Source organism: Bubalus kerabau, chromosome 13, assembly GCF_029407905.1.
Source record: "Bubalus kerabau isolate K-KA32 ecotype Philippines breed swamp buffalo chromosome 13, PCC_UOA_SB_1v2, whole genome shotgun sequence".
NCBI classification, from domain to species: domain Eukaryota; kingdom Metazoa; phylum Chordata; class Mammalia; order Artiodactyla; family Bovidae; genus Bubalus; species Bubalus kerabau.
The window spans coordinates 54,124,057-54,226,874 of NC_073636.1; the positions used below are offsets into that span (position 1 = coordinate 54,124,057).

At 43.8% G+C, this 102,818-nt stretch overlaps 3 protein-coding genes, 1 long non-coding RNA gene and 1 other non-coding gene across 9 annotated transcripts; 2 read left to right on the top strand and 3 right to left on the bottom strand.

Moving 5' to 3' along the window:
• The first annotated feature begins 34,454 nt into the window (after window positions 1–34,454).
• Window positions 34,455–49,725, top strand: LOC129625709 (DNA replication complex GINS protein PSF1). 3 transcript variants are annotated; one of them, XM_055544394.1, is made up of 8 exons: window positions 34,506–34,645; window positions 35,160–35,301; window positions 38,868–38,932; window positions 41,356–41,454; window positions 42,010–42,100; window positions 45,308–45,424; window positions 46,248–46,322; window positions 47,986–49,725. In XM_055544394.1, exons 3-8 carry the CDS (start codon window positions 38,898–38,900, stop codon window positions 48,052–48,054), a joined length of 486 nt encoding a protein of 161 aa, XP_055400369.1. In that variant the 5' UTR covers window positions 34,506–34,645; window positions 35,160–35,301; window positions 38,868–38,897; the 3' UTR covers window positions 48,055–49,725. The 3 variants fall into 3 exon arrangements, with proteins under 3 accessions (XP_055400367.1, XP_055400368.1, XP_055400369.1); XM_055544392.1 differs by lacking the exon at window positions 35,160–35,301 and having other exon boundaries at window positions 34,455–34,645; XM_055544393.1 differs by lacking the exons at window positions 35,160–35,301; window positions 47,986–49,725 and having other exon boundaries at window positions 34,455–34,645; window positions 46,235–46,322.
• On the bottom strand, window positions 41,103–41,175 carry TRNAE-UUC (transfer RNA glutamic acid (anticodon UUC)). The gene has a single exon. It is a non-coding gene; the product is annotated as a tRNA-Glu (tRNA).
• On the bottom strand, window positions 46,914–68,381 carry LOC129625710 (uncharacterized). Its single transcript, XR_008701587.1, has 3 exons — window positions 68,305–68,381; window positions 66,563–66,775; window positions 46,914–47,535 (listed from the first exon to the last, which is right to left on the bottom strand). It is a non-coding gene; the product is annotated as an uncharacterized LOC129625710 (long non-coding RNA).
• Window positions 68,382–73,491: 5,110 nt separating this feature from the next.
• Window positions 73,492–91,996, bottom strand: PCMTD2 (protein-L-isoaspartate (D-aspartate) O-methyltransferase domain containing 2). 3 transcript variants are annotated; one of them, XM_055544389.1, is made up of 6 exons: window positions 91,869–91,995; window positions 87,139–87,477; window positions 83,097–83,199; window positions 82,107–82,278; window positions 78,357–78,480; window positions 73,492–76,249 (listed from the first exon to the last, which is right to left on the bottom strand). In XM_055544389.1, exons 2-6 carry the CDS (start codon window positions 87,443–87,445, stop codon window positions 75,870–75,872), a joined length of 1,086 nt encoding a protein of 361 aa, XP_055400364.1. In that variant the 5' UTR covers window positions 87,446–87,477; window positions 91,869–91,995; the 3' UTR covers window positions 73,492–75,869. The 3 variants fall into 3 exon arrangements, with proteins under 3 accessions (XP_055400364.1, XP_055400365.1, XP_055400366.1); XM_055544390.1 differs by lacking the exon at window positions 91,869–91,995 and adding an exon at window positions 89,011–91,130; XM_055544391.1 differs by having other exon boundaries at window positions 76,122–76,249; window positions 78,362–78,480; window positions 91,869–91,996.
• Window positions 91,645–94,150, top strand: LOC129625195 (serine/arginine repetitive matrix protein 1-like). The gene is made up of 2 exons (XM_055543313.1): window positions 91,645–92,215; window positions 93,266–94,150. The coding sequence occupies exon 1, from the start codon at window positions 91,645–91,647 to the stop codon at window positions 92,191–92,193; it is 549 nt and encodes a 182-aa protein (XP_055399288.1). The 3' UTR covers window positions 92,194–92,215; window positions 93,266–94,150.
• Window positions 94,151–102,818: the final 8,668 nt, after the last annotated feature.

Below are 102,818 nucleotides of genomic sequence, written 5' to 3' on the forward strand. Positions count from 1 at the left end.
CAGAGGTGTATTTATACTGTCCTGTCTGTGGTTTCAGGGGCCTTCATCTTACCTGTGGGAGAAGGCAATAGCACCCCACTCCAGTACTCTTGCCTGGAGAATCCCATGGACGGAGGAGCCTGGTGGGCTGCAGTCCATGGTGTCTCGAAGGGTCGGACACGACTGAGCGACTTCACTTTCACTTTTCACTTTCATGCATTGGAGAAGGAAATGGCAACCCGCTCCAGTGTTCTTGCCTGGAGAATCCCAGGGACGGGGGAGCCTGGTGGGCTGCCATCTATGGGGTCGCACAGAGTCGGGCACGACTGCAGCGACTTAGCAGCAGCAGCAGCATCTTACCTGTAAAGATCAGACTACTAGATTTTTGCCCTGCTCTGTGTTTGGCCTGGGCTGAGCACCGACCATCTTTCTCTGCTTCTGTTCTCTGTTTATGAGCATTGTTGAGAGTGAGCAGGAGGGACCCGGCACCCTCATGCCTAAAGAGTGTTGATTTGGTCTCCTCTAAGCTCTACTCTCCGCTTTCCTGGGGGAGTAGCACAGACACAGCTACTTTTAAACTTAAACTGTAGTTTGTTTTCTATTTCTGTGACTCTACTTCTATTTTGTAAGTAAGTTCATTTGCACCCATTTTTTTAGATTCCATGCATAAGCAATATCATATATTTGTCCAAATATTTGAATCCCATGACTTGAAGAAACTTTTATTACACAACTGCTTTTAAGATTTACTTATTTATTTTATTTTTATTTTGTTTTTGTCCATACCACGCAGCATATGGGACCTTAGTTTCCTCATCAGGGATTGAACCCACAGCCCCTGCAGTGGAAGTGCAGTATCTCAACGATTGGAATGTCAGGGAATCCCCTAAGATTTATTTTTACTTATACTCAAGGTTCCTAATATTTTTATGCCTGTAAATTTTGCTTTACCTTTTTAAAATTGAGCTATAGGTACCAGAAAATTCATGATTTTGAAATATACAATTCAGTGGGTTTTTGTTTGTTTTTGTTTGGCATCTTCACGAAGTTGCCCAGCCAACACCACTATCTAATTCCAGGACATTTTTATCACTTCATCCCCATTAGCAGTCACTCCTCGTTTGCTACTTCCCTCAGTCTCTAACAACTGCTAATCTACTTTCTATCTCTATGTGACAGTAAAAAATATGCTCATCGAGGCTGTGTTTAACTTTTGGATCACAAAACCCTCCATTTTCTGACTTTCTCATGTTTCAAATGCTAAAACAAACAAACAAAACCAATAGCTGTAGGTGAAAATGTAAACTGAACCAGCCAACTCTATAGAAAACAAAGTGGAGGATCCTTAAAAAACTAAAAATAGAGTGACAGTATGATCCAGCAATCTCACTCCTGCCTGGGCATATATCTGGAAAAGATGAAAACTCTAATTTGAAAATATACACTCACCCTAGTGTTCATAGCAACACTATTTACAATAGTAAAAACATGGAAACAATCCAAGTGCCCAACAACAGATGACTGGCTTAAGAAGATGTTTATATACAACAGAATATCACTCAGCCATCAAAAGGAACAAAATATTATCATTTGCAGAATGTGACTAGACCTAGAGATCATCATACTAAGTGAAGTCAGTCGGTAAGAGAGAGACAAATATTATAAGATATTTCATAAATGTAGAATCTAAAAAATAATACAAATGACTCTACAAAACAGAAACAGATTCACAAACAAAAAAACAAACTTATGGTTACCAAAGCATAAAGGGAGCAGGGAGGGATAAATTAGGAGTATGAGATTAACAGATACAGATACTATATACAGATACAGATACTGTTTACAGATACAGATACTGATACTGGATACAGATATAGATACAGATACTGTATACAGATACAGATCAACAGATACAGATACAGATTAACAGATACTAAAAATCCCATGGATGGAGGAGCCTGTTAGGCTGCAATCCGAGGGGTCGCTAAGAGTCGGACACGACTGAGCGACTTCACTTTCACTTTTCACTTTCATGCATTGGAGAAGGAAATGGCAGCCCACTCCAGTGTTCTTGCCTGGAGAATCCCAGGGACGGGGGAGCCTGGTGGGCTGCCGTCTATGGGGTCGCACAGAGTCGGACACGACTGAAGTGACTTAGCATAGCATAGCATAGCATTATACCTAAAATGGATAAGCAACATGGATTTACTATGTAGCACATCAAACGATCTTCAATATCTTATAATGACCTATACTGGAAAATAATCTGAAAAAATATATAATTGAATCACTTTGCTGTACACCTGAAACTAATACAATATTACAAACTAACTATACTTCAAAAAATAAACAAAAAGCAACAACAAAAACCCAACTATAAATTCTTCTGTATTAAAATTCGGTATAAAAGTGGTAAAGTAAGAACAATCAAAACAATGAAACACAAACCTCTTCCTCTTACTCTCTTGAATTTCAAGATCTTATGAATAGAGAGTGAGTTATTTTGTTTTCTGAACACTTCAGTGCAAGGAACAGATCAAGATACTTTTTTTGTGTGTGGTTTTTAAAAAGACCTTGAAGAAGGAAATGGCAACCCACTCTGGTACTCTTGTCTGGAAAATCCCATGGACGGAGAAGCCTGGTAGGCTACAGTCGATGGGGTCACAAAGAGTCGGACACGACTGAGTGACTTCACTTTCACTCACTTTTTTAAAAAGAACATTCTTTCTTTGCTCTCTGCTGAAATCTCTTTTGGAAACTTAGGGTAAAATTTTGCTTCTCTAAGTCCATTTTCCTATGGTTAGTTGACAATTGTAGCAACTGAGTCAAATTAAGCATAAAAAGCAGTTTTCTGAGGGTAGAAAAACAAAAGATCCATGTTGTTCCCAGTTCTTCTGGTTAAAGGACCAGATATGATGAATTAAAGCCCTCCATGGTATACAAACAAAATCTCTCTATATTTTTGGTTGAAAAAAATCAGCCTTAGCACTTTGGAGTTATACTATTTTCTTCAATCATAGAATTAAGTGCCCTTAACTTTCCTCACCTCCTCTCGTTACCTTTGCCTGTTTAGCACCTGAGTCCTATGTTCTGAGTGTTGTGTTTCTCGGTGAGGAGGGACAGTACTCTGATGACATTGCAGGGCGGGGACTATGCCACTGAGTTGTCTCACACCAGGACAGATGCTCTCAGACTAGAGCTTCTCAACCTTTGCTGTGCATCTGAATCACCCAGGCAATGCTGATGCTGCTGGCCCCTGGACTATACTGAGTAGGGAGGAAAGTGATCGAATCATTTGCAGACATAGATGGAGAAGCTGTGCTAGGAGAGCCAGCCAGATGTGGAGTTCACTCTGTTGATGTGGAAAAGGAGCACCCCATTCTCAAAGGCCCAGTGGATAGGATGCCCCAGTTGCTGGACTGGGTGTGTGACCAGTGTCGGTCACATAGGGGGTTGCCCAGAAGCATAACTCAGGCATCATTCCTGTTGTGTGGCCTCTAAGCTCAATGTTCTGACCTCCCCAGAGAGGTTGTGAGCCACCCAATATCATTTAGTAAATTTCTCTTCTGTTTAAATTAGCCAGAGTGGGTTTTGTTACTTATAACCAAGAATCTGACCCACTCTTGCAATCCAATCGGGGTCATTAGGTATTGACTACCTGGAGGGCTGGGTAGTGAATAATCCACGGCTTCAATCCACTTGGAAAAAGAGTTCTGGGATATATTAGTGATGAAGACCCTGATGCTGGGAAAGACTGAAGGCAAAAGAAGAGGGTGGCAGAGGATGAGATGGTTAAATAGCATCACTGACTCAGAGGACATGAATCTGAGCAAATTCCAGGAGATGGTGAAAACAGAGAAGCCTGGCATGGTGCAGTCCATAGGGTCGCAAGGAGTCGGACATGACTCGGCGACTGAACAACCAGAGCTGATACAGGAATGGAAGCCCGCACACTGTGCCTCTGACATCCCTGTATCACAGTCTGTATGAGCTTCCTTTTCCTGCCCTAACAAGTCACCCCAAACTCAGCAGCTTAAAATATCAGAAATGTATTCTCTCCTAGTTCTGGATCAAAAATCCAAAAGAGGTTGGCAGGGCTGCATTCCTTCTGGAGGTGACAGGAGAAAAAGCTGTTTTCTTGCATGCCCCAGCTTCTAGAGGCCACCTGCATGTCCTGACTCATAGCCCCTTCCCCCTGTTTCAAAGCCCACCTTGTCATGTCTTTAAATCTCCCTCTGACTCTGACCTCTGTCATTACATCTCCTTTTGTAACTCCTGACACTACTGCTTCCTTCACTACAGGAACCCCTGTGATTACACTGGGTCCAACAGGGTAATCTAGGATCACTTCCCATCTCTAGACCCATAAGCTTTTTTTCTTTTAAGTTTTTTATTTATTTAATATCTTATTTTATTAAAACATTTTTATTGGAGTATAGTTGATTTAAAATGTTGTTAGTTTCTGCTGTATAGTAAAGTGAATCAGTTATACAAATACATATAGCTACTCTTTTTTTTAGATTATTTTCCCAGATAGGTCATTACAGAGTATTGAGTAGAGTTCCCTGTGCTATACAGTAGGTCCTTATTAGTTATTTATTTAAATATAGTAGTATATCGGAGAAGGCAATGGCACCCCACTCCAGTACTCTTGCCTGGAAAATCCCATGGACGGAGGAGCCTGGTAGGCTGCAGTCCATGCTAAGGGTCAGACACGACTGAGCGACTTCACTTTCACTTTTCACTTTCATGCATTGGAGAAGGAAATGGCAACCCACTCCAGTATTCTTGCCTGGAGAATCCCAGGGACGGGGGAGCCTGGTGGGCTGCCGCCTATGGGGTCGCACAGAGTTGGACACGACTGAAGCGACTTAGCAGCAGCAGCAGCAGAAGTGTGTATATGTCAATCCCAATTTTTCAATTTATCCCTCCCTGCCTTTCCCTCTTGGTAACCATCTGTTGTTGTTCAGTTGCTAAGTCGTGTCCCGGTCTTTAACCTCATCCCTGCATTTCTCTCAGCCAGAAGTCCAAACTTGGGGACAGATCACCCACTGTGGTAGCTCCATGCTGCTTCCCATGGGGACAGGTGCCAGGCTCTTGTGCCCGGAGCCTCTGAAAGATAACCCTCTTGTGATGGGGGGGAGGTGAACTTCCTCCCCTGCCCTTGGTCAGAATCCTCCAGAGACTGTACATCCACCCTCTGGGGTTAAACTGAGAGTCAGAGCTTCAGGTATCTGTGGGTGGAGTAGGGGGGCACCTGAGGAGGGGGAGAAGGCTCTGGAGGTGTCAGATCATCAGTCCTTCATCTGCCACACGGACACTCCCAGACTAGGCAGTGCTTGTCTCCCACTTTAAGGAAGACCCTCACTGAGAATGGTGTCCAGCTCTGAGTGAATTCCACTCGAGGGTGTGGTCTGACTGCTTTCATCAGCTTCTACCCGGTTCTGCAGGGTTGCCGGGGGAGATGAGGGGAACATCCTGTTCTCTCTTCTTCTCTAGAATAGGAGTTTCCTACAGAACCCAGTGGCAGGCTGGGTTCTCCAGGTTGGAGGTGGGCGGGCAAGAACTTTTCTGGAGGAGTGCTTGACTGTGTGGGGAGGAGGAAGCAGGATGGGGTGGAGGGGAGAGTTGAACTTGCCATCGCAATGTGGTCCTCAGCCAGTCCTGCAGCAGCCCAGAGCTGGAAGGGCTGGCAGAGCTGGACTGACCTGGGAGTTTGCACCCCAGCATCCAACGATCGTCTGTGTGGGATTCCCCTGCCCACACAGCCTCATGCAGATGTCCCTCTTCAGCTAATGACCAGTGAGTCTCAGAGAAGGACTCGGCTGCTTGCTTTTGGCCCCCAGCTCTCCCCACAGCTGAGGAAGGCTCTTTCGACCCTGGTGGGGGAGGGGGACTGTGGGTCACGCCTGCCCATTCATCACAACCCAGTCTGTATCTATACAGTGCAAGTGCCCAAGAGCACACCATAATCTGCCTCCTTCTGTCAGGTCCGCCTAAGGAGGATTCAAGTTCTAAAACCAGACAAGAAGACAAACCCCAGAGACATACTCCCACCAGAAGAGGACAGAAACCAACAGAAGGAAGGGAAGATTCATGTCTTTCAGCTCATGGGCATCTGGCTTATACTTACTGACAGCTGTACAGGCTAGAATCTCCATCACTATTAGATGGCTTCTCTTTCTCTCTGTAGAACATTCCAGAACACATGGAGTTGTGTTTGCATGTGTCAAATGTGCTTGCTCTGTGACTCCAACACAGTAGCAATAACTTTTTAAAAAATTTATTTGGCCACTCTGCATGGCATGTGGGATCTTAGTTCCCTGATTGGGGATCAAACCCATTCCCCCTGTATTGGGAACATGATCTTAACCACTGGACCTCCAGAGAAGTCCCCAACAATACTTTTTGGTAATATCACCCTGCCCGGGACACACTTCTTGTCCATATTCTCTGCGTGCTGTGCTCTTGAGGAGCCCAGAAGTGGTGTATGTGGCAGAACACATAATATACAAAACAGAGTGTGCCAAGTGCTGTAAAAATGTAATAGTTGAGACCAGGTTGCTGTGCTGTGCTCAGCTGTGTCCGACTCCATGACCTGGTGGTCTGTAGCCCACCAGGCTCTTCTGTCCATGAAAGTTTTCAGGCAAGAATACTGGAGTGGGTTGCCATTTCCTCCTCCAAGGGCTCCTCCCCACCCAGAGATCAAACTCCCATCTCCAGCACTGGCAGGCAGATTCTTTACTGCTGTGCCACCTGGTAAGCCCCTGAGACTGGGTTAGAGGAATTAATTTTGACCATTTGAGCTGGTTCCTCTGTGACTTTGGTCGGTTTTCCTCTGAGAAAAGATTTTGTAATTGTCAGGCACACCCACCTAAGTTTTACTGAGTAAGATACAAGAGTCACCACAGGTAGAATCCTTCAGAGTCCTACGAGGTTGACCATGAAGGTTTTCCTGTTTCACTGAATTCATAATTTCAAGGAACATTGGTTGACAAAAACAGATGTTGATCTCACATAAAATGGAGTGGGAAAGAGGAGCTTAAGTGCTTGAAGGACAGTTAGGGTGACTGTTCTGCCACCAGAACCTTTCTCCCTAAAGCAGAGGGAGAATAATAGCTCTCTGATGTGATCTAAACCATGGCAACATGAATGTTTTCTTTGCTACAAATGGCTTTTTTTTTTTTAAGTCAAGGCTTTTATGGAAACATTCTTTTCAAAGAAAAAAAAAAGACTGGGTTCCTGTCGATGATGAATAGTCTAGGTGTTCCCTCAGATGTGCCCACGCTTCTCTGAGAATTGAGATTTGCCCGGTGGGGAGCACTCAGGTGACAGCTATAACATGACAGGCTTGACTTCATGTCCAAGTGGGTGCGTTCCACGTGAGCACGTGATGCCCAAGAGCAACTGTGAAGGCTGCGTGCGTGCAGGTCTGGCTTGCAGTCCTGTCCTTGAGATGTTGTCTCCGGTTAGCAGCTGCAGAATGTTAGCTCCCAACCTCTGTTTTCCTCGTGCTTCTCCAATCATCTACTTTCATTGGCTTTCTTTCTTTTGGGGATCAGTGATGTGTTTTGCTGGGTAACACAGCACAAGCGGATGTGATGAAATGCCCAGTGCTATGCATTCAATCACATTCCTAAAGGGAGAAAGTACATTTCTGGCAGGTTTTCCAGAAGTCAAAGTGTTAAAAGACTATGTAAAGTTTGCCTCCAGCAGGATCTTTTATCGTAGATAAATTTATGGTTGAGTTTAAGGACATCTGACCTCTTTATAATATTGAGATTTCCATTCTAAAAGAATATGCTTCACCATCTTAATACTTCTTAATAAAACTGACATTTTCTACATATTCATTAAAATTTTCTCTTCATATTATATATTTGCTGCTGATGCTGCTGGGGTAAATGGGGGTATTTTCCTCCGTTTATTTCCTGTACTAAGTTAACTCCACCTCAGGTTCTCTGACAATGCAGCCAAACTGTTGAAAGTCAGAATCCTGAAATGACCTAAACCCAACTCCAAGCTGGTTTGAGCAAAGCTGCTTTGCTGCAACCAGTTTCCAGGGACTTCTTACCATAAAGTGGCTCCGACTCTCACGGCAGCCTGTCACTCAGAGAGGCAGACAGGGAGCCAGGATTCTTTATCATGAAATGGGGCCCATAACCCCTCCCTCTCAGGTTGTTAGAGATAATGTTAAGCACCAAGCACAATGTTTGACATGTTGTTGATAATAAATCGATGGTTAAAAGTGCACATTCTGGGTTCAGGTCATATAGGTTCAAATTCCTGCAATCAGATGTTTCCTAGCTGTGTGTCCTTAGGCAAGTGACTCCACCTTGCTGAACCTCAAGCCATTTGATCTGTGGAATGAAGATGACAATAGTATGGACTTTGGAGCAGCTGTGGGAGTGACATGAGAATCCTTGCACAGGACTTATCGAGGCCCCAGTGTGTGCCGAGTGCCAGGTGAATAAGCTTCCCTTCCTTGGCCACTCCTGAGCCCCAAGGGCGCTGAATGAGTGGCCTGGAATGAATGAAAGAACAAGGGAGTGAAAATATTAAACTGGAGGAATGCAATGGTTTCTGCATAAAACCTGAATCCATAGTTGCCAGTTTTGAGTCTCTGTTACAAAATTCTAAAAGAAAATTAAGACCAGTGGTTCTTAACTGGAGTCTCTTTTGCACCCAGGGGACATTTATCAGTGACTGGAGATACTTTCAGTGTCACAACTAGGTGAGTGTGTTATTGGCATTGAGGGGGCAGAGTCCAGGGAAGCTGCTAAACATCCCACAATACACAGGACAGCCCCCACCGCAGAGAATCATCCAGCTCCAGATTCCGGTCATGCTCAGGTTGACAAACTCAGGTCTAGGCATGAATTTATTTCTAGTCCCTTATGGTTTATTAGATCATCAGATCATCTGGTTTTGGAGAAGATCATCTGATCCAGAAATTTCTGGTAATAACTAGCAACTTCTCAAGCTATAAAGCAGGTGCTTGATTAGTTGTTCAGTCATGTCTGACTCTGTTCGACTTCATAGAATGCAGACCGTCATTCCTCTCTGTCCGTGGGATTCTCCAGGCAAGAATATTGGAGTGGGCTGTCATTTCCTCCTCCAGGGGGTCTTCCTGACCCAGCAATCAAACTTGTGCCTCCTGCATCTCCTGCATTCGCAGGCAGATTCTTTACCACTGAACCACCTGTTGTTGTTCAGTCACTAAGTCATGTCCAACTCCTTGCAACCCCATGGACTGCAGCACACCAGGCTTCCCTTCATCATCTACTGGAGCTTGCTGAAACTCATGTCCATTGAGTTGGTGATGACCATCTCATCCTCTGTCGCCCCCTTCTCCTCCTGCCCTCAATCTTTTCCCAGTATCAGGGTCTTTTCCAATGAGTTGGCTGTTCGTATCACATGGCCAGAGCACCACCTGGGAATTCCTATAAAGCAGGTAACAGATGCCTAATAGGACCCCAAAGATGCCATGTTTCCTCTTTGACTTGCTAATTTTCTAGATGCCCTGGTGGTAATGTACTGATTCAACTTCTTGGATCAAATATTCCTCAGGTCTAGGATTTGCTGTAATTAAACCTTGAGGAAATTGAAGCTTTTCCCTTTGAGAAAAAGCTCATGAGATGAGTGATTCACACTTTCCAATGAACCGTGGCCTCCCTGTGATTTTTCTTGCTGCTTCTGCTAACTTTGCTATTCCCTTTTATTCACTGATTCTTGTGTTTCCCAGTCTCCAACAGATAGCTAAATTGTTCAAGAGCAGCAGGCAAGGCTCCTTGCAGCCCTGAGAATCTTTCCAGCTGGGAAACTTCAAGAGGACTTGGCTGCTGAAGTAGCCAATGAGTGACACCATGAACAAAGCTTCTTATACCCAGGGATTGGGGAGGGAATGGAATGTGAGAAGTCACCATCAAATTTTAAATGATTCTCAGAATGCAGGGACTAAAGTGATGAGCATGTTTTAATTCATCAAATACTTTCTTGACAATCATCTAAGTTCAAACAGACACACGATTGCAGAGACTGCTGGTTTGCCTTCCTCAATATCTACTCTCTACCATGCCATAATAATAAAAAGATTACACATGGTGAGCCAGAGCAAATATTCTGTTTTCAGTCCTCCTTGCAGCTAGGTATGTCCTGTGGCTAAATTCTGGCCAGTAGGATGGGAATGGAAGCTTTGTGTGGTAGCTTCCAACAACACTCCCTGGTGAATGCCCTTTGTTTTTTGCTTCCATCCTACTTTCTGAAGATAACTGTGATGGCTGGAGCGCCAGCCAACATCTTGGACCATGAGTACTAGTGCTGTACTTCAGGGACAAGAATCTGAAAAGAAATTGGATTCCTAAGGACTCATTGGCACAGAGCCACCTTACCTGGCCACCTCTGGACTTTTACCTGAGAGCAAGAACTGTTCTATTTGTTCAAAGCCATCATTAATCAGCCTCAATGTCACCTTGATACCAAGAGCAGAAACTGAAGCTATAGCTCTCGTCTTGATTTCTGTGCCCGAGAATGTGTTTTCATTCATGAAAAGTCTTCTGACTTTATGAAGTGGGTTTCAGAGGCTTAGGAATGTTGTCCATTGAAAGTTCCTGTGAGATGGCGGAAAATGGGGAGGTTTTACACTCCACAGTAGAGGCTCAAAAGAAACGTTAATTCAATGGATGATGTAGGATGATGAAGCTAAACATTTATGAGCTGGAAATCTGCTAGGCTCAGGCAGGGCCAGAATCTGAAAAGCTCTTGTTCCTCTCAACTTATTAACAATGACTTGAACAAAGGAAGGATGAGTTGGCCAAATGTGCCATGACTTGCTTTGGTATTTGTCAAGTTTTCCTTGAAATAAACACCCCCATACATTTGCCTGCCTGCTTGAAGGACATTTAATTTTTTTCTCTTTGTAAACTTAATTATATTCATTGTAGAAAACAATACAGAAAAGTTTAAGAAAGAAATAAAATAAGTGGTAGTACTGCTACCTTCTTTATGATATTTTCATTTTAGTCTTGATTTTATGAAAAACAAGATATGTTTGTGACTAGAATTTACACCCCCTCCCTAAGTTTTTCTCCTGCTTTCCCTACATTAAAGTATGTACAGGGCCCTGATCTTCTGTGACTGGGGAAGGGCCCTGTGCCGGGACAGGGAGGCTGGCTAAGTTGCCTACGAGACCCTTCCTTTGCTGTCTTTATTTCCACAGCAGTGCTCATTGATGGAAGAAAAGAGGGACTTCTTCAGACTAGTGATGATTAACCTGGGGTTCCCAGAATGACCCCAACCTGAGCTCTACCTGGGCTGTACCAGGCAGGTATGGTAAGGCCTCTTGTTAGTTGCTCAGTTGTTTTTGACTCTTTGTGACCCCATGGCCTGTAGCCTACCAGGCTCCCCTGTCCATGGAATTCTCCAAGCAAGAATAAGAATATTAGAGTGGGTTGCCATTCCCTTCTCCAGGGAATCTTCCCCACCCAGGGATCGAACCTGTATCTCCTGCACTACGGGCAGAGTCTTTACTATCTGAGCCATGGGGAAGCCCTAAGGCCCGAAACATAATATGTGCATGAATCACTTAAGAATCTGGTTGAAATCTGATCCCGTGGTACCCAAGTGATGCTCATGCTGCTGGTTCAGACCACACCTGGACTGGTGGGCCCTACGGGGTGTCAAGGTTGCTTTCGAGAATTTTGGCATAAGTGTCACCCAGACTTGTAACCTTTTCTGGTCAGAAAGACCGGAGCACCTGACCTGGCATAAAAACAGGGCCTTAGCGAGGGCATTTTGGGATAATGCTGTGCACACATGAGCAAAGACCATAGGGTTCTGGGTGAAAACCTTGACTAAACCCTAGATGGCAGGTGGAGGAAGGGCTGAGCCCAACCAAAGCCAAATTTCTTAAGGTCTTTGCAGGACTAGGGCTTAGAGGTAAAATTAAGTTGATTTATAACAAATAAGACCTTTGAGAACTAACACCCATAAAAGATGTCCTTTTCATTATAGGGGACTGGAATACAAAACTAGGATGTCAAGAAACACCTGGAGTAGCAGGCAAATTTAGCCTTGGAGTAAAGAAGAAGCAGGGCAAAGGCTAATAGACTTTTGCCAAGAAAACGCAGTGGTCATAGCAAACACCCTCTTCCAACAACACGAGAGAAGACTCTACACATGGACATCACCAGATGGTCAACAACGAAATCAGATTGATTATATTCTTTGCAGCCAAAGATGGAGAAGCTCTATACAGTCAGCAAAACAAGACTGGAAGCTGACTGTGGCTCAGATCATGAATTCCTTATTGCCAAATTCAGACTTAAATTGAAGAAAGTAGGGAAAATCACTAGACCATTCAGGTATGACCTAAATCAAATCCCTTACGATTGTATAGTGGAAATGAGAAATAGATTTAAGGGACTAGATCTGATAGACAGAGTGTCTGAAGAACTATGGACGGAGGTTCGTAACATCGTTCAGGAGGTCAGGGATCAAGACCATCGCCAAGAAAAAGTAATGTAATAAAGCAAAATGGCTGTCTGAGGAGGCCTTACAAATAGCTGTGAAAAGAAGAGAAGCCAAAAGCAAATGAGAAAAGGAAAGATATTCCCATTTGAATGCAGAGTTCCAAAGAATAGCAAGGAGAGATAAGAAAGCCTTCCTCAGTGATCAGTGCAAAGAAATAGAGGAAAACAATAGAATGGGAAAGACTATAGAGATCTCTTCAAGAAAATTAGAGCTATCAAGGGAATATTTCATGCAAAGATGGGCACAATAAAAGACAGAAATGGTATGGACCTAACAGAAGCAGAAGATATTAAGAAGAGGTGGCAAGAAAACACAGAAGAACTATACAAAAAAGATATTCATGATGTAGATAATCAAAATGGTATGATCACTCACCTAGAGCCAGACATCCTGGAATGCAGTGTCAAGTGGGCCTTAAGCAGCATCACTACAAACAAAGCTAGTGATGGAATTCTAGTTGAGCTATTTCAAATGCTAAAAGATGATGCTGTGAAAGTGCTGCACTAAATACACCAGGAAATTTGGAAAACTCAGCAGTGGCCACAGGACTGGAAAAGGTCAGTTTTCATTCCAATCCCAAAGAAAGGCAATGCCAAAGAATGCTCAAACTACCGCACAGTTTCACTCATCTCACATGCTAGTAAAGTAATGCTCAAAATTCTCCAAGCCAGGCTTCAACAGTACGTGAACTATGAACTTCCAGATGTTCAAGTTGGATTTAGAAAAGGCAGAAGAACCAGAGATCAAATTGCCAACATGCACTGAATCATTAATAAAGCAAGAGACTTCCAGAAAAACATCTATTTCTGCTTTATTGACTATGCCAAAGCCTTAGACTGTGTGGATCACAATAAACTGTGGAAAATTCTGAAAGAGATGGGAATCCCAGACCACCTGACCTGCCTCTTGAGAAATTTGTACGCAGGTCAGGAAGCAACAGTTAGAACTGGACATGGAACAACAGACTGGTTCCAAATAGGAAAAGGAGTATGTCAAGGCTGTATATTGTCACCCTGCTTATTTAACTAATATGCAGAGTACATCATGAGAAATGCTGGGCTGGAAGAAGCACAGACTGGAATCAAGATTGCTGGGAGAAATACCAATAACCTCAGATATGTGGATGACACCACTCTTATGGCAGAAAGTGAAGAACTGAAGAGCCTCTTGATGAAAGTGAAAGAGGAGAGTGAAAAAGTTGTCTTAAAACTCAACATTCAGAAAACTAAGATCATGGCATCTGGTCCCATCACTTCATGGGAAATAGATGGGTAAACAGTGGAATCAGTGTCAGACTATTTTTTTGGGTCCAAAATCACTGCAGATGGTGATTGCAACCATGAAATTAAAAGATACTTACTCCTTGGAAGGAAAGTTATGACCAACCTAGACAGCATATTAAAAAACAGAGACATTATTTTGCCAACAAAGGTCCATCTAGTCAAAACTATGGTCTTTCCTATAATCATGTATGAATGTGAGAGTTGGACTATAAAGAAAGCTGAGCGCTGAAGTATTGAAGCTTTTGAACTGTGGTGTTAGAGAAGACTGTTGAGAGTCCCTTGGACTGCAAGGAGATCCAACCAGTCCATCCTAAAGGAGATCAGCCCTGAATATTCACTGGAAGGACTAATGCTGAAGCTGAAACTCCAATACTTTGGCCACATGATGGGAAGAACTAACTAATTTGAAAAGACCCTGATGCTGGGAAAGATTGAAGGCGGGAGGAGAAAGGGATGACAGAGGATGAGATGGTTGGTGGCATCACTGACTCAATGGACATGAGTTTGAGTAAACTCTGGGATTTGGTGATGGACAGGGAGGCCTGGTGTGCTGCAGTCCATGGGGTCGCAAAGAGTTGGACACGACTGAGTGACTGAACTGAATTGATGAAAAATAAAGAAGTGTTCACATTTTTACAAACATGAATTTGGGGACTGAAACATTTCATACTCTATCATGATGTACATTAAATAAGTTTGCAGCATGCTGCATAAACATTTTAAAAATCTTGTTTTGCTTCTGATTATGATATTATGAGGGCTTCCCTGGTGGCTCAGCAATAAAGAATCTGCCTGCAATGCAGGAGCCCTGGGTTAGATCCCTGAGTCGGGAAGATCCTCTGGAGGAGGGCATAGCAACCCACTCCAGTACTCTTGCCTAGAGAATTCCATGGACAGAGGAGCTTGGCAGGCTACAGTCCATGGGGTCACACAGAGTCGGACACTATGAAGTGACTAAGCAGCAGCAGCATGATATAATGAATGTTTTCCCAACTCTGAAAATAACACACCTTTAACAATTCCATTCTAGGACAGTGAGGACCTGGTCCATTGTGTTCAGCACTGTGTTTTCAATACTCAGCACAGTGCCTGGCATAGGGTGGAGGCTCATGAATTATTTGTTCATTCACTCAAGTGCAGACATGCCCTGATGGATGATCTCTCTGCGGTTGGCCACTTAGGTTGTTTACAGGTTTATAAATCATGCTCTGGTAGGCGTTCTTGGTGGAAACTTTTGTCCACACACTTGACTGTTTCCTTAGATATCAGCAGAAGTCAGTGAATTCACTGGTCAGTGAATATGCAGAACTGAAGGTGAATTTAGTTCATCTTTCAGTTTCTCATAAAACCCTTGCTTGGTGGTTGAGTCGCTAAGTCGTGTCCAACTCTTGAGTCCCAATGGACTGTAACCCTTGCTTATTGCTCTGCAAAAACCCACATAATACAGACATAAACTCAATTTAGTATGATGCAGATTCTTCTTAAAATTTACTCCAAGGGTTAATCCACTGAAAGACTTGAATTACAGAGCTTAAGTTCGTGTTAAGTTTAGCCCAGTTTAATAAGAACTTAGATATCAATGAAGAGAAAGGCGGGTTTGTTTGGTTTTTTTTTCTCTATGACGTGGCGCCATCTAGTGGTTCCTGCAGAGACTACAAGAACAAAAAACGGGGGGATTAAAATGAATGGAGCTCATTTAACTTTCCTTCACTTCAATGGACCACAAGCGGAGAAATAGCTCCAGAAGGCATGAAAACCAAGCAGAAACAATGCCCAGCTGTGGATGTGTCTGGTGGTGAAAGTAAAGTCTGATGCTGTAAAGAACAACAATGCATAGGAACCTGGAACATTAGGTCCACGAATCAAGGTAAATTGGAAGTGATCAAACAGGAGATGGCAGGAGTGAACATCAACATTTGAGGAATCAGTTAACTAAAATGGATAGGAATGGGTGAATTTAATTCAGATGACCATTAGATCTACTACTGTGGGCAAGAATCCTTTAGAAGAAATGGAGTAGCCCTCATAGTCAACAAAAGAGTCAAAAATGCAGTACTTGGGTGCAATCTCAAAAATGACATGATCTCGGCTTGTTTCCAAGGCAAACCATTCAGTATCACAGTAACCCAAGTATATGCACCAATCATTAATGCCAAAGAAGCTGAAGTTGAATATCAAGACCTTCTAGAACTAACACCAAAAAAAAAGATGTCCTTTTCATCATAGGGGACTGGAATGTAAAAGTAGGAAGTCAAGAGATACCTGGAGTAACAGGCAAGTTTGGCCTTGGAGTACAAAATGAAGCAGGACAAAGGCTAACAGAATTTTACCAAGAGAACACACAATCACACCGAACACCCTCTTCCAACGCAACAGATAACTCTAGACATGCATCTCACCAGATGTTCAATACCAAAATCAGATTGATTATATTCTTTGCAGCCAAAGATGGAGAAGCTCTATACAGTCAACAAAAACAAGACCTGGAACTGACTGTGGCTCAGATCATGAACTCCTTATTGCCAAATTCAGACTTAAATTGAAGAAAGTGGGGAAAACCACTAGGCCATTCAGGTATGACCTAAATCAAATCCCTCATTATTATACAGTGGAAGTGACAAATAGATTCAAGGGATTAGATCTGATAAACAGAGTGCCTGAAGAACTATGGACAGAGGTTTGTAACATTGGATAGGAGACAGTGATCAAAACCATCCCCAAGAAAAAGAAATGCAAAAAGGCAAAAATGGTTGTCTGAGGAGGCCTTACAAATAGCTGAGAAAAGAAGAGAAGCTAAAGGCAAAGGAGAAAAGGAAAGATATAGCTATCTGAATGCAGAGTTCCAAAGAATAGCAAGGAGAGATACCAAAGCCTTCCTCAGTGAGCAGTGCCAAGAACTAGAGAAAACCAACAGAAATAGAGGAAAGACTAGAGACATCATCAAGAAAATTAGGGATACCAAGGGAACACTTCATGCAAAGATGAGCACAATAAAGGACAGAAATGGTATGAAACTAACAGAAGCAGAAGATATTAAGAAGAGGTGGTAAGAATACACAGAGGAACTACACAAAAAAAGATCTTAATGACCTGGATAACTACAATGGTACAAACATTCACCAAGAGTGAGGCATTCTGGGGTGCGAAGTCAAGTTCAACACTATGAACAAAGCAAGTGGAGGTGATGGAATTCCAGTTGAGTTAATTCAAGACCTAAAAGATGATGCTGTTAAAGTGCTACACTCAATATGTTGACAAACTTGGAACCCCCAGCACTGGCCACAGGACTGGAAAAGGTCAATTTTCGTTCCAATCTCAAAAAAGAGCAATGCCAAAGAATGTTCAAACTACCACACAATTGCACTTATCTCACACGCTATCAAAGTAATTCTCAAAATTCTCCAAGCCAGGCTTCAATAGTATGTAAACTGTGAACTTTCAGATGTTCAAGCTGGGTTTAGAAAAGGCAGAGGAACCAGAGATCAAATTGCCAACATCTGTTGGATCATCAAAAAAGCAAAAGAGTTTCAGAAAAACATCTACTCCTGCTTCATTGACTATGCCAAAGCCTTTGACTATGTGTATCACAACAAACTGTGGGAAATTCTGAAAGAGATGGGAATACCAGGCCACCTTACCTGCCTCATAAGAAACTTGTGTGCAGGTCAAGAAACAATGGTCAGAACTGGACATGGAACAACAGATTGGTTCCAAATTGGGAAAGCAGTACGTCAAAGCTGTATACTGTCACCCTGTTTATTTAACTTACATGCAGAGTATATCATGGGAAGTGCCAGGCTGGATGAAGCACAAGCTGGAGTCAAGATTGTGGAGAGAAACATCAATAACCCCAGATATACAGATGAGTCACTGTCATTCATGGAGAGATGTTAACTTGTGTGTCTCGTTTCTTCTACTTTTTAATTTTCTAGTATTACTGATTTTCATTCGCTCAATTTCTATTACATACTCTGTATTCCATAAGAACTTTACCAATAATTTTTTCAACATACAGATATATTATTAAGAAAATCTATATATAACTTATTTTACACTTATTATACTTTACATTTTTGGGGGGGCTCCAAAATCACTGCAGATGGTGACTGCAGCCATGAAATTTAAAGATTCTTACTCCTTGGAAGGAAAGTTATGATCAACCTAGATAGCATATTCAAAAGCAGAGACATTACTTTGCCAACAAAGGTCCATCTAGTCAAGGCTGTGGTTTTTCCAGTGGTCATGCATGGATGTGAGAGTTGGACCGTGAAGAAAGCTGAGCACCGAAGAATTGATGCTTTTGAACTGTGGTGTTGGAGAAGACTCTTTAGAGTCCCTTGGACTGCAAAGAGATCCAACCAGTCCATCCTAAAGGAGATCAGCCCTGGGATTTCTTTGGAAGGAATGATGCTGAAGCTGAAACTCTAATACTTTGGCCACCTCATGCGAAGAGTTGACTCATTGGAAAAGACTCTGATGCTGGGAGGGATTGGGGGCAGGAGGAGAAGGGGATGACAGAGGATGAGATGGCTGGATGGCATCACCGACTCGATGGACGTGAGTCTGAGTGAATTCCGGGAGTTGGTGATGGACAGGGAGGCCTGGTGTGCTGCAGTTCATGGGGTCGCAAAGAGTTGGACACGACTGAGCGACTGAACTGAACTGAACTGATGCCTTACAATACTCTGTGTTCTAGAGACCATGGTTTTAAAAACACTTTTAATGAATGCTATTACTTTAATTAACGTTACAAACCTAGACAAAATTAAAAAGCAAAGACCTCACTTTGTCAACAAAGGTCTGTACAGCCAAAGCCATGGTTTTTTCAGTAGTGACACACGGATGTGAGAGTTGGACCATAAAGAAGGCTGAGCGCAGAACTGATGCTTTCAAAGAGTGCTGCTGGAAAAGACACCTGAGAGTCCCTTGGACAGCAAAGAGATCAAAGCAGTCGATCCTGAGGGAAATCAACCCAGAATGCTCATTGGAAGGACTGATGCTGAAACTAAAGCTTCAATACTTTGGGCACCTGATGTGAAAAGCCGACTCACTGGAAAAGACCCTGATGCTGGGAAAGATTGAGGGCAGGAGGAGAAGGGGACAACAGAGGATAAGATGGTTGGATGGCACTGCTGATTCAATGGACATGAACTCGGGCAAACTCCGAGAGATGGTGAGGCACAGGGAGGCCTAGCGTGCTGCAGTCCATGGGGTCACAAAGAGTTGGACCTGACTTAGCAACTGAACATCACCAACAGCAATAACTACTTTAATTACAATGAGACAGTCTTTCCTCGAATCATCAGTATCTTCAGAACTAATTTTTTAGGCCTTGGATAAACATCATAAACCTATATAAGAAATGATAGCTTGTGGGTGACTAATTGTTTCCATGTGAAAATGGGATAAGTCTAGGACTGGATCCAAAGAGCAGAGTGCCATGAGGAAAGAATGAATACAACACAAAAATATTCACTTTAAAAAATAGGAATTGTCAGGTCTAAATTTCTTAAGAGAAGTCAAAGAAACAAGAAATGTAAAGTGAAACTTTAAACTCGGTGTCAACACAAGGGCCCCTTTATCATTTCACATCCAACCATGTCAATGATTTAAAATGGTTGTTCTAAAGTGTGCCCTGAGAATCCCTGAAGTCCAGAGATCCACTGGGCCAGAGGGTCCAAGAGGTCAAAACTATTTTCACAACAACCCTGAACGTCACTTCCGCTATCATTCTGTTCTGAGTGCACAGTGGAGTTCTTCAGAGACCGGATATGTGATATCAGAACTCTAATGACTAATGGAATTAGCCATTATGATTGTGTGTGCTTGTTATTTTACATTTTTTAGTTTTATTTTCTAAGAGTCTCTGGTGGAGGGGAGGGTCACCTGCAGAGGTGGCCTGCTGCAGGTTCAGGGGCACTGCGTGCAGCAGTGCGTGCAGGGGACCTTTTGAAGGAGGTCACCATTATCTTCATTACCTCCACCATAGTTTGGCCTCAGGCCAAACAACAGGGAGGGAACCCAGCCCATCCACAGAAAATTGGATTATAGATTTATTGAGCACAGCCCACCCATCAGAACAAGACTCAGTTTCCCCCCCAGTCAGTCTCTCTCATCAGGAAGCTTCCACAAGCCTCTTATCCTTCTCAATCAGAGGGCAGACAGAATGAAAACCACAATCACAGAAAACTAACCAATCTGATCACATGGACCACAGCCTTGTCTCAGTTCAGTTCAGTCGCTCAGTCGTGTCCGACTCTTTGCAACCCCATGAACCGCAGCACACCAGGCCTCCCTGTCCATCACCACCTGCTGGAGTTTACCCAAACTCATGTCCATTGAGTCAGTGATGCCATGCAACCATCTCATCCTCTGTCATCCCCTTCTCCTCCTGCCCTCAATCTTTCCCAGCATCAGGGTCTTTTCAAATGAATCAGCTCTTCGCATCAGGTAGCCAAAGTACTGGAGTTTCAGCTTGAACATCAGTCCTTCCAATGCACACCCAGGAGTGATCTCCTTTAGGATGGACTGGTTGGGTGGTCTTGCAGTCCAAAGGACTCTCAAGAATGTTCTCCAACACCACAGTTCAAAAGCATCAATTCTTCAGTGCTCAGCTTTCTTTATGGTCCAACTCTCACATCCATACATGACTACCGGAAAAACCATGAAAGTGAAAATCGCTCAGTCATATCCTACTCTTTGCAACCCCATCGACTATACAGTCCATGGAATTCTCCAGGCCAGGATACTGGAGTGGGTAGCCATTCCCTTCTCCAGGGCATCTTCCCAATGCAGGGATTGAACCCAGGTCTCCCACATTGCAGGCAGATGCTTTACCCTCTGAGCCACCAGGGAAGCCTTGACTAGATGGACTAATGTTAGCAAAGTAATGTCTCTGCTTTTTAATATGCTGTCTAGGTTGGTCATAACTTTCCTTCCAAGGAGCAAGCATCTTTTAATTTCATGGCTGCAATCACCATCTGCAGTGATTTTGGAGCCCAGAAAAATAAAGTCAGCCACTCTTTCCACTGTTTCCCCATCTATTTGCCATGAAGTGATGGGACCAGATGCCATGATCTTCGTTTTCTGAATGTTGAGCTTTAAGCCAACTTTTTCACTCTCCTCTTTCACTTTCATCAAGAGCCTCTTTAGTTCTTCTTCACTTTCTGCCATAAGGGTGGTGTCATCTGCATATCTGAAGTTATTGATATTTCTCCCAGAAATTTTGATTTCAGCTTATGCTTCTTCCAAACCAGCTTCTCATGATATGCTCTGCATATAAGTTAAATAAGCAGGGTGACAATATACAGCCTTGACGTACTTTTTTGTCTAACTCAATGAAATTATGAGCCATGCTGTGAAGGGCCACCCAAGACGGATGGGTCATGGTGGAACGTTCTGACAAAACGTGGTCCACTGGAGAAGGGAATGGCAAACCACTTCAGTATTCTTGCCCTGAGAACCCATGAACAATAAGAAAAGGCAAAAGATAGGACACTGAAAGATGAACTACCCAGGTTGGTAGATGCCCAATATGCTACTGGAGATCAGTGGAGAAATAACTCCAGAAAGAATGAACAGATGGAGCCAAATTGAAAAAACACCTAGTCGTGGATTTGACTGGTGACGGAAGTCAAGTCCGAGGCTGTAAAGAGCAATACTGCATAGGAACCTGGAATGTTAGGTCCATGAATCAAGGCAGATTGGATGTGGTCAAACAGGGGATGGCAAGAGTGAACTTTGACATTTTAGGAATCAGTGAACTAAAATGGACTGATTTGTGGTTTAGCCCCTAAGTCGTGTCTGACTCTTGTGACACCATGGACTGCAGCTCCCCAGACTCCTCTGGCCATAGGATTTCTGATCAAGAATGCTGGAGTGGGTTGCCATTTCCTTCTCCAGGAGATCTTCCTGGCCCAAGCATTGAACCCAAGTCTCCTGCACTGCTGGCAGATTCTTTACCAACTGAGCTACAAGGGAAGCCCCCAAATGGAATGGAATGGAATTATATCTACTACTGTGAGGAAGAATCCCTTAGAAGAAATGGTGTAGCCATCACAGTCAACAAAAGTCCAAAATGCAGTACTTGCATGAAATCTCAAAAATGACAGAATGATCTCTCTTCGTTTCCAAGGCAAACCATTCAATATCACAGTAATCCAAGTCTATGCCCCGACCAGTAACACTAAAGAAGCTGAAGTTGAATGGTTCTGTGAAGACCTATCAGGCCTTTTAGAATCAACACCCCAAAAAGATCTTCTTTTCAGTATAGGGGACTGGAATGCAAAACTAGGAAGTCACGAGATACCTGGAGTAACAGGCAAATTTGGCCTTGGAGTACAAAATGAAGCACAGCAAAGGCTAATAGACTTTTGCCCCCCCCCCCCCAAAAAAACGCACTGGTCATAGCAAACACCCTCTTCCAACAACACGAGAGAAGACTATACACATGAACATCACCAGGTGGTCAACACTGAAATCAGATTGATTACATTCTTTGCAGCCAAAGATGGAGAAGCTCTATACAGTCAGCAAAAATAAGACCTGGAACTAACTGTGGCCAAATTTATTGGCCACAGGAACTCTTTATTGTGAAATTCAGACTTAAATCAAAGAAAGTAGGGAAAGCCAGTAGACCATTCAGGTATGACCCAAATCAAATGCCTTACGATTATACAGTGGAAGTGAGAAATAGATTCAAGGGATTAGATTTGATAGACAGAGTGCCTGAAGAACTATGGACGGAGGTCCGTGACATTGTACAAGAGGCAGTGATCAAGACCATTCCCAAGAAAAGGAAATGCAAAAAGGCAAAATGGTTGTCTGAGGAGCCCTTACAAATAGCTGTGAAAAGAAGACAAGCGAAGGCAAAGGTGAAAAGGAAAGATACACCCATTTGAATGCAGAGTTCCAAAGAATAGCAAGGAGAGATTTAAAAAAAAAAAAAAAAAGCCTTCCTCAGTTACCAATGCAAAGACATAGGATACCAAAGGAACATTTCATGCATAATGGGCTCAATAAAGGACAGAAATGCTATGCACCTAACAGAAGAAGAAGACATTAAGAAGAAGGGCCAAGAATACACAGAAGAACTATAAAAGATCTTCACAACCCAGATAATCACGATGGTGTGATCACTCACCTAGAGCCAGACATCCTGGAATGTGAAGTCAAGTGGGCCTTAGGAAGCATCACTATGAACAAAGCTAGTGGAGGTGATTGAATTCCAGTTAAGCTATTTCAAATGCTAAAAGATGATGCTGTGAAAGTGCTGCACTCAATACGCCACCAAATTTGGAAAACTCAGCAGTGGCCACAGGACTGGAAAAGGTCAGTTTTCATTCCAATCCCAAAGAAAGGCAATACCAAAGAATGTTCAAATTACCGCACAATTGCACTCATCTCACATGCTAGCAAAATGATGCTCAAAATTCTCCAAGCCAGGCTTCAACAGTACGTGAACTGTAAACTTCCAGATGTTCAAGCTGGATTTAGAAAAGACAGAGGAACCAGAGATCAAATTGCCAACATCTGTTGGATCATCAAAAAAGCAAGAGAGTTCCAGAAAAACATCTACTTCTGCTTTAATGATAGTCAAAGACCAAAGCCTTTAACTGTGTGGATCACAACAAACTGGAAAATTCTTAAAGAGATGCGAATACCAGATCATCTGACCTGCCTCCTGAGAAATCTGTATGCAGGTCAAGAAGCAATAGTTAGAACTGGACGTGGAACAACAGACTGGTTCCAAATTGGGAAAGAAGTACATCAAGGCTGTATATTGTCACCCTGCTTATTTAATTTATATGCAGAGTACATCATGAGAAATGCTGGATTGGATGAAGCACAAGCTGGAACCAAGATTGCCAGGAGAAAGATTAACAACCTCAGATATGCAGATGACACCACCCTTATGGCAGAAAGTGAAGAAGAACTAAAGAGCCTCTTGATGAAAGTGAAAGAGGAGAGTGAAAAAGTTGGCTTAAAGCTCAACATTCAGAAAACGAAGATCATGGCATCTGGTCCCATCACTTCATGGCAAATAGATGGGGAAACACTGGAAACAGTGAGAGACTTTATTCTGGGGGGCTCCAAAATCACTGTAGATGGTGACTGAGCCATGAAATTAAAAGACGCTTGCTCCTTGGAAGAAAAGTTACGACCAACCTAGACAGCATATTAAAAAGCAGAGACATTACTTTGCCAACAAAGGTCCATCCAGTCAAAGCTATGGTTTTTCCAGTAGTCATGTATGGATGTGAGAGTTGGACTATAAAGAAAGGTGAGCGCTGAAGAATTGATGCTTTTGAACCGTGGTGTTGGAGAAGACTCTTGAGAGTTCCTTAGACTGCAAGGAGATCCAACCAGTCCATCCTAAGGGAAATCAGTCCTGAATATCCATTGGAAGGACTGATGCTGAAGCTGAAACGCCAATACTTTGGCTACCTGATGAGAAGTACTGACTCATTTGAAAAGACCCTGATGCTGGGAAAGATTGAGGACAGGAGGAGACGACAGAGGATGAGATGATTGGATAGCATCACCGACTCAGTGGACATGAGTTTGGGTAAACTCTGGGAGTTGGTAATGGTCAGGGAAGCCTGGCATGCTGCAGTCCATGGGGTCACAAGGAATCAGACACGACTGAGTAACTGAACCGAACTGAACTGAACTGAGGTGTTGCCTCTGACCCACCCAAGAGTGCCTTCCACATTTCAGGGAACTGCCAAACAGTGAGTCGCCAGGTTGCTCCCGGGAATCTTGTGTCTTTCTCTGCCTGGGTCACATGGTGCCTCAGCCGCAGGCTTCTCAGGGATCACCTCTCACTGTCGGACAGGACTGTTGAGTCGGTTGGCAATTGTGCCTTTATTTGCAAGGAGAGATCACTGGGGAAAAAGGTCGCCTTTCTGTCAGCCGGTGACTCTCAGTACCCCCATTCTATGGCAGGTAGGCTAAGAGTGGGTTCTGGTATATCCCAGGAAATTCTCTCAGACACACCCTTTGGCTACATTCTCAGAAACTGGAAAATTAAGACCCTGCAAAAGGCCTGGCCCCAATAGAAACTGGGGGAACAAAAAAAAGGCCTCTGAATGGCACACTAGCTTTTGCCAAAAACAGGGAAAGGACTCAATTTCCTTATGTTCAGTCCTTCATGGCCCTCCATCAGAATCCGGATTTGCGGGACTCATGCCACATGTGTCTTTCTGTTGCCTCCCTATCTCCTGTCCCCCTCTGTCTCTCTCCATCAGATTCCCTAGATGACCCCTACTTGATCTTTCATAGCCACATGATCTCTAGGAAAGGATTCTGAGGTTCCCTTTGGTCCAGGTCTTTCTCCTATATTCAAAAAAAGTTTCTGAAGCATCAGAAATTCTCCTAACATTCTAAAGAATCCCCTTCTAACTATGCTTATCTCTCAGGTGAGGAGGGAACCAAGCTCCCCCTACTCCTGAACATCCTAAAGAATTCCTTTTAACTACTGCTGTTTCTCAGGGAGGGTAAGGACCAAGCTTTCCAGACTCCTGCAAATTCCCTTAACCCTTCAGATTCTTCTGATGGGACAAAGACCTCCCTTCCCATCAAAGGGACAATCCAAGATTTTTATCAGCTGATCTGCGCCTGATATCAGAGTCAATTTGAGCACTATTTGGTCTATATTTTAGCTATAGAACTATGACTACAGAAAGGAAAGAAGACTTTTTGACACAGGAATACCATGATATTCTTTAGACTCAGAATAAAACTGGTTAAAATGAAACTTTTTATTGGAAACTGCAAAACTGTTTCTTTTTGCATATGCAATTAAAAACAACTAGCTTGTTAAAAAGCCTGCCTAGGGAAAAGTTCAGAGAAGGCAATGGAACCCCACTCCAGTACTCTTGCCTGGAAACTCCCATGGACAGAGGAGCCTGGTAGGCTGCAGCCCATGGGGTCTCAAAGAGTTGGACACGACTGAGCGACTTCACTTTCACTTTTCACTTTCATGCATTGGAGAAGGAAATGGCAACCCACTCCAGTGTTCTTGCCTGGAGAATCCCAGGGACGGGGGAGCCTGGTGGGCTGCCATCTATGGGGTCACACAGAGTCGGACACAACTGAAGCGACTTAGCAGCAGCAGCAGCAGCAAAGAAAAGTAAGTGCTTATCAGACAATTGTAAATACAAGAGAAATTAACCTAAATGAATTTCAGATTCATGTGAATAATTCAATATTAAATATCTAGTATTAATATTTGTTTGCTAATCTAATATAGACATGTCTATAAAGCCTCTTGATGAAAGTGAAAGAGGGGAGTGAAAAAGTTGGCTTAAAGCTCAACATTCAGAAAACGAAGATCATGGCATCTGGTCCCATCACTTCATGGGAAATAGACGGGGAAACAGTGGAAACAGTGGCTGACTTTATTTTTCTGGGCTCCAAAATCACTGCAGATGGTGATTGCAGCCATGAAATTAAAAGACGCTTACTCCTTGAAAGAAAGTTATGACCAACATATTAAAAAGCAGAGATATTACTTTGCCAACAAAGGTCTGTCTAGTCAAGGCTATGGTTTTTCCAGTGGTCATGTATGGATGTGAGAGTTGGACTGTGAAGAAAGCTGATCGCCAAAGAATTGATGCTTTTGAACCGTGGTGTTGGAGAAGACTCTTGAGAGTGGAGATCCAACCAGTCCATCCTAAAGGAGACCAGTCCTGGATGTTCATTGGAAGGACTCATGCTGAGGCTGAAACTCCAATACTTTGGCCACCTCATGGGAAGAGTTGACTCATTGGAAAAGACCCTGATGCTGGGAGGGACTCGGGGCAGGAGGAGAAGGGGACGACAGAGGATAAGATGGTTGGATGGCATCACCGACTCAATGCACATGAGTTTGGGTGAACTCCGGGAGTTGCTGATGGACAAGGAGGCCTGGTGTGCTGCGATTCATGGGGTCTCAAAGAGTCAGACACAACTGAGCGACTGAACTAAACTGAACTGAACTGAGGTTTATTATAAGTTAAATATTGTTATATTGTTATATCTGTTACAAATTTGTCAGCAAGGCGAGTACCTCGAGTGAAGAAACTTCCAAAAAAAAATGTAAATGAGATGTGAGCTTTTAGATAAACTCTGTTAAGAATAATTATACTTTAGAAATGTCTGTCTAAAACAATCTCTGAAGAACTGGGGTAACTTGAGTTTCTAGGGTTGTACTAAACTAAGTAATAAAAATTTATTAAATAGCTAGGTCATTTCCAAATGAAATAAGATTTTGAAACATTAATTACTGAACACTAACTTCCTCTAACAGAGAAACTAAAGGGATTGTGGACTACTAATAAATATGTGTGGTGCCATCCTGAGATGTTCTTTATAAGAAAACAAATGTTTTTAGAAATTAAAGCTGGTATCGATGTTCACCAATCTACAGAATGCCAATATAAAGGACAGTTCACGATTGCTTAAGGAAAATAAGATGTATGTTTTTAGTAAAAAAGGTATGGACATGAAATTGCAGTTTATTAAGAAAAAAGAGAGTAAGTCTGACTTACAGGTGGCTATTTCTAAATAAACAAAATGACTTTAAAGAAAAGAGAGAGAGAAGTTTAATGGAAAGCGGACCCCAAGAAAAGACTTTTGTACATAATACAAGTTTTCTTGAGATGTTGAACTGCCTTTGATAATGGATTTTAAGTTTCTTTATCTCTGAAATGATCTGTTCTATATTTATCATTGAAACCTTTTGTTAATTTTGGCTAAGCCAGTAACTGTTGTTTCACAATGATCTATATGATGCTATCTGACTGTTATGGACCCTACTGGTATTTTTGGCAAAACTTCCTAAAATTAAATTCTAATGCAGTTCTTTTGACTTTTAGCTTTTTGACTTTGAGATGCTTCATAGGGACCCTGAGACATCGCAAAGAGAGGTATTAAAATGCAAAACTTCCTAAAATTAAATTCTAATGCAGCTCTTTTGACTTTTAGCTTTTTGACTTTGGGATGCTTCACAGGGACCCTGAGACATCCCAAAGAGAGGTATTAAAATGCATGGGTTCATTTGACATGCTAAATTACATGGGACATATTTTTGGAGAAGTGATACATCTTGTCAGGTTACTGTATGGTTGATGTTACTAATATAGATATCCTAAAATTATGTGGAATTCATAAAGATCTGATATGTCCTGATAAAATATTGTCAATTATAATTCTAGTTATCATATTAAAGTGCTACATGTCACAGCAATGACCAGGTTGCTTTGTCAATTGCAATGCAGAAGATTTTAAACATGCCTTCTATGATTTCACTCTGATGCCTTTGGAAGAATACTGCTAGTTCTTCAAGATTTATGGAAAAAACTTTTCTAAGATTAACCAGATAAACAAATTTTGTTATTAACAGTAAACTGGTGCCAGACTGGAATTTGGTTTTCTGTCTCTGTTAAGACAACAAAGGTTTCTTAGAATGCGGCTCTTGATGACAGATTGTGAATTTCTTTGCCTTTAAGTGAGATTTGTTTTTAAAATTTTTTGTTACTTTGGCAAAGTAAATAAGTATTATTTCACAATGATCTATGAAGATTATGGTACCTGTAGAGAAAGGTCATCCTGCTTCTACAAAATTAACCCCTCACTGTCAAACTATTGCTATCCTGATGTCCTTAAAATATGACAATAGTCTACTCCTAAATTGGGGAAATTAAACTGGGTAAGCAGTAGCTGTAAATCAAACAGTCGGGGCTATGGGAAGTCCAAGATGGCTGTTTGACTTTTCCTGGCTTCCTGATGAAAGACATTTTTATTTGATGGGATAAAGCCTTCCCTGGCTGCATGGTAAATGCTCTCACAAAGAAAAATGTTTACGTTTCACTGAACTTTGCATTCTAGTTTTGTTATTCACTTCCTTGTTGTTATGTTGTATTGTTAAGATTTTCATCAAGTTGTTAAAAGGACACTCTAACTTTGTTTCTAAAGTTTATATCTGTAGTCAATCTCTGAAAGGTCAAATGCTCCATGATGTACAACCAGGAAATTCACACCTGGCTATAATCATTTAACTAAGTCAGATGGCCTGGGGTATACCTAATGGAAATTCTTGACTTAAATTCTAGCTTGTGACCTAACTAATAACTGCTGGCTATATTAATTTCTATGTTGCCTATATCAGAAAATTGTTGTCTGTTACATATCAGTGACTGAGCCACTGATAAACTGATGATAATATATACTGCCATATGAGACCAATGATTGTAATAATGTAACTCTAGATACGGGAAGAAGCAACAGGAAGGAATATTTTCCTGGACCAAGAGGCTATTAAGACACGTATGGGCCAGAGACTTTTGCTATTCATAGGACCTAGTTCAATAACAGCATGCTGAGTGCCTATCAATGGAATCTTTGCTAGACCTGGAAATGAGCCTTTCCAGCCCCATGGGACACAATGGCCATGAAATGCCCCCAAAGCATAGTCAAATCTGTGGCTATGAAAGGGCCCTGTAGACTGAAAACTGGCACTCGCAGACTGCCTGTGCAAAGATTAAATCATGGCCACTACAACTGCTGAACTTCAACACCCCTTGAAAAGAATTCAGGGTGGCTCTCAGAAATGAGGCACTCAATCTGTGCTCTGGGAAAAATGGACAAAACAGGCCTTCATATAGTCAGATGTTTTCAGGTAAAGATGTGCTCTTTTTTTATGAGTCCAAATTCTTGCATCTTCTCATACCTACGGAAGCTCCAACACCATGTGCCAATGTCTGGTTCCGATTCTCCTGTCTAGCCTTTCTCCTAGGCACCCCGACAGCTCTTCTCTACTTTTATGTATCTTTAGCCCTCTTGTTGGATGAGATGGCTGGATGGCATCACCAACTCGATAAACTCCAGGAGTTGGTGATGGACAGGGAGGCCTGGCGTGCTGCGATTCATGGGGTCGCAAAGAGTCGGACACGACTGAGCGACTTCATTTTCACTTTTCACTTTCATGCATTGGAGAAGGAAATGGCAACCCACTCCAGTGTTCTTGCCTGGAGAATCCCAAGGACGGGGGAGCCTGGTGGGCTGCCATCTATGGGGTCGCACAGAGTCAGACACGACTGAAGCGACTTAGCAGCAACAGCAGCAGCCCTCTTGTTAAGTTTGTTTCTTTGAGAATGCAGCAAATGGATCTCTGAATGGTAACACAAAAATATCACCTGGCCAACAGCCAAGTGTTCACCTGCCCTGCTGTTGGCCAACAGAAGCATAAAATCATACACTCTTGCAAAGGTAAATTATCTAGACTTTAATAACTGGACCCTTGTACTGACAGAATGTGGCAAGACTACAGGACTGCTGTATGGACCAACTTCTCAACTTTGAGAACTCTGTTTATTGGAACACTCCATCAATTACTGTGAATGGACTGTTTCCACTAAAACCTACAATATGTTCTACATTGTTATAGAGTTAATAAGACTGCTTGTGTTATTTTGCCTTGTTCCAGTGGTCTTCAGCCTAAACAATCCTGGGGTGGACTGTTGGGGAGCTGTACAAAAATAGTCTTGTTTAGACTTCACAGACAAAGCAGAACAGCCTCTGACCTTGCTTCTAACCTGCCTGGACACTGCCCTGACTGGGAGTGACTGGGAGTGACTGCCTGCTGTGAGTGCAAGACTTGCAGCACCATAGATAAAATGGGGGATAAATCTTGAGATTGTTGAGCCCCTGGAGGGGCCTGGCCAACCAAGCCCCAGGCTTAGTCACATTCCAAGTTTTACAGACAAAAACAAACAGCATTAACGGGAAGCCAGACTTGCAGTCTGGTCACAGATTGATGATGGTATCAGTCTGCCTTCATCTGGTGGCTCAGACGGTAAAGCATCTGTCTACAATGCGGGAGACCCGGATTTGGTCCCTGGGTTGGGAAGATCCCCTGGAGAAGGAAATGGCAATCCACTCGAGTACTATTGCCTGGAAAATCCCATGGACAGAGATGCCTGGTAGGCTACAGTCCATCGGACATGACTGAGCAACAGGGCTATAGGGCTGGGATTATAAACAGGAACCCCAAATAGCAATCTCTGAAGTCCCACCCACATAGTGGACTGCCTGGGACCCTTTCCAAATTGGGACTCCAAATGTGCTGTGACACAAATGGACTTCCCAGCGCTGATTAAGTCTGGATGTTGGTTAAAAACCCAATTTGGTGATGTATTCTCTGCTCTATTTCTCTTTTCTTTTAATGTTAGTATGTTCAAAGTAAGCTAGATAATTCTCTAATAAATATATTATTTATTTGTATATAACGAGTGGCTTGTTTTGTTAACAAACCTGAGACGAAGGTGAAAACTTTCAGCAAAAGGGCAAGTAACAGACCTAACGAGTGAAGTGTACTGTTTCCACTGCTTGTTTTCATCAGGTGAGCCCGTAGTGGGTTAAAGCGAGAACAGACAGTTTGCAAATTCAGCAGGAGCAGCAGTGACTTCCTGAACTTTGAAGTTTGCTGAGAACTCGTGCTGCAGAAGGCAGCTTGGTAGGTTAGAGGGTTCTGGAGTTGAAGACTAGTTAGAGCCAAGCATGGTAGCTGACACAGCAGAGAATTTGGGCTGAACAACAAACTTTAGAGGATCCTGTGACTGGGTGAAGAATAAGACACAAGAGTACTGGCTGCTGGAGGAAAGAGGAGGTATTCAGAGCTCAGCCTGGAGAGAAGTCTGCCTGCAACATAAGATTTCATCCTTGACTTTGCTAGGTAGTGTTTTCATCAGTTAGTTGGGCGTAGAAATCAGTAGCGTGTTGTTGAGGTTTGTGGAGCACACTGAACAGCAGGAACACTTTGCAGTGACTGTCTTTGAGGATGAACGAGGAACTGGTGTGCAAGAGGTCTGCAGTAAATGTAAGGGAAATGGAAAGTCCTGAACTCAGGTTCCCAAGTCATTCATTTGTTCATGCAACAGATATGCACTCAACAGTTATGAGCTGATAAATGGCTCTGGTATTTCGACTGTAAGCAGAATCAAGAGGTTTGCCCCTGTGGCCCTCACAGTGTCATGCAGAAGGCAGATGTTAAATGCAGGTAAACCAGGTCGGACTACCTGCCATGAAGGAAAACACCACATTCGGAGAGAGAATCATGTCCTAAAAATATTAGTAGATTGAGGAATGAGGGAAATTCTCTCCAAGGAAGAGGCATTTCAGCTGGAGCCTGAAGAAGCAGGTTTTAGCAAGGAAGTAATTGTGGGCAGAGAGCATTCTAGTTGGAGGAAAAAGCATGTGCAAAGGCCCTGAGTCATGAAAGAGGGTGGGATGCTCAGGGACCTGATCATTACCAAAGGCCAGTGTGGCTGAAACTTAGTGAGCAGGCAAAGGGCGACACCAGGTGAGATTTTTAAGCATGTGGGGGAGGTGGTGGCATGTCTGTGTTCTAACGATCACCCTGGCCGCTATGAATGCAGCACCCTGAAAGCATCCCCGTATGGGGCTGGCCTACTGCGTGCTGTGACATATGTGTCATCTGCAGTCATAAATACTCCTTCAGTCAACAAATGCATTCTGAGCTTATCCTGTGTGTCAGGTGCTGGGCAACAAGCAATAGACATAGTCCTTTCCCTGATGGCCTTCAGGCAAGTGTGGAAGCCAAGTATAGATACACAATCACAGAAATGTCATAAAATGACACATTGTGATAATATTGCAAAGGGAAAGTCCACAGTGCTGTGCGGGAGCAGGGGTCATCCTGTTGACCTGGGGAAAGACCGCTCTGTGAGGTCCCCTTGAGGCTGCAATGCGAAGGATGCCTTGGAGGTGGCAAGGTGAAGAACAGTACTGGGATGTCCCAAGCAGAGGGTCCAGCAAGTGCAAAGGCTCTGGGACAGGCAGGACTGTTGAAGGTTGGAACAGAAGAAGATGGGACAGGTAGGAGGTGGGGCTGAGAAGAAGGGGAGACAGGTAGGACCATGAGGAAGGTGGAAGCAGAGGAGAAGGTAGGAACAGAAGAAGGAGGACAGATAGGCCGTGGGACCAGGCAGAAGGGGGGGTCGTCTTAAGCACAGGGAGGAGTGGCCTGAGGAACCTGGAGAAGTAAGTAAGTTCCATGTAGTCCCTGCCTAGAAAGTCATATTGAGGTTTTAGACTCTGATCTTTCTGGTTGGGAAGCAGTTAAGGGTTCTAACCAGGATTGGCTGTACCCAAATGATGTGGTGAAAAAAGAGATTACTCCATTGGCAGTGGAATGGAATGGCTGGGCCAAAACTAAAGAGAGAAAATGGGTAGGAGGCTGTTGCCTATTGCCTCGGTCTTAAGGGGTGAAGACGAAGATGGAGAGAAGGATACCATTTTGTGTAACATTTTTGATGGAACATTGAGAGACTTTTGGTAGTAGACTGGCTGTGGGCGATAAGGGGTGACTTCAAGGCTCTGCATGAGAAGCTGGAGAGGTGGCGGTCCCTAAAATGGGACAGGAGGTGGCAGGAGGAGTAGATTTTCTGGGAAACCAACATGCTCCCCAAGAGCTCAATTCAGATGCTGAGGCAGGGACACAGGGCGAGCATGCCAGGTTCTCACGGATCCTCTGTAAGGCAGGTGGGTGGTCCACTATAGAATTATGTATTTAATAAAAACACTTAAATTATCTATTACTGTAGAGCTGGGAAAGAAATGTCACTGCACCTAAAGATAAGATTCAGAGGCCCTGTGAGCCATTTCCTGGCTCATCTCTCAGATCACGCATCTACTATGTCTATATTTGCCAAAAAGGAACAAATTTTCTAGGGTTAGATAGAATGAATCCAAGTAACATTGCTTTAAAAAAAAAAAGTCACAGTGGTCCAGAGGTTAGGACTCTGCACTTCCACTGCAGGGGGCAGAGGTGAGAAACTAAGCTGCCATTAAGCCTTGCAGCGGAGCCAAAAAAAAAGCCAAATAATATGAATTCTTTCTATAGTAGTAAATCCCACCTTTGATTCTATGTGGATATGCAAATTTCCATAATCATGCAGGTGAGAATATGGCTATGTGTATTCATATTAATCCATGGCAATAATCCCCTCTCCCACCTTGTGAGTTAATTTACACGTATTTAAATGACAGGTTTAATATCAAAGGTGATGCTGTAGAGTGGAAGACTGAAATACAGGGTCTGTCCCTTTATGAACTGTGTGACCCTGGGCAAGTTATCTAACTTCCATTTCCTACTCAGCGCCAAGAATCTTCACCACCACGTTAGGGCTAACCATGAGAATTACATGAAGAATGTCACAGTCTAGGCCTAGCACACAAGAGCTACCGAATAAAAGTTGTTTTCCCTTTGTTAAAACACAAAAAACCCACACTGCAAAACCGAACAGAACGCAACGCTGGGTCCCAACATCAATGCCCACCTTTTCCGGGCCTGCCTTCTAGACCTCAAGGTACGCACACTGTCAACCAAAATGAGAATGACTGAATCCAACGGACGATCGAGCGTGCGCCCATCCCGAGTTGGGCTGCGTGAGAGCTGTCCTGCCGCTCAGCCTGAGCTTGGACCGAGGCCTGGACAGCTGCGTGGGGCCGAAGCCGGACTGAGGCCCGCAACCGCCCCAGGGAGACGCTCTGCCGCACTGCGGCTGCACCGCGGAGGCAAATGTCCCCTGGCGGCCACCGTAGCCCGGAGGCCGGCAGTGTTCTCCTATTAGTCGCTGTTTTGGCGCCAAAATGGGGCGGAGGTGGGGTCGGTACTGCGCGCGCCTGGGAACAATAGGAGCCGAAGCAGTAGGAAATAGTGAGGTGGCACTTCGGCTGAGAGCCTGGGGTCCAAAGGGCCCGGTGCCTGGGCCATGTTCTGCGAGAAGGCCATGGAGCTGGTCCGGGAGCTGCACCGCGCGGCCGAGGGAAGGCTGCCTGCTTTCAACGTGAGGGCGGGGTCCTCCCCAGGGCGCTTCTCTGGGGCTGCACAACCCAGAGCGAGATGGCGGGTGTGCCTGTGGTTCCCCTCCATGGTTGTGGGAAGGTCGTGGGCAGGTCGGTTTTGGTGGCTTCCAGCGAGCGCAGGGGGTTACCGCCACTCTCCTCGCGCCCCCGACCCCCGCCCTGGTCTCCCGCCGCCGCCGGCGTCCTCGTAGCTGCGGTGCGCGCGGGCTGGGCGGTGGGCGTCTCGCCCCGGTGAGGCGCAGAGAGATCGGGAAACGGGGTGCTAGAGTTCAGGTGTGAGTTACACCGGGAAGGTGTGGACCGGCGTAGCCCGGGCGTTAGGGCCGCGCCCTGAGGGCTGCGGTGAGTGTAGCCCCACCGGGGAGCCGGCCGTGCAAATACCCTCCCCTCCCCGCCGGCGAAGGGCGGGCAGCAAGGGGGCTCCGGGGCCGGGAGGTTTGCTTGTCACTACAAGGCATTTCAGAGGAGCGACGGGATTACTCTGTGTTTTGATAGCTGTCGCAGCACTTTGGGGAATGGACCGGATAGAAGAAAGACTGGTTCTGAGTGGGTTATAAATAGACCACAGAAGAAAATGGATGTGGTCCACAGCCCGGTCGGGGGGCCCTGAACACCGTGTCCTAAGACGACAGGACTGGTAGGTACGAGGACAGGGGTGGAGGTGAGAGGAGTAGCCGGGGAGTGGAGAGACCGGAGTCTCTGGAGGCTTCACTCAGGTAGCAGAGTAAACATCTGGCGGTCAGCAGAAGAGCGTCTGGGTAAGGTGAGTTTTGAATAATCAAGAGCAGTTAGTCTGACCTTGGGTTATTTAACAAATAGGAAAACTGAGCTGCTGGAATTAAGGATCAAGTTAAAGGGCTTGTCTGAACTTGGGGCGTGTTGGAAGCGGAGCCTCAACTTGAACAGTTTTCTTGAACAGATTTCCAGTCTGTTATTCTTGCAACTTCAGGCAGTTACCTTATCTAAAAAGGAGACCACAGCGGGAGGTTCACTGGAGACACAGAACGCAGAGGGGTTGTTGTTGCTGCTGTTCAGTCCGTAAGTCATGCCCCAGTATTTGTGACCCCATGGACTGCAGCAGGCCAGGCTTCCCTGTCCTTCACTGTCTCCCTGACTTTGCTCAAATTCATGTCCATTGGGTCAGTTATGTCATCCAACCATTTCACCCCCTGTAGCCCCCTTCTCTTTTGTCCTACCCTCAATCTTTCCCAGCATCAGGGTCTTTTCCAATGAATCAGCTCTTTACATCAGGTGGCCAAAGTATTGGAGCTTCAGCATCGGCATTATTCCTTCCAAGGAATATTCAGGGTTGATTTCCTTTAGGATTGACTAGTTTGATTTCCTTGCTGCCCAAGGGACTCTCAAGAGTCTTCTTTAGCACCAAAATTGAAAAGCATCAGTTCTTGGGTGCTCAGCCTCCTTTATGGTCCAACTCTCATATCCGTACATGACTACTGGAAAAACCATAGCTTTGACTATAGGGCCCTTTGTCTGCAAAGTGGTACCTCTGCTTTTTAAAATGCTCTCTAGGCTTGTCATTGCTTTTCTTCCAAGGAGCAAGCGTCTTTTAATTTCATGGCTGCAGTCACCATCTGCAGTGACTTAGGAGCCCAAGAAGATAAATTCTGCCCCTGATTCCATTTTTTCCCCATCTGTTTGCCATGAAGTGATGAGACCGGGTACCATGATCTTAGTTTTATGAATGCTGAGTTTTAAGCCAGATGTTTGAGAGAGGTGGAGGCTTTCCTATATGGCCCCACTAGAGTGGGAAGACATAGGAAGGAACCAGCCCAAAGGCACAGAGACTTCCCACAGGTGCTGGCTTTTCAGACTGATAGTCCAGCTGTCTTTCGCTTAGATTTTAAGTGTTGGTTTCTTAGAAGTGTAAAATCCTGGCTTTTCTGGGTCTTAGACTGCACCTTTTCTTGCAGTTGTGCCTGCCTTTGGGGGCTGGCCACTGGGACAGCTTAGCTGGGTTAGACTAAGAATTGATCTTGATCTGATTGACCCCTAACACCCTTGACCAATACATGCTTTCGAGAATCATTCCTCCCCAGCAGATAGTAGCTGGTTTAGAGCAGGGACTCTGCCTTGTTTATCCCAGAATCCCTCATGGTTAGGTGCTGTGTTTGACAAACTGGAATGATGCACTTTGGATATGCAGAACTGATAATCATTTGAGACTTTAGGAAAATTATCTTGAGTTCCCAGGGGCTCACAGCTGGAGGTGGGAGCACAAAATGATGCAACTCCCAGTGTAAATTTTAAAAATCTAAGTCTTAAAGAAAGAAATAAAATTTTAAATCTGAGGACTTGGTTGTATCTTTACAAGTTTATTTCATGCTTGTCTTTTGTATACCTGCCGATCTCCTAATTGTGCAAGAGTTTCAGCTGTTCCTTCAAATAATATTTGTGATAAAAGGAATATTTAACTGAATTCTAGTAAATCAGACTTTTCCATGATATCTTTTTAACCAGTTGATGAAAGAAAAAGTAGAAGTCATGCTTTCATTTTTCATTAGAAATGATTTCTTACATTCAAGCAGGGTTAAGGAGTGTAATTTTGTAATTATACCAGTAGTGCTAAAACATTTTTGCTAATGCATATATTTTGGCTCTAAAAGTAGATGGGTTGCTTATCGTTGTTTTGTATGGAGGTTTTGTGTGTGTGTGTGTGTGTGTGTGTTTGGTTGTCATTGTTATAGAATTATTGGGTTTTGTGTGTGTGTGTGTGTAAAAATTTTAATTGAAATATAGTTTATTTACAGTGTTTCAGGTGTAGGGGTTGCTTTTTGACAGACATTGTATAACATTTATGAATTTTATAATTCTAATGTTTTTATCCTTCCAAGGGAAGTTTTTTAGAAATTTGCCCAAGTAGATAGCAGAAAAACTCCTTTGACCTTTCTGTTTTCTATCCTAGCAGTGTGTAGGTTTTTTGGGGGTTTTTTGGGTAATAACCTTTTAAGATTCTTTTCCAATAAATAATAAGTTATTTACATGCTTTTGTCATGTGTTATTACTTCTGTAGACTATTGGTTTTTTGTCATTAGTTTTACTGAGGTATAATTTATATACAATACAGTACACATTTTAATAGACCTTTGAGTTTTGACAAATGTATACAATCCTTGTAACCAGCAACCCAACCAAGATTTCTGCTATCCCAAGGATTCCCTTTTCTCTTTTGTGGCACTAGCTACCTCCCATCTGCAGCCCTAGGCAACCAAGGATTTTCCTTCCCCTACAGATTATATTTGTCTTTTTTATTGTATTTTTGGAGTCAGCATGCCAGGAATTGCAAACTTTTCTGTACCGGGCCAGTTAGAAGCATACAGTATGTACTCCTTTCTGTCTGACTTCTCAGCCCAGTCTGTTGACTGTGTATTTTGTTGGCAATTCATTCCTTTTTTTTTTTTTTTTAATTGTGGTAAACGATACATAACTTAAACTTTGCCATTTCTAACCATTTTTCTGTGTACATTTCAGTGGCATTAATTATGTTATTAATTACGTTTCCAAAGCTATCACCCCTATTTCCAAAGCTTTTTCATAACCCCAAATAAACTCTATAGCCTTTAAGCAGTAACTCCCCACTCCTTCCCCCTCAGCCTGGTAACCTCTAATCTACTTTGTTTCTATGAGTTTGCCTATTCTAGACATTTCAGATAAGTGGAATCATACAGTATTTGTCCTTTTCTGTCTGGCTTATTTCACTAAGCAGTGTTTTCGAAGTTCATGTTGTTGTATGTATCAGCACTTCTTTTTTTGACTGAGTAATATTCCATTGAATGGACATACCGTTTTGGCTTATCTGTTCATCAATTGGACATTTGGATTGTTTCCACTTTTTGGCTGTTATGAATAATGCTGCTCTGCATATTTGTGCATAAGTTTTTGTATGAACTTAGGTTTGCAGTTTTCTTGAGTGTATACCTAGAAGAGGAATTGCTGGATAATGTGGTAATTCTAAATTTAACTTTTTGTGGACCCACACAGCTGTTTTCTATAGGGCTGTACCATTTTGCATTCCAACCTGCATTGTAGAAGGGTTCCAGTTTCTCCCCATCCTCTCCAACACTTGTTATTATAGCCATCTTAGTAGGTGTGGAAGGACTATTGGTTTTTCATAAGGTACATAAGCATAAAGTATTGCTACAAACTTGGTGGGGGAATTAATGAGTGTAATTTTATATGTTCCAGGAAGATGGACTGAGGCAAGTTCTGGAGGAGATGAAAGCTTTATACGAGCAAAACCAATCTGATGTGTAAGTTGGTAAGCTTGATATTTTAAAAGAATTTAAGAAATACAATATTGAAGTCAGATCATCTTAATATTCATATCTAAAAAGATATGATTTGGTTTTTTTAATTCTCTGTGACCCTGATCATTCCCTAGCTATACAGAAGTAGGATTTGTGTTAATGATTGTTATGTCTGTAGGGACCAAATAGAGCTTGGCACATGGTAGGTGTTTGATAAATAGTTACTGTTTGACTGGTGTGACTTGAAAGGATTTAGGGTGGATCCAAAAGAGATGAGACAGGAGCAAGTAACAGACCTAACGAGTGAAGTGTGTTGTTTCCATCAGGTGAGGCCTTACTGGTTTAAAGGGAAAACAGGCAGTTTGCAAATTTAGCAGGAGCAGCAGTGACTTCCAAAAGCTTGAGTGAAATTCCCTGGGAATTCGTGCTGCAGAACGTTACAGCTTGGTATGTTAAAGGGTTCTGGAGTTGCAGACTATTTAGAGCCAACCATGGTAGTTGGCACAGTGGAGAATCTGGGCTGAACAACAGACTTCAGAGGATCCTGTGACTGGGTGAAGAATAAGACACAAGAGCACTGACTGCTGGAGGAAAAATGAGGTATTGAGAGCTCAACCTGGAGAGAAGTCTGTCTGCAACATGAGATTTCATCCTTGGCCTTGTTAGGTAGTGTTTTCATCAGTTAGTTAGACATAGAAATGAGTAGCGTGTTGTTAAGGTTTGTGGATTACACAGAAGAGTAGAAACACTTTGCAGTGACTGTGTTTAATGATAGATACCGATGAACGAGGAACTGGTGTGCAAGAGGTCTGCAGTAAATGTAAGGGAAATGGAAAGTCCTGAACTCAGGTTCCCAAGTCATTCATTTGTTCATGCAACAGATATGCACTCAACAGTTATGAGCTGATAAAGGGCTCTGGTGTTTCAACTGTAAACAGCAGAAATCAAGAGGGTAAACCCAAAATTTTCTCCCCGTGTGAAGGACCCTAAAGTGCAAACATAGTTGAAGATCAAAAACTATTTCTTGGATGGGTGGAGGAGCATTTGACTTTAGAGTCCTTATCTCATTTTATGAGAATGAGGATTTGGAAGGATTTGATACCATAGAAAGAGGTAAACCAGGTGGGACTACCAGCTGTGAAGGAAAATGCTGTGAAGAGAGTAATGCACTGAAAATATTAGTAGATTGAGAAATCCTGGAAATTGTCTCCAAGGAAGAGACACTTCAGCTGGAGCCTGAATAAGTAGGTTTTAGTGAGGAAGTAATTGTGGGCACAGAGCATTTCTAGGTGGAAGAAACAGCATGTGCAAAGGCCCTGAGTCATGAAAGAGGGTGGGATGCTCAGAGACCTGATCATTACCAAAGGCCAGTGTGGCTGAAACTTAGTGAGCAGGCAAAGGGCGACACCAGGTGAGATTTTTAAGCATGTGGGGGAGGTGGTGGCATGTTTGTGTTCTAACAATCACCCTGGCCGCCATGTGGACAGTGGATGGTGGGACTGAGAGGGAAAATGGTGGTCATGCAGGTGATAGGAAGGGTGAGCCAGACTAGGGAAAAAGAGAACAGTTTACAGACCTATTTAGGAGGTAACTGAACAGGCCTTGGTCCAGTAAGGGAATGACTTTCCTGTATTCATACCATTGGGAAATTCATGATCCCCAAAAATTCTGTGCCCTATCCTCCTAGTTTGGTTCTGGGCAGGACAGTCACTATTATCAGTTTCTGGTTAAAATTCTTTGTCAGAAGAAATCTATTCCTATTTAATTGCTCACATGGAAATGTGAATTTTTTAAGGAAGTTCTTGTGTATTTAATCAAATACTTTGATGTTAATTGGGTGTATTTTATTTGTGCTATTTCATTATAATCAAGAGCACACTATAAGCAACATGGAGAATAAATCTAACGTAGGATGAGAACACGATGTGAGGCCATAACCTTATGCCCCATGATACTTGATCTCCTGTCCCAGCATGAAAAAGGGATTCTAAAAAGTGAGGCAAAAAGTTGTCTTTTGGAGACGATGGAAATTAATCCGTGTGCAAAACACAATGTGCCACATGGCTAAACAAAACAATGGGAGTATGATCCTAGGCAAATTAGTTAGGTATTTTTAATTTTTTTTTTTTTTTTAAAGAATTTAAGTTTGTCCACACAGCTTGCAGGGCCTTAGTTCCCTGACCAGGGACTGAACCTGTGCCCTCAGCAGTGAAAGTGCGGTGTCTTAACCACTGGACCACCAGGGAATTCCCTGGCTCTTTTCTATTTTATTCTGTTAGCAAAAGCTCCAATGTGGAGGCAGGTACTATTTAGGTAGGTTAACTACTGACATAAATGGCTAAAAACAAGTATGGAGTTAGTTGTTAGCTGACTTTGAAAATTTAACCTGTATTCAGTAGACAGTCTTTCCTTAAATGTTTTACCAGGAATGAAGCAAAGTCAAGTGGACGAGGTGATTTGATACCAACCATCAAGTTTCGACACTGCTCTTTGCTAAGAAATCAGCGCTGCACTGTAGCCTACCTGTGAGCGTCTCTGTGTTTGCGGGGGTGGCAGGGAGCAGTGGCGGGTTCCCATCCAAGTGGGTGTCAGAAATTCTTAGAGTTGTCTCTCTTTTATGACATTCTGAATTTTCTCTTTCCACTTAAACGTTTTTTATTATGGAAAATTACAGTATTCGTAAAACTAGGGAATAATATTACAACCCCCCATGGAGCCATCATATAGGTCACAGTTCTTAACATTTTGCCATAATTGCTTCATCTTTTTTTATGTGTCTATGCTAAACATTAGACATTTTACCACTGAATGGTTTCGTATGCATCTTTAAGAAATAAGGGCCTTTGGGGCCTTTTCTCACATGACCTCTGTATAGTTCTCACACATAGAGCAGTGAACATACCTTCACAGCATCCATCCAGTCTATTCTTATTTTCCACGTTGTCCCGAAGGTGTCCTCTTACAGTGGTTTGTTTGCCTCTGGAATCAAATCAAAGTCCACATGTTACCTTCTGGTGGTTGAGTCTTAAGCCTCTCCTGATCAAGACAGCCTCTGATCCAATACCGTATTAATGTTCTAGGTATGACCGGCTGCTTCGGATTAGAGCACTCAGGTGGGAATATGGCAGTGTCTTGCCAAGTGCTTTACGATTTCACATGTCTGCTGAAGAAGTAAGTTAGTGTTCTTATTCAAATTTGTAAATTCAGAAACTGGCTGAGCTTCTGGCATTGTTTGTGGTGGTTTAGTCGCTAAGTCGTGTCCGACTCTTATGATCCCATGGACTGTAGCCCGCCAGCCTCCTCTGTCCATGAGGATTCTCTAGGCAAGAATACTGAAGTGGGTTGCCAGTTCCTTCTCCAGGGGATCTTCCCAACCCAGGGATTGAACCTGGGTCTCCTGCATTGCAGGCAGATTCTTTACCAACTGAGCTATAAGGGAAGCCCCCTGGCATGGTTTGGTAATAGTATTTATAGTATTTGTCTTTTTGTTTTAACATTTGCTTTTCAGTAGTTTTTGGTCTGTTTGAGAATGGTAGGAGTGATTCTAAATGCTGCATGGAAAACTACTATTACTTAACAAAGGGTCCCGTTATATTAGCTGCTAGTGATCCATCAGTAGGATTCAAAACTGGCATTATTATTTAGAGGTTTTTCATAAAATATGTGTGTGTACATACTTTGCTTGGGGCTTCCCAGGTGGCGCTTGTGGTAAAGAACTTGCCTGCCAGTGCAGGAGACGTAAGTGATGTGAGTTCTATCCTTGGGTCGGGAAGATCCCCTGGAGGAGGGCTTGGCAACCCACTCCAGTATTCTTGCCTGGATAATCCCACAGATGGAGGACCTTGGCAGGCTACAGTCCATAGGGTCACAGAGAATTGGACACGACTGAAGAGACTCCGCACGCACACACGTACTTTGCTTATCTTTGTGAATGTGTGATGAATTCTTGATTTATCCAGTCACTGAGGCACAATATTTAAGGACACAAGATTGAAGGCAAGCAAACTCGTGTAGAAACCTTGGCTCTATTTCTGTGAGATCCTAGGCAGGTGACTCCATCCCTCCCTGTGCCTAAATTCCATCATTTACAAAGTGAAGGTCATAGCATCTGCTTCAGTGACTTCGGACACTAACTACCTAGTTAGACCAAACTTCATAGGTTAAGACTGCCCTCACTTCAGACGCCAGCCATGGTTTGGGGGTTCCCAGGGACACTCTCCCTTCTGACCAACTGGCTACAAATTCAGAGGTTCCCATTCTCCCTTCAGGTTTGAGGCTTTTAGCCTCTAGAAGGCAATGGCACCCCACTCCAGTACTCTTGCCTGGAAAATCCCATGGATGGAGGAGCCTGGTAGGCTGCAGTCCATGGGGTCACTAAGAGTCGGACACGACTGAGCAACTTCACTTTCACTTTTCTCTTTCATGCATTGGAGAAGGAAATGGCAACCCACTCCAGTATTCTTGCCTGGAGAATCCCAGGGACGGCGGAGCCTGGTGGGCTGCCGTCTATGGGGTCGCACAGAGTCAGACACAACTGAAGCGACTTAGCATAGCATAGCATATCATTGCAGAGAGGAGAGGGGAGCTAGAAGGAGGGCTCCATCACCTGTGATTCATTGCATCATGGTTTGATCAATCAATGCAGCCTATGTCATGACACTCCAGAGTTGTGTAAGCTTCCCTGGTTGACACAATATCGTGTGCATTGTTCCACATCAGTGTGCCCAGAGGGTGGTGTGTCCTGATCCCTCAGGGTGCTGCTGCTGCTAAGTCACCTCAGTCGTGTCCGACTCTGTGTGACCCCATAGACGGCAGCCCACTAGGCTCCTCTGTCCCTGGGATTCTCCAGGCAAGAATACTGGAGTGGGTTGCCATTTCCTTCTCCAATGCATGAAAGTGAAAAGTGAAAGTAAAGTCGCTCAGTCTTGCCCTTGGCGACCCCATGGACTGCAGCCTACCAGGCTCCTCCGTCCATGGGATTTTCCAAGCAACAGTACTGGAGTGGGTTGCATCAAAGCTTCACATTTGGGACTCTCCCATACCTCACCCTGGGTGTCTCTTCCTTTGGCTGGTTCTAATTTGTATTCCTTTCACTACAGTACAACAGTGAATGTCAGGACAGTGCTTTCCTGGGTCCTGAGATTCGTTCTGGCAAAGTATTAAACCTGAGGGAGGGGTGTACGTGTGTATGTATGCACGCACATACTTTACTAGTGAAGGTTATGAGGATGTTTTTCTGTACAGTCTTTTTGGAGTTATCTTGTTTTATCTTTCACAAAGATCTACAGTACTGGAATAGATTTTTGTGAATAATGTATGAGCCAAGTTGCATGTCTGTTGGGGGGCTTTCTTTTGTCTTAGTCTATTTGTCCTTGTACTGATTTGATACTGCTTAAATGATTGTAAGTTTGTAATACTTCTTAAGTAAGTTTTCCCATTTTGTTCTTCTTTTTTCAAGTGTCTTGACTATTTTTGGCTTTTTGCATTTCCATGCAAATTTCAGACTCCTTTGTCAAGTCCGATTTTTTTAAAACAATTGGAGTTTTGATTGAGAATGACTTGGATCTATAGATCAGTTAACATTATTATAATACTGAATTGTCCAGTCCTTCAAAGTGGTATATCATTCTGCATTTTTAGGTACCAATATGCAGAATGACCATGAAAGGTTGTTGTTGAATCAAGTGAATACACCGGGATTCTTGGCTCCCGGAGGAGAATTCAATCCAGGGCCAGAGACGAGGCTTGATCGCTCAGAGCTTTTGTGTAATAAAGTTTTATTAAAGTATAAAGGAGATAGAGAAAGCTTCTGACATAGGCATCAGAAGGGGGCAGAAAGAGTACCCGCTTGCTAGTGTTAACAATGAAGTTATATAATCCAAAGAATATCTGGAGGTTGTAAAGACCTCATCAGACCTACTCCCATAATTTACATTTTAAGATAACACTGTCCTCAGGCAAGATACATCCTTGTAAAGACCAGGTCTACTCCCATAATTAACATTGTAAGATAACAGAAGGTTGAATCCAAAGACTGTCCTTAGGCAGGATACATTATTGTTATATAATCCTAAGGAATGTGGAGAAATAAAAAAGTTTGTCCTTTCTTCCTCCTTGAGAATTCCAGACCCCTCTCTCCTTGGGGACCCCTAGACTCCCTATCAACCTGCCTAGGAACTGACTCTCTCAACCAATACCTACTGTTCTAGGTACCAGTGCCTGGTTCATAATAGGCAATCAATAATATTTGTAGTTTGAATGAATGGTCATAGTAAAGATGCATGTGGGCATGTGTGCTGTTTTTGAAAGGTTTAGTGTACAGTTTCTGCAAATTTATTTTCTTACAGCTTTGTCAAATGTTCATCTTTATGTTTCCAGATGGACTGGTTCAATCGTTATAAAAAGTCCCTTGCTACCTACATGAGGTCTTTGGGAGGAGACGAAGGTTTGGACATCACACAGGATATGAAACCTCCAAAAAGCCTATATATAGAAGTAAGTACACCTTTTTAAAAAATGAGTGTTTTTTTGATGCATAGAATGTGTTGACTTTTGTCCAAGGGAGGGGGGTATATGAATATATACTACTGTATATACGCATACCTCGGAGACACCATAGGTTTGGTTTCTAACTCACAATAAAGCGAATATTCACTAAAACATGTCACACAAATCTTTTGGTTTCCCAGTGCATGTAAAAGTTATGCTTGCACTCGTCTATTGAGTATGTGTTAGCATTATATACATATTTTATTGCTAAAAAATCCTGCTATCTGACAATGCAGGGTTGACACAAATCTTCAGTTTGTAAAAAAAAAAAAAAAAAAAAAATCAATATTAGAGAAGCGCAAAAAACAAATGGGAGGAAACGTAAACCCAAGCCAAAACTTTTACTTGTAGGTGGTGGTGGGAACGGGATTGAACAGCTAAAAATTTTTGGCTGTACCTGTTTTAAAAGTTTTAACTTTAGAACCATGTAAGTACTTTACATATTATTAAAACAAAATGAAATCAAAGTGAAAAACCAACCCAAAACTCTCTTTGGCAGCTCCTTCAGTTTCCTTGCTGTCAGTGCTGACCTACACATATATTCAGAGATTTGCCAGTTTTCTTCCTCCCCATCAGTGGACATTGGAACTAGTGGACACTGGAACCACTAGTATGCCTCAGTAAGGAATACTAAGCCTAACTACACAGAGAAGAAGCACACAGAGCCTAAGACTTCCCTGTAGGTACATGTACAGTGCCCAGCTACTTGATGGTTACTTCATAACAAAAAATAATTTAGGTATTATAATACATCAGGTTTTCTTTTCAGGTGCGGTGTCTAAAAGACTACGGAGAATTTGAAGTTGAGGATGGTACTTCAGTGCTATTAAAAAAAAATAGCCAGGTATTTACTGTCTTAGTATACTTTAAATTTCGTAAGAGTGTTGAATGATGGAAATGTTGGAGTCAGTAGCTAAATATCACCTTGCCATGATCATTTGTGTCATAGGCATTAAGTTTATCATAATACATCCTTTTATCCTTTTTCTAAAGACTTGAAGCAAACGTCACATATAGTAAGAAAGGGTTAATACCGTTGACCCTTAAACATCATGTAGGGATTCTGGGTGCAGTCAGACTGCCTGGTCCCTGCAGGCTCTAGGTGCACGGGCTTCTGCGGTGGCAGCACGCAGGTTTGGTAGTTGTGGCGTGTGGGCCCTAGGGTTTGTGGGCAGAAGCCTTCCTCTTGATGAGACTTTGTCTCTCAGTGTCACTCTAAAACTGGGGTAACTTAAAAGCATCAGCTACTGTAGTGGACATTAAGAGGCTTCTAACATGTCTGAGCACATCAGAAATAAGTTTTCTATAAAATCTGTGTTATAGATCACCCACATAATGTGAAATATTAATAGGGAAACATTTTCCTACCATATAGTCCTTTATTCTTGACTCTATGGGGCATGTTTCCCATTGCCCAGAAATGAGAACAAATGTCTTAGTAGACATTGGAATAACTGTTTAATGAACAACTCCATTGGTTTTTTTGTGTGTGTGTGTTTTTTCTTCTTTTTTTTTACATTTCATAGTTGTAAGACTTAAAAAATTCAGTTAAGTTAGACATCAGTCCTCAGCCCATGGGTCTTCATGACTGGTTGGCAGGAGTTTCTTTGGTCATGGGTCCCACATGAGGCCTTGAGTTTGTGAAGAACTGTCAGGCACACGGTGCTGCTGAAGTAGTGTCCGCTTCCTTGAGTACTTGCCATACTCTCTCCTTCAGTTCACCTTCTAGAGTTCTCTATGCTGCACTTTCTAATGCACTGTTTTTCATTTTTACTCAAGTATCTATGTCTGTCTAGTCTTTGAGGTTTCTTTGGCCACCTGTGAGCTTGAAAAGTCTTCCGGCCTCACTCCCTGCACCTCCCTGCTCCAGAATTTAGTAAATGTTCCCTTCTGTGTTAAGCCTTGCTGTTTGGGAGGGAATGAGACCAGGAGATGCCGTTCCACCTCAGAATGAGATCAGTGTGCTCTCTGGAGACATGGAGGATGAGCTTTAGCTGGGCACCATCTTCCTCACACACAGCGTGTGGCCAGCATCCGTGGGTTACAAAGACTTCATCCTTGAAAAATATGGGAGAAGAGTTGCACTGTTAGTAGAGGAATGACTGTTCAGACATAGATCCTCAAGAGGTTTAATGGAGAAGACACTCCTTCCGTTTGCCTTCTTAGTGAACTGTTGCCACATCCCTTGTAGTCTGTGGCCCAGATCACCTACCTGGCTTTCCTGTGCATAAATCTAAAAATGTAAACACTAAGGAAAATACCTACTAGAATCCAGAAGTCTTTAGTTTAAATTTAACTTAAAGTATGAATTTGTTTATAAAATTCAGATTTTAGTATAGCTCTAAGTAACATCAATTTCAGTTGATGAAAATAGCAAATATAAGCTTAGCTTTGTACTACTTCTCTGGTGCAGTTTGAAATATTCAGCATGCATTGCTGCTTTTTAATGACACGACATGTAATTTAAAATAATGCTCTTCATTCCTCTTCCTCCCCCCACCCCTCAGCACTTTTTACCTCGGTGGAAGTGTGAGCAGCTGATTAGACAAGGCATTCTGGAGCACGTGCTGTCATGACCCCTGGCCGGATGGCTGTAAGACTCCCTCCTGGTGTGAGACTGCACCCAACCAAAGTCACTTCTCCACCTCCCCAAGGCCCACTGCTTTTTGGTTCTAAAATTGAGACATTATTTAACCAGGAATGCTAGGTGGAGGAGTATGGTTTCTTTTTTTTCTTTTCATTTGGATGTTAGTTTCTTTTTTATTTCATTTCTGAATATAATTCCGTTACCTTCCATGGTAAACATGTTTGTGAATCTATGTTGTATGTTTGTACTTTGAAGTATCAGTTCTCAAAAGAGAATTTGCACTCTGGCAGTACAGAGCCTCCACAGACACAACCCTGCTGCCCACAGCTTTAGAGCGAAGTCTAAGATCAGGGTTCTAGCAGATGCTGTGCTTAAAGAGAATGCTTCCCGGCTAGTATACAGCCATCTTCTCATTCTGTCCTCACAACTTGCAAGAGGTTTTATTTTGTATTTTATGGGATTCTCCCCTTTGTGTAGTAAGTTATATCTGTAATCATAACGTTTCTACAATTCCCAAAATGCTATTGTATGTTTTAGTTTCATGAAAGTAAACATTTGTTACATGTTCATCTCTTCTAAACATTGAGGAAGTTTCACTTGGATGTATAGGGAGGCCTCTTGTATTGTTGCTGGAATTGTGCATTGTAATGCAAGCCAGGCAGCTGAATTTCTGAAGTTGGTGTTTCTAAATCATGGGCCAGTGGAGCTGGTGGTCTCTAAAGAACACAATGGACTTTGCCCATTTCCAGCAGTGGTGGCTGGTCTGGCTGGTGCCTGGCTGCAAGCTTGTGTCGCAGGATGTCCATTTTGGAAAGGGAAGCTGAGATTGGGGCTAGGAAAGAAATTTTGTGCAGTTTCCCTCCAAGAGTCACATTGACCAGAAACTCACATGAAAAGCTGATCAGCTAAGTGGAGGGCAATTTCTACTGCCCAATAAAATGATAGGCATCAGAGAAGCACCAGGTGGTCCTACCTGCTGGTCAATGGCCTTTCTCCACCAGTCCCCTCCATGACCAGCTCAGTAATCTCAGAGACATTCAAGTTTAAAATACAGATAAACCCAGTACCTGGCACTCTCTGTGCAGTGCATTTCTTAAACGGGAATATTTCTGGCTAAAATTATACTCAAGTAGTCAAGCTATGGAGAGCCTCTACCTAGGGTATGGGTCTGCATATTTTCACAACACACGTATTAATACTTAGTCAGCAGGCAGCCCTTGGCAGATTCTTTTCCGAGCTGTGCGGCTCATAGGATCTGTTTCCTGACCAGAGATTGAACCTGTGCCCTGGGCATTGAAAGCACAGACCCCTACAATAATTCCTTCCATAGATTCATAGCCAGATCAGATTTTCATCTGAATCTCTGCCAATAAACAAAACAGAAAATTTCCCTAGTGATTGGGATGGATGACGTTTTAACTGTAGGTCAGTGGTCACTTCCCTTGCATTCTGCTCTTCCAAGCATGTGGAACCACATGAGCCCAGAACCATGTGAGTCAGCTGTGAGGAGGAACCTGCGGTAAAGGCCATTGCCCTGTTGCCAGCCCAGCATCATTCCTGTATATAAACCGTATGATGTACTTTTCTGATTCATTCCCAAAATAAAATAATAAGTATGTTTCTTACTTGAAGTAAATGTATACTGGTTGAAAAATTAAAATTTTGTAGGTTTTATTGATTTATGTTGATTGGTCCTATAGAGTTGTGGCTAGAATTTTAAAATACATGTTTTTTTATTTAAAGGTAATAAGTGCACAATTAAAAAGATAAAAGAAAACATACAATGTAGAAAATGAAAGTAAGTTCCTGTTTTACCTACTAAATGCCACCATCCAGTGTGCCCACTGTTAACTGATTACAGATATAAAGTACAATCCCATTTCAGGCGTTTTTCCAATGAAATACTTTCCAGTTTTTGTTCCTAATGTGAATGGAATCTTCTTTTCTGTTATAATTTCTAACTGGTTTTGGATGATAAATATTGAAAAGCAGTAAATTATGATGACTTGGCCACTTTCCTATATAAAGTCATTTCTTTTTCACATTGATTTTGTCATCTGGAACTTTCAGAAAAATGTTGACTACTGCTGGTAATAGCTGGCAGCTTATCCTTTTCCTGACTCAACCTGAATGACACAGTCTTCTTCATCTCTCTACCCCATGCTTCTCCAGGAAAGACTTGTGGCCTCCCTCGGTGCAACCTGAAACTTCAAAATAAATTTAAAACCGTAGTAAAACAGTGGTAATTAACAAACATGATTTTTTCCAAGTGCACTTTTGGAACTTGAGTGATGATCATATATGGTTTCTCACTTAACTCCCTAAAGTTACGATTACATATATATAACTGTTGGCACTGTCTTACAGTCCATTTGTAACATTCTTCTTGGCCATGGCTGTTAACCATTCATTGAACTGCAAGATTTGATTTGCTGTTATTTTATTGTGGAATTTTGCAACTTTGAGTGATGCTGTTTTATAGTGCTTAGCAAGAGGGGATGGATGTGTGTATATTCACATATATGTCTGCTTTGTCGGTGTTTTCAGTCATCTGTTCCTATGAAACAGCTATCCGAACACAGTGGCTTTAAACCACACCTCTCTTGACTTTCGCAGTTCTGCAGGTTTGCCAGGCTTAGCTGGGAGTTCCTGCAGATCTTGCTTGGGGTCCCTGATGCAGTTGTATTCCTCTGGTGACCTGACTTGGATGGCTTGGCCTCTGTTCTCCATGTGGGCCTCTTGCGAGGTTCTCTCCAGTAAGCTGATTGGGCTTCTTATCTGGCAGCTTGGGACCCTGCAGGATTAAGAAGGTGGATGTGCGTGCTGCTAGTTTTCTGAATGACCAGGCCTGGTAGTGGACTAGCACCATTTTCTGCCAAATTCAGTCAACTAATACAGCCACAGGTGCTCAGAGTCAATGAAGGCCACATGGACCACATAAATGCAGAACAGCAAGAGGCCCCACCGTCAGATGGGGCATCGGGGTTCTGGTGTCAGTTTTTAGTGGTGCACGTTCCTTTATCTATTTTTCATAGAAATGTACCTTTTAAAATATCATTAATACCTATAGAACTATCTCAGTATGAATCTTCTTTGGAGAGACTTGATGAATCTTTTCTTTAGTTTGAGGTCAAACTTTTCTACTTTTTCTTAAGTAAATTTCAGTTAGTCTTCTTTTCTAAACTTTTTTAATCTCTATTTTGAAATGCATTATGGAATTTTTTTTCTTTTCACTACATATGATTATCCCTAATATGTGTCTGTCTTTCCTTTTTGGTCTTAGTCCATAACTAGAAGAAGTATCTGTAATAACACTGTATTAATCCTTTAGGAGGATTAATGTAGTGGAGGGAGGTGCTAATTTCACATGGTCTATTGCTTTTCACAATTGATTGTATTTTAGGATGAGTTGAATTCATTCTGTTTTTTGTAACTTTACAAAAACAATGTTTTAATATAGTACAAAATATAGGAACAAAGAAGGTAGCCATCTACAAGTCAGACAGAGGCCTCAGGAAAAACAAACCTGCTAATAAGTTTGGGTTTCTAGCCTCCAGAATTGTAAGAAAATAAATTAATTTTGTTTCAGTCACCCAGTCTGTAATATTCTGTTTTGGCAGCCCCTGCAAAGGGCGTTTAGTATCTTTTTTTTTTTTTTTTTTTTTTTAATGTATTTCCCTAATTGAGAGACTTGAACAGTTTCCATCCTTTTGCTATTATAGACAGAGCTATATGAGTAACCTTGTACATATATCATTTTACACATACACAGCTTGGTGTGTAGGATAATTGTAATTTTGATGGGATTTGTAATTTTTATAGGAATTATAATTTGTTCTGCACCAGAAATTATGAGAGTCACTCCCCCTAACCTTCTTTGCCAACAGTATGTTATTTCCGGTTGGGGCTGTTAGAGAAAAGATGCCAGGAACGTTGATGTACAAGTCTGCTGCAGATGCGTATTTCTTTTCCTTTGGGCAAATAACAAGGAGTAAAATGGCTGGGTCTTAATGTAGGTGTGATTTTTTTAACTTTTGAAGAAACTTCCAAACTCCTCCAAGGTGGTTGTGCATTTGCACTCACACCAGCAGTGTATGAGTTCCAGTTCTACATCCATTCCAATACTTACTATGATTAGCCTTTTAAATTTTACCCATTCTAATAGGTGTGTAGTGCTATCTCACTGAGATTTTAATTTGTATTTCCCTAATGACTTAAACCTCAGTCCATAGTTCATCAGGCACTCCATCTATCAGATCTAGTCCCTTAAATCTATTTCTCACTTCCACTGTGTAATCATAAGGGATTTGATTTAGGTCATACCTGAATGGTCTAGTGGTTTTCCCTACTTTCTTCAATTTCAGTCTGAATTTGGCAATAAGGAGTTCATGATCTGAGCCACAGTCAGCTCCCGGTCTTGTTTTTGCTGACTGTATAGAGCTTCTCCATCTTTGGCTGCAAAGAATATAATCAGTCTGATTTCAGTGTTGAGCATCTGGTGATGTCCATGTGTAGAGTCTTCTCTTGTGTTGTTGGAAGAGGGTGTTTGCTATGACCAGTGCGTTCTCTTGGCAAAACTCTATTAGCCTTTGCCCTGCTTCATTCCGTATTCCAAGTCCAAATTTGCCTGTTACTCCAGGTGTTTCTTGACTTCCTGCTTTTGCATTCCAGTCCCCTATAATGAAAAGGACATTTTTGGGGGGTGTTAATTGTAAAAGGTCTTATAGGTCTTCATGGAACCATTCAACTTCAGCTTCTTCAGTGTTACTGGTTGGGGCATAGACTTGGATTACTGTGATATTGAATGGTTTGCCTTGGAAATGAACAGAGATCATTCTGTCGTTTTTGAGACTGCATCCAAGTACTGCATTTCGGACTCTTGTTGACCATGATGGCTACTCCATTTCTTCTAAGGGATTCCTGCCCGCAGTAGTAGATATAATGGTCATCTGAGTTAAATTCACCCATTCCAGTCCATTTTAGTTCGCTGATTCCTAGAATGTCAACATTCACTCTTGACATTTCCTGTTTGACCACTTCCAATTTGCCTTGGAGATGGTGACTGCAGCCATGAAATTAAAAGACGCTTACTCCTTGAAAGGAAAGTTATGACCAACCTAGATAGCATATTCAAAAGCAGAGACATTATTTTGCCAACAAAGGTCCGTCTAGTCAAGGCTATGGTTTTTCCTGTGGTCATGTATGGATGTGAGAGTTGGACTGTGAAGAAGGCTGAGCGCCGAAGAATTGATGCTTTTGAACTGTGGTATTGGAGAAGACTCTTGAGAATCCCTTGGACTGCAAGGAGATCCAACCAGTCCATTCTGAAGGAGATCAGCCCTGGGATTTCTTTGGGAGGAATGATGCTAAAGCTGAAACTCCAGTACTTTGGCCACCTCATGCGAAGAGTTGACTCATTGGAAAAGACTGATGCTGGGAGGGATTGGGGCCAAGAGGAGAAGGGGACGACAGAGGATGAGATGGCTGGATGGCATCACTAACTCGATGGACGTGAGTCTGGGTGAACTCCGGGAGTTGGTGATGGACAGGGAGGCCTGGCGTGCTGCGATTCATGGGGTTGCAAAGAGTCGGACACGACTGAGTGACTGATCTGATCTGATCTAAGTGGTGCTGATAAAACTGGACAGCTCCATGCATAACAATGAAATTAGAATGCTCCCTAACACCATACAAACAATAAACTCCAAATGGATTAAAGACCTAAATATATGGACAGACCCTACAAAACTCTTAACATAGGCAGAACACTCTCTGACATAAATCACAGCAGTATCTTTTTGACCCAGCTCTTAAGAGTAATATGATAAAAACAAAAATAAGCAAATGGGATCTGATTAAACTTAAAAGTTTCTGCACAGCACAGGTATTCTTAAACAAGACAAAAGAAAACCCACAGAATAGGGACAATATTGGGAAATGATACACCTGACAAGGGATTAATCTCCAAAATATTCAAACAGCTTAAGGAGCTCAGTATCAAAATACAAACAACCCAATCAAAAAACGAGTGTAAGATCTAAATAGACTTTTCTCTAAAGAATACCTACAGATGACCAAAAAGCACATGAAAGGATGCTCCACTCCACTGTTAGAGATGCAGAAATACTACATTGAGGTATTATTTCACACGAATCAGAAGAGCCACCATCAAAAAGTCTACAAACAATAAATGCTGGAGAGACTGGAGAAAGGGGACCGTCCTACACTGTTGATGGGGATGTCAGTAGGTACAGCCACTGTGGAGAACAGTATGGAGGTTTCTTTAAAAACTAAGTACAGAGTTGCCATATGATTCAGAATCCCACTCCTGGGCATATATCTGGAGAAAAACGTAATTCAAAAAGACATGCACCTCAGTGAGGCCATATATTGTCATGCTGCTTATTGAACTTACATGCCAGGCTGAAGGAAGCACAAGCAGAAATCAAGATTGCCGTGAGAAATATCAGATATGCAGATGACACCACCCTTACGGCAGAAAGCAAAGAGGATCTAAAGAGCCTCTTGATAAAAGGGAAAGAGGAAAGTGAAAAAGCTGGCTTGAAACTCAACACTGAAAAAACTAAGATCATGGCATGCAGTCCCATCACTTCATGGCAGATAGATGGGGAAACAACGGAAACAGTGACAGATTCTATCTTGGGGGGCTCCAAAATCACTTCAGATTGTGACTGCAGTCATGAAATTAAAAGACGCTTGCTCCTTGGAAGAAAAGTTACGACCAACCTAGACAGCATATTAAAAAGCAGAGACATTACTTTGCCAACAAAGGTCCATCCAGTCAAAGCTATGGTTTTTCCAGTAGTCATGTATGGATGTGAGAGTTGGACCATCAGGAAAGCTGAGCACCGAAGAATTGATGCTTTTGAACCGTGGTGTTGGAGAAGACTCTTGAGAGTCCCTTGGACTGCAAGGAGATCCAACCAGTCAATCCTAAAGGAAATCAGTCCTGAATATTCATTGGAAGGACTGATGCTGAAGCTGAAGCTCCAATACTTTGGCCACCTGATGTGAAGAACTGACTCATTTGAAGAGACCCTGATGCTGGGAAAGATTGAAGGTGGGAGAAGAAGGGGATAACAGAGGATGAGATGGTTAAATGGCATCACTGACTCAATGGACATGAGTTTAAGTAAACTCCAGGAGTTGGTGATGGACAGGGAGGCCTGGTGTGTTGCAGTCCATGGGGGTCACAAAGAGTTGGACACGACTGATTGAACTGAACTGAATTTATTAACTAATGGAAGCAATACTGTTCATATTAGTAACAAGAAATTTTTCTGCTTGCATAAAGCTTATATCAGAATGTGTAAGCCCACTGATAGTTAACAGTAAAATAAACCAATACCTATTTATTTATTAAAACAATTGTTCATCAGCATGTTACTGAAAGAGTATACATGAGGTCTAGCTGCTTGCTGCTCTAAAGCCAATAAACAGGCCTGGTTGGCAGAAAGGAAAGTGTGCTTTATTTTAGATGCTGGCAACTGCGAGGAGCGGAGTGGTGGACGTCTGTCCAAAGGCCATTCCCACCACTGACATACGGGGGGTGAGAGCTTTTATAGACACAGGGTGGGTGGGGGTTGGGAATGGGGGAGACGGGCTACATGCAGAAACAGCACAGTCAGCTCTGACAGTCATCTTGAAATTGGTCATCAGGGTCTGACCAGCGTCATCTTGCTGTAAGTACAATCTTCAGTTCCAGGTCAGCTTGTTCGCATTTCTTTGTGGCCAGTTCTCTGAATTGTGGCAGCTCACGTCCTGGGTGCAGTCTGGTCATCATGCAGTTAACTTCTCCACCTGATGTTTTGGTATCTATAAGACAGCTCTCAGGATGTGGCTCAGAATATTATCTACAGACCTAGAGAAAGAACTAAAGGTCCTTGACGATGCCTAATGATGATGTTATTGTTTAGTCTTCTTTGTTTTCCTTTGTTTCAGCATTTCTCATTTCTCCGATTAAACTTACTTTTTGACGGAAACTTTCCACAGACAAAAGGCAGGCGGAGGATATGGTGGCAGAGGGGGGCCTAGGACGACAGGGTCCTGCTCTGTTTCAAGCACAGACATACATTCAAGGAAAGATTAAAACAAGTGAATGAATTCAGCAATCACAAATCCTGCCTTTTAGCAAGAACACTGCCTCGTAGTTCTGGTATCAGAGGCATGGCCTGTCTGGTGACATCTCTCTGTCACGGGATCCTGTCTGCAGACACGTAGCATGGCCATGTGTTCTCTGAATAAGGACTTGCAAGAATGGATACACGTGGGTTTTACCAAATATTTTATTTTTAATTAAAAAATTTTGGCTTTTATATTTGTAATTTATTTGTCATAATATCTGGCTGGTGCCAGTCTAGCACAAGGGATATTCTAGGTGTGGCATGTGGGATCTAGTTCTCTGATCAGGGAATGAACCTGGATCTCCTGCATTGTAAGTGCAGACTGTTAGCCACTAGACCACCAGGGAAGTCCCTACCATGTCCTTTAATCACTGTTGACCTTCCTGGGAAGAGGTGGGAATAAAACAAGATGAGAAGATCCTACAACGCATTGATTAATTCATTAATCCAAAAAATATTCAAATTTTAAGCGAAAACATAGCCTGTCCTCTGTCTGCCTCCTGTCTGTATCTGAGTTCCAAAGAGTACATTCAACAAGAGAAGTGAGAACATGCAGAAAGAAAGGAAAACTGTCAAAGAAGACAAAACAATAACTTAGCAATCAAACAAAGTCAAGGACTATGTTCCTCAAGGGCTGTAGATAATATTCCTGTGTGTGTAATCAATAATCCCCAAGGATTATCCTCTTCCTTTCTCCCTTCCTTCTTCCTTTCCCAATATACATGCGAATCTGTACCTCTAACCTATACACGGAAATCTGTATCTCTAGGAGAGAAGCCACAGGAATTACCTCCTACCTTCCCTCTTTGTATACACAGAAAACTGTATCTGACATACATAATCTACCAGGACCTGATGCTCACTACTCTGTTTGACCTTCTGTGGCAAAAAAACACACAAAAAAGTAGGCTTATCTCATAGATATGTTATACCTGAATCAGGCGGCTATATATGACAACAATCAGAACATTTCAAATCAACTATACTGCAACATAACATCGGCATGATATTAGAGAGAAGGAAAAAGAAGCGGTGCCTTCTTTATTCCCCCCGACTTCCCTGTCAGGCTTACATCCCACTGCTGGACTGGGGGGAGTTTGACGCAACCTGACAGGGTGCCCTTCGCTGAACCTTTTTTAAACATCTACTGTCTGCTATGTTCTGGCTCGGACCAGACTCCCCAGCAGGATCCAGGCCTCCAGGGACTTGGGAACAAATATTACGAACCCTGCACATGCCCTGGTGCTGGGCATTCCAGCTCAAGCCTTTCTGGAGTGCAGCCTCCTAGGCACCTGAGCACACTCAGCAGTGTTCTGTGGACCCAGTAGGAACTAGTCCGGGGTGTGTGTGTGTGTAATGCTTTACGGGGGAAAAATAGTGAACACAAACCCTTAGGTGTTTGCTCAGGTACAATTCACTCTAATCCACAGCCCAGGATGCTGACTTTCCCAGGAACCAGAGATGTGCTTTAAAAAGTGCAGTCACCTATAAACATTTCCTGTAGCTACAATTGGATCAAAGAGGCTGACCAGCACCTCTAATTCTAAAGGCCTGGGGTTTCTGTTAATGACAGCTGCCCTCAGGAAAACTCCCAGGGTGGGGGGTTGCAGAAATAAATTCCAAACACAACAGAGTTTCAAGAAGCCAATAAATTTTCCTCACACCCTTTAATGTAAAGGAAACAATAAAAAAAATTAAAAAAGCAAACCCCCACCACAGGAATAGATGCACAGCATCCCTAACTGCTGCAGGAACGCCAATCAAAACAACAATGCGAAATCAAACCCCACCAGTCAGACTGCCATCCTCACAAGTCTACAAACAATAAAGGCAGGAGGGAGCTGGCATGTGAGGTGACCCACTACATGTTCAGTCGAAACAGACACTGACAACAGCCACTAGAAAGCACAGCCTCCAAATGTCAAGGAAAAAAAATCTCTTAAGAGCGCCAATCCTAGTGCCGTAGCCACGCGTTCCGGGAAACAAACTCACTCAGAGGACGGTGCAGACAGCGGAGTGCAGGTTATCACACGGCGGCCCAAGGCAGAGTTTCCTCTTAGCCAAGGAGCCCTACCGGTTTTTGTGAAAACCTTATACACCCTAATTGTATGTGCTCAAACCCACCTCCCCAGATTCTCTGAAAATAGTCTGAACAAAGGAAAAGAAAGATACAATCCAAGTTAACCAACCCATGATTCATACGCCTTAAGCCTATAACTGTGGACAATTATCAATAGGCCTATGGTCATATCCCAATAAGCATAATAGAATTTATGATTCTATTCAGTTACACAGATAATTAGGGTATTCTTTTAGGTGACGGTCTAGGTACGAGCCCTGGAGGTCTTCCATCCGGGGGTCTGGTTTTCCAGTTGGTATGTCGTTTCCATAGATACTGGGCATATAGTTCAAAGTCCACAGTCCAGCCCAAGATGGAGTCCTGCTTTCAAGATGGAGCCTGTTCTGTCTGTTTCCTCCTTCACTAGGATCAGACATCCCCACACCTGGGCCAATATCCCGAGAAAGTCATCATTCAATAAAATCACGTGCAGCCCAACACTCACTGCAGCTCTACTTGCAGCAGCCAAAAGCAGAACAGCAAAATGTCCACTGACAGATTAAAGGTTAAAGAAGGTGTTACATATGGACAATGGACCGTTACTCAGCCATGAAGAAGCACCACTGAAATTATGGAATTATGCCACTGTTTGCTAGGAGGATGGAACCTTGAAGGATCGTACGCTAAGTGAACTCAGCCAGACTGATTCCTGAAAGGAAGACAACAGCCTTTGATGTCCCTTGTAGGAAAAATTTTAAAAGAGACACAAAGGAACTAAGTTACAACCCAAAAAGAGACTGAGAATTCAAACACAGAGGGTTCCTGTAAAAAAAAAATAAAGAAAGGGCAGGGATGAATTCAGAGGTAGGGACTTACATATACACAGAAATCTGTAGCTGTAATAGATAATCCAAAAGGATTCTCTCTTTCCTTCCTTCCATATTTACACAGAAAACGGTAGCTGTCATAGATGCTCAAGAAGGACCTGATGTTCAGCAAGTGCAACTTTGCTTGAGCTTCTGCAATAATCTCTATAGCAAAAGAATTCAAAAAGGAACAGATAGGCTGTATATATATATATATATATATATATATATATATATATATATATGTCATAACTGAATCAGGCAGCTGTACACGAATAGCAAGCACAAAACTGAAAATTGACTGTACTCTGACATAGCTTCAGCATGAGATTAAAGAAAACAAAAAGAAAAAAATCAATGCCTAATTTATTCCCTGCAGCCTCCTTGATTTGGGCTGCTATCCCATCCCTGGAGCCTGAGCCGGCTTGTGTCTCATGTTTGAACTGGGGTGGGGTTGAGAATACAGCCAAACTATTAAAAAAAAAAGATGGGTAACCCTGTGATTTTGACCCCGTAAGGTAAAACAGCTAAGACTGGGAATCAAGCTAATTGTAGAAGCGCAGTTAAACTGATACAGACTATGCGGTACATGTACATAATGCAGTATTTCTCAACCACAAAGAAAGTAGGAAATAATGCCAAGGCTGGCACAGGAAAGAAAGTAGAGATGATCATTCCGTGTGAAGTAAGGGACACAGAAAGAGACAAGTATCAGTATCATATGATATCACCTCTAGGTGTAATCTAAAGATGGATACCATGGAACTTCTTGCCCAGAGACAGAGCCTCACAGACTTAGAAAAGAAACGTCTAATCACCAAGATATAAAGATGTGGGGCATGAAGAAATGAGTTGCTTCAGACTAATATATGCACACTATTAGTTATAAAATAAATGACCAGGACCCACTGTATAACACAAGGACACTTACTCCACACTCTGTAATAACCTATATGGAAAAAAACTCAATATGTATTAATAGAAGTGAAATTAGTTGTGATAGAAGGGGAAAAAAACCACCCACAAGACTGTAATTCACCTAGGATGAGATAAAAACAGCAAAAGCAAAAAGGAAATGCTGACTCTATTTCCCTGAGGACATAGTGACCTGGGCTGGTGTCATCCCTGGAGCCTGATTAGCTTGGGTCCCAAGGCTGGAGTGTCCTGGGGCTGAGGGAGCTGGGAGCACGTGGCAGGCCGTGTGCTCCCACAGTGAATCTGGAGTGCCTGCTGCGCTCCAGATACACGTGGGATAATTTAAGGTATGGGAATTAACATATACACATTAATATATATCAAATAGATGATCAAAAAGTACTTACTGAATAGCATAGAGAAGTTTATTGAACACACTGCGATCATCTGTAAGTGAAAATGAAACTAAAAGAGAATAGATAAACGTCTATGTATTAATATAACTGAATCAAGTTCCCGTACATCTGAAACAAGCACAACATTAGAAATCAATTATATTCCAGTAGACGATAACAAGGAAATTAGTTTAAAAAAAAGTGCGGCATGAAGAAGTGCTGCCGCCTTGTGGCCATTTTCTGTAACAACACCATGAAGAGCTGCGCCGCTGGGCACATTCACAAGGATTCCACGTCTGTAAGTTAGTTGTCAACTGAAAAATATAGTCACACCTGAAAGTAGAAAGTTGTTTTACTTGGTGGGAATATTTACAACTCCAAGCCTGGGAGACAGCATCTCAGTAGCTCTGAGAAAACTGCTCCAAGGAGGCAGGAGGGGGAATCAGGCTATATACAAGTTTGCAACAAAGGGAGCATGCAGTCTGAACAGCAAAGATCAGATATCAAGTTAAGGAATTTAGCATTCTGTGTATGCTGTTAAGTCACTTCAGTCATGTCCGACTCTGTGCAACCCCATAGACGGCAGCCCACCAGGCTCCCCCATCCCTGGGATTCTCCAGGCAAGAACACTGGAGTGGGTTGATGTTTCCTTCTCCAATGCATGAAAGTGAAAAGTGAAAATGAAGTCGCTCAGTCGTATCCGACTCTTAGCGACCCCATGGACTGCAACCCACCAGGCTCCTCCGTCCATGGGGTTTTCCAGGCAAGAGTACTGGAGTGGGGTGCCATTGCCTTCTCCGATTCTGTGTATGGGAAGATGCAAACCTCTAGGCTCACTGCATTCATTCCTTTCTTACGCACCTCAGCTATCTAAGGCCAATCCTTGTTTCTTTCTTCACCTTGCTTCTTCCATTCCCGGCTCCTCAGCAATCACCATGGGGGTGGGGGGGTGCGTGGTGGCAGCATCCCCTGGATCTCAGTTTTGGGAGCCCTCTTTTTTTAATTTATTTTTTAATTGAAGGATAACTGCTTTACAGACTTTTGCTTTATGTCAAACCTCAACATGAATCAACCGTGAAAGTGAAGTCGCTCAGTCATATCCGACTCTTTGCCACCCTATGGACTGTAGCCTACCAGGCTTCTCCATCCATGGGATTTTCCAGGCAAAGGTACCAGAGTGGGTCGCCTTTTCCTTCTCCAAGGGATCTTCCCGACCCAGGGATCAAACCCAGATCTCCCGCATTACAGGCAGATGCTTTACCCTCTGAGCCACCAGGGAAGCCCCCCACGTAAACCATAGGTACACATATATCCCCTCCCTTTTGAACCTCTCTCCCATCTCCCTCCCCATCCTACCCTTATAGGTTGATACAGAGCCCCTGTTTGAGTTTCCTGAGCCATACAGCAAATTCCCGTTGGCTATCTATTTTACATATAATAATATAAGTTTCCAAGTTACTCTTCGCATACATCTCACCCTCTCCTCCCCTCTCCCCATGTCCATAAGTCTATTCTCTATGTTTGTATCTCCATTACTGCCCTGTAAATAAATTCTTCAGTACCATTTTTCTAGATTCAGTATATATGCATTAGAATATGATATTTATCTTTCTCTTTCAGACTTACTTCACTCTGTGTAACAGGGTCTAGGTTCATCCACCTCATTAGAACTGACTCAAATGCATTCCTTTTTATGGCAGAGTAATATTCCATTGTGTATATGTACCACAACTTCTTTTTCCACTCATCTGTCAATGTACATCTAGGTTGCTTTCATGTTCTAGCTATTGTAAATAGTGCTGCAATGAACAATGGGATACATGTATTTTTTTTTCAATTTTGGTTTCCTCAGGGTATATGCCTAGGAGTGGGATTGTTAGGTCATATGGTGGTTTTATTCTTAGTTTTTTAAGGAATCTCCATACCACATTCCATAGTGGCTGTATCAATTTACATTCCCACCAACAGTGCAAGAGTGTTCCCTTTTCTCCACACCCTCTCCAGCGTTTATTGTTTGTAGACTTTTTGATGATGGCTATTCTGACTGGTGTGAGATGATATCTCATTGTAGTTTTGATTTGCATTTCTCTAATAATGAGCAATGTTAAGCACCTTTTCACTTGTTTGTTAGCCATCTGTAAGTCTTCTTGGAGAAATGTCTGTTTAGGTCTTTTTCCCACTTTTTGATTGGGTTGTTTGTTTTTCTGATATTGAGTTGTACAAGCTACTCATATATTTTGGAAGTTAATCCTTTGTCAGTTGTTTCATTTGCTATTATTTTCTCCCATTCTAAGGGTTGTCTTTTCACCTTGCTTATAGTTTCCTTTGCTGTGCAAAAGCTTTTAAGTTTAATCAGGTCCCATTTATTTACTTTTGTTTTTGTTTCCGTTACTCTAGGAGGCGGGTCACAGAGGATCTTGCTTTATGTGGGAGCCCTCACTGACATTTGGAGGCGAGAAATCGCTGGTGGCTGTGACTTTTCCTGTTTATTAATATGGCAGGGGATATCTTCATTTCACAAAGTAAAAACACCTGCCCTCCTAGGCAGGGAGAAACGCCTTAGGGGTGGTCATTGGAAAAGATTTCAAAACAAGGCAGCCATTAATGAAGCCAATTTCAAGAAATAAGTATAACTCACACCCTTTAAAATAATCACAAGAAAAGATGTCAACATCACTATTTATTCAGTTCAGTTCAGTCAATCAGTCGTGTCCGACTCTTTGCAACCCCATGGACTGCAACACGACAGGCCCCCCTGTCCATCACCAACTCCCGGAGTTTACTCAAACTCATGTCCATTGAGTCAGTGATGCCATCCAACCATCTCATCCTCTGTCGTCCCCTTCTCCTCCCGCCTTCAATCTTTTTCAGCATCAGGGTCTTTTCAAATCAGTCAATTCTTTATATCAGGTGGCCAAAGTATTGGAGTTTCAGCTTCAGCATCAGTCCTTCCAATGAATATTCAGGACTGATTTCCTTTAGGATTGACTGGTTGGATCTCCTTGCAGTCCAAGTTACTCTCAACAGTCTTCTCCAACATCACAGTTCAAAAGCATCAATTCTTCAGTACTCACCTTTCTTTATAGTCCAGCTCTCACATCCATACATTACTACTGGAAAAACCGTAGCTTTGACTAGATGGACCTTTGTTGGCAAAGCAATGTCTCTGCTTTTTAATATGCTGTCTAGGTTGGCCATAGCTTTTCTTCCAAAAAGCAAGTGTCTTTTAATTTCATGACTGCAGTCACCATCTGCAGTGATTTTGGAGCCCCAAAAATAAAGTCTATCACTGTTTCCACTGTTTCCCCATCTATTTGCCATGAAGTGATGGGACCAGATGCCATGATCTTGGTTTTCTGAATCTTGAGTTTTAAGCAACCTTATCATACTTCTCTTTCATTTTCATCATGAGGCTCTTTAGTCCTTCTTCGCTTTCTGCCGTAAGGGTGGTGTCATCTGCCTATCTGAGGTTATTGATATTTCTCCCAGCAATCTTCATTTCAGCTTGTGCTTCATCCAGTCCAGAATTTCTCATGATATACTCTGCATAGTTAAATAAGCAGAGTGACAATATACAGCCTTGACGTACTCCTTTCCCAATTTGGAACCAGTCTGTTGTTTCATGTCCAGTTTTAACTGTTGCTTCTTGACCTGCATACAGATTTCTCAGGATGCAGGTCAAGTGGTCCAGTATTCTCATCTCTTGAAGAATTTTCCACAGTTTGTTGTGATCCACGTAGTCAAAGGCTTTGACGTAGTCAATAAAGCAGAAGTAGTTGTTTTTCTGGAACTCTCTTGCTTTTTTGATGATCCAGCGGATGTTGGCAATTTGATCTCTGGTTCCTCTGCCTTTTCTAAATCCAGCTTGAACATATGGTAGTTCACGGTTCATGTACTCTTGAAGCCTGGCTTGGAGAATTTTGAGTGTTACTTTGCTAGCATGTGCTGCTGCTGCTGCTGCTGCTAAGTCGCTTCAGTCATGTCCGACTCTCTGCGACCCCATAGACGGCAGCCCACCAGGCTCCACCATTCCTGGGATTCTCCAGGCAAGAACACTGGAGTCAGTTGCCATTTCCTTCTCCAATGCAGGAAAGTGAAAGTGAAGTCGCTCAGTCGTGTCTGACATTTCGCGACCCCATGGACTGCAGCCTACCAGGCTCCTCTGTCCATGGGATTTTCCAGGCAAGAGTACTAGAGTGGGTTGCCATTGCCTTCTCCAGCTAGCATGTGAAATGAGTGCAATTGTGCAGTAGCTTAAATATTCTTTGGCATTGCTTTCTTTGGGATAGCAATGAAAACTAACCTTTTCCAGTCCTGTGGCCACTGCTGAGTCTCCCAAATTTGCTGGCATATTGAGTGCAGCACTTTCACAGCATCATCTTTTAGCATTTGAAATAGCTCAACTGGAATTCCATCACCTCCATTAGCTTTGTTCATAGTGATGCTTCCTAAGGCCCACCTGACTTCACATTCCAGGATGTCTGGCTCTAGGTGAGTGATCACACCATCATGCTTATCTGGGTCATGAAGATCTTTTTTGTATAGTTCTTCTGTGTATTCTTGCCACCTCTTCTTAAATCTTCTGCTTTTGTTAGGTCCATACCATTTCTGTCCTTTATTGTGCCCATCTTTGCATGAAATGTTCCCTTGGTATCTCTCATTTTCTTGAAGAGATCTCTGGTCTTTTCCATTCTATTGTCTTCCTCTATTTCTTTGCCAGGATCACTGAGGAAGGCTTTCTTATCTCTCCTTGCTATTCTTTGGAACTCTGCATTCAGATGGGTATATCTTTCCTTTTCTCCTCTGCCTTTCACTTCTCTTCTTTTCTCAGCCATTTGTAAGGCCTCCTCAGACAACCATTTTGCCTTTTTGTATTTCTTTTCAAAAGAACCACGTCAAAACCATGCTTAAAAAACAGCAGAGAAGGCATTAAACTTCATTACGGAGGCCAAGCCTTAACCAGATTCAGTTTACCCAAAGTGGTGATGCTAATTGCTCTTAACAGGAGTCCACGTGTTATCAAGAGGCGTGGCGGGAAGATTATAATAGGGGCCACTAAGTCTTGGGTGCTGTGGAAGACTTCGATGTAGTAGAAATAGTGAGACATCTGTATTCTAGTTTTCCACATCAAGCCGCCAAAAAGCTGTTAGAATAAATGAATTCAGTAACACTGCCAGGTACAAAAATCAGTTGCCTTTCTATATACCAATAATGTGCCATTAGAAAGAAAAATTAAGCACTTCCCTGGTTGTTCAGTGGTTGAGAATGCACCTGCCAATCCAGGGACATGGGTTCTATCCCTTATCCAGGAAGATTCCACATACCAGGGGCCAATTAAGCCCGTGAGCCACAACTACTAAGGCCTGTGCTCAAGAACCCACGCTCCTCAACTAAAGAGTAGGCCCCCAAATCCGGCTCACTGCAATTAGAGAAAGCATGGGCAAAGCAACAAAGAGAAATGAAGACAGCAATCCCAAATAATACCTAGGTGTAAATTTAACTAAGGCTGTGAAAGCACAGCGAACAGACCCAGATAAACGGAAAGCCACCCTGCGCTCAGGGACACAAAGAACATGGTTACAGTGTCCATTCTACCCAAAGCAACATTCAAAGGCAAAACAAACCTGGTCAGATTTCAATGGCGTTTTCCACAGAATCAGAACATACATTCTGAACATTTATGTGGAAACACCAAGGCCTCTGAATAAAAGAGAACAGGCTGAGAAAAGAAAACGCTCTGAGAAAAGAGAACAGGCTGAGAATAAAAGAGAACATCTCCCTCCCAGACTTCACCCTATGTGATGTAGCTAATTCACCAAAAAAGTGTGGAATTGGCCCAAAAACGGGCACACAGAGCACAGGAACAGAACAGAGACCAAAAATAACCCTACAGGCAGACGATCAGTTAAGTCGCAGGAAAGGAGCCAAGAACACACACCAGGCAAAGGGCAGTCCGGTCAATAAACCGTGCCACACACCAAAGAACACGGTGCTCCGTCTACACCACACACAAAAATCCAGTTTTCCACCTCAAGCCCTTCCTCTCCTGGGTCCTCTGAAGGCAGACACCCTCGGCAGTCAGTCACAGACCAGAACTCTCCTCCCCACTTTTCCTCACCTTTTCCTTCCACTACCTCCTGGCAGGTCCCGAGGAGACCGAGCTCCTGTCCATGTGAACTGGACGCCACAAGGTCCTAAGGCTGAATCCCCAGTGGGTCCTGAGGAGAGCAGGCTCCCACCAGCGTGGACTCACCCCCGGGCTCTCTTGAAGCCCAGGCTGTCAGCAAGGACTCAGACCCCAGCGTTCCACAAGCCGAAGCCCCAGCAGGTCCTGAGGAGATGGGGATCCCGTCAGCTGAGGGCAGAGCTACACCCGTGGGCACAGCGCGCTTTCCCACCCTGGCTCAGGGAGGTGAGCTCTGCCTTCCCTGACAGCCAATGGGAGAGTGCAGATGCAGCCTCCCTCACAGGTCAGGCCCTGCCCCGAGGGTGGTTCTACAGCAAATGGTAGAAATCCAAACTGAAATAGAGACAAATATCTCATGATTTCTCCAAAAGTTACAGAACAATTAACTGGAAACCATATGAAATGAAATGACTGTGAACACAAACTGTAAAACTTATACCAAATTCACTCAAATTTACTAACAGACATTTAAAATGCAAAATTATCAAAATTACACAGAAACACAGAAGAAAATCTACATGACCTTGGCTTTGCTCTGCAGATCATGAGTTCTGAGTTTTAACACACAAAAGGCCAGTATGCAGAAGAAAAAAATACTGTGGACTTTGACAGGGCCTACATGGGGGCTCATGGTTAAAATGGCTCATTATGTTGACCTCGCAAACAAAGAATAAAATCACAGTGACCCTTGAGACCGACCAAATTGCCCAAACGACATTCTGTTTTCCCGATGGTGCCTACCTTCTCAAGGCTAGTAGACCACCAGATTCCAGACCTCCAGCTGCGTGACCACAGGACCTAACTACAGGCTAAAAATTAACTTTCCCTTCAGAGAATTTTTCATTGGCAGGGTATAAGAAAGACCCCGTCAGAAAGGGTTCTAATCAAGGGCCAGTCACCCTCTCATTTCCCTCTAATAAATTTCCTTTTCTTGCCTGACTGCCCGGCTCGCTCTCTTTTTCTCTGCACTTGTCTTAGATTCTGGTGCCAGGAGGGAAGATCCACCGCAGCTGGGTGGGCTCCTCTCACAAGCCCACCTCTGGTGGTCCCCTCCCTTGGACCTTGCCAAGAAACTGAGACGAGCCCCAGGACAGGACTCTCCACTTCACTTGCTGGACTCACTCTCACTCTCACTCTCACTCTCACTCTCACTCTCACACTCACACACTCTCTCTCTCTCTCTCTCTCTCTCTCGCCTCTTGCTTTTCTCTCGGACCTTTCTCCTCGCTCTCTCACCCCTGTCTACCCGATTCAGCCGCAATGGGAAATTCTCAATCCCAGCCCTCAAAATCTACTCCTCTAGGATGCCTTCTCCAAAACCTAAAAGCCTTGGGCTTCCAAGGGGAGTTAAGACCAAAAAGACTTATTTACCATTCTAACACTGTCTGGCCACAATACAGACTTAATAATAGGTCCCAATGGCCAGAAAAACGGAACTCTCTATTATAATACTCTACGGGATCTCAATAACTTCTGCAACCGCAAAGGCAAGTGGTCAGAGATCCCTTATGTTTAGGCTTTCTTGGTTCTTCGCTCTCGATCCTCCCTCTGTGAATCCTGTTCTACCTCTCAAATACTCTTAGCCCACTCTGGGCCATATCCTCCTAATACAATGTCTCCCAATCCCTGTTCAGACTTTTCTTCTTCCTTCAACCCTTCCGACCACAGCTCACCCTTCTCAAGGGAGCTCCCTCTATCGCTCCCAATCCCGTTGCAGCTGCTCTAGATCCAGTTCCACAACTTCCACCTTATGCCCCCTCCTCCCTCCCTCTCCTTTTCAAGCATAGGCCACAGCAGCTGCAGCTCCCAAAGCCCCCTCCCCTGCCTGTGCTGGAGGCAAACTCTGAGACTTCAGCCCTACCCTCAACCCCAAGGGTCCCTAGTTTCTACCCTGACCTCCCTAGGTCCCCTCCCCATACCAGCTTTAAAGCAGGAAACTTCACAGCAGGACCCCACTCTTCCCTGCTCTTCTCCTCCCTTTACCAGAAGGCGTTTTGTTCGGGTTCATGCCCCATTCTCCCTCATCGACCTATCTCAAATCAAAAAGCATCTTGGCTCCTTCTCCTCAGATACCAGATAATTATCTAAAAGAATTCAGGTATCTTATCCAGTCTTATGACTTAACCTGCCATGACATTTACATCATACTTTTCTCCACTCTTCTCCCAGAAGAGTATGGTAAGCCTCTCAGGCACATGCTGATGAGATACACATGTCCCCAGAGATGATCCCAACTGAGATTATCAGGCAGAGATACCTGGGTGGGAAGCCCGTAATCACATGGTTGCTTGCCTCACTGTGAGCCTTCAAAAGGCAGGACATAAAGCCAGCATCCTTGATAAGCTAGTAACTCAAGGACTAGACGAAAACCCAGCACAAATTCTAGCCAGGTTAACAGAAGCCCTACAAAAATATACAAGATTAGACCCCACTTCAGCAGAGGGTACCACTGTTCTTAACACACATTTTATCTCTCAGTTGTCCCCTGATATCCAGCTAAAAAAGGCAGAAGAAAGCCCTCAAACCCTTCAACAAGACCTTTTAAATTTAGCCTTTAAGGTTTTAAACAACAGGGAAGAACAGGCAAAGCTAGAGAAGGCCAAACGAAATCAGGCCAAACACCACCTTTTAGCCACTGCTCTACATGGCTCCAAGCCTCCATCAACCAACAAAGACAGGAAGCCACCTGGGCCTTACTTCAAATTTGGCAAAGAAGGTCATTGGGCCCGCTCATGCCTAAAGCCAAGGCCCCTTCCAGGTCTGTGTCCCAGCTGTGACATAAAGGGACATTGGAAAGTCGACTGCCCAAATCCCCCTCTAAAAATCCAGACACCCCCTTCTGGTCTCGAGCAGGGGTCCTCTGACCCAGCTCTGCTCAGGCTCCTTGGACTTGCCTTACAGACTCTATCAAATTATTCTACTCTGAAAGACCTTATTCTGAAAGTCTAAAGACAAGCCACAAACTGGGAGAAAAATATTTGTAAAGCACATATCTAATAAAGGATTTAGACTCAAAATAGACAAAGACCATAAAAAACATAATGAACAACCCCATAAAAAATGGGTAAGGATCTGAACAGACTCCTGACCAAAAGATATATACAGATAGTAAATATCACATAAAAATTAGATAAAAATATCATAACACTAGGGGATTACAAATTAAGAGATACCACACTACACCAATTTGGACCGCTAAACTCCATATATATGACAATATCAACTGCTGCAAAGTGAGGAACAACAGGAACTCTCCCTCACTGCTGGTGGGACACATGCACAGCCACTTTGTAACACAGTTGTGCAGTTTTCTCCAAAGCTAAACAAGCCTCACTTTGGGATTCAACAAAAGTTCAGTTCAGTTCAGTTGCTCAATCGTGTCTGACTCATTGCAACCCCATGGACTGCAGCACACAGGCTTCCATGTCCATCACCAACTCCCGGAGCTTGCCCAAACTCACGTCCATCAAGTCCGTGATGCCATCCAACCATCTCATCCTCTGTCGTCCCCTTCTCCTACCTTCAATCATTCCCAGCATCAGGGTCTTTTCCAATGAGTCAGTTCTTCGCATCAGGTGGCCAAAGTATTGGAGTTTCAGCTTCAGCATCAGCCCTTTCAATGAATATTCAGGACTGATTTCCTTTACGATTGACTGGTTTGATCTCCTTGCAGGAGATCAACAGTAGTGCTTTCAGTATTTAGAAAACAGCTTTGAAAGTCCATGCCCAAATGCAAACAAGATGGACTTATGCATAGCAGCACTATTCAAAATAGTTAAAAACTTGAAGAAATCAGGATATTCTTCAACAGATGAGTGCATAAGCAAATTGGGGTATGTCAAGGCAAGTAGAGAAGGCAATGGCACCCTACTCCAGTACTCTTGCCTGGAGAATCCCATGGATGGAGGAGCCTGGTGGGCTGCAGTCCATGGGGTTGCCAGGAGTTGGACACAACTGAGCGACTTCACTTTCACTTTTCACTTTCATGCATTGGAGAAGGAAATGGCAACCCACTCCAATGTTCTTGCCTGGAGAATCCCAGGGATGGGGAAGCCTGGTGGGCTGCCATCTATGGGGTCGCACAGAGTCGGACACGACTGAAGTGACTTAGCAGCAGCAGCAAGGCAAGTAGAATGTAAGTGTTAGTCACTCAGTTGTGTCCGACTCTGCAATCCCATGGACTGTAGCCCCCCAGTCTCCTTCGTTGATGCACTTATCCAGGCAAGAATACTGGAGTGGGTTGCCATTCTCTTCTCCAGGGGATCTTCCACACCCAGGGATCAAATCTGGGTCTCCTGTATTGTAGGCAGATTCTTTACCAGCTGAGCTACAGAGGGGAACCCAAACAGAATATGCCACCCCAAAATATGCCTCTCTGGTGTAAGGATTTCTAAGTCAGCTTCGGAAAAAAAAAAAAAATCTCAGAAAACTAAGTAGCAATTTCCCTTTTATGAAGGACATTTTCAACACAGAAATCTCCATATTTAAGGGCTATCCCTCTTTGCATCAAAAATACAAGGATAATTAAAACTCAAGTAACTCTAATCAGTGGAGAGGTCCCAACTTAAATCTGCAAACAATCATACCCTTCTTAACTGTGTTTTGCATAACCTGCCATACTTCACCTCCCAATGCCTTTCTTCTGTTTTCAGCTGAAGATATTATTTAAGGTGATGGCTTTGGACATTTCCGGGAGTAACTCAGTTTTACTTGTTAGCAACCTGTACGCAGGAGGTGGTTGTTGTCGTTGTTGTTTTAGTCACTAAGTCATATGTGACTCTTTTACAACCCTGTTGACTGCGGCCTGCCAGGCTTCTCTGTCCATGGGATTTCCCAGGCAAGAACACTGGAGTGGGTTGCCATTTCCTTCTCCAGAGAATCTTCCCCGCTCAAGGATCAAACCCACGTCTCCTGTATTGCAGGTGGATTCTTGACCACAAAGCAGCCTGTGAAACAGCACTTGGATTATCTCTTCAGTTACAGCATCATATACACATGGCACTGACTATACAAAATCTTCATCTGCTCCAGTGCTAAAAATTATTATCCCAATCATGCTCATACTGCTGCAGTATCAGTGAAAAGGAAAAAAAGAGCAATGCATTTTTCTCCTTTCCTTTCCTGAGCACAAAGAAGATAAAGAGAACAGTGAGCAGGCCTGAACATTCCTAGTTCCTAACTCTGAATGTGTGTAACTGAGTTTGCTTTTCTGCCCCCTAACTCTGCAGGAGCTACAATTCACATTTTTTCCTTGGACTCTATGCTAAATACATCCCCTATCTGGTGTTCACCCTTACAACACCCTTCCCCTTGTAGTTACATATCAGAAAGAAGGCTGCAGAGCCACTGAACTGCCAGACTCAGCTTCTGTGTTACTGAAGCCAGTTTATGACTGTCTTTGAAAAAATGCAAGAGGAAGAAATAAAGATCCTATCACCTTTGTTTCTCATCACCAACTCCTGACTGTGAGCCCTTGCCTTATATAAGCGCCTAGACTCTTCATGGGGTGCCACCATTCTTGAGGCACAAGCCTACTGTTGCCCTCTCTGCCAGCTGAGAATTAAAGCCTCCTTTCTACTTCCTCCAAACTCTGTCTCAACTTCAGTGGGGAGAGAAGGCCAAGATTTTGGCCAATAATACCACTAACCTGATTATCAAAAATCACATAATCTGAATTAACATCACCACTCACAAGCCTACTCTTGCTTAAACAATTCAATGATAAAGTTCCAAAAGGAAAGCTGAGGTTCTGGGCTTTGGCTTGAGACAGATGCTGGCTTGGGGGAAAGAGCATGTTCCATTCACTGACCGCCTACAGCACAGCCATGGGACATGAAGGCCAAGGAAGGTTGACTTGAGTCGGGAGCTGCAACCACCTGTCCAATGCCCTTGCGGTCCTCCCACAAGAGCAAGAAGCCCTTCACTTGCAAAAGCCACAGACCTCACTCATGTCCCTGGTGGTGGGGGTGCAGGAGGCACACCTGCCCCCGGCTGCATTCCTCACCCAGGCCCCAAGAACAATATTGCTCATTTATCCAGTCTCCTCCCTACTTTACAAAGAGCAGAGACTACATGCTAGGGTGGTAAGGAAATTCTTGCTCAGTGACACCGTGGGAGGCTCAAGGGTACTCCATTTCATGGAATCCAGGATTGGCAGCTCTCAGAGCCCACATGGGTGCATGTGGCTCCCTAAGACCAGCAAACTGCAGTGTGAACCTCCCCTGGAGAGGCCCAGTTGCTCCCATAACTTTGAGTCTTTAATGAGTGTCAAAAGTCTGTAACAACTGGGAGGCCAAAGGACTGCAGGGCCACAGAGCGCTGGATGGTTGATGTGAAGGGGGACACACAAATGTTTAGAGTATTAATGTCTCTCCTGGCAGGCCACAAGGCTGCGAGGGGAGGTCCTTTTCTCAACCACGAAGATGCTGGTAACTGAAACATACTGGACCACAACCCTCGGACCCGACCTTCAATCTGGACCATGGCCCTGGCCTGACCCCCAGCCAACCCTACACCTAAACCCCACCCTCACCCCTATGGCCCTATAAGATATGCTGCCATTGTCCGATTATCTTTAATATTTTCACGATATGGGAAAATCATCCCAAAAAACTAACCAGACACTCTACAGACACCTATGTTCACATAGTCTGACTTTGTCTATTCCAACTTCCTGTGTTTAATTACAAATCAGGCCCCCCCAAGAGTGCTAAAATGGTACAGAATTCAGCAATAATACAGTGAAAGAAACACATGATCCTAACTTTTTAAAGCTTACTTTAAAAGATTTTTTGAAAAAAAAAGTAGCCAAGAATTTTAATTCCACACAGGAAACAAAAGCAATTCCAAGAAGGCTAAAGTGTCTTAATGACCTTTATTGGAATCTTCTGAATATCAGCTCATTAAAGTCTTTGTTTCCTATTTCTTGCATTAATCCCCTGAAAGCTCCAGACTGGCAAAAATATTAAGTACACAGCCGATTTCCATACAACATACTTAATATATATAAATTTATTATTTGTTTTGCACATGTCTATGGCTTTACTACTTTCAAGACAAAAGTCACATATAAAAATACAGACTACTCAAAACATAAAAGTCCGCCAATGTCTATGGTTTACAATGCAAAGCTTGCAGACAACACAGACTATATATAATTCATCTGTTTTTGAAAACAGAAAGCACTCATACTGAACTCTAGAGAAAGGTGCTGATACATGGGGAAGCTCACGGATGACTCTCTTTTATGTTTATAATATAGATCAACACCAAATTATTTCACATATACTCAGTATCTATCTATCTATCTATCTATCTATATATTGTTTTTAACCAAATTCTGGTGTAAAAGTCACAAACCAACATCTAGATACAAAATGTTAGGAAGGGTTTAACATATATAGGGGAAAATAATGTCTTACGTATTGCAAAGAGTTTTTACAATCCAGCATGAAGGCAAATGTGGTTGAAAAAACAGGGAAATCCATACACAATGATAGAAAAAAATTCAGTCAAGCCACCTACCACCACCAGATTTCAGATATCACTTATTTAACATTATGTCCAAAAATGTCCATGTGCTGCAGAGGTCTCTACAAATCAATTAGAAGAACGTCAACAAGATCTGAAAACAGAAGCCTTAGCAAGTAAACATGACTCATGCTTCTGTCTCTGAAAGAATGAGGCTTGACTTCCAGTGAAAGGCAGGTAAGCACAGCAATGAAGAAGCCTTCTTTATAATAGCTTAACTACCAATTTAGGGCACTGTACACATTTCCCCAGCTATGCGTGCACACAATATTCTATGATAAAATGATTCAATTTTTTTTTTTAAAAAGCATAAATTAAAAAAAGAGAGAACTCAGTGAAGCTAGTGAAACCACAAAGGCATTGAACTCCAACAACATTTGAGAAGCTAAGGGATAAAATTAATCATAAAATCTGGATGATCAATCTTCCATCAGCACTATGATTTTGGATTTACTATTAAGATTTTATACTAGTCTTTGGATAAAATTGCAAAGTCTGACATGAACCAATGTTTTGGAAGAAGCAGTGTCACCTGTAAACATCCTGCCACCTGACTACCAGGACGGCCTCTGCTTCAAGACCCGGGACATGAGAAGACAGGAAGCTCTCGACACACAGGCCTGGAGAAGACAGACTGCACGTGTCACTGCTGAGTGAAGCCACTCTACTGCAACAGCTACTGATCACTTATGTTTGTTCTTAAAAAAAATTACAAAACTAACCAATCTTTTTCTCCAGAATTATAAAAGATAAAATCTATGAGTCAGTACTGTAATGTGATTACAGAAAAATAGCCAACAGAAGAAAAATCCACGGCTGTCCACGTCATCCCCAGTCCACTCTCTGTAGCCAGTACCTTCCATGTGCTCTGAGGACAGAGCCTCAGAAACTGTCACCTCCAAGCCGAATCAATGATCATCTCTGTCAGTGCGGCACAAGCAACGCAGCTTCTTTCTTAACACGACGCTGATTTCCTTCTTCAGGATATTCTTTGATGGTATTACTCAACACCGGTTCGTTTAAAGGTAAGAAAGGCTATCACAAAAAATTCCCTGGAAATCTTCTGCAATTCCACAAAGACACCTGGCAATTTCATACTTTCATTCCTCCCCACATCACAATTTTTCTTTTTCTAAATTACAAGTGACAACTCACATAAGATTTCATTAATTTACTTAAAATAAGGGAAGGCTTTTTTCAGTGTCTCCCCACTCCAGATAACTGAAAGATTTAGTGAAACTTTCACTCCGTTTCACTTATTTAGTGAAACTCAGTGCCAATAATTAAAAGGTTGATACTATAAAATTCAAACTTAGGCACAGGCATGTCCAACTCAGAAAAGATTATATACAGTTAAAAATTTGTGCTTTCTGTCTCACATTTTATAAGCAACACGGGTTAATTTCAACTTCAGTTTTCCTTTTTGATGCAGTGTATCTCATGTAAGGAACAGTCTCCCAGCAGCCTCCACACACAGATCTCAGTGATTCCTGAGAGCGGGAAGTCAGCACCTCCTCCAGGGGACTCTTGCCCTTCTGAGAAAACATTCTTAACTTGTGGACTGTGTTCACAGAAGTCAGACGGAGGGACGAGCGCTCTAGAGGAGAGTCAAGGACAGACGAGCTGCGGAGAGGAGCCCCTCGTTCCCCAGTGCGCCTGCTCCGGTGGCCCCCCAGGCAGACTGGGTCTCCTCCCCTGAACCACAGACCTACTTTTCTCTGTAATAAAGCAGGTAGTACTTCAGGGGATCTGGCAGAGGGAGGCTCAGGACCTTCTCACGCAGGAAGTTCACCGGGGGCTCAGGCTTGGCGTCCGGCAGGGTGGTCGCCTCTTCTTCCCGCCGCTCCTCCTCCAGGTCTCCAGAGCTGTTATCATCAGAGGGGTTGGAGATCCGACTGGCAAAGACCTCTTTGTCCAAAAAGACAATCGTTTCCATTCGGCGGCGGCGAACTCTCCTTCGTTTAAACCTGGGAGTGTTCTTCAGTCCATTTCCGTTTTTATTCACTGCTTCCTGGTGAATGACCTTCTTAATGGTGCCCCGGATGGCGATGCGTGCCAGGTCCTGGAGGCTGCGAACCGCCAGCGGTGCTGCGAGCAAAGAACAAGACTCAGCCTCACCTTCGTGATCACAAGGTCTAGACAGCTGAGAAAACTCTAACCTCATTTTCATTCACTGGCATATTTACAAACACATGACAAGAACAGGAGAGGGCTGGAGGCAAATGTTATCTGTGCTCTAATTTGCATTCATATGGTATTTTTCACAACATATTTTCAAATAAACTGGCCCTTAAATCAGATAAAAGGAAGCAGCACTGCTCGGATAATCAATCAGTGGAAGAATCAGAACCAGGGTTATAGGGTTTGGTCCTTTGGCATCTGGCTTCATTTCTCTATTTGCTGTGTTCACTGATGCATTCTCTTATCTAGCAGAAATACAGTGACCACGGGGCTCCAGCATTCTTTTATCTATTTTAGTATTTTCACAGTATTTCAGAAATTTAAGTATTTGTTCCTTTTTTATTAAAGTAGAGAACAAGCAGTTCCAAAACATTTTTAGGAACAAAATTCCCAAAGCACATCAAGGAAAAATAAAATCTGGTAATTAAATTACATGGCAATATAAGGGTTTTTCTGAGGGGAGAAGAATTATTAACGATTATGTTTTAAATACATTAAACTGAAAATGAGCTTCACTTTCTACCCCCCGCACCTAACTTCTCCAAAAAATAATAACCCACACTATAGAGAGGGCTCCAGTTGCCTGCAGTATCTCTCACCCAAACCACAGAGGCCCTCACAAAATTGGCTCTGCACTCGCTGCCCCACAGGGACCCCAGGCTCCTCTGTCAACACACGGGAGGGGCCCTGGCACTCACCTGCTCCTAGACACCCCACCACAGCATCCTGCTCCAATGTCACTCGGCATTCCTCCTGCCGTGACCCCCGAGGATGCCTTCTCAGACCTCCTGACGGCCAGCTCTGCCCTCCAGCTCACCCCAACGTGCCACTGGTGGAAGCCACCTCTTCCCCCTGGCCCCAGCCTCTCCTGCTGCCTCTTCCTCTTCCACCCATCCTGGCATGTTCCCTAAAGAGGTTCCCCTCTGCTTATGCCTACTGATCCCTGGTTTGACATCCACCCCATGGCCTCAGGTAACACAGAGCAGCCAAAGGCTCCCTGGGTTCCAATCCAGGCCTGACTGGGGTCAGAGCGTCCCACACACCCACCTTCACAACATGCCAGCCAGCTCTGACTCCCACATCCTTCCTCAGAAAGGCCCTGCGTGCCTCCTGAGTCCCTGACGCTCTGAAGCCCAGCGTCTTAGCTTTGGTCTTTATCTCCTGCCTGGAAAATCCCAAGGGTCTCCTGACTGGCTCCTGCGTGCAGTCTGATCCATCCAAAAGCTGACCCTCATCAACGTGACTCTACTAGTCTAGGAACCTCTGGCCCAGGAGATAAAGTTACAAATAACTGGAATGTTCACTTCAGGAGCCCTAAATAGCATCATAGTTGTTCACTGGGCCTCATTTGCTTTGAAGCCCTGGCCCTAAACCCTGCATCTCCGGTGCCCTCCACCCCATCATGATTCTGTCCAAGCGTGACCAAGACACTGGTCTCAGGTCCGGCCTGAGCCCTCACCTTCCAAAACTCTGCAGAGGCTCTGGACAGCAGTGCCCTCCCCACTGCACGTCACATCTGCCTACTTGTTCTGAAGGCATTTTCAGGGAAGCAAGCACTCAATAAAGTCATCTTCCCCTGACCACCAGGGAGTCCAGAGGTGCCACATCTTCTATTTAAAATACGGGACAGGCTCCACCACCTACATGATGAGCTCAGGTCTAAGCACCTGCCCACCCAGTGCCTCCCACCACCTGACTGCCCACATCAGGTCCTCCAGCTGAGTCACCTGCCTCAGCTCATGCTTCTCTTCTATTTCTTCTCTTTCTAGAGAGTGTCTTTTCACCCTTGAATATTAAGCACAAATGACCTAAAATAACTCAAAATAAGCTAAAAACCGATTATAATTTTTAAATGATTTCAAGTGATTTTTAAAAAACCACTTGTAAAACTTTAAGGCTTCAGTGAATGGAAAAATGCTCTTTAATATTAAAAGGTTCCTGATGAATTTTGTTTCTCTCAAATTCTAGAAAGAGTAAAAAGATTTAAAAGGTAAGGAAGAATCTCTGCACTCACGTAACTGGACAAGCCTCGACTTCCCGGACTCGGACTGGCAGGGCTGGATCAGCGGAGCAAAGGAGACAGCCAGAATCTTCTTGGTTTCCCAAGCAGAAGGGCCAGTGCGAGTTATCTTAGTCAGCTGTCCCAGAGGTTAAAATGAGAATATTCAAAAGATTTGACTACTGGTAGTTTATACCTGGACTTCCCTGTTGGCTCAGACAGTAAAGTGTCTGTCTACAATGCAGGAGACCTGGGTTCGAGCCCTGGGTTGGGAAGATCCCTTGGAGAAGGAAATGGCACCCCACTCCAGTACTATTGCCTGGAAAATCCCATGGACAGAGGAGCCTGGTAGGCTATAGTCTATGGGGTCGCAAAGAGTCGGACACGACTGAGCGACTTCACTTCACTTTCACTTTATATTTAAATATAATCACTCCTATATACATCTAAAAAAGCACAGACACTAAAGATGAAAACACCCGACAACACAGGCCTCTGATGTGACGTGACCAGAACGACACCTAACTTAGCAATATTCTTGCAAAGGTGCTCCAGTTCCTAGTACAGAAGTTAAGGAAACAACAAGAGAAGGAATGTGGAGAATGTGATAAGACAAGCTTCTAATAGACTCTCCAAAGAAGTCACTGTTGTAGGGGAAACGTAGGGAGACCAGGGTGATCCTAAAGTAAAAGTCATTAAAGACACAACCACCTGCAACCTTCAACCTAGACTGAGTCCTGGCTGCTGTCCGTGGGGATGGGAGCTACAGGAAGAGGCCATCTCGCCCCCACCGGACAGCAGCTACCATCACAAATCAGCACTGCTTCCTCACAGGTGAGTGGGCCACCCTGGATGTGGGTACCTGGCCTCACTCTCGGAGGCGCACACTGATGTGTCTGAAGTGCTTCCAGGGATGCAGCCCCCATGGGACACAGGGCTGTCTGGCTGACATGCGGCAGTGTAGGTCAGCCAGATGGCTCCTGTGAACCACAGTACAAGGAGCACCATGAGAACGAGACTGGACAACACGGCCACGCACGTGCTCCATGACTGTGCCAGGTTCCGAAGGGCCTGAACAGCTCACAGTAGGATTTCTGGTCAGCTTTGACAAGCCACGATGATGGCGCTCTCATCTAAAAATATCTAAGCTAGCGAATCCTCTAAAAACTAAGACTCTGTGTCCTGGATCTCAGAACTAAAAGAACTAAGTACCCACGTACCAGACAAACATCAACAACTTACCACATTCCTTTATACCAGCAAAATCTTTTTTCAAAAATTTTTTAAAAGGAGAATGTGTAGTTATAATGAACATGAAATATTTGAATATAATCAGTAAACTATGTGTAAACCTGTAAACAAAACTATAAATCCCTATTTCATGTTGAAGTATTCAGCTGCATGAATACTGAAAAGATGCCTTCAATCCCTCATTCATCTAGATGTTAACACAAGGTATTTCTGCAACACAACACAGACTTCTAAACTCATCCGTATAAGTAAATACATATTTAAAACAATACTCTGAGAAAGAAAAGCAAACACAGGGACGTCTGGCCCTATCCTGCAAACTACTAAAACAGCAATAAGAACCGGATCCTGGCGACCTGCCTCTGAAATCGCCAAGGTTAAACAGCCTCTGGTCACGCACTCCTGCAGGAGGTCACAAATTCAGACAAAACCAAGGTAATGTCTGTGCAGGCTCTTCACAGCAGCACTGTTTCTAACAGTGAAAGGCTAGAAAGAATTCAAATGCCTATCCGAAACAGCCACAGTCTTACACACCCCTATTCGAAACAGCCACAGCCTTATACACCCCTATCCAAAACAGCCACACCCTTACACACCCCTATTCTAAACAGCCACAGCCCTATACACCCCCATCCGAAATAGCAACAGCCTTACACACCCCTATCCAAAACAGCCACAGCCTTATACACCCCCATCCAAAATAGCAACAGCCTTACACACCCCTATCCAAAACAGCCAAAGCCTTATACACCCCTATCCAAAATAGCAACAGCCTTACACACCCCTATCCAATACAGCCACAGCCTTATACACCCCATCTGAAACAGCTGCAGCCTTATACATCTCTATCTGAAACAGCCACATTCTTATACACCAACAAAAATTTTAATGAACAAAACAGAGATAAAAAAAACTATTTAGCTATAAGGAACATCACTTTTTTAAAAAATAAATGATGTATAAAACTTATCAACTCTATGTATGAACGGGTGGGTGGAGTGTAAAAAAGTGTGTACCCTCACTGAAAATTTTTTTAGCTTCTACTTTTTTAAGGAAAGATAAACCAAAACAAACAAAAAACAAGTCACCTATAGGTGAAGGGAGCAGAGAAGAGGGGACATACACAGAATAAAATTCTGAGTATTCCTTGCTTAGACTTTGGAATCTCTTTGACAAAGTTGTGATCCCCAAAATGGGAACCTCTCAAAACTGAAAGAAAAGAAAACAAACGAGCAGTTCTTTGGGGCTGGCGCCATAACTTCACACAGAGGTGTAATTCCCAGTAACTTAAAACACAGTAATTTAACATCTCTAGTGGAATATAAGGATAATACAGTGGGGTCCCCAAGCCACTCCCTGACAAAACAAGAAAAATCGTGCTCTAGTTTCAGAAATCAAGATTGCTGCTGATGACACCATGCACTGCAGATAAACAGTAAGCCAGGTGGTTGGGGATCAGGACTTTTGGTTTGATAAAAAAAGTGCTACTGATATAACACTAAAATGTGAGGGGAAAAAAACCCTGGTCCTGATCTTGATTTGGAAGTATTGATATGAATTTATGGTGTCTTTTCTCTCCAAAACATCAAAGCAAAAAAAAAAAAAATGTGTGTGTGTTGGGGCTGTGGGTGGCAGTTGACTCCCAAGCATTAGTGGTCCATCACAAAAACGAACACGGATCCACGATCGCCTTCAAGATCCCAACTGTGGTGTCTAAACACCAATTCCCACCAAACTGAAAACGAACTGGGATTATTCATTTTCAGAAAGAGTTAATTCCAAGTTTGTGGTTAAAAAAAAATGTACACAAAGTCTGGAACGTCTTCTTACCAGAAATTAACAAAACTATCAAAGATTCTTGAGGCTGCAGAGCCCAAGAGCCAATGTGGAGAGGCAGCCATGGCCAAAGTGAGACAGTCTGAACTCTGATAAGGGTCACAATTTTGCATGAATTCATTTTGCTAAAAAAATCAAGCAAAACCTCACTGGTCACTATCTTTGGCAGATGCCAGAAAACCAATTATTGAGAAAAACTGACAAACAAAGGTTAATAAGAATCAGATTTATCCTGCACCTCCTTTTATAAAATATACCTCAGGGTAAACAAATAACTAACGAGGGTGTTTCTCTCCCCCTGTGTATTCTGGCTACTAAATGAAGAGAAATGACAGAACGAGGAGGTATCATTCTACGGCCCTTAACAAAACAACGGATCAGGGCCAGTCACACTGCTGGCATCAGAAAGAAAGAACAGCCAAGATCTTAAACAAGGAAGGACTCTGTAACCACTGGCAAGTATTCAGGTGTCCTTTCTCTTCCAAAATAAATCAAATCAGAACCTAGGCAAGTCCTCAGGACCCGCCCCACCTTGGCCATCTGTCTAGCCTGTTTCCTCATCTGCAAGATGAAGGGATTTGTAACAAGAGTTACAAGGAAAAATGCCTGTCAACTCCCCGGAACAGACCTCAGTAAACAGCTGAGTGCACAAAACCGCCGGTTACAAGAGGACCTGACCTTCTCTTCCAGCGGCATGACCAGGATGCCCCCGACCTTGAGGAGGCTCTTCATGTACTCCTCGTGTTCCTTCTGCACACCTGCCCCGCAGTACACCCGGTCATACTGAGAACAATCTGGAGAAATCTCCAGGCAATTGCCAGTAACAAAGGATGGTTCACAGAAGTCAAACCTGAAAGCAAAAGATGTTTTCCACAACTAAATATATCATGTCATAACAAGTCTATATAGTAAATCTACGTTAAAGATAGGTTATGTTTTCACTGTACAATCCCACAGCGATGTAATAAAATTAAGAGTCAGAAGCTGGGATATCAGACTTCCGAAAGAACTACATGAGTAATAAACAGAACTCTAGAAATTCCAAAGAAAATATCATGAAACTCAGTATCATAAACACAATCCAAGCTTAAGTCACCCAAGCTCCAGGCATATCACTATCTTTGCTGTTATGATTATCTTATTATCTTTCATCTTCATTATCTTCTACTATCCTATCTTGCTTTTATATCTTATTCAAGATCTACTAACAGAGTAAAAAGAGAAAAAAATATACTTGGTTTTTCTAAAAATTTTAATCCCTAAAATAAGGACTTAAATGCCTTGTTTTAAAATGGCAAGAGCTAGTTGCACGGTACATTTAAAGACAATTGCAACAATTCCATTTCAGAAACAAGTACATGATAAAAATGCTGCCTCTATTGGAAACATGAAAATTAAGAAAAAATGAACATTCTATTTCCTTCTCTTACACTGGTGATAAATTACCTTTATTTAGGTGTCATAATTAAAAAAAAAAAAACTTAAGGTCCTTAAAAACACAAAATATTTTTAAAATAACTAGAACATATACACACATATCACTGACTCACCTGCCACAGTTTAATCACAACTGCCAGAACATGAACAGTAGTGGACTGATTTCTTTCCACTTAATCCAAAGTTTAAGTTATAACTGACACCCAGACCCATGGACAGTTTTGGTCTTACTTGTCAAAGCTGTCGCTTGTCCTGATGAAGAAGTCCAGCTTCTGCTTCGCATACTCTGTCACATCTGAATGGAGTTCTACCCCGTGGTTCACTCCAAAAGGGCCTAAAAGGTTTCAGAATAAGAAAACATATAGAAACAGGACAAGAACCCCTACTCTTTATTTCTATTTCATTGACTGCAACACATTTGACTGGACATGTATAATTACAGAAATTCACATTTATTGGGCCGAAATCACCCAATCCATTCTTTAAATATGCAGACTAGCATCTGCTCACCACATCATCAACACTCCTTACATGGCACTACCAACTCACAGCTTCCTAGAGCCTTGACCGTCGTGTCCTCAAACTTTTAAAGAATCATCTGAAAAGGCAAAACGGCCAAGGTCTGAAACCAAGAGTTACAAGTGCCACTAAACCAGTGAATCCTAAAGGAAATCAACCCTGAATATTCACTAGAACGACTGATGTTGAAGCTAAAACTCCAATACTGTGGCCCCCTGATGCAAAGAGCCAACTCACTGGAAAAGACCCTGATGCTGGGAAAGACTGAAGGCTGGAGGAGAAGGGGACAACAGAGGATGAGATGGTTCGATGGCATCACCAACTCAATGAACACGAGTTTGAGCAAACTCTGGGAGATAGTGAAGGACACGGAAGCCTGGTGTGCTGCAGTCCACGGGGTCACACAGAGTCGGACACAACTTGGCAACTGAACAACACAATGAATTAAAGAAGAAACGTGTCTTTGCAAAAGAAAATGGACACAGGTCTTTTTTCCAACAAAGGTCTCCCCAAACACTCAGATGTGGTATTTAATCCTCACAAAATAGTTTTAATCATCAAAATAAAACTGTAATTCCAAAGTCACAATGAAGTATTTTTTAATCAAAATAAACTTATCAGGGACTTCCCTGGTGGTCCAGGGGCTAAGACTTCACACTCCCAATGCAAGGGGCCAGGTTCCATCCCTATTCAGGAAACTAGATCCCGTATGCCGCAACTAACACCCAGCACAGCCAGATAAATGAATGATGAAAGAAAAGAAAGACATTTATCAATAACTGGAACTAAAGTTATGAGAAAAGTTAGGAGCCCACTTAATAATAAAAGTGCTTCCTCCACATACAAATGCCTCTGGGTTAAATCTCAGTGAGAACTACTGACACAAAACAGCTTCATTGAATCTCTGGGTTTTAAGAATCCATTTGTATGAAGGTCAAAACAGGCAACACTTATCTGTGTGATGGAGGTGAGTATACTTCCCCTGGAGGGGGTGGGGTCCTACTATTGGAGGGGTGGCCATGGGAATCTCTGGGGCACAGATTCTACTCTGCATCTTGTTCTGGGTGGTGCTTACATGGAGGAGGATGTAAAAAGTCACCAAGCTTCACACTTCATACTACATTCATACATGCTTCATGCAACTCTGTCAAGTTACTATGGATGTTATACCTTGATTTTTAAAAAATCTGCATGAGAAAATGAACACGGCATGTAGGGCTTTATTTAGAAGACATACATATAAAGTCACAGTGTAACACTCAACCCTACATCCAACAGAAATACTGGTAAATGCAGCCATCTGTGCACTGCACACACTTCTCTGCTTCCACTGTTCACCTGGCCCCTTCCCAGTGCAGGAGCTCCCCCAAGTGCAGGCTTCCCTGCCTCTATTGGACGACTCACCCGCTCTCCTTTCTCAACACCTCCCACACAGAGTGGCTGCTAAAACCGCCTCTCATCAAAACACAGCCTACTGGAGAAGTCACATTTCCACTGTTTATGACACCACATCCACATTACTTCCTGTCCAATCCCACTGCTCTCTTGGTCACTTGCCAGAGATCAAGAAAACATGCATTTACTTCCCCCTCATCATATTCTCATTAGCCCCTCAGCTCTGTTAGACTCTTACTGAGGACAAGAAGCTTCACACCAAACAAAGTAACGACACATATCCCCTGACCCACTCCAGTAAAAAGATGATTGAAAGAGGAGGAAGTACGGGACAGGTAAGAATGGTGGTACCAAGGACACAACCCTGAAGCTGGTCCCACAAGGCCCCCCAAGCAGAGCAGCTCCCATGTCACACAACAACATCAGGTTAAGCTCACAACTGCTGTATCTCCCCCTGCCCCCCCACCGTCCTGCCAACTGGAACCTCGAGAAAGGAGCACCCTCAGCAAGGAAAGGAGTTGCAACGTAAGCACAGCAGAGTGGCAGAGAGGCAGCAGGGCAGAGAGAGTAAGGCCCACAAGCCACCTTAAGTCACATGAAAGACTGCAGGCCCTGGGAGACCAGCAAAGTCTTCACCTCGCAGTGAGCAGCATGAAGCTGAATAAACCACAGAGGGAGGCCTACGACACACAGGGGGAAAACGGTCCAGTGCCTGTGTCCTCCTCCCTGCAGATCCGAGACTCCACCCATGAAATCAGACTCTCAAGTTACCGCCTTCAAATACATCAAAGCAGCACGCAGTGTCCATTACGACCAAAAACACAGCTTTCCTTCCTTCACAACTCTCCTCCCTGTCATCCAGCAAAACCCCCAGAAAAGAGAAAGTGGGGGCTCAGAAAAGACAAGTAACAACATCCGTCATGAGCTGTTTCTTTATGACTTTTAGAGAATGTCAAATGCACCAGGTCGGTTGAAGATGACTTTAAGTCATCCTTTCCTAAGCATTTCATTTTTAATAGCATTTACAATCTAATCAGTTTGATAACCCTCCACCTCCCCCCAAATACCACCTTATCCTTAGCTCCTCCAATTTTCAGCTCCAATAGCGGGAATTACAATTCACTAATTCCAGAATGATGAAAAACCTGAGCTCTCTTTGCAAAGCAGTCTCAATCCAAGACAAGTTCAAAAAGCATTTAGCCTAAAAAAAAACAAGAAAACAAAAAACTACACATTTAATAATCCGAGGATATAGCCCAAATTTATATTTTATAGCCCAAAGTGAGATGATCAGAATCTCAAAACTTTACCAAATTCTGAAGTATATGAACTTATAAAGCAACCAAAAATTTCATTCCATACCCACAAAAGCAACTGTGACTACTAAGACTTTCTAAAGTGCCTGTAATAACCACAGAGAAACAATGTTGTAATGTACTGCTAATGACTGCACTTGACTTTTAAGCTGTTATTACTTGAAATCACCAATATTCAGAATCTTACACTGACTTGATAACAATGTTAAGATACCTAAGCCAAAAACTTAAGATATTTAGCAAACCTTGTCAGTTCCAACATCCACGCGTACCACGACCCCAGCAGCCTCGGGCCAGCCATGTCTTCCTCCACCCAGGGGCACCAGCCCACTTCCTCCGCAGTGCCCTTTCCTAAAGCACAGAGCGGCTCCTGGCCTTCCTCTCGCAGAACTGTTCACCCGACTCTTGAGTGAAAACAGACACCTGTCCCCTACTGCCGCATTTAACATGAGGTAGGAATCTTTATAATCTTCAGTAATCAGATAATGATGTTTCAGTATTAAAACGGTCAGCTTCCATGTATAATCTCACAACTTATTTGTTTGAGAAAACAGGCTAAATGGCTTCAAATACCATAACTTGTGAAATCTTTCCTACCCCTGGAATACATTTGAAAATAACTTACAAGTATTAACTCCTTTAGTATTAAAACAACAAAAAACAAAAACTGCTTGGAAGAACTTTAACTGCCAGGGACTTTAAAGTTAATTATTCCAGTTTAGAGACAATGACAGGCACGCTGAGTGATTATATTAATCGAGAAATCACCAAAAGGTCCAGATTTATACAATCTCTAGGTCCTCTGCTGTCCAAGAGGAAGCTGTGCTGGTCAGATGCTGGAGGTACAGGTGGGGGCAACAGGAAGGCTCCAGAGGGACTCTTCTGTTCATTACGGCAATTTCTCCATTAATACCATCACCCTCGAACCCATGTGTGGATACCATGATGGCTGGGCAGGCCAAGGGCAGTTACAACTCGGCCCCCACTAAGGACAGACTGCCAGCAGGCTCTCCCTCCTGCACGTGAGACAGAGTCAGACTCACCGAGGATGAGCCCCACCATGGAGCTGAGGTAGCCAGTGCCACTGCCCAGGTTCAAGAATGAGAGACCAGGCTGCAGGTCCAGGGCCTCCATCACCTCCGAGTAGATGCACGGAGCAGAGAGGTGGATGTTGCCATGCTTCCACGCTAAATCTTTATATGCGTTCTCTTTAAACTCTTCGAGGTAATAGTCTGCACGGTCAATAGCTCGGAAAGCCTGCTCCACCAGCTCAGAGCGGATGTACTGCGCCTCCTTCAGATTGTCTATCAGCTCGTCGTTGTCCTCACCAGCACTCACCGCGCCTCCCATCCTTGAGATCACGCTCAGGCAAAGCTGCAGTTCTAGAATTTTCAAAAGAGCTATTCACATTAAAGGTTAGAGCAGAACAATAAAAGTCCTAAACACACACCAATTTCAGATTCTGAAGTCTAAAAATAATACAGATGGAATATACTTACTCAACACCCAGCCCCTTACACTACCTCCCTCCACGTCCAAGGATGCCAGACACAGAACAAAAAAAAAAGTTAAATTTCAAATTTAATTATATTCATCCAAAAATAAGTTGTAACTTATAATATCAACTGAATACAAATGAACATGTGATACCTAACACACAGCTGACAACTTAAAAACATCATTAAAGAATTCAAGACTTTACTAAAAGTCATCATTCTGGGAAGTCAAGCAATTAGGATTAAAAATATCTTGCTTATACATCTCTTAACATGGATATTTCCACATATGGAAAAATAACTGAATGTAAACATGAAAAGAGGGCAGATATATTTACTAAAAAATCATTCTAAGAGGGATCTTTTTTGAATATTTCAAGTGCTATAGATCTTTTGTAAATAAATCTTTAAAAGCAAAAAAAAAAAATTTAATTCAGGTCAATAAACACTAAAAAGGTATTCATTGTTACTTTGAAATTCAAATTCAACTGTTGTCTTATATTTTGCCTGCTGCTGCTGCTAAGTCGCTTCAGTCGTGTCCGACTCTGTGCGACCCCATAGACGGCAGCCCACCAGGCTCCCCCATCCCTGGGATTCTCCAGGCAAGAACACTGGAGTCGGTTGCCATTTCCTTCAATGCATGGTCCCACATGCCCATAAATATCAAGTCAAGCAAACCATTCAATCTTTGATTTGGATGTTCTGATGTAAAACTTCAGGCCAAAACAACATCCACAAAACTCTCTTCCCCCTGGAACATACTATGACAAACACCTCATTTTAACAAATACAGAACTGTCTCAAGGCTGCAGCTCAGGAGCAGGAGACTCCTAGAATTCCCTCAACTCCTGAGAAGTAGCTACCATACCACCATTTCACCTCTTCAACAATACAAAGGACATTTTTGCTCTCTTCCAAACTGCCTTCAAGAAAAAGTAACATGTCCTCCTCTCTGAGTTAACTACTAAAGTGCAGTGTATCAATACATGCTTCTCTCTGAGCCAACTACTAAAGTACAATGTATTCTCATCTGATTCCTAGGGAAAAATGATCCTGCATCTGTAGAGGTTTTACTCTTCCTGAACAACCCCAATTTTATACTCACCACAGGCAACTTTCACTTCACATAAAATGGTAAATGTTTTACAAAACACTTGATATTAACTGCTGGGGGGGGACAAAAGAAAAAAAACTGACATCACAAAGGCTGATATGTTTTCTGAATCAGGATGATGTCCATAATGTTACATTTTTATTATTACAAAGTTTATGCTTGCTTCTCCCTCACAATCCTGAGGACTTCTAACAGCAGAAGGAGAATCACAAATACTGCCTCAAGAAAAATTCCATACACACACCACACACACAAAACTAGCAACTGCGGCGGGAGAGCATGCCCCAGGAATGAAAGTTACTGACCACATGCATCAATCTTCAGCTTCTCACAAGGACACAAAGTGTGTGAAAGGTGGGGGCTTAACACAAGCACTCTTCCATTTTATGACTGGAGCAATTCATCTTCATCGTCAAGATTTTAAAGCAGAATATGAGACTTCTCAAGTCACTAGGATGGCCCAGTTATTTGATTCTCACCCTGTTTTTAAGTTGTTTCAGAGCCCTTGGTGGTTACAGACCACCACCAGCTAACTCAGCCAGAGAGGATAAAGTGTTAATGAGGTCAAATTCAATCCTGGATGAACTACTTAGTTCTGAGGCTAATGCCTATACCCCTAGGCTAGGACAATCATCTTAAGATTTGGGTCACTGGTTAAAAGTAGAGTCCTGTTTGGTTGCTTCAGGGAAAGGTCTAGCTCTCACACATCCTCCAGGGTGGAGGTGAAAGCCACCTCTTCACCCAGAAGCCCCCAGAGTATAATGTTCTATCCTCAGAAAGCAAACACCAAGTATATGATGGGTATGTTTCACTGTCTACCAAGTATTTATCCCTTATTTTCAACTTTGCCTCATTTTAAGAGTTTAATCCACATGCAAAGGCTAGCTTTTTAGTAAAAATAACTACAATCTTTTTACAGGCACCACCTGCCAGTCACGACCTCATTTTGGCTTCACAACATTGTGAGGCAACTTGGGACTGAAAAGTTACTTTGCTCATGATCACACACCAGTCTGTAAGGAGAGCTGGCATTCAAACACAGGCCTGTGTTTTTTACCCTACACCAAATACTGCTTTGAAAAATTCTCAAGGGAGCAAAATTCTTTAACTTTGAACACACTGGTATCCCTATCCAAAACAACAGGCTAAATAACTATGTGGTAACCTTATCTGCTGCCACTAGTGGGCTGCACGTGACCATTCATAGGATCTGATATTTATTATTAACTTTGCCTGGCAACCTAACACTTCCTCACACTGAAAACAATCATTGTTTATTATGAACCATCAATGTGATCAGCTCTCATGCCACCAAAAACACCAACAACAACCTCAGAGATGGCTTTGACAAACCAAATCTAGACTTACAATCCACTCTAATCCAAGTTTTCAAAGTGATGGCATATCATTTTCTGGATACTTGACTGGTTATACTTTGCAACCCTTAATTCAACACTCCATGTAACTGGGCACTGCCCAGCAGGACACCTTACTCTCAGGCTGCTCCTTCCAAAACCAACACCAAGGGCACAGGGAGGAGGTGGCTGAGCAGGAGTAGGAAGGTCTCAGACTGGTAGCCCAAGAGGCTTTCACAGGGGCCAGTTAACACAGAATGAAGCTCTGATAAGGGGGCCAAGATTCAAGTCTACACTCATCCAGCTACTTAGTAAGGGCAACATGGACAAAGTAACTCAGGTGGAAGATAAGTTGGGGAGAAGAAAGCAAAATCACACCTCCTGCCGGAGGAATAAGGGAAGAAATGGAGACGTTTCTCATTGTGAAAACCAGAACTCCTACAAGGAATGCAAAGGATTTGTTTTCAAATACTTGAAAGTCTGCCATATACACACTATTCATGGGCCTGAAAAAACCAGAGCAGTGGGACACATATTGGATGGAGAGAATTTCTACTTAACACACAAGACAGCTTTCTAAAATCGAGGCTGGAAATACAGACACACTGTCAGAACAAGGAGTCTCTCCCGGCCAAGTGCAAGCATAGAGAGGCCAGGCGCTGGTCTCAGGAGCCTCAAGCGTTTTCCCACACAAGAGAGGCAAGTCCGGACTTGAGTTATAGGAACCTGCCGGTCTACCAAACACTAAAAATGCAGTCCCTTACTTCAGCCCCTCCCTGGCCAAAAAGACGCAGAAAACGTCAGCAGGCACATAAACCAAGTGGGGATTTAGAGAAAGGCCTTTTTTGAGGTGCAAACATCAACCTGGGAGAGACAAGCCCTGGCAAACACAAAACACAGGCACCACAGCCAGGAGAGCTCCCTTCCCAACTGAAGACCTCTTCCAGGTCTTGCCTGAAGCCAAGTCCCCAAGGCTGGAAGGGTCAACTCTCCCTTAACAGACTTTCTGAAAAGGCACAACAGCCAGGAGAGCTCCCTTCCCAACTGAAGACCTCTTCCAGGTCTTGCCTGAAGCCAAGTCCCCAAGGCTGGAAGGGTCAACTCTCCCTTAACAGACTTTCTGAAAAGGCACAACAGCCAGGAGAGCTCCCTTCCCAACTGAAGACCTCTTCCAGGTCTTGCCTGAAGCCAAGTCCCCAAGGCTGGAAGGGTCAACTCTCCCTTAACAGACTTTCTGAAAAGGCACAACAGCCAGGAGAGCTCCCTTCCCAACTGAAGACCTCTTCCAGGTCTTGCCTGAAGCCAAGTCCCCAAGGCTGGAAGGGTCAACTCTCCCTTAACAGACTTTCTGAAAAGGCACAACCTGTTTCAAACCTCGGTAACTCTTCACGTGCCGCGCTAACGGCAAATGTTTCCTACTTAGTAATTTAGGGACCAGCTGCGCGTCTGGAGAATTAAGTCAACCCAAGGGGTGTGAGCACTGCGCACGGAGACAGACCTCGGGAGCCCCGGGAACCCGCGCCGGCTGACCCCCGAGAGGGCGGGAGGGTGGAGGGGAGCCGCCTGGGATAAGGAGGGGCGTTCATGCTGGGGTGGGGGCGAGAGGGCAGCGGAAAAGGACCAGAAGACGCGGAGAGGAGGAAGCGCCCCCGGGGGAGGGACCTGGAGCCCGCGCCCAGCGGGAGGAAAGGTATGGAGAGGAGGCAGGAAGGGAGAAGAGGCCGAGGGGACACACCGCCCCGCTACCCGCGCAGGCCGGGCCGAGACCCGCCGCAGCGGCTCTACCTCCCGCCTCAGCCAAACCGCACCTGCAGCTCCTCCGCCGCCCCTCTCCCGGGAGCCCCTCGGCCCGCCGCCTGCCGATTCGCAGCGCCGACCTCTGCCGCTGTAAACATCCGCCGCCCCACTGCGCCTGCGTGCGTAACGGCCCTAATGCGCGTGCGCCGCGGCCCAGCGCCCAAAGGGGCAACCGCGCAGCTGGAGCTGCATCCTGAGGTTTCTACCCGCCCAGCGAGCTGCTCGAATGCTGAGGTCAAAGGGCAGCCGCAAGTGAACGCTGTCACTTGCAGGCCCCAGCACGGGCCAAGACCCAGCTGTGAGCACGACCGGCAGGGCTCACACCTGTGGAATTGACCTTCCAGGAGGGGGCCGACAGGTGAGGAAGAAATGAAAACAGAGGCGATGGACAGTAACTGGTACGGTAGTGGCTACTGTGGCTTGAGTGACCCGGAAGGGACATTCGAGCGAAGATCTGCAAGACAAGAAGCATCCAGCTGTGCCAAGAGAAGTCCAGTGGCTTCAGGCCAGGGAGAGCTGAAGTGGCCAGGAGCCCCTGGCGTGCCCACCCCTGCTAGGGGTCCACTCCCATACCTGCTCACCCACCCTCATGGGCGTCACTGCCGCCTTCACCCGCGCCGCATCTTGATCAGCCCTTCCTGGGAGAGTTGTCCCGGCGTCAGTCAGGATCTTTCTGCGTCTCAGAAGTCGCCTGCCCAGCGTCCTGGCCCACTGGCAGATCCTCCAGGTTACCTCCCCCAGCCACCCATGCAGCCCTGGGGCCTTCTGCCTCCTGATGCCACCCACTGTTGTGGGCTACCTGCCTGGCCCTCCCAGTAGACTCTGTGAGATCTGCCTCAATCCTACTTTTGCTCAGCACAAACCTCACATAGGTTTTCCAACTAGTTTTTGGCAACAGAACCCTTTGTTTAGACACAGCCCTGTATTTTACCTGTTTTTCTACGGCTACAGGCGTTGCTGCCTGGGCCCCTCCTGCCCCCACTTTCCTCCCCAGACTTGAGCTCCACTCAGAGCATAGTTTTCACCACTTTCCATGGTTCCAGGGAAGGCCTGCTTCCCTTGGTGGCAGCGACCCTGAGGTTGCTGCCAACATTGTGACAGTCACGCTAGCTCTCTGACCCTTTCCTCCCCAAGTGCCTGTGATTGTCTGCAACAGAGGCCCTGAAGCCATCCTTGACCTCTCCCTGCTGTGAGCAGATACCCCCTCCATACACCCCAGCCTGTTTTGGCCTTGCTTCCCTCATGTCTCCTACTGAGGCCTCTTCACTGGCCTCCCACCTCACATCTCACAGCCTTCCCTGGGCTCTGTCCAGTGGTCTTCCTAATATATATGACAGATAACGTACCATCAGTATTAGTCTTTGTAGAGCGTCATGCTGAGCACTTTACAGAGCTTATTTCCTTGCAGTGGATACCAGCATGCCCTCCAGGAAGGAGAGGAGCAGCCCGGATGGCGGGAGTTGGCCTAACTCACTGCAAGGCCCTGTGGTTGTCCTCCTGGACATGGACACCTGGCGGAGGAGCTGCACTGTGATAAAGGCCATGTCACAATCGTGTCCAGGCACAGGCCAAGACCAGGTCCCTCTGCCACCAGCATGCCCTCTCCCGCCCCACAGCAGTGAGCCCCGCTCCTCTGTCAGCACAACTGAGCTTCCCTCTGCCCTGCCACTCACCGGTATCACTGGTTTAGATGCCCCTGCTTCCTGATGGCATCCAGCCCATGCAGTTTCCCCATCTATAAAAGAAATGTCAGTGCCCTGCCAAGGCTACCAGACACATCAGTAGTTGGGTAAGCTGGGATTATTCTTGGTCCCAGGGGTTGGGGTGCACACCATAGGGAGTGACCCCATGAAATCCCAGACACTCCACTCTCAGACCCTAGTAAAACAGAGCCCCAGGCCCTCCCTCTCCCACTCTGACCTTGCTGTGTGACCCTGAGGTTTGTTATGTACCCTCCAGGACCTGTGAGTGATAAATCTTGTTCCTCAGAATTTCCTCATGGTTTTTGCTGAAGTGCATCCAGTGATCATATACGAACCACAACGGGCAGTCCAGCCACAATTGCCCCAGCAGCAGGAGTAGAGGGGATGTCTCTGGGGCTCACTACAAGTAATACACACCCAGAAAGTTCTAAGGCATTCCTAGCTGAGATCATTACCATCAATAGGCTGGGGATGACACGTCAGAGTGAATTAAATCCAAAGTGAGCAGAAGAAAAGAAACAATACAAATCAGAACAGAAATAAATGAAACTGAAAGCAAATCAACTGAGGAAATGAGTGAAATCACAGGTGGTTCTCTGAAAAGATTGATAAAATTGATAAGCCTCTAGCCAGGCTAATCAAGAAAAAAAGATACAAATTATTAATTATCAGAAACAAAATAAGGATCATCACCATGATTCCTATTAACATGAAGAGGATAATAGAAGAATATTGTGAACAACTCTAGCTTGCAAATGTGATAATTAAAAAATGAACCAGTTCCTTTTAAGACAATAGTTAACGAACTCTTACAAGGATATATAGATCATCTGAGTAGTCCTACATCTATTAAGTCAATAATTAATAACCTTTCAAAACAGAAAGTACTGGGCACAGATGGGTATACTGGTGAATTCTACCAAATACTTAAGGAAGGAATGATATCAGCTATATGATCTCTTCTGGGGAATAGAAGCTAGGTAACACTTCCTAACTCTTTCTAGGAGAGCAGAATTGCCCTAATACTAAAACTAGACAAAGACATTACAAGAAACAGAAAGCACAAACCAATATCTCTCAAGAACATAGACATAAAAATCAAATGTATATAAATGTAATCCAATATGTATATAATGAATTACACACTATAACCAAGTAAAGTTTATGCCAGGGATGCAAAGCTAGTTTAACATTTCAGTGTAATCCGTTACATCAATAGGCTACAGAAGAAAAAGTCTTAGGATCATATCAATAGACACAGAAAAACATCTGACCAATCCAATACCCATTCACTATAAAGACTCTAAGCAAACTAGAATTAGAGGGAAACTTCCTCAACTTGATAAAGAACATCTACAAGAAACCACAGCCAACATCATACTTATTGGTGAAAAGATACTTTCCCATAAAATGGGTAGTAAGGCAAGAATGTTCACACCACTTGTACTGTGAGCTCTAGATAATCCAGTAAGACAGGAAAAGGAGAAAAAAGTATACAGATTTGGAAGGAAGAAATAATTGTCTTTGTTTATAGATGACAAGATTGTCTACATAGAATGTACACCAAAATCTATTAAATATAAGCAAATAAAAGCCTCCTAAAGTCATAAATGATTGTAGCAAGGTTCCAGAATACAATTTTAATTGACAAAAATCTGTCTTTGAAATGTCCCTAGTGGTCCAGTGGTTAAGAATCCAACTGCCAGTGCAGGGGACATGGGTTCAATGCCTGGTCTGGGAAGATCCCACATGCCTTGGAACTACTAAGCCCATGCACTGCCACTACTGAAGCCCACAAGCCGCCGAGAGCCTGTGCTCTGCAACAAAAGAAGCCACCACAGTGAGAAGCCTTCACACCAAAACTAGAGTATCTCCTGCTTGCCACAACTAGAGAAAGCCCACAAGCAGCAATGAAGACCCAGTACAGCCAAAAATAAAATAAATGAATAAGTCTTTAAAAAAAAATCTCTCTTTCCTATTTACCAGCAATGGACAATTGGAATTTGAAATAATAAACATGATACCATTTACATTAGCACCAAAAAAAAAAAAAAAAAAAACCCTTAGGTATAAATCTTACCCAAAAAAGTACAAGATGGATAAGAGATAAACTATAATACTCTGATTAAATAAAGAAAACCTAAATAACTGAATAGAGATTCCATATTTACAGGTAGGAAGACTCAATGTTGTCAAAATGTCAATTCTTCCCACTTTGATCTGTAGATCCAATGCAATCCAATCAAAATCCCAGCACACTATTTTGTGGATATCAACAAACCGATTTAAAGTTTATGTGGTAAGGGAAAAAAAGAGAATATCCAACACAATATTGAAGGAGTAGAATAAAATTAGAGGACTGACACTGCTCGACTTTAAGACTTACTTTGAAGTTACAGTAATGAGTAATGAAGACAGTTGTGGTATTGATCAAAGAATAGACAAATGGGTCAATAAAACAGAATAGAGGGCTCAGTAAAAGACCTATACAAATACAGTCAACTGTTCTTTGAGAAAGGAGCAAATCAACTCAATGGAGAAAGGGCAGTCTTTTCAACAAATGGTCCTAGAACAGCTGAAACACACACAGAAGGGGATCTGCACACAAACCTCACAGTCATCACCTTAAAGTTCTGGAAGAAAATCGGGGAGACCTTCGGCTTGGCAATGATATTTTATATATGGTATTAATGACGTGATTCATGAAAGAAAAAACCGATAAAGTGGATTTCATTAAAATTCAAAACTTCTGCTCTGTGAAAGACACTATTAAGAGAATGAAAGGATAAGTCACAGACAGAAACTATTTGCCGAACACATAACTGATAAAGGACTTATATCCAAAATATATAAAGAACTCTTAAAACTCAACAGCAACAAAAACTAAATAACCCAATTAAAAGATGGGCCAAAGACCTGAACAGACACCTCAGCAAAAAAAGATATACAGATGGCAAATAAGCATACAGAAAGATGTTCAACATCCTATGTCATCAGGAAATGCAAATTAAAATAATGAGCTATACTCCACACCTGTTACAATGGCTAAAACCCAAAACACTGACAACACCAAACGCTAATTAGAATGGAGTACTGGGAACTCTCAATTCATCTCTGGTAGGAATACAAAATAGTACAGCCTCTTTGAAATACACTTTGGCAGTTTCTTACAAAGCAAACCAGTCTTATCATTAGATACGACGGTTTCCTTGGTATTTACCCAAAGGAGCTGAAAACCTGTGTACACACAGAAATCTGCACAGGAATGTTTATAGCAATTTATTCATAATTGCCGGTTTTTGTACACAACCGTGGTACATCGCAACAGTGGAATATTATTCAGCACTAAAATGAAATGAGTTACCAGGCCATGGAGAGACAGGGAGAAACCTTATATGCTTATTTCTAAATGAAAGAAACCAGTCTTAAAAGGCTACAGATTGTGTGGTTCCATACATGCTGTATAACATGACATTTTAGAAAGAGCAAAACTGTAGAAACAGTAAAAAGATTAGTGGTTTCCAGGGATGGGGTAGGGGGAAAATGAAAGTGAAAGTCGTTCAGTTGTATCTGACTCTTTGCAACCCCATGGACTATACAGTCCATGAAATTCTCCAGGCCAGAATACTGGAGTGGGTAGCCTTTCCCTTCTCCAGGGGATCTCCCCAACCCAGGGATCAAACCCAGGTCTCCTGTATCGTACCGTAGGCAGATTCTTTACCAGCTGAGCCACAAGGGAAGCCTTTGTGGGGTAGGGGGAAGGGGGATAAATAAACAGAGCACGCAGGGTTTTTAGGGCAGTGAAGCTATTCTGTGTGATACCGTAGTGGTGGCCATAGGGCATGTGCATTGTCAGAACTCGTAGAATGTACAACACCATGAGTGACCTTAACGTAAATCGTGGACTTTAATAGTGTATCAGTATTGGTATATCAGTTGTAACAATGTACCACATAAATGCAAGATGTTAATAATAGGGGAAACTGTTTGCAGGGAAGAAAGGATATATGAGAAGTCTCTGTACTACCCCCTCAATATTTCTGTAAACCTAAAACTACTCTCAAAAATGAAGTATATTAGTTTGTTGTTTTTTTTTTTTAAAGGAGACAATTTTTTTTTTTTAGAAATACAAAAGCTAGAAGCAGCAGACCCACACAGGAAATGATAAAGCTAGTTTTTCATACCGAAAGCAATAAGAGATGGAAACACAGATCTACACAAAAGAATGAAGAGCTCTAGAAATGATAATTATGGGGGTAAATATGTAAGATTATTTTCTTAGTGCACCTGAGTCCTGGATAAGGGTGTCACCTCTTACTTTACTTACTGCGGTGTTGTCTGTTTTTACTATGGGATAGAATTGCTTTTGCAATTACAGTAACTAAAACACGCCTCCCACTCTTCACCCCCCAGCCACCAGCCTCACTTCTGATATCTCCCCAGGTGAAGGAAGGGCTCTCACCTACTCTTGGCATCTTGGGCCTTTAAGTGAGTTTACTGCCCACAGATGCATCAAACTTCACTGCAGGGGGTGGGTGGGTGGTCAAGGTGGGGACCACAGCCCAAGTGAACACTGTTACACCTGGACCATCTGGTGGTCAGAGAAGTGAGCCAGGATGGGGCAAAACCCTGGTTTCAGGCCACAGCAATGACAAGATGCAAAACTGACCACAAGGCGTCGCCACTGTGTGCTGAAAGCATCCAAAGTAGGTTGTGTGAAGAGAAAAAAATTTTTAATCTTCCTCATTTTAAGCCATTTGTAGTGAAATTAACCTGGAGAAGGCAATGGCACCCCACTCCAGTACTCTTGCCTGGAAAATCCCATGGATGGAGAAGTCTGGTGGGCTGCAGTCCATGGGGTCACTAGGAGTCGGACACGACTGAGCGACTTCCCTTTCTCTTTTCACTTTCATGCATTGGAGAAGGAAATGGCAACCCACTCCAGTGTTCTTGCCTGGAGAATCCCAGGGACGGCGGAGCCTGGTGGGCTGCCGTCTCTGGGGTTGCACAGAGTCGGACACGACTGAGCGACTTAGCAGCAGCAGCAGTGAAATTAACCACGGTTTTAGACATGAGTCAAAGCTTCTCTGCTATTTGTCCTATAAGGTGACCACATTTTAATTTTGATCTGAAAATACTGGTGAACTTACACGTATTCACGTATGTAGAAAAACTGGAAAGGGATTCTTAAAAATAACGTCTCATCTTAAACCACCTTAAAAAAAGGTTAGAAATGCCTGGGCACAGGGAAGGAATCTGCAATGATTACTTTTATGTGTCCACTTGACTAAGTTATGGTGCTTGGATATTTTGTCAAATACAAGTTAGGTATTGTTGTGAGGGTATTTTTAAAATGGTTAACATTTAAATCAGTTAATTTTGAATAAAGCAAATTATCTGTCAAAATGTAGGAAGGCCTCATCCATGTATCTGGGGCCCTAAGAGCAAAGACGGAGATCCCTCCCCACCCCTCCACTCCCATCCCCACCCCCCATCCCCTGCTCCTGGGGCCATGGAAGAAGGGATTCCGCCTCCAAACATCACCTTTTCCCAGGTCTCCAGATTGCTGGCCTGCTCTGCAGATTTCAGACTTACACCCCCACACTATGTGAGCCAGTTCCTGAAAACACATCTCTCTTGATACACAGATATAAATGTAGGCTTACAGAAAGAGACACAGCTGATACAAACATTACCTCTTGGTTCTGTTTCTCTGGAGAACCTTAGAACTGGGTCCTTCCACAGAAGGGATGCCAGACCAGGTCCAGAAGGCTGTCTGCAGGACCCCTGGGGTGGAAGCACCCCCCCCCCGCCAAGAAGCTGACACCCCCATTTCTTAGGATGCTTTTCCCAGGTTCAAGGGTCCCCTCCCCCTTATCCAGCCCCTTAGCCACCCCACACTATGTTTTGTGACTCATGAGAGGGAAAGCTTGAGGGGAGAGAATGAGTAAGTAACAGCCTTAGAGTCACGGGCTGGTCTGGAGAGAGCAAACTCCAGAACCTCTGGCTGCAGCTGTTGGTGGACAAAACCAGGTACTAGGGAAGGGCGGCAGCAGCAGACAGCTTCAACCTGTGGTCACCAGGTGGGTGGCACAGCACTGCCCTGGGTGGCACCCGCAAGCCCTGAGCTTAGCTGGCCATGGTGATCAGGCAGCAGCGGTCTGACCTTGGAGCCAGGAATGGTGGCTGGTGCTGATGGGGTTGCAGGAAGGGGAGGTGGGCTAGAGGTGTTCACAGAGTGTCAGAAGTTGTTTGTGGCCCAGGGTCTGGGCTCCCATCACTCCCTCCCACACCTCTTCAGCAGCATGTGCCATGAACCGATTTATAAAGAAGGAAGCTGAGGCATAGAGGCCGAAAGTATCCTGCTCAAGGTCCCCAGGTGTGAGGTGGGCCTGAACTCACACCCTGAGAGCTGACACCTGTGTAATGTAAAAAGTTGGTTTGGGTTTTTCATAAGATGTTATGCGAAATCATGACATAACCATATCAGAAACCAGGAGCCCTCATGAGGGGGTCTCACCCAACACTCCTAACTCACCTCCATGTGTTGCTCCTTGCACCTGTCCAGATATGATTCCTGGGCCCTCCTCAAACCCACTGAGCATGAAGTCTGTGCTTGGCTCCGCATGACCGCACCAGTCCTGACCCTCAGAGGCTCCAGGTGACACTCCATTTAAAGGGTTCAAGTGACTGAACAATGTTTGAAGGTCACCAGTTCTGACCCACGGCTCCAACACACGGCAAGGTGTTGGTGGGGGCGGGGGCAATAGAATCCCCTGCCCCAACACCACTGGTTACCCAGGGGTGCATAAGCCTTGTGGAAAGTGCCCCCAGGGCACCTCCAGCAAGAGTGAGGAGTGTGGATGGCTCTGGAGCAAAGCTCCGTGGGCCAGGGGTGAGCTTTGAGACCTGGAGCAGACCACCACCATTATTAGCCTCTCTCACAGATGCCTCTGAGCTGGCTTCCCAGGGACCTGCAATAGAAGGGCTGGGGCGTCCAGATGTTTCAGAACGGCCTGGTCACCACTGCAGTGAACTCATGTCTCAGCCTGTACGCCCCCTGAACTGACAAGGAAACTGCCAGACAGAGGGGGTGACTTGTCCAGGGTCTGGACTGCTCTAGTGCCATAATCACAGGACACGTGGGGACGTGTCCCCGCTGCACTGAAGAATCTGGAGAGGGCCATGGACCAGGTAAAGAAACCCCTGCACATGCACATGTCATTTCTCAATTTCAAGTTGTTCTAGACTCTAAAAGGCCCCAGTACTCAGCACTTCACAAAGGAAACGTGTCTGTAGGTCTAGTCATGATCCCAGACCTGAGTTTGGTGGGAATCACGCAGGACAGACCTTCTCCTCACCCCAGGGTCAGCATAGGGGATGAGGCCAGGAGCCCACCATACCCTCCAAGAATAACGTGAATGTGGAGGGGCCTCCGGGGAGGGTACAGTGTGGAGGCAGTTCTGGAATAATCAGGAAAGTTCTGGAAAATGTGGTCCCAGGGCAAGGACCATGTCTTACTCCTCTCTGCTTATGACCAAAAATGTGTGCATTGGAAGAGACCACCTCATGGACAAGCCTGGCCACTCTGTGGGAAACCTCTGGTCACTCCAGTGACAGTGAATCCTCACTCAAGAACAGAAGAGGGGCCTCTGGGCCTTCCTGTTCATGAGGCCACTCCGGCAGCAGATGTGAGCTGCCTGGTGGCCGCCACCATTCCCAGCTTACAGCGAAGGTGGACCCTCTCCAGGAGGATCCCGAGAGCAGATCAGAACATGTGGCTGGTCTGCCCTCCTCCCTTCGGAGGACATGGACTGTGTGAGCCTAGAAATAAAGCTGCAGACCCTCTATGTCCAGGCAGGGCCGCCTGAGGCTACATCACCATCTTTGTCCAAGACATAGAGGTCAGCTTCCACCTGGCTTTTCCCACACTGCCCTGGGCATCCAGGTGCCTCAGGCCACACTACAGACATGCTGATCTGTAATGAGCCTTCTCCTCATCCTGAGAAAAAAGACTCAATCTGTTATGAGCTCAAGGTGAAGGGAGACAAACACTGTCTCTTTGTGGCCACTCTCGCTCAGTCGTGTCCGAGTCTTTGCGACCCCATGGACTGTAGGTCACCAGGCTCCTCTGTCCATGGGGATTCTCCAGGCAAGAATACTGGAGTGGGTTGCCATGCCCTCCTCCAGGGGCATCTTCCCAACTCAGGGATCGAACCCGGGTTTCCCGCATTGCAGGTGGATTCTTTACCGTCTGAGCCACCAGGGAAGCCGCCTTCACATTTTAAACCAATGCTATTTACAAATCAGAAGCACTGATTGCTTTCCTCTCAGGCCCTCAGCATCTGGAAGGAGGGACCAGAAGGCAGGGGGCTGAGGCTGGAGTTCACCCTGGAGTCCCCTATCAGGAGGGTTAGGCTCAGGGTCTCTTGCTTGATGCTCCAAGCAGGTCTGGAGCCTTCTTAACCCTGGGGCTTCTGCCAGGCATGGCTCCCACCTTTGAGCTGCCCCTAGCCAAGGTGTCCAGGGGCACAGCTGGATCTTCCTAATTCACAGTTTGGGCCCTGGGCCCTCCTCCTGCCCAGTGCAGCCATCCCCCTGCCCAGTCTGGCCTGACAATGGGCACCCTGATCAGCCCTCCTGCAACAGGTGGAACATTCAAGTGGAGACCCAGAAAGTGCTAGGCTGGGAAAGGCAGCCTCAGGGAACAGCGCAGGCATTCTCTGCACATGGCACACTGCTGTAGGGAGGGTGAGAAAGAGAGGGCAGAGGCCAGGGGGTGACCCAGGGCCACCTCTGCAGGGTGCAAGGGGACAGGTTGGAGGAGGGCCCAGAGACCGAGGGATGGGGAGCCATAAAAGGTGTCGGGAGAGGAGAGGCCAGACTTCAGCAGCCCACATGAGGGGACAGCGAAAGAGGCAAGGCTAGTGGGGGCAGAGGGCTGGGGACAGAGGAGACCGCAGGGCCTCTCCCAAAGGCCAGCTGCCAGCACTCATAGGATGCCTACAGTCACGGGTCACCTGGCCCTCTGTGTGGTTTAATCTGACAGGCACTTGTCTGATGTGGGGACTGGAGTTCTGTCGGAGAAGCCATGTACCATTTCGAAGGAGGAGCAAAGAGAAAGGAAGCGTCTGTAACACTGGCTGACCTGTATGGCAAGTTTGGACCTATATTGCCCCATGTTAGGAACCCTCCACACCCACAGCTGTAACAGCCTCTACAGAGCCATGAGCCTTAGGGGCACAGTGGTGAAAGGAA

Coding starts and splice junctions, on each gene's coding strand:
- PCMTD2 (XM_055544389.1), bottom strand. CDS start 87,445: ATGGGAGGCGCGGTGAGTGCTGGTGAGGACAACGACGAGCTGATAGAC. Junction 82,279..83,096: donor ACAAGCGACAGCTTTGACAA/GTAAGACCAAAA, acceptor TTTTGCTTTCAG/GTTTGACTTCTGTGAACCAT. Junction 76,250..78,356: donor GTCGAGGCTTGTCCAGTTAC/GTGAGTGCAGAG, acceptor CTTTGCTCGCAG/CACCGCTGGCGGTTCGCAGC.
- LOC129625195 (XM_055543313.1), top strand. CDS start 91,645: ATGCTGGGGTGGGGGCGAGAGGGCAGCGGAAAAGGACCAGAAGACGCG.
- LOC129625709 (XM_055544392.1), top strand. CDS start 34,571: ATGTTCTGCGAGAAGGCCATGGAGCTGGTCCGGGAGCTGCACCGCGCG. Junction 38,933..41,355: donor GAGCAAAACCAATCTGATGT/GTAAGTTGGTAA, acceptor ATGTTTTACCAG/GAATGAAGCAAAGTCAAGTG. Junction 46,323..47,985: donor TATTAAAAAAAAATAGCCAG/GTATTTACTGTC, acceptor CCCACCCCTCAG/CACTTTTTACCTCGGTGGAA.